The sequence below is a fragment of the Urocitellus parryii genome, chromosome 3, assembly GCF_045843805.1.
Source record: "Urocitellus parryii isolate mUroPar1 chromosome 3, mUroPar1.hap1, whole genome shotgun sequence".
NCBI classification, from domain to species: Eukaryota; Metazoa; Chordata; class Mammalia; order Rodentia; family Sciuridae; genus Urocitellus; species Urocitellus parryii.
The window spans coordinates 216,620,454-216,760,711 of record NC_135533.1 but is presented as its reverse complement, the minus strand read 5'-3'; the positions used below and the strand labels follow the sequence as shown (position 1 = coordinate 216,760,711).

Sequence of the window (140,258 nt, the reverse complement as noted above, 5' to 3'; positions counted from 1 at the left end):
GTGGCCGTTCAATTGGGAAGAGAAAGAATAGAGGCAGGAGGAACAGTGCTCTAGAACCCTCTCCCATGCCAGCTGGGCTCTCTGGAACAGAAAATGGCCTTTTCATATACCCAAGTGTCCTGGCCATGATGTGTGCCCGGATGCCCAGACTGACCTCGTTCCACAGTCATGGCTGGCTCTACTTCAACAGGGAACAAAAGACCTGCTGCCCCCACTGGCTTCAGACTTGTGGTCTGGGTGGGACTTGGGGGCCTGCAGCATATGGCCAAGAACTTCAGCCTCACACGGCTGTCACTCATTCCGACTGCCCTTATAGGGATGGAGAAGGCACTCTGGCTGTCATTCTGGCCCCATGGCTGCAAGGGAAGACCAACTTAGGACTAAGTCAGCCCCCTGGGCCACCAGAGTCAAGGGCCAGTCCATCTTCAAGCCGAGTCTGAGCCTGATTTTTCTCTTTTATTTACAACTTAAAGTCCTGATTTTGTAGGAGACATGGCAGCCACAGCCACATGCCTATCAATCAGGGGTTGGTGCTAAAGCTTTTGGGGTCCAAGAAGAAGAGTGCCACGAGGGGCTGCTCACCAAAACACGCTCGCTCATGTTCTGGCCGAAGACGAACTTGTTGCTGGAGGCGTCGGCACTGTTGGCTGTGTTCTCTAAACTGGAGAGGAGATGTGCCGCGAGTGTGTGATCAGGTAAATGTGCACGTGTGAACACGCGTACACCAACATGCAGGTGCAGGAATGACCACCCCCCCAACATCGGCAGGGAGCAGTCCGGACCCCTCTCCCTCTACTGACGGGCAGCAGCTAGCGGGACCCAGGGTCCCTGAGCCATGCACACTGCCAGGCAGAAACCCAGCCTTAGCTTGCTTGGTGGAGGATCCCAAGGCCATGCTCATTAGCTCTGCAGGCCTGTCTCCCAGGCAGGGAGACCTCTCCTTCTGAAGCTCTGGGGAGTAGCACCTCAGGCACCAACCAGGGCAACCCACAGCCTTCACCCCACGTAGCCACACCCACGTTAAGGGGCATTGGGGTTGGCCCCTTGTGGCTACAGGAGGTGACCAAGCTGCCACTGGACCTATCAGCTCTGCTCTAGTCGTTTGGTCCACGTGAGAGGGTCACTCTGAGGCTAGGCTGTATCCTCCATATGCCCCTGATGAGCACACTGGACTCTGGTCTTGTGGGAGGTCTGTTGTTGTCTGGGACAACCCTGGCCCATGGCTTCACCCAGAAGGGGGAGTAAAGGAGGGCCTGGGGCACCTCGACTATGATGGCTTTTGCTTCCTCCTGCTCCACACCCCTTGGGAAAGACAGAGCTGGCTCCTGGTCTAGCACCAAGGTCCCCAGGCCCAAGGCAGAAAGATCATGAATGGCCCCCACTGTGGCTGAGGCTCTCTCCCACCACCTCTTGCCAGTTCTGACACCGGCCCTGGGCTGGGACCTACCTGGAACTGATATACTGGAGAAAGTAGTTGGTGGCAGCTGGCGTGTCTGAGCTGGGCTGTCCGGCACTCTCCAAGCCAGCTACATCGGTATTCTCATTCACCAGCTGTGAACAGAAACACCCCATCAGGACAGAAGGGCCTGGGGCTCTACAGCTGTCTGTCTGCAGGACTCTGCACTGTGGGTCACGGCTCTGAGGTCAGCTCATGCTGAGTGCACATGCTATGTGTGGCAGAGCGTGGGGCTTTCACCAATTTCACATGTTGTTTTTAGTGGTTAAGATAGAGAAACAGACCACAGAGCACTCAGGAAGCTCTTCTACCTCGCCACAGACACCTGCCCTGAAGCTGGTGCGGGGCCAGTACTTCTGACCACACCACAGAGCACAGATTTGCACCCTGGGCCTCCCAAGGGGCTGGGTACAGACAGGATAGAAGCACTCTCTGAGGCTCTTTCAAGGCTGCCCTCAGGGGAGATGCTGAGAGATCTGACATAAAGACTCCAAGGCCCTGGACATCTGTGAGACCCTGATCCCACCCACTTCAATGTGAGGGACAGAGAACTGGGCCTGAGGTCCAGTGGCCAAGTTCAGGAAGCCCTGAATGGCCTAAGTGTAGGTGTATTTCAAGTCTCTCACCTGTCCCTAGTGGGAACAGGCAAAAGAGATTCATTATTTTGTCTGAAAGCTGCGGCAGCGTCAACACCTAGTTTCTGTGTTTCAGGACTGGTCCTGCTGTCGGACAGGGAGTTAACAAGCAGGCAGCAGGAAGATTATCCGGCACCTTCTCAGCAGAAATTTTTGATTCCTTATTTCAAGCTTTCCCATTGGGTGCTATGGACACTAGGCTGGGTCATTCTCTGGGTGGGCATCCTGAGTACTGCACTTCAGGGTGCTGAGCAACATCCCTGGCCTCCACCCATTCCATGCTGGGACACCCCCAGCTGTGTTACCACACTAGTTCCAGAGATGGCCACTGATGCCACCTCTCAGGCTACTACAGAAGCTTCTTGCCAGATGAGCTGCTGAAGAGCCGTGGCAGAGCATTCTGGGCCAGCTGCTAGGAAAGGCAGAGCTCGGGCTTCCCAGGGCTCCAGCCCACGGGGCCCAGAGACGCTGTCCTCCGACACTGCCAAAGCTTCCCACTCAACTCGAGTGTCCAGACATGACTGACACACCTGAGGGCAGCCAGTGACAGATGCCTGCTCTCACCTATCCTTTTTTGGTGGTACTGGGGATGGAGCCCAGGTGTGCTGCACCACTGAACTACATCTCCAGCCTTCCTTATTTTTCACTCATCAGCTGGAAACAGAAACACCTCATCAGGACAGCAGGGAGCTCCAAGGTTACCTAGGCTGGCCTTGAACTTTGGATCCTCCTGCCTCAGCCTTCCTTCCAAGTCACTGAGATCACATGTTTGTACCACCATGTCCAGCTCCCAACCTTTTTTTGAGAAAATAAGGTGGCCATGCACAGTGTTGTGTCCTGTTGTTCCAGCCACTTCCAGGCTGAGACGGGAGGATCACTTGAGCCCAGGAGCTCAGGGCCAGCCTGGGGTTGGGGCTCAGTGGCACTTGCCTAGCACATGCAAGGCCCCGGGTTCGATCCTCAGCACCACATAAAAATAAATAAGTAAAATAAAGGTGTTGTGTACAATTACAACTAAAAAATAAATACTTAAAAAAAAAAAGGCGATGATGGTTTGTCATAGCTGGTACACGAGTGACCCCAAAAGTGTGTGCTGAAGGTTGCCCTAATGTAGCAGTGTTCTGAGGATGTGTACTGGGGATGGAGCCCAGGTGTGCTGCACCACTGAACTACCACTGAAGGATGGACGGAGGCCGTGGCACGCGCCCTCGAAGGGTATTCCTCATCTCAGACCCTTTCTGTCTCCGTTCCTGGCTGCTCTGAACTAAGTAGCTTTCCTCTGCCATGTCCTTCCTCCAAGAGGGGCTGCCTTGCTCAGACCTAAAGGGACGGAGCAGGCTGGATGAGCTCGAACACCTCTCAGCCTGGGAGCCGTGATAAACACCCTCTTCTGTATTTTCAGATATTCTGGTTAAATCTAAAAGAAAGTCAACTGATTTTCTTGTTGAACATGAAGTCATTAAAAATAAACAAATAAATAAATAAAAATCAAGTTAGTAGTTCAGTATCTCATTCAATCCCTGATCACATACCTTAACTCTGTCCCTCAAGTTCTGCCCAAATACAAAGGCTTGCTGTGCAACTTGATCTTTCTTCTCACAGTTTTCCTCCTCAGAAGTATTGCTAGATTCATTTTTCTGGGGCTCTTTCTCCTATTAAAAACAAAACACAAAAATTGGGAAAAGGAGACACATTAGCCCAGATACACAGAACCAGAACACTCTTCTGTCTTTTCCATGTGGCTCTTTCGGTTGGGGTCCTTGGGCCAGCGGGGGCCCGAGGACTCCCCAGCGCACCTGCCTTGCCAGCAGCAGGGTCAGCTCTCCCTGGGTAGAGCCTTGGGAGAGGCAGACAAGGACCCATTCCATGTGCTGCAGGTTCCCTAAACAGGCGCAGGGCTCTGCTTTAGATAAAGGGTATGTGAGGGACAGGCCTGAGACCAGCGGCTCCCAACTGGCAAGAGGCCCCCCCTGCCTTGGTAGGGCAGAGGGCTGGCTGCCAGCCTCTTCCCATGCCTTGGCAGAGGTGGTTCCTAAGTGGATAGTGAGATGCGGTAGCCTGGACAGGCAATTCTACTCACCTTGGGATGCTTGGAACCCATAGTCCCCTGGGTTACTTAACAGGAACTGGACCTTTGAAGGCCAGGGTAGCCTAAATGGTACCAGAGCTTCTGGGCATAGAGTCAGACTAGGTTTTGGTTTTGAAAAGCCCACTGATGAGTGGTGGCCTTTCTGTCTAGGTGGATAAGATGCAGAGATCAACATCACACCCAACATGGCTAGAAGCTACTTCTGAGACCCTGTTCTCAAAACACTTGGAGGAGGGCTCTGGCAGAGAGAGTCAGAGCAAGGTACTTGCTGCAGCACCATCGATACTGGCAGAGAGCTGGAAACAACCCAGAGGTTCATTGTTAGCCAAAGGGCTAACATAACTTAGGATTTAAAACACAATGGGGAAAAACTCACAATGCAGCTGCTACTGAGAAAGGCAAGATGCCCTCAGCAATCAGAAAGATAAACAAGTTGTGAGATATGAAAGTGTAAATCCATTTTGATCAAGAGTGAACCGGGTGGAGTGGTTCAGTGGTTAACCCTTTTCTAGCACATGGGAGACCCTGGATTCCATCCCAGCACTGCCAAAAAAGCAAAGCAAATAAAGCCCCATGAGTCACCTGAGCCTTAAGTCTACCATCTCATGGTCTCCCATGGCAGCATGTCAGAAAACCTCTTTTCTTTATATACTGCCATGTTTCTGAGGTGACAAGAAAGACGAAAGTCTGCCTGGTGAACCCTCAGTCCCTGCAGACTAGAGTGTCAGAGGATAGCAAGTGTGGCAGTGCCAGCAGCAGGAGCCTCCACTTCTGTCCTAGTGTCAGCCACATGCAGAACTGCTGGTGGCACGTGTGGCCTGTGTGGCTCCACCCACACCCACAGGGAGCACTGGCTGGGTGGCAGAAGGGGGATGTCAGGAGGAACTGGGAGCCAGATAGAATCATCCACAGCCCAGCACAGGAGATGGAGAGGAGCGATCCCGGTGGCCTGCAGGGCTGGGGAAGGGTAGATGCAGAAGGGCAACTCAGGGGGATACCTTCTGGGTTGGGGTGGATTGAAACTCTCCAGCTCGTGTGAGCTGTGGCAACTGGTGCCACCAGCATAGCCATGCACTCGCTGTCAGGAAGTGAGCGGTGTCAGGGACAGGCTGGGCCTCTTCCAGGAGCCCCTCCAACTCAGAAGAACTGTGCTCCTGACCCACTGCCCTCAACACCTCAGCAGTTCCTATTCCCACATTTCCAACTGAGAGACCTGTGGTTTGAACACGGGGGCAGGGGAAGTTCTAGAACATAACTAGAGACAGCCAAGCTCCCACCTGAGTGGAGGGTTCAAAACCACAGGCAGCAGGTCTGTTGACTTGGCTGCAGAGTGCAGAAGACACGTGGGCCCAGCTAGGCTTTTCAGAGATGCCAAGTGGTGCATTACTACAGATGACCAAAAGGCACCTGCCAAGCTTGGGAGCAGCTGGTCATCTAATATCCCCCACTTTAGCTGCTGTGAAATACATTGCCCTGGGCCTCCACAGTCCGGGAATCCTGGGGGACCTTTTAATTTTTCTTAAATGAACTATTCCCGAGCTGCCCCAGGCATGCTTTCCAACTCAACGGAACCACTCAAATCCTGGAGAACTGACTCTTGTGTGCAGAGGGGGAGGTTCTTCTTCCCATGAAATACTGCAAGACAATCATTCATGAAAGCCACTCCTCTGGACCCAGTGACTCCCAGGACTCAGGATAAGTTACCCCAAAGGACCACACATACTGGGGGCCAGATGCTCGGTGGCACAGGGCCTGCCCAGCAGGCTGCTTGAGGCGCTAATCTCCCGGGCTGAGGAAAGGACCCCCCTGGCAGGCTCATGGTTTGCCAGTGTTCTAGGGTCTGTGGGCACAGGATGATGGTTCTTGTTCTGAAAGCATGGTCCCCCATGTGGAAATGGGGGTACGCTGGAACTTTGAAACGGTGGGGCCTAGCACAGGTGGCTGGAGCACAGGGTGGGGTGGGGGCACTGCCCTTGGAAGGAACTGATTGAGTTGTCATGGGACCCTGTGGAGTTCTCTCTAGGCAAGATGTTATCAAAGAATAAGACTGTCCCCTCCCTGCTCCCAGCTTCCTGTCTTGCCTTGTGATCTCCCTCTCGCTCCTGCCGTGATGCTGATGCCATGAAGAAACACGGCCAGAGGGTCCTAGGCAGAGCTGGTGCCCTCCTGTTTGGACTTTCAGCCTCTAAAATTGTGTGCTAAATGAACCTCTTTTCTTTATGTACTTCCCAGCCTGGGTATTTTTCTAGACCACTGGGCAAATGCAGAAACAGGCCCACGGCTGAAGAGCTGTGAACTCAGCAAGAGGAGTTGACTCTCCGGGTCCTGCTGGGCTGGGCACATGGTGGCCCCCTTCCCCAGAACACACTGACCTCAAGTGCATGTGCCTCGTCAGCAGATTCAGAGGGACTTCTCCGTGCAGGGTTTTCTGGTGATAATGATGTCGCTGCCCCCAAGCAGTCTGCTGGGATGCTGACTCCATTGGTGCCACTGCTAGGGACTGTGGGAAGAAAGGAGAGTGGGGAGTGTTGGGCATCCAGCCAGGACCCCTCCAGCCCACCTCTCCTGTAGCTGGTAGAGGTGCTGCACCCCATGTAGGGACCTCCTTTGGACAGTCAAGTCTCCTTAGTAGGAAAGGGCCTGGCATCTCTACTAAAAGCCACTTGCCCTGAGATAAAAGAACAAACAGGGAAAATCTCACAGAAGTGAGGAGGTCTTGTCTTTATTCAAAAAAAGAACTGTGTGAGTTTTCAGTGAGTTCAGAAGCATTACTGCTACTTAACCAAAACAAACAAAAAACAAGAAAACACATACTGGGGAACAATTCTTTATGAAACTAATTTTTTGCATAAAAACAAAAGCTGGGCATGGTGGCACCTGCCTGTAATCCCATCAGCTCAGGAGGCTGAGGCAGGAGGATTGCAAGTTCCAGGCCAGCCTCAGCAACTTAGCGAGACTCTGTGTCTCAGAATAGAAAAGAAAATAAAAGAGCTGGGGACATGGCTCAGTGATTAAGTACCCGTGTGTTCAATCCCCAGTACCAAACAAAAATAAACAGCACCCCCCCCCAAAAACCTCCAACTCTGGGCTGGGGTTGTGGCTCAGCGGTAGTACACTTGCCTGGCATGTGTGAGGCACTGGGTTCAATTCTCAGCACCATGTAAAAATAAATAAAGATCTATATATATATAAAAACCCAACTCTGGAGAGCATATGACTCAAACATTAAAATCTGTCCTTAGCCGGGCTCAGTGGCACGTGCCTATAATCCCAGCGGTTTGGGAGGATGAGACAGAAGGATTGCGAGTTCAAAGCCAGCCTTAGCAAAAGTAAGGTGCTAAGTAACTCAGTGAGACCCTGTCTCTGAATAAAATAAAACAAAACAAATCAAGACTAGGGATGTGGCTGAGTGGTTGAGTGCCCCTGAGTTAAATCCTCGGTACCAAAAAAAAAAAAATAAATAAATAAAAAAAAATAAAAAAAAATTCTGGCTTTGACTGTTAAACATCAAATTAAGATAATTTCCTCTATAATTAAAAACCCTTCAGAAATATTAACGAGTTCCCTGTGTTGAGAGGCTGAGCTGTTTCTGATGAAGAGTTCTCAATTACAGGGAAAGACCAAAAAGAAGAAAAGCTCATAAATAAGAAAGTTAAGGATTAACTAGAAATAGGAAAAACTGCTCCTGGTATGGATGTGAGGGAGACACAGCTCAGGAGTGGGTGTGAAGTGGGCAGGAAGATGAAAATGTTGGCCCCATGACCATAACTGGCAAGTCTTCTGAAGACCTGTGTGGCTCATGGCTAAGTTTTGTCTGTAGACATGCAGGGACAAATCTACGTTCACAGGCTCAGGTTGGCTTTTATGAAGACAGTGAGTGGGTGACGCATGTCTGACCCAGTCACACTGCCCAGAGCCTCAGGGAGCCTGGGCTGGTTTAAAGGACCTCCTCTGTTCTCTCTGTATTTCTGAGTACACTTAGTGGTTTCCTGGGAGCGCTGGTTCCTGGGCTGCATCTCTTACTGGATTGCGACAGTGCTTTTGGCTGTGGGGCTTGCAATACGGCTGGGCGGAGAACACTGCGCTGCTGTTCCTTGGGCTTCTGGCTTGGCAAACCTGCAATGGAAGTCGGCTTTCCTAGGGCCCTGGATGCCCAGCAGAAATGCAGCACCCCCCCCACTCCCGTCCCCCAGGCACTTCGGAAAAAACTAACCCCCCCGTGTCCCTTGCTGGCTGGATTAGGCAAGGAAGCAGATTTTAGAAAACCTTTTTTTTTTTTTTTTTTTTTTACAACTAGACATACAGATTCTAGCTCTTTATGAAATTCCCACATCACCAATCATGACTGTGAATTAACCCAGCTGGTACACTCATCAAGGACAATACTGGACTCAAGAGTGAAGAGAAATCATGTGCACGCCTGTAATCCCAGCAGCTTGGGAGGCCAAGGCAGGAGGATCGAAAGTTTAAGGTTAGCCTCGGCAACTTAGCAAGACCCTGTCTCATAATAACAAATAAAAAGGGCTGGGGCTCCAGGGTTCAATCCCCAGTACCCTCCCCCCGAAAAAGTGAAGAGCAGATGGTGAGGAGGAGGGGAGGGCATGGAATTCACAGCAATTCCCCAGATTTTGGACTCTGGGATCATATAAAGGCATCTTCTGTACCTACTCTTTAAAAACCACATGGAGAAGATCCCTCTGCCAAATACAGGCTGGGCAAGGACCCTGAGAGGAGGTGTTCTGTCCTTGCAGGCTTCCATCTAAGTCCAGAGCAGGGGAGCCAGGCGCTCTGGTCATCAGGTGAACCCTGGCACACTGGGCCACACTCTGGAACCACTGCTGCTGCGGAGCACAGCCCACGCCGCCTCTCCTGCTCTGAGTGCAGAGAGCCCCAGCAGCTCCCTGCTCAGAGAGGTCCTCGTAAGCAGCTTTCCGTAGCTCACAGGTCAGGTCACACCCAGAGAGCAGGCTGTGAAGGAGCCTGGAGAGATCTGAGGAAGCCCTTCCCATCACCTTTCTGGATGTGGGCCACCTACCTGCACTGGGCGCCTGGCCATGGATCAGTGTCGGTGGCTTCAGCCGGAACCCGCTGCTCTTTTCCTCTATAAGCACAAGACAAAACATGAAAAGCAGACCTGCCTGGGGCAGAGCAGCCAAGCCCAGAGGGCACAGGACAGAAGAAGGGCTTCAGGTCTAGCCTCAGTGACCATGGGCCTAAGGAACTTGGGAAACGTTTTCAAATTAACAGAAAGGCAGAAGCTGGGGCCAGCCAGCAGGCAGCTGTGCAGCCCAGGTTGTAAGAAGCACTGGCTCTAGGGCAAAGTGCTGACAACAGGGGACAGGAGGATGAAGGGATCAGCGGAGGTGATAAAGTCCCCCAAGATCAGAGCCCTGCCTCTAGAGCGGGATTCCAGGCAGACAGCTTAGGGTTTACACTCGAGGACAACAGGATTGGTCTCCTTTTTCCTAGAAGACTTGTCCATCAGAGAATGTGTCCAAGGTCAAGAAAAGACAAAGTGGCAGATGGCGGGTTTGCACCACCCCCAGATATGCCCCTGGAGCTTTGCCTTGGTGCTGGACAAGAGCACCCCTAGCCACCTGCGAGAACAGCAAGTGCCCAGGGATCCTGGGAGGGCTAGAAAGCCTGGTTTTGGCACAGTCTGTTGTCCACAGATCCCTTGACTGACAGACAGGTCTCAGTGACCTTGCCCACGGAAGGTGGGGAGGGCAGTCTAGTCTGATCTATAATAGGAAGGATGATCACAAAGGCCTGGGTCTTCTGGAGAGAGCAAGGGTCTAGAGGCAGCCTTGCTTTTATGCTAAGGGTCAGCCCAGGCCAGGGTGCAGGGCATGAGACCAACATATAAAAATCAATTGTATTTCTATATACTAGGGTGAATAGGTGAATACTCCGAAAATGAAATTAAGAAAAAAATTCCATTTTCAACAGCACCAAGAGAAATAAAATACTTGGGAATAAATGTAACAGAAGCAAATTTTGTTGGAAGAATTAAAGACTAATAATATAAAGGGAAACAGAATCCAAGAGGCCACATAGTATATGACTTCATTGATAAGAAATGTCCAGGAGTTGGGTTGTGGCTCATGTGTGAAGCACTGTGTTCGATTCTCAGTGCTGCATATAAATAAATGAACAAAATAAAGACCCATTAACATATAATATATATATATAATGTGTGTGTTTATGTGTGTGTGTGTGTATGTGTGTATATATAATGTACAGAAGGGGTAAATCCACAGAGACAGGAAGTGAAATGGATTCATGGTTTCTGGGGGCTGGGAGAGGATGGGGTGACTGCTCATGATCCCCAGGAGGGCTTCTTTTTGGGGTAGTGGGAAGGTTCTAAAATTAATGATGATCTTAGCAGCATAACTTGGTGGGTTCATTAAGAGCCATTCAACTGTACAAGAAAACGACAACAAAATCTAAGAATCTCATCAGATCAAACTCTCAGAAATAAGATCAAGTCAGAATTCAGAACAAGCAGGAAGGCTGCGGCCCACTGACGAGGTGCTGCTGAGCCCAGTGCTGTGAGGCTGATGTCTCTGGTGTGACAGAGCGGCCACACAACCCCCGAGGAGGTGCCAAAGCACCAGGGAAGAGGCCCGCCAGGTGGTCCATTCCAGAAGGCAAATGCTGAGTTATTAGCTGATGACTAGCTATTTAGTCACATTTTTCAAGTTGAGGTCAAATGCACAATTTAAATAATTTTTCAGAAGCCCTGAGAGCTAGTTTACAACATTTATGTTTTGGCTATAGAATGCTCCTCAGCACCTGGCTGGGTAGAGCCTATGCCAGGCCAGGCTGGCAGGGGCAGAAGGCCTGGGACATCCATCATGGCCACTGAATGGCCTACTCCAAACCTGGCCCACCCTACAGACACACAGGGAATCCATGCTGGGTGCTGCAGTGAATGGACAGACGTCTTGTCTTTTCCTTTCCAAGCACAAGACAAATATGAAAAGTACGCCTGCGTAGGGGTGGGACGCTTCTAATGGCAACTGGGCACGCAGAGGACAGAGGGGGCACAAGGTAGCAGGGAAGTGCGCTTGTGGGGTGGCCAAGCTCTGGAGGCCCTGTTGTAGGACCTGTTCCATGAAACACTTCTTTTAGAAATGCGCTTTGTCTGCAACACAAAGCTTCTGCCTTGTGGGCTGACCCCAATGTCCGCCACATATCCCAGGTCCTGCTGGGAACAGGCATTGCTTCCCATGGGCCCAGTGGAACAACAGAGTCCCAGGGGCAGCCCCGGTGAGCAAGCAGGCTGCTATCTGAGTGCTTTCTGCCCGCCTCCCAGGGACCCCAAGTGAAGTCTGAAGGAAACAATGCCACCCCGATGGAACTCCTGATTTAGTCAGAAAGATGCCCTGGAACTAAACCTGGCCTGCGCCAGATGGAGGAGAGGATCCCAGAGCAGGTGGCCCGGTGGAAGTGTGCACTGAGCAAGGATGGGATGGGCTGGTCTGGGCTGGTCTGGTCTGCGCGGGATAGGGCAGGGCAGGGCAGGGCAGGGCAGGGCAGGAGTGGGCTAGGCTGCTAAGGGGTGGGACGAGCTGAGAAGAGGCAGAGTCAGGTTTCTTCCTTGCAGAGGAGAGGTTGGAACATGCACTCTGCCATACTGAATGAAGACCCCTTCTGGCCCTGGGTTATGCAAACAGGCAAGAGATGAAGCAATCACGCAGGTGGAGAGCTGTGCACGTTCCCAGGTCTGCCTACAAGAGGCTCAGAACCCAGACCTTGGATCAAAAGGCCATTCTCTACTACAAAAGGACAGGGTCCCTTTGAGAAATGAGGAAGAGTCCAGGACCAGAACAGGGAAAGATGACAAGCATGGAGTCTCTTGTTGGGACAGAAAGCAAAAAAAGTGTTCAAAAGAACAAAGGGAACCTGAGGAAAGGGGAGAAGTGCTGACCAAATTATGTTGTTATGTTGTGAACAGGTACAAATACGTAAGGACAAACCCCATTATGAACTACAGTGCACCAATTAAAAAAATGTGAAAACAGAACGAAGGGCACCTGACCCAGCAACACAGGAATTTGCCCGATTGGGGTGGGGGAAATGACTTCACGTGATTGGTGCAACTGGTGAACTATGTTCAAAGCAAATGGTACAACTGGATGATTTCACCTCTTTGAACCATCAAGGGGAATCCTGCTAGCAAGAGGACAAAGCCAATATGGTGCGCACCAAGAACAGGTGTCCCTCCTGGGGGTTCCCACCCAAGACACTCCCTGGGTCTCTTCACCAAACCCAAGGACTTTCACAAGACCCATGGCCTACAACCTTCACAGATGGAAATGTGACACTCTGGTTTAGCAGATGGAAAGTGAGATACACAGGGTGCGACATGGACATGATCCCTCTACCGTAAAGACGCAGTGGACAAATGAAGGAAGTGAAAGGCAGTCTCCAGGTGACAGTGTTGTGGAAACATTCTACTGAAGGTTTTCAAAATTAAAGTTAAAAAAGACGTGAAGTTCACTGTGTAGCTGCCCTGACACGCCTCCCACATGGCCAGCACTAGGGTATCAGGGACTTTAAATCAAGGCTTTGTCTAAGCTGTGGAATGGACCCCAGCCATCTTGGCTTCCTGGGCCACCTGCTCCTAATACTAGTGGACAAAGAGGAGAGGGGAGACTCAGAGGTGCATCTGAAGAACGACTCGTACCTGTGCTCACAGCGCTCCCATGATGGATAATGGAGACCACAACCAGGGACTGGACTGGCGGACTTTGCCTCCATGGTTCAGAATGCTGCCTGCCCAAGTGACACCCAGGTACAACCTACCGGCTGGCTCTGAGGACCTTGAAGAACCAAGCTCCTCCTTGAGATGAGGTCAGGGGGTCAGTTGAAACAGTTAACTTCTAGAGTCAAAATGAATTCCACTGTTTCAAATTACGCCACCCAAGTTATAAAAACTCACGTCACCTCTTTCCTTGCCAGCATGGGACTTATCTCACAACGCTTCTGAAGTTGGCAATGGGTTTATATAAGGCAGGTTGGGTTACAGAATGTGGGTTGTTAAACTTGCTCACTAAATATTTTATGGGGAATTCCAGCCATGTGGGAGAAATTTTCAAGAAACTCTGGAGTTGGTTCTCTAGCAAAAGACCAAAAAAGGAAGGCTCTTGTACTCTGCAGAAGGGATCACATTGTTTTCCTCAGCTTTAAAGTTGCGATGATACATACTTATCTGAAAAGACCTGGGCAATATTAATGTGAAAATTTAATACACAGAAATGGATCTGGAAAAAAAAAAATCACATGTGCTTCATAGTAGCTATTTTGGGGTAGGAGAGTAGAGAGGGGGCAAGGGAATTTCTCTTCCCTTTGTTTTTTTTTTTTTTTTTACATTATGAATATATTGTGTGAAAATTTGAAAATAAATCTCTCTGTCTCCCCCTCCCTCCCTCTCCCTCTCCCTCTCCCTCTCACACAGTACTGGGGATTGAACCCAGGGTGGTTTTTTGTTTGTTTGTTTGTTTGTTTCCAGGGCGTTTTTTATTTTGAGACAGAGTCTTGCTAAGTTACTGAGAATCTCACTACTGTGTGTATCTCAGGAAAATCCCCAGGGACTGGTGGACGGGCAAAGGGACATGAGGTCTCACCTGGGTCTGAGTCAGAATTGCCTGCAGAGGACTCGCAGAAGGTTGATGGCATAAAAACATTGTGTTTTGACACTGTCGGCATGGAGATGCAGGCGGGGGAGGGAACAAGAGGGAAAAGAGCATGAGTAGGCGGGGCACACAAGGGGGGATTCTCTTGCGTGCAGGAGCATGAAGACAAGCATTTAAACTCTCAATGAGAGTGGAGCCTGTCCTTACAGCCTCAAGTGGTCTGACAGCTGGCTGCCCATCTTAGCTCATACTCCCAGCCCTACCTTGGCACCCTGGGCCCTGGCAGGGGCAGCTGGCACATAGGGCCTCACTGAAGGCTGCCTCAGCCCATTTCTCCTCAGCAGCAAGGCGTGTGCCCTACCCTGATGGTTTAAGATTTTTCTTTACAGCAGCAATTGCTTCTTGGGGTGTGGGCCAGCCCACAGGGTCCACAAATGAAGTGGAACTCCCTGAGCAACAGCTTGAGTGCACCGAGATGGGCTGCAGCAAAGTGGAACTGGAGGGCAGCATAAAACTAATGCTCACCAATCTCCAGCTCCACTTCTGCCCCGACATTGTGGTGACTGAGTAGGAAGGGAAGCTGCCTCCTCCTACAGGAGCACCTGTCCAGGTGTGCAGAAAACTTTAAACAAGGATGCAAACCAACCAGGCAGCTCCTTAATATCTGGGGACAAGTGACAGCATGTCCACTCGGGGGCCTCATGCAGCTGATAAGGGATGTGGCAATATCCAAAATAGACATTAAGGGCAGGAGGCGTGACAGCATTGCTGGACGCTGCCTCTGCCCTGTGCTCCTGCAACGTGTGCATCTCTGTGTGAACAAAGCCACGTTCTGAGTGATCTTTCCCTTGCAGTGATAGCCACGGCCACGCCACGAAGTTCACAACTGCAAAACGTTTTCTGTGAACTTCCCAAGAATGCATTTTACTTTGTGCAACCAGAACTCATCTCTACACACATGTGCCTCCAAACTGGTGATGCACACAGACCACAAAACAATACCAGTGTGGACCAAGTCACTACGGGGAATAGCCCAGGGCCAGCGGTTACCCTTGACCCTGCAGGGCAGCTGCATTCTGGAGGCGAGGACCAGGTTGTCTAAGCTTCCTGAGTAGTCCCAACTACTCTGTCCTAGAAACCTGCCTCTGCCAGACTGCCTGTGTGCCTAAGGGGCTGTTGCCTCCACACTGCACGGATGCCCTGGGTATAGTTTAAGACTTTTCTTTACAGCAGCAATTGCTTCTTGGGGTGTGGGCCAGTCCACGGGGTCCACAAATGAAGTGGACCTCCCTGAGCAAGAGCTTGAGTGCACCGAGACGGGCTGCAGCAAAGTGGAACTGGAGGGCAGCATAAAACTAATGCTCTGGCCCTTCCTCCAAACCTCATCAAGTCCCCTCCCCTGGGCTGCTCCACTGTCAGTGCACAGTGTCACAGCAGTCTCAGGAAGGATTATGAATGGTCAGAGCCCCTCCCAAAAGGGCTCTCGATGCTCGGCCCTTGTCTCCTACTTCAGAGGCACAATTTCTTTACTGTCATCCTCTGTCTGCTAAGTCTCACCATGCTGCTAAGTGTCACTGACTGCACATAGGGCAACTTCTGAGTTCATTCCTGAGAGGCCACATCTCAGGCTGATCCTAACTGATCTGGGCAGGGGTCAGATGGTGGATGTGAGGTGTCAGAAGGGAACAATAAACGACAAAAAGATAAATGCTCTTATCATTACCTGACTGTGAAGGTGGGAACTGGGTTAAAGAGGACGTTCTTTCTCGCTTGACAGGAGGGCAGTAGTTTCCATCTTCTCGGTCAGAATCTACAGAAAATAATGAGGAAGAGGATGAACATCAGGCTATCTCTGCCTTCACCACCAAAGATGGCCATTCGCTTTGGAGACTTCCTTACCTTCTCCTGCTTCAGGACTGGAGCCTCCAGCTGACCTCTGAAACAAGAGCACATGGCAGGCTGGTGAGAGGGTGGTGGGCGTCCCAGGACCCAAGCCCCAGCTCTGGAGCCAGTGGTGCTCAATGCACAACTGGGGCCAACTCCTGGTGCTGTCTCTGCTGCCTTCACAGAACTTCAGCCCACTCAGAGGCAACTTCTGACTGCTTTTTGTGGTGGCTTCCCAAACCCAGAATCCTCTTCATAGCTCAAAGACTCCCAGCATGGGACCAGGTTCTCTGCTTCTCCACAGGTCACAGCTGACTGGCATGCCACCCCCAGACTCAAGCACAGCACAACTTCACCTGGCCATGATTCATCCTGCCAAGAGCTGACAAGCGACCCTCTCCACCGCAAGGGCAGCAGGGTTGTTTGAAATGGCCACTTAACACTGGATCCACTTGGTGTCCACTCCTTGCCCAGGAACAGCCTCCTGTTTCAAGCTGGGTATTACTGCCACAGAGGGTGAAGGCTTGATGCTTGGGGTCAAAGTCCACTGCGAAGCGTTTGGGACAGAACCATCTAACCCTGTACAACAACTTTTGGACCACAGAACCACCACAAGCCAAGAGAAGGGGGCGCAAAAATTGCCTCCTTTTACAATTTTTAATTCCAGAATATAAACAAGTAGCAGTTAAGATTTAGAATGAGCGCCCCCAACCCCATACACAATCCCTCACATAAGCCCCTTCTTAGGGGTATATTGTTCTCCAGACCTCAGCAGACACCAGCAAACTCTGAGGAGGGAAGGAATACCATTTCATTTAAGAGTGAGAAGAACCAATTTCCTATTTTTGAAAAAATCTCCTCAGGAGTCAAGTTTGGCCACAGGAGGACTATCTGCCTCAATGAGCTGTTAGGGAGTAAATGAGATGATGCATGTGAAAGTTCTCTGCAAATTGCAGAGCAGTGTGTGAAAGAAGTAACTGGAATAAATAAAACTGAAGGTGACAGGGACCAGGAGAGATCCTCCCGCAGGGAGAAGTGCTGGCACTTTTTTTCCATAAAGGGCCCGTCAGTGCTTTGGCTTGGCAGGCCACATTTGGCCTCTGCTACATTCTTTGCTTTTCCCTTATAAATCTTTAAAAATGTAAACAATGTCTCAGCTCCCCAGCTGTACAAAAACAGGCCGTGGGCCGGAGTCTGCAGCAGCCAGAACCCAGAGAGGGTAGGGGTTTCTTCAAAGTCACACAGCTAATTTACAACAGTCAGAAAAGGACCGCAATCTGGAATTCCTCCTTTGCAGCTCAGGTTTGTGTCAGGAGAGCAAGCTGCTTGAGGTCTGTCACGAGAGCTCTGTGGAACTGGTCCTAGGAGACTGTGTAAGGTGAGGGAAAGTTGTCACTAACCCCGTGTGTGTACCTGGGCAACTGAGAGGATTAGAGGTTACTGTCATCCAAATGCTGGGGAAATAAAATCCTCTTAATACCACGTATGGAGTCTCTTGTTTTTTACTATTATTTTAAAAATATTTTGATTAGTTGTTAAAATTATTTATTTGTATATGATGCTGAGAATAGAGCCCAGTGCCTCACATATGCTAGGCAAGCACTCTACCACTGAGCCACAATCCCAAGCCCCTCTTTTATTTATTTGTTGTCTCTGGGGATTGAACCCAGGGTTGCTCTACCATTGAACCACGTCCCCAGGCCTTTTTATTTTGAGGCAGGGTCTCACTAACTTGCAGAGGTTGGCCTTAAACTTGTGATCCTCCTGCCTCAGCCTCCTGAGTAGCTGGTATTACAGGTCTGTGCCACCGGGCCTGGTTGTGGTGGTTTTCCTCAGTGATGGGGAAACTGTGAAAGTATCAGTGCCCCAAATGAAATGAGGTCCTTGTGTCCAGTATGCCTGCTCTGAGGCTGCACTGAGCAGTGCTGGGATGTGAGAATAGGGCCCCAGGTCGTACCCATGCCGTCCCCCTCCCGAAGGCATGCAGAAGGGATCCTGGCTTTGCTGATTTTATTTTCTATGGGGCTGAATGCCGGGGTGGGGGGGGGTGTCTTGGTTCCCTGACACTGGGGATGCCAATGTCTTCCTGGCAGGGAGGGCTCTGGGCCTTCAGAGATGAGGCAGGTGGAGCCCAAAAGACAGACAGGAAGCTTAGCTCTTGGTGTGATTACAACTGCTCACTGTGTGGCTAAACTCAAAGCTGGCCCCTGCTGGTTAATGCTAGACCCCTGGGTTGCATAGGCACAGGGCTTCCAAGTTCAGGGGACAGGCTGACTGGCAGAACCAGGTCTTGTGAACTAAATCCTGGGTCCAGCCACAAGGTGAGGTAACTTGGAGGACCCGTGAAAGGGTTTAAGATGCATTCCTATAGTGCTGTGAGGCCAGAGGCTGAGTAGTGTTTGATTGTACAGACTGTGCCACTGGCTTGCCACCAGGTCTACTCTCTTGGGATCATCCCTCTCTAGAGGGACATCAGGGGGACACAGGCCCCAGGCACCACTCACCCTACCTACTAGCAAAGGCGAGAGGAACAGAGACAGCAACTACTTGCCCTGGCGCTGCAACCAGCAGGCATCCTAGCCAGGCCTCACACCAGCTTCCTGACCCTGGCAGTGGAGAAAGGGCAAGGACACATCTTACCCACCCTCTGAGCCCTGCGGCCTCCCAGCACTTTGATGAAGGTCCCTGTGCGAGGCCAGCCATCTTTCCACAGCCCGATATTCTTGGGTGTGGCACTGCCCGCCTTCCCTTGTCCTCCCACGTATTTCTAATGGCCGGCCCAGCACATCCCCACCCCTACATCTCAACCCATGGTTCTAAAAAGCTCTTCTTTCGTCCTATAATTTAACGAGCATCTTGACTTTACCGAAACCTTCTGTGGTCACCTCCTTGGTCCTGGGAAACCTTCCCTTTCCTGAATAACTTCTGGCCTGGAGATGGTCGGCTCTCAGAGCTTCACACCACTGCAGACAACCTGCTCCCTCATCCAGGTATGCCCTGCTTTCCTCAGACAGGAATAAAAGCCTTGGTGACTCAGTCTTGTTGCTCCTTACACTTTCCCTCTGTGGCTTCAATTTCGACTCAGTGATCTGTGTTAGAGCCCATGCAGTAGACTCCCAAGTTCTAGGAGAGAACTGGTCCTCGGAACTTGCTGGGATTTGTTCCAACAAAGAGATGCTGTCCTAGACACTCTGCAGGCCATGGACAGACAGCAAAGGCTTGTGCCCTGGCCTTATCTGTACTGGTGTCTGGGCCAGGATACCTGGGCGTCTGTCTTCCTGCTCTTTCAGCTCCCATAAGGATATCTGCATCATCATTGCCACCAAGGCCTCTGCATCTGGCCACCTGTGACCACACATGAGCTCAGTGAGTCTGTGTGAATTTCCTGGTTTTCCTTCTGTTAAGAAGAATTTCTAATTTCATTCCACTGCGGCTGGTGAATGTACTTTGCATGACTTTAATCCTTTTAAATTGGAGAGGTGTCTGTCCATCCTGCAGAAGGTCCCTGTGCATGGTGAGGATGAGTGCCCTGTTGCCAGGGCTGGTTGGCTTCCAGGGCTGCTTGGTCCTCCTCTTCCCATCATCTTTACAGTAGTTCTACTGAAAGCAGGGTGCTTTCTCCTTTCCGTTCTGTTGGTTTCTGCTTTGAGTATTTGGGGCTCTTTCCATGACACAAACACATCTTAGTGATCTGTCCCTAAGAATGTGATGGGTGCTACGGATCTCCCTCCAGAGTGGAGTAGCCAGGTCATGAACTGACGCCTCTGGGGCTCCCACCTGGCCTCAGAGGTCTTGTGAACAGCTCTGGCAGCCTGCTGCTTGGCACGCCATCCTCCCCTCCAGCACACATCCAAATCTAGTCAGTTGGAGCACGAGAGCACATTCACATGGTCACACCTCCATGGCTCCTACTTGCAGCCAGCAGCTGGCCTCCCACCTGCCCCTGCAGATGGCCCACTCTGCACACTGTGGCCACGTCCGCCTGCTTCTGACCTGACTCCTGAGAGCCCTTGGTGGCCTCCTGCAGCACAGGGTCCTCTCATCCTGCACTACTTCTCCCTCTTGCCACCCTGGCTCCTTCCTGTTTTCTAAGCTCCTCCCCCCAGCATGGGGCACCTTCTCCCTCAGGGTCCACTACTGTGACAATCACCACTGGGGCACACCTGTGCTCATTCTCCAGCCCAGCTGTGGTCCCTCTGGCACCTCCCTGCCCTGTTTTGCCCAGCAGAGTCTGTCTGGTGTCTGTCTCCCATGACTACACAGCTCAGAGCAGCAGCCAGGGCCCTGGGCACAAAGAGCATTTGGTGAGGATTTGCAGCCCACACGAGGTCCATGTCCTCTGCTGTACCTGCTTTGGTGACCCTGAGAAGAAAGGGTGCCTCGTCAGATAAAACTCAGATGCTCCCTGGCCCGACCTCAGGAGACCCTCAAATCCATGCCCCGAGTCTCTTCTAAGAACCTGCTCACAGGAAAGCGGTGGCCTCTTGGTCCTGGGAGGGACGATGCAGGAGTCTTCCTCCTGGGGAACCTTCCAGGTGCTGCTGGAACCTCCAGTGAGGAAATGCCGCCATGACTCCTCTTTAGGACTAGAGGAAGGATGCGGGAGAGGGTGCCTAAGACAGCATCCTGTCTGCTGCTTTTAGACATGCCAGCTCTTCTGGAGCCCTCCATGGCTGCCCACGGGGGGCATCACCTGTCCCCCGCCCTTACAGGGCCCCCTTGCTCCACACCCTGCAGATGGGAGGGTTTCTCTCTCAGGACAAGGTTGGGCTTGCTGTCTGCTGGCTTGTGCCATCTTCCCCAAGGCAGGAAAAGGTTTGGGATGCGGGACCCTCTTCAATCACCTGGCCCCACACAAGGCCTACACCAGCTTCACACTTTCCACCTCCCTTAGACTCTAGGGTACCCAAGCAACCTGGGGGGCACTGTTCAGCCCACAGCCCAAGAGCCACTGGGGAGACTTGAGAAATTTCAGAGCACTTTTTGAGGAGTACTGAGGACAGAAGCAGGGTGAAAGAATCTCACTTCTTTCTCCACTTCTTCCCTAATTTGACTCCACCTTTGGCGATTAGGACTCCAGGATGATACCCCAGAAACACTGGGTTGAACACTCTGTGGGGAGCCACTCCAGATGCACGCACCTTTAAGTCTTGATGCACCACAGGGATCTGAAAGATCACTGCAGTCTGGCGCGGTAGTGCCATGACTCGTGACTTGGTCTCTTCTCTCATTTGGATAATAAGGTGTGGCCCTGGGAGTAGGTGGCACCCAGAGGGGTTGAGCTACACTCACCTGTTCCCTTATAATCCTATCCCTTGCCTCATTTGAATGGCTTTTCCCCAATAAAAGGGTTCAGCACGTGCTCTCTCTTTCCCTCTACACCTAAGGTTGGAGGAGTTGTCACAGGACCCAAAGAAAAAGGTATTTCTCTGTCTCTGTGTGGTTATTTCGTGCAGCCCAGTTCACCTGGAGTGACCTTGAGTGTTTAGTCATGGAACTCGACAACACTCATTTGGGACACTACAATAAAAACATTCCTCACTGACAACCACACCAGAAAGCAGAGGAGAAAGATGGCCAAAGACGACCCTTGGACTTATTTCCCAGGCGTCAGGAGAAGGCACGAAGCAGGCTCTTAAAGAAGACTCCTTATTTGTCTGGACTGAGGACAGGCCAGCAGCCCTGCTAGCCTGCTGCTATCTAAGGTGCATGGGTCCCTGTCACCAAGTATAGATGGGGCAGTCATACCTAACCCAAAATGGGACTGTGGATTCAGGGGCATCTGGTTTTGCATAGAGGATAACATGGTGAACACCGTAATGAGTACATTTGTTCAGAATCTGTCCCTCCAAAATACACGGCTCCTGTAAGGCTGCCTAGAGTGGCCCCAAGAATGAAAAAAGGGGCCAGGCTGACCCAGGGAAGGGGACAGAGCTGGAGCTGCCTTCAGAAGCTGATCCACAGATGAGGACAAGTGGGCAGTGAGTAGGAATGAAAGGCACTATCTCCCCAACCCCCTGGAAAAGGCCAGAGAGCAAGGCCCAGCCAGGTAATCCTCTTGATAACAGCGCCTACAACGGGGCCTGATGGAGCCTAGGATGATCCCCATCTGCACTGACCAGTTAGAAAGCCTGGCTTCTTGTAGCTGCAGGAAGATGAGTGCCCGGGAGGAGAAACAGAATGTTGGCTACTTCACGGCTGTTTATTCACAGCTGTGACAGGCCACCAGCTCAAAGATGCTTACTAAAGAGACAGACACTGAAAAAACCCTGAAGAAAGCAGAGAGACTGCCTTGAAGGTCTGGGTGGTGGGGGAATGAGGTGGACAGCCAGTCTGAACGATCCACATACTCCTTCCCACCATCAGAGAGGCTCTGTCGGTCATTTTCATAGTGACCTGGACATTGCCCCGATCCTCGAAGTAGTGGAAATGTGTTCAGACGTAGGTGTGCTGCCCATGGACAGAGCTTCGCCCACCTGTTCCTCGGTGTCGTTACCCCTTGCCCTGTTTGGGATAGAATGTTCCATGGAAACACTTTGGGTGTCCCCTTCTCTTGCTCTGCCCTTGGGGGTGGCCTTCCTAGATGTCAGTCAACCTGCTGACAGCAGACATCACGAAGCCAGACTCGGCCCCCCGAATCCTGACCCTGGCCTCATTTGAATGGCTTCTCCTCAGCACTGGCTCGCTCTTTCTGTGGACCCTTAAGGTCAGAGGAGCCGTCACAGGACCCAAAGAAAAATCTCTGTCTCTTGTGTGGTTATTTCATGCTGCCCAGTTCCCCTGGAGGGACCCTGAGTGTTTTAGTCACGAAGAACGTGACAATTGGAGGCCCCACAGGGATGAGGTCATGCCTTTGTGGGAGCTGGGAGGAGAGAGGAGGCTGCCAGCCAGAGGGCTCGCTCCTGACTGCCTGCCACTTCTCGTGGGCCTAAAACACATTTGGAGCTTGGCAGTGACTGGCCCAGAGCGTTAGTCCAGCTTGATTCCAGCAAGCTCAGAGTAAGCACGGAAAGCTGCCTGCTTCTCCAGAGACACTGAATTTAGTCTGCTTGAGGTTTGGTCTTCTCAGTCTTGTCTTCTGAGAGCCAAAAGTCTTAATATAGAGAGACTTTTTCCTGGTACTGAGTCCTCAATGGCCAGAGCTCTGAGGAGACTGAAAGATGATAAGGGCCTTTTATAAGCAAGCCACTCTTTATTATAAAGAATGCCCAGGGGTCATGGAACAGAGAACAGACCAAACGTGATGAACAAGACCTGCTGGGTAACAGTGGGTGGTTTCCTGGTTTCCTGAGCACCAATGTGGGGCAGAGCAAGATCCAAATTTGCTCTGATACAAAAGAAACAGTCTGTATCACTAGAGAAAAACCTCAGCCCAAGAAGAAGCAGGGTCAGGGTCTACCTGACTTGATTTAGGGACTGACTGACCTACAACAAAGTTTCATTTTCCTTGAACAAGCCCAACTAGTAGAGAAAGCCAATTAAGAGGAGCTGCTGGAAACCAGCCTGATTTCTCTGTGGAGAGCCCAAAGCAGCAAGCCTGATTGGCTTAGAGCTGTCACCAAGTGCTAGGACAGTGCTGTGTCCAAGATCCCTGAGGTTACCAACTACAGCACACACGTGTGCTGCGTGGCTGGCTGTCAGTTCATTTATGACCTGCTGCCCTCAGCCCTGTAGCCCTGGCTCTGTCCACGATGGCTTAACTCATCCTGAGGCTCCAGGCCATGATGCTTCACGTTTTCTTGGCCAGTCTGGGAACTGCTTGTGTTCCTCAGGATCAGAGTCTCTAACCTGAAGACCACAAGAATCAAGAAGCCAGGTTTCACAAAGGACCCTGCCCAAGGCAGCCAGATCTCAGAGACACATCATGGTAAGAAGTGAGGCCCCACCAAAAGCCAGGGGCCCCTGTGCTCTTGAAAAGCAGCTGCCATCACAAAAGGTTTGTGACTGCCCTATTAGCTACTCTCACTCTGAAACCTGCCACTTCAGCAGCTGCAGGGTCCGCTGCAAGCTGCGCTTCTCAAGTTCTGGTCCTGTCTGTTCTCAGAAGCTGTGCTCTCGAGGACCAAAGAAGACCACATGCCCAGGAACTCCCACTGTCCGACTCACTCTATCCCAAGTTTTCAGGAGCTGCTCTGCCAAAAAAAAGAAAAAGGAAAGATTGCTCCGCCAGCCCTCGGGCACTCTGGTGTGAGGGCCACACTCCTGGGGCACTGTGGTACGCTCTTGCAGCTTCTGAGTAAGTCTCAATACCTGAGCCCACTTCTGCACCCTGAGGGGCGCCCCTTCCCCCACAGACCCTGGTATGTGGCACCTGACAGACTCTATTACACACCAATTCCTCCAAAATGTTAAAAGAGGGCTCCAACTTCCTTCTGCATGTCCTAGGGCTTGGTGGCTGTAACTGAATCTTCATGGTTTCCTTAAAAACAGGAACTGGTGGTGGAAGGAATCACTCAGGGGTGGGGGAAGTATCTGGGACTCTGGTACCCTGGGGTTTAGAGCAAGCAGTCGGGCCAGGGCCTCTGTTCCCTTGTTATGTCATGAAAGCAGGGGAGGGGTCTTCTATCATTAGACAACCGAAGGACAGAATTTTCAATCCCAAATATAGGACGATGTTTACCTTTCCCAATGTATTAAACTTCAAAAACCCACGATACTTCCTGCTCACAAGAGTTTGATTGTTTCCACCTTTATCTTCAAAATCCTTCATAACACAAAGAGGAAGGGCACAAAGGAGGGGCTTTTCTTCTTCCTGCTTTGAATGTGGACAAGCAGTTCACTGCCTAGCCACAGTCCAAACAGAACCAGTCTTGCAGCATGACTGGGGCTAGATGACTCTTCTTCCAAGGGAAGCCAGAGCTCCTCAGAGTTCTAAGACATTGAACTTAAATGCCCAAGTTCAGAGACAGGAGAAAGAGAAGGGGTAGAATTTGATTTGGAAGGCTCTCCCCTACTATTTAATTCCTCTTTTGACCACTGTGTCTCTTTCAGGAAGCAGGATTAGTCTCACTACGGGTACAGACATCCCCACCTAAAAAAGACTAACCATAAAAGAGGAGTTAATCTTCCCAACTTTTATTAGATGACTGAAGGGAGCTGTGATCATTGACTGCTTATGCTGATCTAGGGTCTGGATGAGAGGGACCCCAGGGAAAGGGCTCGTTTGGGTGGCTCCCCTGGGGCAGCGGGGGTGCCGGGTGATTGGACTTACCCCTGCCAGTTCTCGTGGAAAAGGAAGCTGGGCTTCAGGAGCGGGAAGCGGAGGAGTGCTGGCTGAAGTGCTAGCAGGGGCGGGAGGTTCTAGGGCATGCTCACCAGCTGACTCGGGGTGACCCGTGCCATGGTGGGGGGCCTCAGCCTCCCCCTGAGGCTCCTCTCCCGAATCCGACAAGTCTTTTTGCTCTGCAGAGGACTGGGAGCAAAAAAGACAATTTTCCTTCAATGTAAAATAAAGGCTGCACCAAGGGGCAGGGGAGGGCAGGGGTGGTAGGGCTGGAGATGGCTCCACCCTCAGGGAGGAGGGGCCAAAAAAACAAGCTCCTAGACTGCTTTGCTCAGTGGAACTGGTCCTCTCAACAGGGGCAGAGCAAAGTGAACTGTTTGACTTGGCAAGGAGGTAGGAGGTGTCCAGGAAATCCAGATCCTCATTTTCAAAACTTGGGTGGCTAGTATAGCTAACTGTGCTTATGGGCCTTGAGGAAGAAACAATTCTCTTGGTGACAAAGAAAGGAGATGATTATGCTAAAGACTCTTTAACCCCCAGGGGCTGGTCCACTTCTGCTTAGCCATGCTGACCACACCACTGGGGCCAGACCACTTCTGTGCACAAGGAGGTGGGGAGGTGGGCCTGGAAACATGGTTAGATGTGAAACTGGGAGCCTAAGGCATAGGCTTCTGGACTTCACCACCATTCTTCTGGGAGCTTTCTGATCCTCCTGCTCACACCTGAGGTGGAGGAAGTGCCTCTTGCCTCGGGGAACATAGGTGCGCAACAGAGGCACTGCGGCAGGGCAGCTTTTGGATCAGCGAATAGGTGGGTGGTGCTCAGCTGGAGGAGGGGGCAGGGCGCATCCACAGAACTCCTTGTTCTAGGACTCTGCAGAGTTATCTGGAGAAACTTGGAAAATAGCCAAGTTTGGAGAAAGCTGCTTCCAGAGGTCTCTGTTCCCAAGGTACCACCCCAGCATCCTCTGGGGTGCACCCTGGTATTCCAGACAGGCTTCCATGGGCTAAGAGCTGTGGCCACATTCCACAACTCTTCCTGAGAAGTGGGCTATAAACCTGATGTCCTGACATATGGGGCTGTAGTCCCCAAACCTCCTGTGAGGACTCTCTAACACTGTGGAGCTGCTTTGCCCTGTCTCCCTGCAGACGTGGCTGTGTTTTCTTGGCAGCAGTGACTGACCTCCTCAGAAAGGGTGCTTCTTTCTTTCTTTAACTTAATTCTATTTTTTGAGATGAAGTCTCACTCTGTGGCCCAGGCTGGCCTCAAACTCCTGGGCTCAGGTGATCCTCCTACCTCAGCCTCCCAAGTAACTGGGACTACTAGTGGGTCACTATGTTGCACCTGGTGCTACGTTTAAACATGTGATCCTACAGGAGGAAATGAACTACATAAAGGAGTAAGAACTTCCCAAAGTTCTTTGGAATGCCAGACAACACATTAATGTATTCTTCTGTCTCAAGAGTCACCAAAGGGACAGTCTCTATTCAGGGAAATCCAATGACAGAGGCCTTCCCAGGGGCAAGGTGGTCAGTCCCAGCCACCAACATCTGTTGCTACTTTATGGAGAGAGATTTAACAACTTGCCAGGGAAAATTAAACCCAGAGCTCTGTGAGAAACGGCTGTCTCTAATCAGAATCACTTGAATGTCTTGAACCCCTGCTTCTGGAATCTAAGTCTTCTAATGCCCTTGGGGAGGATGTGAGGGGCAAGCAGAAAGACCCAAATGATACCAAACTTCACTGTCTACCAAAGAGTCTTAAAAGGGCTGAGAAATGTCACATCACTCCCTCTCTCGATTCAGAAATTTTTTGGAAGAAATAAGGAACATCATTCCAGCATCTTCTACTTGGGTCCTAGTGTTTTTCCTGGGCAAGGGCAGTATGCACTCAAGAGCCCAGGTAGGACTATAGTTCCCAGCACGTGTGGAAACATCAGACATCAAGACTTCACCAGCCTGAAATATGCCAAATGTGTGACAAAAAACAAAACAAAACACGAGCATGGGGTGAGCATCAAACCAGGTCCAAACACACCGCGATAGCACTTCCAGGGCCACTGCACTTTCCAAGCAGCACTCACAACCGCCTGTGTTCTCACAACACGGGCACCCTCCTGCTAGAGGGACCGCAGAGCCCTGCAGGTTAACCAATGCTCTGGAGGGAGGGTGACTGAGAGAAGCGCTTGGACATTTCTTTGTGCCAAAAAGAAGGACCCATCTCCATTCAAGACAATTCAGAAAAAAGGCTTTGGTTTTATCCTAAAACACCAGCGCCTGCGAACCCCATGTTTCCTGAAGGGAGCTGTCCTGGTGGCAGAGGCACAGGGAAAAAGCCAATAAAACTCCGGGGCCACCCACTGGCCACAGTCGTTGAAGTCTGGCCCTGCAATCCAAGCACCCACCATTTTTCTTAACACAAAGTAAGAGGGCCAGGCCACTTGTCCCAAGGCTAAGTCATACCCCAAGCATCTCACAGCAAAGGCAATACAGCACGTGGACTGGACCCACAGGGCACATAAGGGCTCTGCCACTGAACAAAAATGGAAGCAATGGGCTGGTAGCAGAGCTTCTCTCTTTCCCTTTGAAATCCTTCTCTTTCCTGATTCAGCAACACCACAGGGCACAGGGACACCCTCCTCTGGAGGAATGAGCTCTTTCCCGTGAAACCTCCTGGGTAGTTTGAGATCATTTACTAAAAGATAAGTTAGTTGCTTCCACAGTTGACAATGGAACTTCTTGATCTTTGGGATCAAGCAGTAGTTAGGAAGGAAAAAAAAATCATTACAAGAGACATCTGAAGGGCAATTTAAAATACGAACCATATTTTGAAGTCTATGACTGTACCCATGATCTCGGGAGTGACATTGTCCCAGGTCCACAGAGGAGAACGGCCCCACTCCTAGATACTTGTGGAAGACTTTAGGGGGAAATGGCATATGGGCACCATTTACAGCTGAGAGCTTTAGCAATGAGAAATGCCAGCAGCAAATTGAGGTGACAGATGCCCAAGCATTCAGCGCCAGTCTGCTTTACTCAGACTTCAAATGAAATTCAAAAATTTAAAAATAAAAAATGTTGAAGCAAAAAGGGGGAAAAATAGTCTGCTTAGAAAATTCCAGCAGTTCTGATGGCTGACTTCTGACTGGGCTTCAGCCGGAAGAAGGGGAGCAGCTGCTGGTCATGCCAGAGGAAGGAACCCAGAAGCCAGCTCAGATTCTCATTCTTGGCAGATATGAAAGAGAAGTGTGGCTGCTCCTTGCAGAGCTGCCTTGTAGTGTCCCTTGCACTAGGAAGCCAAGGAGAAGCTAAGTCAGGTATCTGGCCCACGTGTTCTGCCTAACTCTCGACAGTCCTTAAGCTGCAGAGAAAAGCAGAGTGGAAGACTGCATCCACCTGGACCCGGCCGCTGGGCTAGGGACCCTACCAACAGAACCTGGCTTCTCCTTTCAACACAGATGTTTCTTGCATGCCCTTCAGTGATCTTGCCACAGAAGTGTCACAGAAGTGGGGCAATGAACTCCCAAGAGCTGGAGGGCAGTTATTTTTAGAAGCCCATTTGGAATTGGCTCTGAGTCAATATTTTGATAAGAGCACTTACACATCTCTTAAGTGACTCAAAGCCTTCCTAGCTAACCTACCAGCTCAGGTTCAAGGCCCACCTTTTAAGGTGATTTGCACAGATCTCTGGAAGGTCATCCTTTTAAATCAGCTCAACTTCCTAGCTGTGAAAGAGTATCAAGACAGGAACTAATGATTTTAAATTCATCTGAATGAATATTACATTTCAGTGTTTCAGCTGAGCTGGTTGTCTTAAAGTCTTCATTATTAAGTCCTATTATTTGTTGGCAAACTTCTACAGAGGTCAAAAAGACACTAAATATCTAAAGATACTAGATAAAGATACTAAATATCTCTTATTTCTTTTGGTGCTAGGGATGGAACCCAGGGCATGGCACACGCCAAGCACCTACACCACCACTGGGCCACAAGCCTATGCTGAAGGACTCTGCAGCCCAGTCTGTCCACACCCTGCTGCTATGTAGCCATGGAGGTCTGCAAAGGGTATGGCATGGCCATGCTCCAGTAAAATTGTTCACAAACAGGTGCTGGTAGAGGGCCTTAGTGTGCCGACTCGTTTTAAACGGAATGCAGTCCAAGATCATTATAAAACCCCAAATCTAGAAAAGTCCTGATTTTATTGAACACTGGAAAGAAATGACCTGAACATCTAAAATAGAGATCTAACACAACACATCCGGTTCCTAAGGGCTTTATTGAACATCCTGTGTCTGAAAAATTCAGCCCCTTCATATCCATTGGCCCAGCAAAGCACATGTCAGAGTCTGGGGAGAGGGAAGCATAGCTTCTGCAAACACTGCCTGATCCCGAAAGCCAACCTGTACTCAGATTCTTTGGCAACGTGAGTCAGGAGCCACGGGAAAGTTTAATTCAAGAAGAGACTAACGTTACAAGCTTAACAGACATTAGCCAGGCAAACACAGGTATGTGTGTGGGTGGCGGAACAGGACAAGTCACTTCCCTCCTCCCTACTACACACACACACACACACACACACTCTCTCTCTCTCTCTCTCTTCATCCCCTCTCCCCCGGCCCTTTCTGGCAGAGCACTTGAACATCACCCAGGAAAACTGGGCCACATACTGACCAAGGGAAGTGGCTGGGTTGCCAAGAGCTCCAAATCACCAGACCAGAGCAGCTCCCAACTTGGGAGCCAGTTACCCTGCAAAAGGCCTGGAAATCTACTGGAGCACTAAGTGAATGATATTCTTAAACACTGTCATTCCCACAAGATGCAAACATACTTCAAATCTTGCCAAATTCAGTGCAGCACTGTGGGTATAAAATGCTGTAAAGACATTATATCACAACTGCAGTCAGGTTACGGGGCCTCAGTGGTGAGGGACCACAAGAAATTGAGGTGACTAAGGGGAATCCTCACTCCAGCCAGGGAATCACTGCCACACAGCACCAGCTTTTTTTGTGTTTTTAGGTAGCAGGGATTGAACTCAGGGGCACTTGACCACTGAACCACATCCCCAGTCTTATTTTGTATTTTATTTAGAGACAGGGTCTCACTGAGTTGCTTAGCGCCTCACTTATGCTGAGGCTGGCTTTGAACTCGTGATCCTCCTGCTTCAGCATCCCAAGCAGCTGGGAATACAGGCGTGCATCACCATGCCTGCCTTTTGACACAGCTCCAATCTTCCATATTATTTGTCAAGGAAGGGCATGAACTGATGGCTTCAAGGTACACAGCAACATCCGTGACTGTGGTTTTACGACGGATCTACCAAGCACCCATCTGACCTAACATCAGGAGAGGTACTTCTAGCATTCCAGAGACACAATCCAAATTGGAAACAAGCCCACAAAAACTGGGACCAACAGACGATGCCAGCAAACTCACAATCATTCTAAATGTATCCATGTCAAGTTGATTGGGGTTTACATAACCCCTCTAAATTCTTTGTTTCCATGATGCTGGGGATTGAACCCAGGTCCTCACACATGCTCTATCTATGAGCAACACCCCTGGTCACCTGCTACCATCTCTACACCTCCCTCCTTCTTCCCATTCCCCCCCCTCCTTACTTCCACAGAACCCCTACCCCCCCCACTTCAGCCCAGGCTCTGTTTTTTCTGCCCCCCACTATGTTTCTCTGCTGCTGCTTTCCAAATGTACAGTGATGTTTCTAAAACAAACCAGTAGGCATTATGCAGACATTGCTAACACTGCTTTACAAAGGCCACTGGTAACTTAAAGCCACCCTTTCAGCTCAAGGCGAAGGCTTAAAGGCTGTGCTTAGGTCTTCCTATCAGTGGGTAGCAGCAGCTGTGGCCATGTGTCCTGGATAATAGGCACTTTGGCAGAGATCAAATTAGAGAAATGGTGTGAAGAGAGAACATACAGGGCCCCTTACCTTTTGTCCTTTATCCTTCTGAAACACAAAGACGGGCGGAGCAATGGCAGGCTTTTCTGCAAAGAGAAAGATTGGTTTTTTTCCCCCCAACACTATATTCACACAGTTAACAAAGGTACACCTTTTTGTAATAAGTTTAAAAATATATATGTATGTATATACATATATACACGAAACTCCACTAACACCAAACTGCTCTAGAATAGCTTCTTCACCAGGACACTTGGGTGTGAGGGTGTGTTCTGCTGGTGAAATCCAAACCTTATGAGATGATTTGTGCCCCTTTCTATGTGCATATTATGTGATAAACAAAATGCTTTCATGACTCCCTGAGGACAGGCATGAGCATGACAGTGGGAGGGCACCGGACTGCCACTCTCTAGCCCCATCAAGGGCACCTTGCACGAAGGCCACTTAGGGTGCAAGCTCTTTATAGGGGACCTTCTGAATTCCAAAGGCTGGAGGCCAATTTAGCCCCCCCCCACCTTTTAAATCTGCAACCCCAAAAGGAGACCCACCTGCAGCCTCTGGAGCAAGGCTGCTGCTCTTTGGAGAGCTTGTATGGCCCAACACAACACTGGGTGGGATTTCCATGTGAGCGCTCATTAAAAAGGAAGGCTCTGTGGGGTTGCCAAACAGCTTTTGTTGCAAGAGAAAATGCTGTGGGATGCTCTACCTGAGGGGACAAGAGCAATGCAGCCTATGGTTCCCACCACTTGTCACCTATCAAGGCCTGCAGTCCTTTGCCACTTGGCCCTGACACAGGTGGCAGTTTGGGAAGCCCCTGCTGTCCACTCTGGGACATGCTCATGAGGACTGCCTTGAACCCCAGGCTTCGGGCTTGGGTGCACTCCCAATACTCCTGCAGGGTGCAGCAAGAGAAGCTGTTAATCTGGTGCCCATGTGCTGCATGCTGTGCCCTGTTGCCTCTATAGCAAGCAGAATTTGGGCATAGCCCTGTTCCTTGGCACCCCACTGTGGGGAGCCAGATGCCAACCCTGGAAGTGTGCACAGGCACTGTGTTACCATGTTGAGGGCGCTCTGCGTGGCGAACTAGTGATGGGAAAAGGCCCCTAAGAGGGAGCTGTGCAGGAGTCTCAAAAAGTGCTGACAGAGACAGTGGCAACTCAGAGGTGCAGCTTTTAGGGTGACGAGAGTGGGGAGGGGGTAGTGTGGCTCTGCTCTGGACATAAGGCGGTGTTGTAAAGGGTCTGGGGAAACATGTTGGGATTGAGAGAAAAGTCTGGAAAGAGTGACGTGGGCAGTGAATGCAATTGCTGAGGGGAAACACAGGTCTGGGAGCAGGTTTTAGGAGAAAAAGGGGTAAGCTGGTGGATGGCAGGGGTGCAAAGGGCTATCCAACCAGGTTTTTACATTTCCCTAAGCTAAATCTCCCTGTACAACCCGAATGAATGAACAATCAAATGAATGTGTCTCTGCCAGACAATAAAAGATGCCAAATGAATGCTGGAAGGACTCGGGCAACGCAGCAGTTGATCCATACTGTGTCTGCTGCCAGGGAGTCTGGAGACCTTCTGGCACTTCCCCTGGACCCCACAAGATCAGAACCAGGGCAGGAGGTCCGGACTACACCTCCACTTCTGCATTTGACTCTTCGGCTCCTAGATGTACAGGGAAGAACCAGGATTTCAGCCAGCTTAGCATCCCCTCAACCTCATTTTCTTTAGGGAAGAACCCCTGCCCCACCTCAACTTCAGCCCAGGCTCTAGGCCTGACAAAGACAGCACAGCATGCCCTGGCCCCGCGGACACTGGCATGTGGAATACAGCCAAGTCTATCTGCTGGAGCTACTGAGGAAGAGGTACTTTTTCTCATGGGGCTGCTAAACTGGTAGTACGTGAGCCTGGGGTCGCCACAGGTACACAAGGCCAACCTTCAGGGAAACAGAGACAGAGTAGGGGGAAGGCTAAATCCCAGCCACACTGGTGGAAGCCCTGTGTTTGGAACTTCCCGATGCTAACCCTCTCCCCAGACATTTCAGTCAAGCCAATCAATGTTGGCTTTTGCTGCAGCGGCTTTGAGCTAGACCTCTACCCCTGGTCACTAAGACTGCAGTCTAAGAGGGCCATTGCAGACTTAATTAAACACCTGGTGCATTTGGGCACCCTGTGGAAGAAACCCTGGACAAGTCTCAAAGCCAAGCTGAAATGCTTTTTTTTTTCCTTTTGTAGCAAATTTCGCCACCTGACCCATTATATACTTAAAAGGTTGATGGTCTGTCTCCCCTCTGCAATATAAACTATGAGGTCAAAGACTATGCACGAGTAAGGAGGGCACAGAAATTGAACATGAGGCAAAAACACCAGTGCCAGGCTAGGAAGGAAGAGGTGGAATGCACAGATAATTCTTTGGGCACTGGTGATGAGGACTGTGTCAGCACAAAGGAAGCTGCAGGCACAAAGGAAACTGCAGCCATGTGGGCAACTACAGGAGGCCTGAGCTGCTGCAGTGCAAGGGCCCTGCTCAGAGCTACCTGGACCATGCAGCAGGGTCAGTGGGGGTGAGATGGGCAAGGGATACTCTGCACTCCATCTCACAGGATGCTCAGCTGGGGAGAGTGGGAGAGGGTGTGAGGGTAGAGTTCTGAAAGCAGCCAGCCAGGTGATTCAATCAGGTCCTCCCTAATTGACACCTGGTCCTGCTCCTGTGACCCATTTCAAGCACCACTCAGACCTCCTTTTTTTCTCTGCCTCTATTCTCACCCATCTCCGGCCTCCACAGAGCAGCCAGAATCACTGGTGTAAAATACACACTTAAAACCGCAATGCCCTGCCACTAACAAGGGTCTGAGCTCCTTCAGACAGGCAGGCCCTGCCACCGCCCCCACCTTCCACATGACTATGGTTGTGGCACTGAAGAGTCTACATGTCCCATTCTATGGTGTGCTTCTGCACTTCTGTATAGTTTCATCTCTCTGCTGGGAACACACAATTCACCTTCTTTTCTGCAGCCAACACTGTCTCCTGGACAGACTTTGGCCTCTGTCAGAAAACTCCTGGATGCCCTCCTGAGCACATCCCTAGCTTGTATCAGGCCACAAGTCACTCCAAGTTACCTACCAGGGAAGATGAGAGACCACAGCCTCTGAAGAACTCTTTCTCCCAACATATGAACCAACGCACACCACCTAGAAATCATCCCCTTCAGTTCCACACACAAAACCAGCGGCTATGTAATCACATAAATATTTATCAAGCCCTTATTCTGTGCACAGCACCAAGGGAAAATGGAGAACAGGAAGCTGAGGGTGAAATGTGATTAGAAAGGAAGGGGTGTGTCTGCACCTGAGCTCCTGGCTGGACTGATCTGCTTGCTGGCATCTACCCCTGGGCTGGAAGCACTAGGGCAGGGGCCTCTCTGCTTTCTTCCCCTCTGTGCTTCAGTGCCACACACAGAGCCTCACACAACAGCACTTGACAGGCAGCTGCAGACTGAATGGAATACTACCCTCCCCAAAGACTGGACCCTGGTGAGGCGAGAGGAGGGTCCTCCAGAAGGAGAAACAATGGGCTACATCAACGGTAGGTGACAGCTGCCCACCTGGCCCACAGGACCCCTTGTTGACAGTAGGTCTGGCATTCAAGACTAACCCAACCACTATACTAACTAAACCGCAGACATGAACCTCAGTCACACTGCAACCCAAACACCAAGCATCAGAGTCACACGCACTACCTTTCCACTCAGCTTGGGTGGGGGGTGGGGATTCTGAGGAGGAAAGGCCCATACTTAGCACGGGAGCAGACTGCTCTATCCAGGCTTCAAAGTGGCACTTGTTGTGCTACCTGAGCCCACATCTGGGGACAATCAGAAAGGGATAGAAGGCAGTGAGGCTTCTATAACCTGCTCTGATCTCCACCCAGCTTTTCCTTCACAGTGAAGGGAAAACCACCACTGTAGATGGCTAGAGACCCAGGCCACCACAGATCCCTCATGTATTAAAAAGTATTAATCACATGTGGAATGTTCCACTCAGGTTCTGTTAATCAAGTGTTCTGAGCTTTTTTTGGGGGTGGGGGGGGCATGGAGGCAGGGGTCCTATGAAATGCTTTCTGATCAAATTCATTTATGAAAAAGCAGCAGCAAGCCTGGAGATTGGCTCAAGACATCAGCATTTTAAAAGTCAGGAAGACCAACAGAACTGAACCCCTTTGTTTCCGTTTTTGGGGAGACAGGATACTGGAGATTGAACCCAGGGACATTTTACCACTGAGCTGCATCTCAGGTCTTTTTGTTTTTTTTTGAGATGGGGCTCCTTAAGTTGCTGAGACTGGCCCCTGACTTGGCATCCTCCTGTCTCAGCCTCCTGAGTTGTTGGGATTACATAGGTGTGAGTCACTGTGCCTGGCAGGAATCACAGAGGATGAAATCCTCCCCAAGAATTTGATCATGGACCACCCAAGATGAGGCCTGAGCACAACACACACCAAATCAACTCTGTTGTATGCAAGGTGATGGGGTTCTGAGCCTTTCACATCGAACAATACCCGACTCTGGATGGGTGGGCTCTACCATTTGGTATGTGAGGCGCTCCCTCCCACCACAGGCTTCCTCTCTGACCTCACCAATGCTTTCCAGGGTGCTGCATGCCAAGTCCCAGAAGGTGCCACCTCAACTCAATCCCCATCCCACACCTTCATTCCATGAAAGGAGAGAGTAAGAAGCTGACCTGTACCCAAAATAGTAGTGGGGTGGAAGACTGCTTCCCAGCTTTCTAGGGTGCAGTGCAGGCATCTCAGAATTCTGTCTTTAGATTTCTTCCCACCTCTGCCACATTATGCACAGCAAAGATATCCTCCAACAGATGTTTCATGCATATGGCTAGCATTCGCTGAGCACTACACCATGTGCCAGGTTTACCTGTAGCACCTCACTGCATCGTCACAAACCCTTCTTCTTTGTCAGGAAAGGGGAGGATGTGTACCCATTTATGGGTCAGACCATAAATCAGGTGGGCCCCACTTTGAACCCCAGGCACCACACCATACCACCATCCAGGCACCACAGGTGCAGAAGGGAGGGGATGAGACCCACCCCACTTGCTTCCTCCCACCTTTCCTGTACAGGAGGCTGCAGAGCTGTGAAGCAGACACTCTTTTCTTTTGAGGAGTGACATCGGGAATAAAGCAGCTGTCAGCTAACATTCTCGATAAACACCTATGGAAGAGCACAAACTAAACTAGGGGGTGGGTGATGAGTTCTGGGGTCATAGCGAGGCTGGTTCTACCTGTCACGTGACTGCCCACCTCCGAGAACACTGCAATTACGCCAACGGAAGATCCTGTGGAGACTGAAATTCTATAAGACTGTCAAGAAAAAAATTAGACACATTCTAAGGTGCACACTCAAGGGTGCAATAAGTTACACTCTGTCTTGTCTGTCAAGGGTTTAGTCATGGAATGCTTTGCACAACACATTCAGGATCTACTCTGACAAAACACACTCTACCTCCTCCCACATAAACTAACTTTCTTGTTTAAAATATATATATATATATATATTTTTTTCTTAGTTGTAGTTGGACACAATACCCTTATTTTTATTTTTATGTGGTGCTGAGGATCGAACCTAGCGCCTCACACGTGCTAGGCGAGTGCTCTACCGCTGAGCCACAACCTCTGCCCCTAGACTAACTTTCTTCTTTGCTTTGGAGGGAATAATGCACATATGTGGTGCCCACAACAGACCTGCCCCCCAAAATGCACCCCCTACTTATGGCTGTCTCCAGTCTGCCATGGAGGATCTCCTATGAAAATGACACACAGAAGGAAACTGCAGACCCAGGAAAACACAGGCAAAGCGAATCTGCAAAACCTCTGCTTTTTCTGTTTATTCCCCCCTAACTAGTGTTTCCTATACCTGCCAGGAAATGGTCCCTGGCTGGATAGCCACTTAGAATCCTAGACCAAAATGTCAATGAGGTATTTATATAAAATTAGCTTTAATCCTGGGCTGATGTGTCTTAATCTTCTTATCTGTGAAAAAAAAATGTGGAAAACATTTCACCAACAACAGTCTGAGTACACTGCTACTGCTTTAATCTGGTGACACCCACCATTTCAACCTCCTAGTCACTAATTTTCTCAGGAATTATTATAAACAACTCTGTGCTGCAACATGAAGACAAACCTGTCCCTGACATCAGCTCTATTCTCCAGCTAATTCTTCAGTGAAGAATGGAACTGACCTCAAACATACTGTTGCTAGGTGATGTCTCTCCAAGTCTTGGTGTTTAAGTGCTCAGCACTCACTGGCCTCACTTGTGGAGGGCAGGGTGGGGGACAAGCAACTCACTTCTTCTTTTTCTTTTTTTTGGTGCTGGGGATTGAACCCAGGGCCTTGTGCATGCGAGGCAAGCACTCTACCAGCTGAGCTATAGCCCCAGCCCAACTCACTTCTTTTTGTATTTCCCCTCCTGCAACTCTCAACTGGTCTTATGGAGGCACAGCATTTAGAGGTGTTATGCACTTCTTTCTGTTATGCTCTTCATCTTGATGCTACTTTCACCTACTGAAATCCAAGCTGATCTCCAACAGTCTCATCTTACTGTCAGACCCCTAAATCTCCAAAGATGGCAGGAACAAGGAGTTACTCATGTTTGTTCAATGGCCTTTACCAGACAGCAGACAGGTGCTTTACACATCTACTCTCAAGGAACCCCACCAAACTGCCATGATGAAAATTATTAGTTAACTGATTTGTGAATCGTGAAACTAGCCTGATAAGCCTGAAAGGCCTTGGACAAATGGGTGCCTTGCTGGAAGTCATCGAGGTGGCAAACGACAGAGGAAGGACAAGACCCTGATCTGCCTGATTTCCGAGCTGGGTGCCCCCCCCCCCCATCTCATGAGGGCCAAGCCACATTCTGCGGCATTTATCTTTATACTCTCTGGCCCTGCAGCTAAACCCTCCCACCACCTCCATTCCTGCCCCATGTGGCACTTGTAGTCTGGGCACCTATGTGCCTTGGGTCCAACAAAAACTCCATAAACTTATCAAACAGGTAAATCATATAAACATCAGCAGCTTTGCCTAAAACTGTAGGAGAAATTCACTGATGCAGCTCTGATGGCACTTTTCTGTCCTGCCACTAGGTGGTATGTCACGGACAGAGCCAAGGTGAAGTGAAAATAGATGAAGGTTTGGGGGAAAGTTCCAGCAAAGAATGGAAATCCCCACTATAAAGGGCTTGGAAGGAAATATCCAAGGACAGCAGAACTTGTGCTGAAGCAGCCGACCAAAACTGGTGACACTTGGTTGGGCGTGGTAATCCTAGGGACCCGAGAACCTAAGTGCATAACACCTCAGAAGAATTTTAAGTTCAAGGCCAGCCTGGGCAATTTAGGGAGACTCTTAACTCAAAATAAAAAATAAAAAGGGCCGGGATGTAGCTCAGTAGTAGAATATTTGCCTAGCAAACATGAGACCCTGGCTTCAATCCTGAGCACTGCAAAAACAAAAAGCAAACACTGGTGACACTATGTATGTGTGTTTAAACCTGTCTCAACCACTTGTGGTGAGGATTCTGGCCAAGTTACCTGACCTTCCTGTACCATGTTCTTGATTGGAAAACAGAGCGGGTGGCTTTACCCTGAGGAAAGTTGAATAAAATGATGCATTTACAAGGCCAGGAGAAAAGGCTGGCACACTATCTGATCCCATATCTGAACTGGTATTTAGTATTATAAGCATACTCAGAAGATGGAGTAAACAACACGCCAAGGACACCTTGAAGTATGAGTCTTGTACCCAAGGCCAAATGCCAGTCCCTCAAGTCACCAGCAATGATAAATGCCTCATGGTTTGGCCCTTTCCAGGGGACGAAACGTATAGACTGGGTTCAGGAGCTGCCTGGACACTCAGGACACTCAACGCAAGTGTTGAGTCACTCAGAATCCCCAATCTCTTCTGAGTCAGGTGGAAACACTGAGGTGATCTGAGGAAAGGCCAGACAGTCAGGACCCCAGCTCTGGCAAGGTTTCTTGAGCCAGTGTCTGCTCTGTTCCAGGCCCTGAGATTGGCCCTGGAGACAGGGATGAAATGGCAGATAAGGCCTCAGCTCTTTAGCAGGGAGTCAGAAAACAAGTACCCAGTTGCATGCAGAGATTACTGGGTAACTGTGGATAAGTGGTAGAGAAAGCAGCAGGAGGTGAGGAGATCAAAGGCCGGAATGACTCTCTGAGGGGTCACTTGAGCCAAGAAGGGACAGCCAGGTGATAGAAGGCAGAGGATACTGAGCAGAAGGAATCCCAAATATATTCCTGAAGACAGAATGGGCTCACAGAGGTCTGTGTAGGGCGGTTGGCAAAGGCTAGGTAAGGCCCAGAGAGAGAGAGCTCGGCCCCACAGGCCTTGGAGAGGAATCTGGATTGTGTAAAGGGAGCCAGTGGACGGGGGTCCAAGCAGGGAGCAGCATGATCTGCTTTATACATTTTAAAATGCACCCCTGGCAATGGTCCCTTCTCTCCATTTTTATGTTAGAATAACTAACTACAATACAGATTCAGCATCCCTTATGATTGGCACCAGAAGAGTTTTGGATTTTAGAATATTTGCATATACATAAGGTATTTTGGGAACAGGACCCAAATCTAAACACAAAATTCATATCCCATATATACCTTGCAACATATAGCCTGAAGGCAATTTTATACACTATTTTTGATAACTTTTTTTGTGCTGGAGATTGAACCCAGGAGTGACTTAACACTGAGTCACATCCCCAGCTCTTTTTTAAAATTTTATTTTGAGACAGGGTCTCACTTAGGGCTTAGCTTAGTTGCTGAGGCTGGCTTTGAACTTGTGATCATCCTTCCTCAGCCTCCTAACTCACTGGGATTACAGGTATGTGCCAATGCACCTGGCCCAATTTTAAAATAATTTTCTACATAAAACCAAAGTTTCAGAACACCACAAGCAGAAGATTTCATTTTGTATCAGTACTCAAAAATTTTTTAATTTTGGAGCATTCCAGATTTTGGACTTTTTGGATACTGATGCTCACGCTGGGAACACTGAGAGGACCTTGTCTTTGTGAGATGGAAGCAGATGTGAGGAACTAGAGAGAATTTGAGTCACTGAGTCTAGCAGTGGAGGTGATACGGTGACCCACGGTAGTCTGGTGGCCTTAGAAGGAGCAAAGTGGATACAGTTTGGATATCTGAGACAGACCATGCTAGTGCTTTAGCTGGGGTTGGAATGAGATGGCCATAATCAGCCTGTGAGCGCTTCTTGCTCCCTCAGGAGCATATGCCCTCAGCTAAAATAACTGCCATTGCTCTGATGAAAAGATGATGATGACTCAGACCCAGTCCCTGGACTCTTCATGTCCCTAGCGACCACCACCATCAATGCTGCAAGACAGCCCTTCTTCTCTGAGTGGAAGCTGGTCCATTTTCTCACCCTCACCTGCTGAGAGCCAAACTCTCAAAGGACTGTTTTCCCCTCTTGCACTCTGCTCTTACAGAAGTAATGCAAGAATTAATTCTGGGCAAACAAATCCCCAAGATTCTGTGTGGTAGAACTGCAGGCGCTAAACTCAGCAGAATTTTTTTTTTTTTTTTTTTAAAGAGAGAGTGAGAGAGGAGAGAGAGAGAGAGAGAATTTTTTTTAATATTTATTTTTTAGTTCTCGGCGGACACAACATCTTTGTTGGTATGTGGTGCTGAGGATCGAACCCGGGCCGCACGCATGCCAGGCGAGCACGCTACCGCTGAGCCACATCTCCAGCCCCTCAGCAGAAATTTTAAAACTACTGAAAAGGCAAGGCTTGTCTTCTGAACATGTGCACGGAGTAACTACTATTGTATCTAAAAGTTCCTATTTTTCTTTGAGCATTGTACTAGTGCTCAAACACCACAACCTGCATGGGTCAGTTTTTGGGAGGAGAACAAGTGCCCACGGGACTGATCCACTGGAATGGGTGAGTAGGGGATTCCTAGACTCACTGATTAGAGATGGACATGCTAGTCTCAGAGGCCCTTCCTGCTTACATGGCCTCAGCCTTCAGTCCCTGTAAACTCAGAGCATCTCCGGCATTCTATCAGGTCCCCATTTGGGACCTGAGACAGTGCTAAAGGACAAGAAAAATACTGTCCCTCCTTAATAGGAAGAGGCAACTCCTGATGCTTACTTGGCTGCCAAAAGGTCATAAAGGAAAAGAAGCTGGGAGAAGCGGCCCTATACTCTTAATTAGCAGATAATTTATTCCTAGGTAGCTCTGTTTAATCCCACAGCCCAGCAGTTCTCATCCGGGGTAACTCTGGTCCCCTGGGGACATGGCCAATGTTTGAGGACATTTTTAGTTATGGCAATAGCAGATTAGGAGTCTGGTAATGGCACCTATAGACGCAGTAGATGGAGAACAGGGAGACTGATCAATATCCTCTGATGCAGAGAACAGTCCCCTAACACTAAGAATGATCCAACTCAATGTCAAGTGTGTTGAAGTACAGAAATCTTGCATTAATTGTTTTTGGGAAAAAGCGAGTTGGATTTCTACCCATACTAGACACTAGAATCAACTTCCAATAAGACAGACAGTATAAAGCAGGGGGATCTCAGCTTCTGGGATTGGCCTCCTCTCTCTCTTCCTACTCAGTGTATGGATTTAAATGTGTACAGCATCCTAGGACCTCAGTAGGGTAGATGATGATGCAATATGATCTCTTAGGTGCCAATGGACTCCCTAGTCCAGGAGTCCTCAGTTAGATTCTGTCCAGACACCTAGCAATATCTGGAGACTTTTTTTTTTTCCTTGTCATGCCTGGAGGTGGAGGGAGGACACTAGCACCATATGAATAGAGGCCACTGATGATGTAAATGTCCCACAATGCAAAGGATGGCTCCTACCAGCCCCATATCAGAGAACCTGCTTCAACTAAAAAAAAAAAAAAAAAAAAAAAAACCAAAAAACAACCCCTACTTTCGCTCTACCCACACACCCAATTAGAATCAAAGTTAGCAGAGACAGACACATTCCTAATACCAACACAGTCTTTCAACAATCACAGACTTGCTTATTATCATTCCTATTTTACAGATGAAGGAACTGAGTTCAAATAACTTACCCAATGTCCTGGGGCAAGTAAGTGGCTGAAGTAAGACACAAACCAAGGACAGTCAATTCAAGCACTTCCAACTGTGCCACAAGCTGTCAATGAGAACCTGCTGGCTAGGTCTGGTTTAGAATTCTCCTGAGGCTGGAGTTGGGGCAGAAACCAACACTGATCTCAATACAGGTCTTACTCAAGCCCTGTACGCAGAGGCACTGCTATCACAGGCCAGCAGTTCTCAAACTTTTTGATCTCAGGATCCCTTTCTATGCTTGTAAATGACTTCTGATCCCCAAATGTTTTTGCAAATGAAGGATGAGCTACTATTATACTCACCATATTAAGAAATAAGCCTAAGGAAATTTCAAAACACTAATTAATTAAGGATAATGAACTTGGAAACAATTAACCTAAATAACGTATTTTTTTTTTATGAAAAACCATTTTCAAAAAATAAAAAGAATTTGTGAGAAGAGCAGCATTAGTTTACATCATGACAAATCTCAATAATGCATGACTTAAAAAAGAAAGCAGAATTCTCTTACTTGCTTCTGTTTATGTGTTGTAGGCTAGGGAGGTGGCTCAGTGGTAGAATACTGGGTTCTATCCCCAGCTACACACACACACACACACACACAGTGTTGCCGTATGGCATGTCATACACCCTCTGGAAAACTCCCATCATCGTGCAAGAATGAGAGTTAAAAAAAAAGCAAACAATGTCTTTTTATTATTATGAAAATAGTTTTGAACTTGCAGTTCTCCTGAGAACATCCTGCAGACTCCCAGAAGCTCGTGGACCACCTTTGAGAAGCACTGTTATGCTTTACTCTCTGAGTACCAGCATTCCAAGGACACTGAATCCGGAATTAATTACAAACCAATTCCAAACCACCAGGAGTTTTATGCTGAGGTTCTATGTTACAGAACAGAGAATGCCAAGTCTGAAAGGCTGAACCATCGAAATCCAAATGCCAACCAAGGCCAGGCAGTAACCAGAAAGTGAGAAAGTGGGCCAGATCCTGAGCAACATGGAGGAGGCTATGAGGGTCCAGGAGGGCGCAAGGTCTATCTCCAGGGCAGCTGCTGCTCCTCAGCTCCAGGTTATTCCTGTTTTCAGAAAAATCAGATATCTGAATACCCCCCCATTTCAGAATTTGAAAGTGTTGGCTCCTAATTAAAAACAAGGAGAAACCTAAATGGGTCAAAATAAACATATCTGCTAGCCCCCCAGGCAAGTTACAACTTCTGCCTGTGGTTTTCAACTCTGGCTTCCTGTTGTAAAGTATCTGTGAGCTTTTTGAACTACAGATGCCCCAGATCTCTGGCAACCATTTCAGATGGAGCAGCCCAGGCAGTTTTTATTCTCTTCAATAAGATCCTTAAGCAAGGGTGGAGCACAACCAAGGTCCAGATTCACAAGTGCTATGCCATACATAGTACTGAGTGCCAAGACCACCAAAGAGGATGCAAACCGGGGACATGAGGGTGGCAGGAGGTGGGGGGCTTTACAATGACCCCCTAAGCTATACAGTTTTCTACAGTGCACAAAGAGACCACACTCCTGGGCCAAGGATTCAAAGGAAGATCACTGTGTAGAGGTATCAAAAATAATTCCCCTTGCATTGGGCATGGTGGTGGCATACACTTGGGAAGCTGGGGCAGAAGAATCATAGGTTCGAAGCCAGCCTCAGCAACTTAGTGAGGCTCTAAGCAACTCAGCGAGACTCTGTTTCAAGATTAAAAAAATAAATAAATAAAAGGGCTGGGGATGTGGCTCAGTGGCTAAGCATCCCTGGCTTCAATTTTCAGTGCCAAATAAATAAATAAAAATCCCCTTAAAACAAAGAAAGCCTGCTGTTGCCACCACCACCACCAGATTCAGAGTACACAGTGATGCAAACCCATTTGCCTCAAGGCTGCTTTAAAGTACCATGGAGAGCTGCCGAAACTACAGCAACGTCAACACTGGCCACTTCTGCCTTTCTTGCATCGTCCTTATTGTGTTCCCTTCTCAGATGCCCCGACAATGCAACCAATCTCACTTCTCTTATCCCAGGCCTATTTTGTGTCTGAACTCACTAGGCCAGCATTCAACCTGTACCTAAAGTGTTCCCTTCCCAGCCCCAAACAACTGGTTCTCCTCCAAGCTCCATTCCAAGCTCATGTGGAATGACACTTGCTGCCTCCACTCACTCCAAGCCCTGCTGAGCACAGACACACACCCAGAGCTTCTGCACACCGATCCTGCCTAGCCCTAATGCCAGCAAATGCCCAAGGCTAACAACACTGCTGAGGACATTCCACAGTCCAGGAATCCAAGAAGCAGGCTTTGGTTAAAGGTTTTATAGAACCATAAGCTTCTCTTGTCTACACATGAGTCCCCTGGGAAAACTTTCTTCAAAGGCCTCTAGGCTGTTATGACTCTCCTCGGCTACCCCTACCCCCAGGTCGTCTCTGCTACAGAGATGAGACAGAAGGCACAACTGAGTCCACAGGACAAATGCCAGAGTTCACTTCTGTCATAAATCCATGATGATTTTCAAACACTTGTTTTCTCCTTATTCTAAAAATTATGTTTAGAGCAGGAAAGGAGATGACAAAAATTGTGTGAACTAAAAATTTTTACTATTTGAGTTCGAATTTAAAAATTCAGTTGCATCTAATCCCCCAAGTCAACAATAAAGATACAAACTGAGAAAAGATAAACCACCCCTGAAAATCTCCCGACTCTCACTTGGTCAGGATAGATTAGGACAACTTTGACCCCCAAGGGATACTGGGAAATGTCTGCGGACATTGCGGCTGTCAGAACTGGACGTAGGCAGGATGTGCCATGAGCACCCATCTAGTGGGCAGAGGCCCCGGTAGTGATCAAGAGCCTGGAGTGTACAGGGGGTCCCCACCACAGTGAAGGACCCGCTCTCGGGTGTGCACTGTGCGGACGCTGAGAAACCCCAACCTGGATGTCACATAAGGCAGAGGGACTCGGGAAGACCAATGGCCTGCTCCTCCTGGTGTCCCACCACGGCTCCCCTGGGGCCATCTGAGTGGGGTGGACTCGACTGCACCGCTCAGACCCAGGCCTTGCTGGGCACCTGATCCCCATGTGGGCAAGACACAACTTGCTGCAGGGAGACAGTCGCCACTTGAGAGGGTGTGTCCCTGTGATCCGTGCTCAGTCCCTCCTGTGCCTTAGTTCATCAGTCCTCACAGCCACCTTGAGGGAGCACGATGCTCTTCGCGCCCATTTCACAGGTGAGAAAACCAGCCTCCCAGCAGGAGCGTTCACGTGGAGCTCAAAGACAAGCCCAATTCTCTGCAGGGCAGAGCTCACGCCACTGTCGCTTTACCCCAGTGAGTCTCCGCTGGGGCTGTTGTGCACTGTTCCCCTGACTGGATGGGAGGCTGAGTGTGGAGACATTTTTGGTTATTATCACCCCTGCGGTAGGAGGTGTGTTACAAGCATCTAGTGAGTAGGTGTGGGGATACTACTATGCTGCCAAACATACGGCCATGTACAGGACAGCCCTCTTCCCAACAGGTTTATCCAGCCCCAAATGTCAACAGTGCCAAGGTTGAAAACCTTGCCTTATACTGTCTCCTAGGTTTCCACTATACAATACACATCTACAGGCCAGAAAGAAAATGTCACCTTTAATGCTAAAATCTAGACTCCAAAATATTCTATGCTTCAAATGTACTTTGCTCACCCTGGGAAAAAACTCTGCCTTCAACACCTGATTCAGTTCACAATGTAAAAGAACTCAAGGACCAGCATGATTAACAAGTTTGGGAGATACAATGAGGAAAAATCGGGGGGTGGGGGGTAGAATATTCTTGGACTCAAATGTAAAACACACACACACACTCTTAAGAAAGACGTATTCCAAGTAAACTTTTAAAGTTACAGACCACAGGACTACCAAGAAAGGAATGTGAGAATTGCTGTCTCCTCGTGAGAAGATCACCATGCAACAAGAGCCAACAGGATGCAGTCCTGGACACACAGCTGAGTTTCCCTGCACACAGCATAGCTAACCTGATTTGCTGAAACCAGCGCTTCTCAACACCAGCTAGCTGTATATCAGAGTCACCTGTGCTGCTCTCTGTCAGACATTCAGGCCATCTGGAAATCCTTCACAGGATCAGAATCTATAGGATGTGGGAACTGGGTACCTGTACTTTTAAGAAAAGCTCCCCAGGTGATTCTGATACCAGAATCACTGGACTGGACAGCCAGTCCTTCAGACTGACACACAGATGGGAAAAGTTCAGAGTACAGAGACAGAATGGATGAGGAGGAACTTGGATATGAGGATGGACCAACTTAGGTTCCCAGCTTGGAAAGGCAGAAGCCAAGAAGCTGTTAGGAGCTTAAACAGCGAGAGGGAGAGCATGGCTATAAGGCAGTCCCCATAGTTTCAAAATACAATGGCAAGGAAGTCCTACTTTACCTAGTGGATGAGACATCAAACATCCTAGGCGGACATACATGCTAAAAACAGAAATGGATTCTTCAAGAAACATTACAGAGACTGATTGAAGGATGGTAGGGATATCTGAGGTTCAGAGATCTACTAAAACCTGATCTCCTCAGAATGACTGTCACTAGTGTCAAGATGAAATGGTGTGGCATTTATTGAAAAAAAAAATTTAGCACAAAATATTCCATTCATTTATTTTACATAGTCCATTTAATATGCAACTTATAATGGATAGCTTATGTGTACTATGCAATAAGCAGTAACCCCTGGAAAATAGCAAACCATAATTTTGTGCTCAAAGATAATCGTCACAGTAAGGATTCACTAATGAACTCATCAACTCATTAATTCACCAAACATCTTTTGGACACCTACTCTGTGCCAAGGGCTGTTCTAGATGCAGGAGCTCCACCAATGAACATAACAAACATTCCTGTCCTCATGGAGCTCATATTCTAGTGGAGTCAAACAACCAGGTAAAACTAGCATGCTGGGTGGGGATAAGTGCTGCAGAATAAAATAAAGCAAGCTAAAGGGAATAGAAAATGTGGGCACAATTTAAGGTAGGTAGCCAGATAAGTTCTTAATAATAAAGTAACATAAATGAGTAAAAATCTGGAGATAAAGGAGCAAGTCATGGGTGTATTTGGGGGAAACAGATGCAGGCAGATGAACCATTAGGAAAAAAAGGCTAAAAGGAGGGAGTACATGGCTCACTCAAGAATACTGAGAAAACCTGAGCAGCCAGAGAACAGCAAATCAGGGAGAGAGTGGTAGAGAGAAGGGTAGGGAGGTATTAGGGGTGGAAGTAAAGGAAGCCCAAGTAGAAGGCCCAGTTGATAGTGAGATGTCATCACTCTCTGGAAATACTTTTAAGGTATAACTAATAGGATTTACTGTTGATTTATGGGAGGAACCAGGGGTGACTTCAAAGTTTTTGATCTGAGGAATTCAAAAAATGGACCTACCACTTAGTATAAAGGGACAATGACTGTGGTATGGGCAGGTCTGAGCAGGAAGCTAGGATAAAGATTTTGTTTTGGACATGATGTCAGATGTGCCTATTAGATATCCAAATGGAGATGTCAAATATAGACATGGCTCTCCAGTTCAAGAAACTATATGAGCTCAAGAGGTAACTCTACAGAGTAGTCATATTGATTCCCGTTAATTTATCCAGGCCCATTTCTGCCTTTCAAATGGATCGCCATGAGTTGGAGTACCTCCCCTCCATGGGCTCCTTTGTCAGATAAGAGATTCAATGTAAAATGGTCAAGTCAGAGGGCTCTAAAGTCACATCACTTTGGTTCACATTCCTGCTCCTTCCTGTGTGACCTGACTTGGGTAGGTAACTTAATCACTCTAACTCAATATCCTCACTGAAAGAATGGGACTACCAGTATCTACTTCATGGAGCTTTCCTGGGGAGTACTGGAGGGATAACTGTCCCTGTACCACTCCAAATGTGCCCCAAGGCTGACCACTTACTATGAGCACTCACGCACAGTGCGGGTCAGGATGGGAACCCCAGGTCACCCAAGAACAGCAGGGAGCATCGCACGGGGAACCAGAGCCAGACAGGTACAGCTTGCCTGCAGTTGTGCACCGAGAAAAGGAGACAGCTAAAAATAGAACCTCGGAAGTCCTCAAGCCAGAGCAACTCGATCGTGGACGCAGGCAGACATCAGCCTGATCGAGTGCTTCCTCTTGGGGATTTGGAGGTGCAAACCTTGTCGAAAATGCTCAGGAGGCATGTCAGCGCTCCACAGAGGAGAGAATCACAAGGTCTCTCTGGAAGTGCAGCCAAAAAATAAAAAATAAAGGAGGGGCAAAAAGCAGCCCGGCTTCGGCAGCCCAGCTCCCGTGGCCGGGCCTAACTGGGGACACGCGGCGCCCCGAGGGACCTGCGGGAACTGGCGGGAACGAGGGTGCGGAGCTCGGGCGGGGGCGGGGAGCAGGGCCCCGGCTCCCTGCGGGCTCGGCGTGGCGGCCACCGGCCGGGCAGGGGACGCCGGTGCCGGGCGAGGGGGCGGGGAGGGAGCGTGGCGCGCGCGGGCCACCACCAGGCCCGAGGTCTATTTACATCCGCGGCCGAGGCCCGGGCCGCGCCTCCCGCCCCTTCCGGCCCCGGGCCGGGCTGCGGGGCGGAAGCGCCTCTGGCCCGCGGCCCCGGCGGCCTCCCGGCGACTCTGGCCGGACGGCGGCAGGGACCGCGGCTGCCGCGAGTGATGGGCCGGCGGGTGAGGCCGGCCTGAGGAGACGGAATGGGGGGCGGCTGCGGAGCCCCCGAACCTCCAGGGCGGAGCGGACGGGACGCCCGCACTCAGGGACGCCCAGCCCTCGGGCCTGTGGCCCCGCAGCCTTCCTCCGCCCGCTCCCCAGCCGCCAGCTGGCCCCCAACGGCGCCTCCCCTACCTTCGTTCGCCAGGTCCGCCATTTTACTTCCTTAAGCCCTCCCACAAGGCCCCGCGCCGGCCCAGGCTCGCCAGTTTTCTGCCGGAGACCGCTGCGCGTGCGCATTTAATAAGCCGACTCCAAGCGAGGCGGGCAGCCCGCGCCTGCGCACTGAGCTGCGCGCCGAGTCGAGCTCCTACTCGCGCTCCAAGCACGCGCCTGCGCACTAACGGCCCCTAGCCTTCTTCCCGCCGGCGAGGGGGGCGTGGTCACGTGAGCGCGCACGCGGTCCCAGCGGGGGTCCCGTGGTGGCACTACCCGGTGGTGATCCTGGGGTCCGAAGCGGCAGGAGAGCTGGCGGGTCTGGTGCGCAGCGGCCGCGGCCTTCCTCTAGGTGAATCCTCGGCCCGAGGGACTTTCCACCGGCGCAGGAGCACCGACCTGGGGGCGGGCCCGTCGCGCGTGAGAGGGGCGCGCAGCCCTAGCCCGCAGGTGCCGCCTGGGTCGGGGACAAGACCTTTGATTCCCGCGACCCACGGGAAGGGACGCTCCGGGACGCTGGCGCCAAGCCGGGCACCAAGGCTCTGCAGCTGTGAAGCGGCCGAACTGCCCGGTCGGCGGACGGTCTGCGCCTTCACGTGGAATTGCAGTTGGCGCCACGTCTGGACGCCGGATGCCAGGCCAGGCTCTACCGGGAGCCACGTCAAGATGTGACCACCCCCAGGAGCTTGGGGAAAGGGGACACCCAGGGTCTGCCCCTGCTTGCCTGCTACCTGTCTCAGCATGTCTTTGGGGCTAAAGTACAGCCCAGGTCCACCCGCTCTCCCCGCGTGGCTGTCCCGCCTGGGGCTCTTCTGGGGCACTGAACACCTTCTCCGCCTCCTTCCTTTCGTAGTAATGAAGCCCGGGGTCTGTTCGCACGCGGCACAGGACGAGGGAGATTTTAAAACATAGAGGGGCTGGGCTGCGGCTCAGCGGCGGAGCGCTGGCCTGGCACATGTGAGGCCCCAGTTCCATCCTCAGCACCACATACAAATGAATAAGTAGAATAAAGGTATTAAAAAACTCCTTCCTTAAAAAAATAAAATAAATATGAAGGGGCATCCCTTCTCGGTGGTTTCAGAGGGCTTTTGCTTGAGCCTGGAAATTCAGGATTATGAAGCCCCTGCCTTTGGTCCCGCACCGGGCCTCTCTCCTGCCTTCCGCCGCACGGGTCTCCCCATCCCTGTGTACCCCAAACTCACCGCAGCCCGCGCATCTCTGCATTTGCTGACCTCTCTGCCTGGGTCTCATCCACGTTGAGCCCCAGCTGGCCCTTTTTCGGCCGATCCTACCACCTGTGGACCCAATATGGCCTGCCAGCCAAGAATGTAATATTGAACAGGTTAGGAAAAAGGTCAAAGGAAGAATGAGGCTTCAGGATAATCAAAGCTTGTATGAACTTTAAATTTCAGTGTTCATAAGTAAAGTTTTATTTGAAAATAGCCACACTTATTTATCTGGTATCTGTGGTTGCCTTTGAGCTTCATAGCAGAGCTAAGGCCTGGTACCTTTTTCTTGGCACCTGGGGTTGAGCCCAGGGGTGCTTTACCACTGAGCCACATCCTCAACCCCTCTTTTTTTTTTTTTTTTAATTTAAGGCAGTCTCACCAGGTTGCTTAGGGCCTGGCTAGGTTGCTCAGACTATCCTCAAATTGTGGTCTTCCTGCCTCAGTTTCCTGAGTCCCTGGCATTAAAGGTGTGCCACTGCCACCAGCCTTTTACCATATTTTTAATTTAGGTCTTGACAGAAAAACTGCCAATCTCTCTCTCTCGTCCAGGGCACCAGCTGTATCTGGGAGGCCTGACACCACCTCTGCGGTGGTCTCCCTCCACGGCTTACGCACCAGCCACGCCTTTTCTGCGTTGGCTCGGGGAGGATGTGTGCGGTGCGTGCCTGTGGACAGGTTTGTTGAAAGTTTTTACTGATATTTTTCATCAGTTTCTTAAGTCTTGACAGCCATCAATAAAATAAATTGAGCCCTGGTGTGTCGTGTTTGCTGGTTTTCTTGGTGTACTTCAGCCATGTCCTGTTTTAAGCTACTGATGTGATGTCACCATAGGTATGTGAGAACCTGCTGCTTCTACTGTGGTCCCCAGGCCACCAGCATTAGTGTCACTCCTCACTGAAGCTTATGGAAATCCAGAATCTCAAGCCCCACCCCAAACCCAAGTCAATCTGCATTTTAACAAGGTGCCCAGGAGCGCTGCGCAGAGTGCTCATAAAGTGCCACAGGATTCTTTTATTCTTGCCTGGCATCAGGGTTGGGGTACTTAGTATCCCCAACAGTTCCCTCCAACACATTTTCTAAGACTCGATTAGACTCTGCTCCCTAGAGTTTGCCAACAAGCTACCAGTCCTTAAATTGCAGGTTGCCCAGGAAGAGCTTGGACATCAGTGCTGGAAAGGACCTGGAGTCAGGTCTGGTCCTCGTGTCCCCCAGCGGGTCCCCCCCCACCCGTGGGTCTTCTCGGTCTGCAGTATCTGGGAAGCCTTCAGTATTTTTTCTTTTGTCCTAATTTACATCACATAGACACTCTGTGTCACATTTTAAAAATAGAAAACCACGAAGCCCTGAATAGAGATCATCATAAAAAATAAACATGAAGAGGAAGGGTGTCCTTCAGCTCCGGGCAGGTACTCTGGCCGGCCAGGTGCTCAGCCCAAACCCTGCTTCTGTCTACTGTGAAGGGAGATTAGCAGGGTGTCCTAGGGGCATTAGGAGCATGTCATCACTGAGAGAAACTCTGCTTGCTGTGATGGGGACTGAAAGAAATTGACGGTGTGATGACTGTGATCCATGTAATCAGTGTCATTTAATGTCATGTCTGCATGTCACCTAAAGTCTTGTCGGGCACCACATCCACCCCACACTTTGGAAAAGTCCCAGCAACATGTCATCACTTGCTAAATATGTTCTAATGGTGGCTTCCAAAGGACGCCGAGATACAAACCCTATCAGCCCAACAGGCCAACCGAGTGTCCCCTGAGCTCACGCCCTCACAGGCGCTGTCCCTGCCTGCCTCGAGCCCCGCAGGCCTTCTGTTTTTATCTGGTCTCCTCTCAGATGAGCCAACATTCATTTAAGCAAATATTTGTTGGTTGCCAACTGGTGGTTTAAAATGTGACCCAAATTATTTGTCCCTGCTCCCATCCAGGAGCGGAATCTCCCCTTCTCTTGAACGTGGGTGGGCTTGTCAGTCACCAGCATGGGGAAATGACACTGGAACTTGTGGGGCTGGGCCATTAAGAAGGGGCTGGGTGCAACTTTTCCTGGCTCCCTGGGAACAGTTCTTAAAGTTTCCAGGATCACAGGAGCCCTCCAGCTGCCCTGAGCCTGCCATGTTGGAAGGGAGCGAGGCTAGCTTCCAGCCAGATCCCAGCCAGCCTCTGGCTGTTCCTGCCACAGCCCCAAGAGGATTGCCCAGCCTCGCCCTTCCCGCCTTCAGGAACCCAAGAAAGATACATGACAGTTGCTATAAGCACCTCGGTTTGGGTGGGGGGATTCCGTTACACAGCAGTGTGTGTCTGTGGCATCTGCCATGCATCAGGCATTATTGTACATGTTGACTTCCCAGGATGAATAAGAGACCAGGAACTTTGCATCATTTTGTGGAGAGACCGACAATAGGTAAGCAAAGATTTTCAAATGCTACAAAGAAAACAAAACATTGTATTGTGACAGAGGGGTATTTTGGAACCACTGGTCAGGGAGGTCCCCTGTGAGGAGGTGACATTTTGGTAGAAAGTCTGCTGGAGAAGCATTCTAGCAGTGTGTGCAAAGGTCCTGAGGCAGCAACCAACTTGGCATGGTGGAGGGACAGTGAGAAGCTCTGTGTCTGAGCAGAGGGAGCAGCTGAGGTGGAGGAGGTGAGGTCATGGAAGGAGAGTACAGGGCCTCTCAGGCCACAGGGGCCAGTTGGGACTTGGTGCTGATTATGAATAAGAAGCAGGAAGTGAGAGGGATTCAAATGGCTGGCTCTAAACTGGTATTGGCCTCCCTGCTACCTGCTTCCATTTTGGCCCACTGGAGGACAAGCCCCGGGGGCCCTCCCCCCTCCACCTACCTGCACAGGATGGTGTTTTCTGCATTTGGCTCCAGGAGTCATCTTCACATTGTGGGCAGCCCACACTGAGGTTGAGAAGCCAGAGAGCAGTCGGGACAGTCCAGCCAGGAAAAGGAGTGGATTGCTGCCCGCGGGCGGGCCAGGCGTGGGCCTCAGCCTCGGTACTGAACCAGGAGGACGCGCCACCTGCCGTCCCAGTGAGGTTCTAGGCCCACGGCACTGGGGACCAGCCTGGAGGCGAGCCCTGGATGCCCAGAACAGAGGCGGCTAAGGGGGCAGGAGGGAATGAGCATTCTGGGGGTAGAAATGCTCTACAGCTTGATTCGGGGGACAAGGTGGGGGCCGGTGCCCAGACATGAGTCTGTCAGATTTTATGGAACTGTGAATGGGCATACGTTCAGGTGTCGTCACACCTTTGAGAATGGCCATTACCAAGAAGACAAGGGAGAACAAGTGTGAGGATGTAGAGACGGGAACCCGCGCACCACTGTTGGTGGGAATGTCGACTAGCACAGCCAACATGGAAAATGGTCTGGAGCTTCCTCAAAGAATTAAGAATAGAACTGGCTGGTGCAGAGGCCACTTGGGAGGCTGAGGCAGGAGGATGGTAAGTTTGAGGCCAGCTTAGGTAACTTGGTAAGATGCTGTCTCAAAGCAAAATTTTAAAAAGACTGGGATGTAGCTCAGTGTTTGCCTATCATGTCTAAGGCCCTGGGTCCAATATCTAGTATTGAAAAAAAAAATTAAAGGTAGAACTAACATATGATCAGATATCCCAGTACTGGGTACATATGCAAAGGACATCCATACGCCAGAGAGACCTCTGTACTCCTTGCAGCACTATCTTGGTCAAGGTATGGATAGGAAAATGTGGGCTATGCACAGTGGAAAGCTACGCAGCATTCAAAAAGAAAGAAAGTGGGCTGGGCTCAGTGGTGGAGCTCACACCTAGCATGTTTGAAGCTCTGGGTTCCATCCCTAGCACCACAATAAATTTTTTTTTCTTCTTTTTTTTAATTTTTATTTTATTTTTTTAAATTTATTTTTTTATTTTTATTTTTTAGTTCTCGGCGGACACAACATCCCTGTTGGTATGTGGTGCTGAGGCTCGAACCCGGGCCGCACGCATGCCAGGCGAGCGCGCTACCGCTTGAGCCATATCCCCAGCCCCACAATAAATTTTTAAAATTAAATAAATCATTCCTGCAATTTGTGATGTGTAGATGAACCTGGTGACACTATGCTAAGTGAAAGACGCCACACACAGAAAAACTGTGTGGCCTGGCCGTGTGTGGGACTGGAGCAGCTGAGCTCCCTGGAGCAGAGGGGACCAGGCAGTTGGTGAGGGGCAAGTTCTTGCAGGCTGCGAGCCCTGGAGCTCGGGCCCAGCGTGGTGACTGCCTGCCGTCAGAGTGCACCACACACTGGAAAGCCACAAGAGAGCAGAGCATAAATGTTCTTACCAAAGGTGCATAAAGACAGAATGGTATTCGTGCTCATGGATTTGTTCATCTGCCTGATTTAACCAGGTCACAACGTTCCGTAGATCCGAGCGCACTGTGTACAATTCTGTCAGTTAGACAAAGCCAATTGAAAGCAAAGGCTTGTCCCCAGTGCCGTGGGCCTAGAACCTCACTGGGACGGCAGGTGGCGCGTCCTCCTGGTTCAGTACCGAGGCTGAGGCCCACGCCTGGCCCGCCCGCGGGCAGCAATCCATTCCTTTTCCTGGCACGCTGGGCCGACCTTGACCTTGAGGAAGGGTGGCATGCAGTTCAGTGCGACCTAGTCACACTGCTTTAAATTGCTGAAGGCTTCCCTGGAGCCGCAGGGGAAGGCTGGGTCCCGCTCGGCCTCTAGGTCTCCGAGCACCTGCTCAGCGGGCTGTGGGGCCGCAGCAGGGACAGATGCCCCTGCTCCCAGGGGCTGTGGGGTGTGAACCTAAGCCAGATAATCCCGCTGGAGTGTGTGGCTCCCATTAGGAGGCTCCAGCTGGCTCCCTGCTGCCCGGGGGCGGAGCTCCTCAGCAGCCTGCCCAGAGCCGGGTGGGGAGCAACTAGGGAGAGGAAAGCAGGAGCAAGGCACTACCTGGCCGCCTGCTGTCCTCTCCATCCAGGCACTAAGGCCCGGATGTCGGCCCTGCCCAGTCGTGTTGGAATCCTCATCCCCAAGGTGATGGGGTTGGGGGCAGGGGTCTCTGGGAGGGGATCCGGTCGAGAGGAATAGGATTCGTGCCTTGCGAGAGGCCGAGAGACCTGGTGTCTTTCTTTCCACCGCGAGAGGATGCAGCAGCTGCTCAGGAGGCTGAGGCAGGAGGGTGGTTGAGTCTGGGAGCTGGAGACCAGCCTGGGCCACTCAGTACGGCTGCGTCTCAAAAAACAAACCCTAGCCACAGCCACAGGCCTCAGCCAGCTTCCCCAGACCCGAGGTCAGAACAAGGGCAGGCCTTGGGTGCTGTGGCCCGGGAGAGCGCAGCCGTCGCCCCTCCTGTCTGATCCGCTGTTGTGTCTTTGCTCAGGATTGAGCCCGAGACCTCACCTGGCATTTAGACATCATTTCTCCATATTCAGCCTGAATCAGACCCACATTTCCTTGACCATGACACTTCCAACACACTCTCCTGGTTATTTTGTAGAGGACCCCTTAACTTTGGGTTCGTTTTCTCCTAATTAAGTTCAGGTCACAAGTTTGGCAAGGACCTCACAGAGGTAATCCGTGCCCTGCCGAGGGCCTCCTGGCAGGCGGCGAGAATGTCAGTCTGTGACTTAGAAGGCTGCCCCAGATGTCAACTGGCTGCTTTGGTTTTGTTTATCTCCAGGGAAGATGCTTTGAGTTTATGAAAACAAATGGGAGAGATTTGAGGAGGAAAGGGAGGAAGCGAGCTCACTCTGGGTGTTCCTTGTGGTCTAACCTGTCACACTTTTGCAATCAAGTCAACCATGGTGCGTGCTTCTAGACAAAATCCAGGTTGGGGTGTCCTAGGGTGGGCGGTGGGTGGGGGTGAGGAAGACCGTGTGTGGCACAGTGACCACTAGGCGGCAGCAGAGGATAGGTATGAGTTAAAACAGGGCACCAGGGACTCAGGCTCTGCCTGCGTTGGGCGGCAACATCTAGGAGCCAGGTGGAGCATGCCAATGTGGGAAGTCTTGGTTACACCTTGCTCTCTGGCTCTGTGGATGATGCTCCAGTCTGACTGTGCTTGCCAGGGGCTAGGGATGGGCCACCTCCAAACCCAGCTCTCCATCCCTGGATGGCCTCCAGGGGCTGAGACTTCCTTCTGAATTTGCTGCAAAATTCATGGGTCCTAGGGGCCATCAGCTTGAAGACAGGTGGAAACCCTTGCAACCACCTCTGGCCAGTATCAGCAAAGGGGAAGGGAGGTGAGGTGAAGTGAAACAACCAGGCAGGTCCCCAGGATCTCAGAGCCAGAGGATTCCATGTCGCACGCGGCCCAATGCAGCATCTACCCTGGGGCTGGGCAGCCTCCCGCCTCCGTAACAAGCACCCGAGGGCCTCCGCAGGAGCCTGTGGTGGGGCGAGTGCTCTCCTCATGGCCAAGGAGGGAGGGGCCAGGGGCCAGCAGAGTCCTGGTTCCCTCCCAGGGCATGCCCCTTTGACATGAGGCCTCCTGCCAGGCCCCAGCTGGAGGCTGCACCACCTCCCTCCCCCCAAGCTGGACACCAAGTCTTTAAGACACGGGGGCCTCTGGGGACGGTGGGGACACTCCAGATCCCAGTGAGGGAGAAGTGCTGTCTCTCAGAGCCACGCTCGGCGTTCTTGGGTTTTGTCCTGGTCCATTAAGAAGACCCAAAGCACTAAGCTGGTCATAACGCGCCAATCATCCCCGGGCTGACTGATGGGCACGTGGCCCCTGAGGACCTCTGGCTTGGCTCCCTCTCTGTCCCCACGGCCACGACTCCTGCTGGACCCCCTCCCTCTGCACGGCTTCTGCATGCACCTAATCGGCCTCCCTGCCTCCAGCGCCTCCCTCTGCCCTCCTCCTGCCAGGACCCTCTGAAGCCCAGCTGGGTGCCATGGATGCCCTCGAGGAGCGGGACTTGGGGAGGCTGCACTGCTGTCTGGTCCATCAGGGGCAGGCACCCATGAGGCTCTGCTCGATGCAGCAGTTGCCAGCACAGGGAGGGGCATTTCCATGGTCACCAAGGGGTGGGGAAAGGGCGCAGAGCAGCAGTCAGTGAGGTGGGCGCGGCCGTCCCTGTCCCGCCAGGGCACCCCTCCCTCCTCAGCACACCTGCAGCCAGAGGGCACGGGCTCCTCCCGTCCCGCTCTGGGGTCCTCGCCACCACTTTGAGGGGCCCCCCCCCACCCAGCAGCGACTCACGGAGGTCCAGCTGAAGGCCACGGGGGCTGTCATGGCCACTCGGGCACCCCCGGGACTTAGGTTCCTTCTCTCTCGCCGTCCTCATCATCAGACTCAATGGGGGAAGCCCAGAGCAGTGAGCTCTGAGACTGTGAGCCAGGAGGAGCGGGGACACGCCGGGGGCAGGCGCAGGGCCAGGCACAGGGGAGTCCTTCCCAGGATCGGCCTCACCATTTGGAGGGCCTTGGTGCAAAATGAAAACTGGGGCTGGGCTCCTTGTTCAGAAACGAAGAGTTTCAAGATGGTGAGGGCTGAGCACAGGCCCGGAGTTCCCTGATGGCATTTCAGTGTCACCCAGGGACCCTGGGCCCCCTTCCTGGGACTGAGGGGCTTGGGCTGGGCCAGCATCCCCCTGCCTCTCTGGGGCATCCTCTCACCCACGGGCCCTCCCGAGAGGTTGGTCCCCAGGATGCTCCGGTCCCACCCCGTCAGGATCTGTGGGCTGGGGGCCACTTTTGGAAATGTGCACACACGGTCTCTCCAGGGCCCTAAAGTTAGCCCATGGCCCACCCAGAAGGCCCTGAGGACCCTGGTGGCGTCTCCACGGCCGTGCGCCTGTTCATCCTGCCACAGCTGGAGGGCACGGGGAGGGCACGGGGAGGGCACGCGCTCACGGGTGTGCAGGACCCTGGCCGTGGCAGCCGGCGGAGCCCTCCTCTGCTGCCCTCACTGGCCCCAGCTGCCCTGCCCGGAGGCCAGGGGCTCCGGCTCCACCAGGACGAGGGCCTGAGGGAGGAGGGAGCAGGGGCAGTGGCCGGGCAAGCCCGCGACCTGGGGTGGCGCATGGGGCGGCGCTGGAACATGGACCGTGACCCCTGAAGGGGCGGCTCCAAGGAGGAGCAGGGTGGAGGGCTCAGGGCCTCCGTGTCCTCCCGGCTCCTCCAGCGGACCCTGCCAAGGACAAGGCGGAGCCCGAGGCCGAACCCAGTCTGTCCTGGTCTCCACCAGGGGAGGGACGGTGGGGTCAGGGAGTCCTTTCACCAGCTCCAGTCTCCCAGAAGAGGAGACGACCGACACTAGACATTCTTCCGTCTGGTGTCACCAAGTCTGGAGGATGAGGCCAGACAACACTGCTCTCACCGTGGTCTTGTCCCTTTCCACCCCTCGGCGCCCTGCACCCCTCCTGCTAGCCACGGGGTGAGTCTGCGTGAATGAGAACAAGATGTTGGGGTCTGAATATACTGCAATATACGTGTTCATAAGAAACCTTCTAAGAACAATTAATTAGAGCACAAAACTATTGATATAAACATTTTTTCCAAAAAGAGAAACTATTGCATTTCATTGGACGGTGCTTCCTAGACAGAGGCTCGGTCTGAGGTTGGTTTCGGGAGGGAGCTCGCGCTCAGCTGAGGCAGCGAGACGGAGGGCCAGGGCTTTCCAGGCACACAGGTCCCCGTGTCTCAGGTTCAGGGCTGTGCAAGTCCTTGGTTTTCCTTTGTCCCCAGAGAAGAGCTCTGGCTTCAAAGAGGTCAGGATGGGACCTGGCAGGGGTCAGATGCCCCAGAACTGCTGAGAGGGGAGGGTTCAGAAGGACCTGGCGGCAGCAACTGCCACGGCCCCCCGCGAGCTTGCTCCAGAGCCAGCGGTTTGGCTCAGTGTGGGCTTGAACTTGGACAGAACCCCAGTCCTGGCTGGGGTGGATCAGACACCAGTGGGCTGCCTTCCACAGCTTGCTCTTTTCTAGCTCCAGGTCTGATCCGCCCAGGGACGCGGCGACTCGCAGCTGAGACTGGAGAGGCCTCTGGCATCAGGACCGGGACCCTTGCGGGCTGGCTGCCTCCTGCCTCAGCACAGCATGGCCCGGACAGGAGGCCCAGGATGGCCTGTCCACACAACGCCACAGGCATGGCTGAGATTGTCCCTTGCACCGAGAGGCACGTGGTGAGGGCCCTGCTCCCTTCCGAGGGACCCACAGAGGCTGAGCTCTGCGCCGGCCGACAGCACAGGACGCCTCCGGGCTCTGCTGGGCTTCTTCCTTTTCTCTTTAAAATCGTGGTGGAAACTGGCACTAGCTGGATTGAGGGAGGACACACGTGGGGACCAGCGGCCGGCCCTCCTGGGCTGGAGGGCTGTGACGCGTGGCTGCGGCGGCTGGGAGTGCGGAGGGAGCGTCAGCAGTCTCTGGCCCGGGGCGGGGGCGCCACCGTGGGCCCAAGTCAGAGTCAAGTCGCTTCGTCTAAGAGGCACTAATGTGGGCGGCCAAGGACACCGTCCCTGGAGTGGCTGGCGGCGTCCTCCAGGACCTCGGGGAAGGTGCCTGTGGAAGGTGCTAGATGCCCTGCAGGGAGTGGTTCGGGTCGCTGCGCTCACGCTTCACCAGGGGCTCGCCCAGGCTGCGGGCACCCGCTTCGGCCTCGCTGCCTCGCTTGTCACCGATGTCATCTGCCGGCCGACATGAGGGAGAGACAGGCTGTGCTCACAGAGGAGGGGACAAGCCCTCCCGCCGGTGACTTCCCTTAACCAGGGCCGACTGGCCTGGGTCCCACGGTTGGCAGGCTGGGCCTCGGGGGTGCCCTGGGGACAGGTCCTCACCCCTGGGCCAGGACTGGGTCCAGGGGTCTCTGTCCCGGTGGCCAAGGAGCAGGAGGCCTTGGGCCGCCCCGGCTGGCCGAGCCTTTCTCTGTGGGCCCAGTGCGGGAGACCCCGGGGAACAGGCTCAGGATGGCCCAAGGGCACCACAGGGACTTGTGCCCACTTCCCAGGTGCCACCAGCCGTCTGCAGGCCCGCTCCCGGAGGCCCTCCGCCCTGGGGACTGCCCCAGGGAAGCCCAGGCACACCCACCTTTGTCCAGCAGGGTCAGTGACAGGGAGGCGAGGTCGTTGAACTGTAAGAGAAGCGGGAGTCGGGGGCTGCACAAGGCCGGCACGCCCCACGAGGGCTCCCACGGCTCAGAGCCGCTCCTGCCCCCGGCCACCCCCACGCCTCCAGGCAGCACCTGGGGGTGGCTGGTGGGTGGCGGCCCTGACTGCAAAGGCCACCAGGGGCAGCGGCCGGCGAGAGAGGCCCTGCCCGGAAGGGCTGCTTGGGGCCGGGGCAGCCGGCCGCCCTCCCTCCAGGGCCCAGCGCCTGGCCACCGACCCGCGCAGCACCGGCGCAGCTTCCACGTGTCTGGGTGAGGTGGGGGCCCTGGCCACTGTCTTCGGGGTGTGACAGCCTCTTAACTGTGAGGAACCGCTGCCCTCTGCCCTCCACTTGTTCTAGAACCTCTACAAGTGAGGCTCCGTTTCTTCTTTGAAACAGCCCCACAGTTGTGCCCCCAGCTGTAGACCCAGAGGGACTGAAGAGGGGGGCCGACAGCCCAGGTCCACGTCGCAGGTGGACCACGACGCCTGGCGTGTCCTCAGCCACAGCAGGAGCCAGGCTCCGGCGCCGCAGTGCAGGGGGACCCGGGCACCCCAGGCTCGGTGAGAGCCAGACCCACAGGCCACAGCATGTGACTCAGCGACAGGACACGGCCAGGACAGGTGAGTCCAGAGATGGGACGTGGACTTGCGACCTGAGGTGACTGCTCACGGTGACAGGGCCGTTTGGGGGCAGAGTGCTCTAAGGTGGACACTGGTGAGGGGCGCACCTGCGAATGCACTAAGTGCCACTGAATCCTGTACTTCACGTGGCACATCTGTGGCCATGCCTGTCATCCCAGCTGCTCGGGAATCACAGTTCCAGGCCAGCCCAGGTGACAGAGCAAGAGAGACCCTGTCTCACAACAAGGAGGGCTGGGGAGTGACGCAGTGGGAGAGCACTCCGGGTTCAGTCCCCAGCACCAAAGCAGAACAAAACACCAGGTCGACTTCTGGGTGGGTTCTACTCCGATTTCCTAGAGGCCTGGGCGTGTCGGGGCCCTGGGAGGCCAGGTCCCAGCGAGTCACACTGCAGCCGGGACCAGAGCCAGGCCCTGGGCTCTCCCTGCTCCAGGCCTCCCGGGTGCCCCGGCCACCTGCCCGGCCACACCCCAGGGCCTCACCTCTCCCATGACGGCGATGGGCGTCTCTCCGGTGGCCTGGGCCACGCGGTGCTCCACCAGGTAGAACATGTACTCGTCGTAGAGCAGGCGGATGAGGTGGAAGGAGCCGAAGCTGGCCGCGCTGCGCAGGGTCAGGTCGCGGATCACCATGGAGCTGGGCACAGGGGGACAGAGGCCAGAGACTCTAAGTGGGGCCTGGGCACCGGCCGGCTCCTCCAGGACCCCAGAAATCCTGGTGGTCCCGAGACTGCTGGCCTGCGGGGTCTGCCAGGGAGACCACCTCGTCTGTGTGACGGGCAGTTGGGGGCGCTGCCTGCTGGCTCCCCAGACACGCGGCACCGGCAGTGGTCACAGCTGCGGCCCGTCACGCACCTGGGGCTGAGGGGTCGAGGCGTCCGCGCCTGCTGCTCTCGCCCAGCTGCCCTCTCACCACTCAGGAGCTAGGGTCCAGCAGGGACAGAGGTCCTGTCCTGCTCCAGGGACGGGCTTGCTCAGGGAGGGGACGGGACCAGCCAACAGGCAGCAAGGGGCAGGCGAGCCAGCACCATGGGAGACAGCGGGGCACATGGGTGGAGGGTGACAAGGACAGGTCTATCCAGTGAGGCGGCCGCAGCCAGCTCGGGGCCAGCAAGGCTCGTGGGGTGTGGTCTGTGTGCCGTGCCCCCGAGCCACGCCCCAGCCCTTTTCCGGCAAGCCACCCAGGCCGGCTTTGAGCTTGCCTCCCCCGGCCTCAGCTCCCTGAGCGGCCAGGGTGACAGAGGGTGCCCCTGCGCTCTGCGGAACACCACCCGGCCATTCGCTTCTCTGTGGGCAGCTAGCCAGCCTGGCTGGGGGACAGTGAGGAGTGGGTGTGGCTGGCATCATGGGGGGCAGGATTGCCCCCAGGCTCCTCAGGACAGCGGCCTCCTTCCCAGGTGTCCATCACTCAGAGAGGCCAGAGTGGCCCAGGGACTCCAGGAGCCAGGCAGAGTGCGGCCCTTCCTCCGGCGGGTGCTGCTGCTGGTCTGCACAGGTGGGGACTCTGTTCCTGGGAGGTGGCGGCCTCAGGAGCTCGGCAGGGGCCACCGCCATCCAGCCTGCAGGCTGCCCCCAGGGCCTGCCCGTTCTTGTCTCTTTGGAAGGCTTTCTGGTGGTCCGCTGGCCCCGGCTCTGAAAGTCCAGGAGGGTCCGTGGGGAGCGGGGCCGCCCACAGTGCGGGAGCCAGGCCTCTTCTCACCTGGGAGACTCTTCAGTCCCCAGCCACAGGCGTCCCTCCGTCCAGGCCCAGAGGACACCTGCCGGTGCCCACGCCCCTCAAGGCGCGTCCTCCTGTGGCCTGCGGACCTTCTCTGGGCGGCCTGCCTGCGAGACCCGCTGCCTCGTCAGGGTCGTGAACTCACCGTCGGGGCGGGCCGCGAGCAAGCAGGTTCGGGGGACACGGTTCTTTCTGGTCTTCCTGTCTGCAGTGGGTGGAAGCCACAGACGCAGAGCCTGGGACCCGAAACCGCAGCCGGGAGGGCTGGCCGGATTGTCGGCATTTTCTTTTCCTCATTTTCTCTCTTATTAGAGCCCCGCGGCTGGGTGCCGAACCTCTGCATCCTGAGCCTGTGCTTTCTTGGTCTCTCTCACCCTTGTGCCTCCCATTTGCTTGCCGTGAGGGCGTTTCATGTGGCCCAGGCGTAGCCAGTCAGTCCGCGGGTCTCGGGTGCACGCAGGCGTCCTGCTGACGGTGATGGACACCTGGGACTGGGAGGCGCTTATTCTTGGTAGTGTGGGTGGGCCTTGCCCAATCAGCTGAAGGGACTTGAGAGAAAAGGTGAGGCCTCCCGAGTCCTCGGAGTTCCCGCCTGTGGCTGCAGATTCCAGACTCACCCAGTCACAGGAGCCATTGCTGGAAACAGCCCTCTCTGCTCCCCTAAGGTGCTCGCCGGGACCCCAGGGGGCTGCTCTGTGGAGACGGGGTCTGTCTCTGGCTGCTCTTGGCCCCCAGAGAGCACGGGGCTGCTGCTCTTTCTGGTTTGGTCCTGCGTCCTAATTGACTGCGTGGATTCCATGTCCCACACTTAGTGTGCCCGTCCTCTTTGTCCTCGAGGGCCATACCCAGAAGCTGGGCTTCTCCAAGCTCAGCAGCCAAGTGGCAGTGGGGTACCCCCCGCCCCGCCCCCCGGAGGTGCCTCCTGGGCGGAGCCGGGCCTTACCTGTAGAAGGACCACTTGAGCAGGAACTGCCGGGCGGCCTTGGGGAAGCTGGGGCTGCCCACGTGCTGCTTGAGCACCTGGGTCACCACGTTGTCCAGCCAGCTGGCCCACTGGTCCAGCGAGCTCTGCTGCTGCAGGGTCAACTTGAAATCCTGCTCCAGCCTCTGCACCAAGCTCTCCTCACACTGGCACACCCACGAGGCCTGCTCCTGCAGACAGCACAGGGACAGTGGCGCCCTGTGCTGACCCCAAGAGGGCCCAGCCACTGCAGTCCCCCAGACCTGAGCCTGGCTCAGCGGGGGCCTCAGGCTGTGCCCGAGTCTGGGCTGGATCCAGGGCCTCGCATACTGCACCCCTGCGCCGGGCGCCCGCTGGGCCTCCTTGGCATTGGCACCGACCACTGAGCCGGGCACCTTCAGCACCCGCCTTGCACTGGGTGCAGAGGGTGCACAGGCTCCTGGAGGGAGGCTCACGTCACACAGCGTCTTTGTCTTGGTTGTGTGTGTGTGTGTGTGTGTGTGTGTGTGTTCACTTATTCCACAGAGAAACTCAGGGTGGGAGTGAGGTGAACACAGAGCTGCGGCTGTCACCTGTGGTTCCTTCAGCCCAGGGGGCAGAGCCATGAGGACGGCATTAGGGAGGTGACGTGAGTGTGGCACCAGCTCTGGGAAGCTGGGGGCGTTTGTGAGGGGGGTGAGTGAGGTGTCAGCCACAGCGCCTGGGCGGGAAAGGGGCCTCAGCCGTCAAGGAACGGAGCCACCAGGGACCACGGTGGCTGGGCAGGGCTCTGACTGGCACCGTTTCATGCAGCAGAAGCTGGGCCAGGCCCCGGGCAGGTGGGTCTGCTGTGGGCCGAAGCCATGGGCCTCCTGCTTTCCTAGAGGAGGGAGGCCTAGGCCGTGCGGGGAGGACCCTGAAGTCACGGCCTCTCTGCAGCTCAGCGCCGTTCTGAGGCAGACTTCGGGGACGTGTCTGAGAGAGTCACCTGCACGTTGGCGAAGTCCACGCGGTTGAGGTCGCTGAGCATCTGGTTGATCTGGGAGGTGTTCTGCAGCACAGCCCGGGCCGCCTGGGCCAGGTGGTTCAGGGACGTGTATCTCCGCAGGGTTTGGGCAAAGGCACTGACGACACCCACCTGCGAGGGGACAGTGTGGATCACCAGGAGCCGCAGGCCCCCCAACCAGGGCAGGAGGGGCTCTGCTCAGTTCCCTGCCGGGAGGAGGCTGCGGGAGAGGGCCCTGCTCTGCCACGGCAGGACGAGGAGTCACGCCGTCCTCGTCCTGGCGCTCTGGGCTCAGATGGCCACAGTGCAGCTGCCAGTGGGAAGCGCAGACTCCTGGGCATCCCGGGCCAGAGCCCTGGGGCGTGGCCTGGGAGCGGGAATTCACGGCAGGCAGCGGCCACAGGCCACGACTCTCAGCACACCCAGGGCCCAGAGCAGCACAGACCCAGGGCGGGGCGCCAGAGGCCCCTGCGCCCGAGAGCTGTTTGAGAAATGCCCCCAAATGCCACGTCCTCATTCTCTTTCGCACACAGGCAAAGTCTCCACCTTCTGTCGGGAGCCGTCTGGAAATACACGCCCTGAAGTCCTGAGCAAGAGATGCTGAAGGATTCCCGCCCCCCAATAACTGGGGCTTGACCCCAGCAGGGATAATGAGGTGTGGCTCCAGGGCTGGGCGTCACCCGGTGGGGTGAAGCCACACCCTCCTGTTCCTTTGCAATCCTACCCCTTTGCCCTTTGGGGGATAGAATGTTCCATGGGACCTCCCCTCGGGTGTCCCTATATAAGAACATAGACCCAGTGCCTCTCTCTCTTTCCACGGACCCCTAAGGCCAGAGAGTCGTCCCCGAATTTTGAAAAGGTACTTCTGTGGGTTTCGAGCTTTCTTCGCCATTTTCTTAAGTTATTGGGATTTTAATTATCAGTTCAGATTTGTGAACCTACCGAGGTCGCCGCTAGGAGAGATGGCGATGACCTTTAAAATTCAGGCTGTGGCCAGGACGGTAAGGACAGGGCTATAGCGAGGAGATGGGACCTCCTCCCGTGACCACCGTGGAAACAACGCGGATAGGACACTGAGTGACGCCCGCCATGGCCCTCCCTGCCGGCACCTACTCCACACGCACAGCGTCCCCAGGGCTCCCTGGAAGGGCCAGGTGCCCGCCTGACACAGAGAAGCAGCCACTCCCGGGCACAGTGGTCCTCGGGTTTCGGGGGAGCAGGGCAGGGAGCCCCCTCCTGCCAACTCCCGCTCCCCCACCCAGAGCACGCGGGGACCCAGGGGTCCCTGGGGCCTGTGGCAGCAGCTGCCCTCCCATCGAGGGTGGGTGCCCAGGCCCAGCCTGGCGTTACCTTGGTCTGGATGACCTGCTGCGGGAAGTCACTCATGGCGTTGGCCAGCCAGCCTTCTAAGCTCTTGGCAAAATTACGGATGGCCTGTGTCAGGGCACCTGGAGACATAAGCCACAAGGCTGGGGTGAGGAACGTGCGGGACAACGTGGGTGCAGGAGATGCCCGCCCCCGGAGGACCGCTGCGGGGGAAGGAACTTGGAGAAGGGGCCTGGGAGAGCCAGGGACGTGCCCTTTGCCACTGCCCCGTCTAGGACAGTGACTCTACCCCAGAGGACACTGGGCAGTATCTGGGGACATCTGTGGCTGTCTCAGTTGGGAGCTCCTGGTGTGCAGCCGGTGGAGGCCAGGGCCACAGCCCAGCACCCTGCAGCACCCAGGACCCCACCCCAGAGGACACCCAGCCCCGTCAGCGATGGCAAGGGAGACCCCGATGCATACGCCACATGCACGTAAGAATGTTCTGCCAACTTCCACACTGAGGTTGGAAAAAGGGGACCATGCCCCGGACTCGAATCTTCACTGGAGGCTCGTGCTGGTCTGCAGTGACCAGCTCCAGGCAGCGAGGCCCCCGGAGAGAGGTGGCCTGTCTGTCCTTCCTCATCTCCTGGCAGAAAGCAGCCTGGCAGCCATCAAGACCCAGACTGCTGCCAGGCTTGGCCCTAGTGCCCAGCAGCGGGCGGCCTGAGCTCTCCATGCTCCCGTCTACCCCAGGGCCGTGGGCACTCGGCCTGGGCGGGCACCACAGCCCTTGTGTGACCTGTCATCGCCGTGGAGGGCGGAGGCCCTGGAGCAGCCCACCGCAGGGGGTCCCGTGTTCCTCATGTCGCCCCCCACTCTGACCCCTCATGTCCTCTGGGGCCATCACAGGCAGAGCCGGGGGTCCCCCAGTGCTGGGCAGCCCGGGGCTCCGGGCGCGCTGGTCGGGTGGGATCTGGTGGGGTGAGGTGGCCCCCAGCCCAGCAGGCTGCAGGAGCTGTGCTGCCATCCTGGCCATCCCTTGTCCACTCAGGAAATGCCCCCAACCTTACAGGGAACCTGGGACAGCAGGTGCTGGCACATCCTCAGGACTAGGGTGGTGACAACTTTACATGGCCCTGAGGCGCTGCTTCCCTCACAGTGACAGCTTGGAGCTGTGACCAAGCCACTCTCAGAGGCCATCGGGCCACTCACATGCCCTCCAGCAAATCTTCCAGAAAGCACTGAGCCTGGCCTGGCCTGCCCTGGACAGTGTCCTGACAGCTGGCAGAGCCCCCGACGTCAAGCCACTAACTCTGACACTGTGGGCCAGGAACAAGGACAGATCCATAGGCCCCCGCGGACCTGGGAGTGTTACCTGAGGTGGGTGGGAGGGGCGGGAGGGGCGATGCGTGCGCAGGTGACAATGGGGAGAAGAGGGAGGCAAGGAGGTGGGCCGCGAGTGGCCACTCTGGCCTCTTACTGGGGACCGGCCTCAGCACGTCGGGGATGAGGATCTCCACCAGGGCCTGGTAGAGGATGTGGTCACAGCTCCTCATCCACTTGAGGACAGGGTCATGTTTGCACAGGGAGATGAGCTTGTCCTTGGGGAGGACGGCACCCTCTGGCTCCTCGTCACTGCGGAGGGTGGGCAGGTGGGTGAGCCTTGCTGGGCAGGGGGAGCTGCCCCGCCCCGGGAAGACCAGAGAGCACGCCCCCGGTGAGCGGGCACAGGCCTCTGTGGGCTTGCTCCTGGGCCCTGCAGCTCGGCCCCACCCTCAGAAGCCATGCTGGAGGCCACCATGGAGCACCTCTGGGTCTTCCCCAGGATCCACACTGTCCCCTCCTCTGTCTGTGGCCCATGTGACTTTTCTCACTGCAGCAGTGGGTCAAGGTCACCTCTATGTGGAATTGAGTCATGGCCACCTCTATTAAACAGTCTGATTTGAAAAGGGTCAAAATTCAACAACAGGAAGGTCTAAAAGAGGAGGTGCCTGAGACCCCCTTCTTAGGGAGCTGGACATTTGTGGGTCACCTGTGGCCACCAGCAAACAACAGTCTGCAGGTTAACCCTGGGGGGCCTGTGGACTGGACAGGGGTGGCCGCTGTGGTTGGTGGGGGGTGTCACCTGGCAGGCAGGGAGGTGGGGCCCTCGCTGGAGCAGGCTTTCGCGTTCCAGAAGGAGAGCCACAGCTTCTCAATGTAGTGGAACTGCAGGTTCATGACGACGCCCAAGGTGGCCTGGGAGGGACAGCGGCTGGTCAGGTGGATGCACGCGTGAAAGCACAAATCCCCTGTGTCCTGGGAACACGCAGTGAGCAGCCATCACCACGGGAGAGGGGAGGCAGGGGGACTCGGGCCTCCTGTCCCCTCGTGCCATGCCTGGAGGGGACCTGAGGCTGCAGCCACTCCAGGGAAGGGCTGGGGTGCGGGCCCACGGGGCCGGGGCCAGGGCCGTCACCGTCACCTCGCAGTGCCGTCTGTACACCAGCTGCAGGGCCTTGACGTCGTGCGGTGTGACGCTCTCCTGCAGCAGCATGCCGCCCAGGTCGGGGGCCGGGAACTCCGGGAAGACGTGGGAGACGTCTGGGAGGAACAGGAGGTCAGAACCGGCCCTTAGGAAGTGGGCAACGCGCGGTCGAGAAGCCCACATGCCGGGGATGCTCCTGGGCAGGCATCTGGGCTCCTGCATGCAGTTGGTGACTTTTATAATTTCTAGTTTTCTTGAGTACAAAATGGGGACAACACTGTCACACCCAGGGATGTTAAGTAAGCTGACCCAGACGGAGCCGAGCTCTGGCTGGGCACACAGCAAGCCCTCGAAGCCTCGATTCTCAGAGCTGTGGCGCAGGAGTGGGGAGCCCAGGGCACCCACAGAGCCAGCCAGGGCAGCGCCTGTGGGGAGACCAGTCTCGGTGGCCCCACGGTGACCTCCTGGGCACAGGCCAGGCACCAGCAGGTCCTTCTAGGAACCAGCCTAGAAGGGTCTGTCCAGACTTGAAAAAGTACAAGCCTCGAGGGTCTCCAGGGTCTGACAGGGATGCCCGCAGGCCTCGGGGGTGGGGGTCCAGGCGGCAGGCCCAGGAGGGAGGGCACGCCCGCCCTGCCCGAGGCCAGAGGCTCCAGGGGAGCCAGGGAGAAAAGCCAGAGGCGGCACCCCCCCGCCAAGTGCAGGCTGTTATTTATTCATTTATTTTTGTGGCCCTGGAATCGAATCCAGGGCCTTGTGGGGGCAAGCACTTGGCCCACCCAGCTCTGTCCCCAGCCCAGCTCAGGTTCTGGACAACACTTATTTTTTATGGACTCATTTTTCTGAGGGTCACTTAATGCATTAATTAATTCTTTTGGCAAAGCGGATCCCTTTTAAACCCCGGGAAGCCGGCCTGGGAGTTCTCCTGGGTTTCCCATTGACTGAGCAGGATCCCGAGGAAAGCGCGCCGTGGGCAGCACGCCCTCGAGTGCGCGTGCCCGGCAGCAGGACCCCGCGCTGCGCCTACCTATGTACTGCTGGTGGTGCTGGCTCTGCGCGGCCATGGCCTGCTCCGGCGTGCTGTGCAGGCTGCTGTGGGAGCTGCCGTCCCCCAGGCTGTCCGCCTTCTGCGCTGGCCGGTACCTGGCAGGGGACACACGTGCCTCCATGAGGCCCCAGCAGCAGTGCCTGGGAAGGCCCAAGGAGCAGGGGCTGAGCAGGATTCAGTTTGGGTTATGTGCACAATTTTTAACCACGTTGTCAAGTCACCGACAACAACTCCTCCTGAGCCATTTCTCAGTGCTCACAGGCTGGGCAGCCATTACCCACCAGTCTCCCATCCCCTCCAGCCCCGGCTCCCACCCTGCCGCTTCCTCTCTCTGTGGATCCGAGACTCCAGGGACCTCCGGATGGACCCTGCGGCATGCACTTTGTGTCTGGCTCATGTCCTCGGGTCCCTCCGAGCTGGAGTGGGGTCAGTGCCCTTCCTTCCTAAGGCAGACTCGTGCTCCACTGAGTGGACAGCCAGTGTGCCCACTGACTGCTGGTGACACTCGGGCTGGGTGTGCACACTCCCTCCCGCCTCTCGGTGGGTACCTGCACTCTCCCAGCTGCTATCCTATGGCCTCAAGGAAGGGTGGAGCCAGAGGGCAGGGGTGGCCTGTCCAGGCAGCTCACCCAGGGACAGGACCTGAGGAGGGAGGTCTCCCCAGACACCGTGCAGAGCAGGCAGTGCCAGAGCTGGCTGTACCTGTTCCCACTGGGCAGTGGGCAGTGGGGCGGGCCTCACGGGGAAGGACAAAGTGCCAGTTGGGTGTGGTGGACCACCTGGTGCAGGCTGTGGCTGCCCCCATGCAAGTCCGCAACCCTGTCCCCCGCGAGCTGCTCCTGAAACGACCCTTCCCAGAGTGGCAGGTGCCTGCCAGGGGCCAAAGCTGAACCAAGGAAGGGACAGGGTCCCTTGTGTGGGCAGAAAGGACGGGATGGGCCAGGGCTGCATTCTGGAGCCCCTCCTGTGCGAGCCGGTGCTCCTGGCCTGTGTGGGGGGCGCTGGAGAGCAGCCCTAGACCAGGGCCCAGAAACAAGGCCCCAGGTCAAGTCTGCCTCCTGTCTGCGGCCGTGCCACCACTCGCTGCCCCGCAGCGTCACCAGCGTCACCATCATTGGCAGGCCTGCGCGGTGAAGGGTTTGCCTTAAAGGCTGGCGAAGTGTGCGACACACAGAGAAGAGACCATTCCAGAAACGACCGGCCGTCCCAGCCCCAGGGAGCAGTGGCCCCCTTCTCCGGGCGCCGGGCGCCGTGGCGGGTTTGCTGTGCCGTTCCCCCTTAAGCTTGAGAAAGTGAAGAGTGTGACTCTGACTCCGACTCTGGGAAAGGCTGAATGATGGAGACCGCGACAGGATCGGTGGTTGCCAGGGCGGGGAGAGGGGGGGACACCAGGGCCGGGAGGCCGTGACTCCCCTCTGAGGCTGCCCTGGTGGAGACGTGTGGCTGGTCACAGCACAGCAGAGGAGCCTGATGCGGACCGCGGGCCCAGTGACCATGACGCGTCAGAGCAGGCCATCAGTGGGGGCTGTGGGGGACAGCGGTGGGGACTCTCTCTACTCCAGTCAGGGGCTGGAGACGCCTGGCTGCTGGAGGCTGCTGGCCTCACGGAGGCACTGGGCAGAGCTTCGAGTCCTGGTGCCCTGGATACTAGAGCAGGGTGGTCAACAGAAGCCCCTGGCCCACAAATGTCACCTTCAGGAAACTGCCCTCCTAGCTCTCCAGGGGGACCCAGCCTGACCCCCTCAGCTTGGGGACATCACCCACCTGGGCTTCTGGTGCAGGGGCTGCTGCCGCATGGCCATGTACTGCGTGTCCTCCTGCAGCCGGTTCAGCGGGGAGTCTGGCTTCAGGCGGATGCCATAGTAGTGGTACTTGGAGTTGCCCCTGGAGCAGATGGCCCAGGCTCAGTCCCTGCACACCTCAGTCTAAAGGTGGCTCCTCACGGCCCTCTGCGTTTTCTAACCCGTGTGAGCAACGTTCAAGGGGCATTCTCACCCCGGCCCCTGGTGGCAAGTCCCCTCTTTTTTAGTATCATAAAGGCTCTGAGAAGTCCTGCAGCAAGCAATCCAGGCCAGCTTGCCTAACCCCCATGCCCCCTGGGGACCGTCATTATTAACAACTCCGGGTTCGTTATGGGGAAAATGATGACCAGAGGGCTTTAAATAATTTTGTTAAGGGGACCAGAGAGCTGCATGGGACCTAGAATTGGCCAACAGGTGGAGCTGTGCAGACTTTCTGGCTCCTGAAACCACGCTCCGGAAGCTGGGGACAGGCACCCTGGCTCTTTCTAGAAGAGGTGTGTGCTCAGCTGGGTGGAGACAGGCAGAGCTGGCCGTGACCCCGAGGCCTGGGGCCTGTCCTTCCCCTGGACTCTGCTCTGCTCTCTCGGGCCCCTGCCGCTGCCAAGCCTGGCTGGCCACAGGGTCACCTTATGGATGCTCCAGGCCACTGGCTTGGACCTGGCCGGGCGGCCTTTTCTGCTGGTAAGGGGAGCTGCCCGGCTGGGGGACGAGCCCACCGCCTGTGGTATTCCACGGCCGCTGCTGGCCCGGGAGAGGATGTGGGAGAGGCCATGGGAGGTGGGCAGGCATCCAGAAAGGGCAGATAACCTGGGGCTGCCTCCCACAGCAAAAATAAAAGCTTGCGATTATGAGGAATTTCAAACAGAGAGAAAACCTCAACCATCACCGGCTTCTAAAGGAAAAAATGGGGCCATGGCTCCCAGTTCACCCGGCGGGTTCCCCCCGGGTGCCAAGAAGCCCATTTCCAGAAAAAAGGAAGAGGGGGGCATGTGGGTGGTCAGACACGGGTGGACCCACCTGGTCCCCAGCCGCCGGGTCCGCAGCCCCATGAACACGGAGCGGATCAGCTTCCCGAAGGACGCGGCGTTCACGGGGTCCAGCTTGTGCTCCTGGCAGTGCCGCAGGTAGTGGCTGTACAGGGAGCTCCTGGGCAGGCTCACGCCCTCGGCGGTCTCGTAATTGTCCAGCAGCCACTGGAGCTGGGGAGAGACGCGTGGCTCCTCAGAACCCAGGACCCAGTGCCACGTGGACATGGGACCCAAGGGCCTGCTCTCCCTTTCTTAGAAACCGCCAGGGCCCACGCCACCCTGGCTGCCAGGGCTGAGACCTCTGGGCCACCAGCAAATGGCTTCTTCTCCTTGGTCCATTCGTCCCCTGCTCGGCCAGCCCCGCTCTTGGGCTCCTGACTTACGCGTTGCGATGGCATGTGACCCAGAGAGAGATGAGGCCTCACGGTGGCTTGCTCCACCACGCAGCCCCACCATGCGCCCTCAGCGCACAGGACGCCAGGCACTTCTGAGGCCACAGGGCCCAGGCAGGTGGGGCGGAGCCTGCACCCCGGGGCACACGGTGACAAGACCGCGACGGAGAGGCCCCATGAGGCCCCACGCCCGGCCTGCATGGAGCACGGTCACTCCAGCTCGGTCTGTGCAAGACGCCACAGGGCAGAAGCTGAGGGCGCTGCTAGGGCCCAGGGGAAGGGCCAGCCCCAGAGCTTTGCTGCCTCTGGGCAGGCGCAGGGGCTCAGCGCGTCCCTCCCACTCAGCTCTGCAGGTCAGAAGCCTCCTTCCTGAAGGGACCCCACACAGCAGCCGCCTCACCAAGTGTCCTGACGCTGCCCAGAGGCCAGGAGCCAAAGCCAAGGCGCAAGGATGGAGCTGTGAGGGGGAAGAGGCCTTGACCAGGCCCATCCCGGCCGCCCCGCCTGGGGTGGGCAGTGCTGCCTCCAGCCCCCCTCGCCACGCACTGCTGACCTGCAGGACCCGTGGTGGCGTCTCCCCTGCGCTCTGCGCTGCCTGCCTTGCCCCTGCCCACCTGCCCCCTCGAGGTCCTTCCTTCTCCATCCCTGGGGCTGCCCCCTGCCCCCTGCAGGTGGGAGAGACGTGGGAGATCCAGCCGACGGAGCAGAGGCCTCAACAGAAAGGCAGCCGCCAAGAAGTGGGTGGCGGGGGGCTGCTGGCCAGACTGGGCCAAGCGCAGGCGCTCTCTCATCCTGGGGGCGGGGAGCCTGGGCCTCTGCGCTGGAAGCAGGGCAGGGGGGTGGCCAGTCCTGCCCCGGGGCCCAGGCCCTATGCAAACGCAGGGGCTTGGGGGCCTCTCTGCTGCCACTCGCTCTGCAGGTCAGCAGAACCGGGGGCCATCTCTCCCTGCTGTCCCCACAGGCCTGCCTCCCACAGCCTGGATGTGGATCCCCGTGTGGCCTTCTGTGGTCTGCAAGGTCCCCTTCCCTGGCTGTGACCACTGGTGACTAATTAGCAGCTGTCCATCTCATGTGTCCAGTGTGGGTGCTGTGGCCCTGGGGAGCAGGGACTCAGGCCCTCATCCAAGGAAGGGAGGTGGAGGACAGGTGGCGGTCAAGGGCTGAGGCCTGTGAGCTGGGGCAGTGGGAAGGGCCCAGGAGGAGAGCGTCTTCCTCACCTCCTTGGGCTTCACTTCCGCAGCCCCGTGCTGACTGCTGGCCTCCCCACACCCCTGCCCGCCCTCTGCTGACACCATCGGTGGCAGGTGCCTGTCTCTGTCCCAGAGTCTCTCTGGCCAGGGCCTCCTGAGCCCTGTCACTCCATGTGATCTTAGGACAGGGCCACACTGTCCAAGCGAGTCCAACTGAACCTCTGAGGCTCTGCCCTCTTACCTCTCAGGGCACAGCCCTGCTCTGCACACCAAGGCGGCCACAGTGACCAACCTGCACTCCCCCCCCCCCCCGTGTCCCCTCCCCTGCACTTGTTGACTGCTCGTCTCCCCTGGTCACGCAATCCCCAGGGCAGGGATGAGATGGCTGTCCCTGTTTGTCCCCCAGGACTCTGAAGACATCTGAGAATGACAGCCAACACAGATCACCTGGAGGAATGAGGATGGGTTGCCTGGCTGGGCAGTGGCCACACCTGTGACCCCAGCGGCTTCGGAGGCCAACAAGGAAGGAGGATCAGGAGTTCAAAGCCAGCCTCAGCCAAATCAAGGCGCTCAGCAACTCAGTGAGACCCTGACTCCAAATAAAATACAAAATAGGGCTGGGGATGCGGCTCAGTGGCTGAGCCCTGAGTTCCATCCCTGGTACCACCCCCCAAAAAAAACCCAAAAATAAAAACAGGGGTGCCTGAACAGAAAGGGGACAGAGCCAGCAGACAGCGTCTGGGTACTGAGGCCAGGGGAAGTTCTTCCGTGTCACCCCACGGTGGGGAGCAAAGGTGCACTCTCAGGTCATTCTCTGAGGTGGCGGGAGCCAGGCCCAGCAGTCCAATGTCCTGAGGCTGAACGCGTCAGCCAGTCGGGCAGGAGCTCCTGGGGAGCAGGTGTCATGGGGGCCGTCTGGGGGGCACTGCACGCTGGCCTAGGGGACACCAGGCTGGTGCCAGCTGGACACAACTGCTTCACACATCAGAGGAGAGGCTTGGCAAGAGGAGGCTCCGCCCCTCACCCCCGACACGTAGATGAAGGGCAGAGCCTGCTGGGGTCACTGTGGTGCTGACATCAAAGGGGGCGCGGCGCAGGCAGAGGCAGCTCCGCTTGGGCAGGGTGGGCCATTCTCCAGAACGAGTGACGGCCCTCTCTCTCCCGTCTGGTGGCCTCCTGGCGGGCAGGCCAGGCTGCGCTCTGACCACTTACAGACTCCGCCTGGCTACACCTGGGGGACTGTGAGCGGCTCCGGGGCCCAGGCTGCAGGTCAGGAGCTGGGGACCAGCATCCAGCACCCCAGCAAGAGCCCTGTGAGCTCATCCTCCCGACTGTGCCTGCCTCGCCCGCCGCAGAGGTCCCCCTCCTGGCCTGGCACGCTCAGGAGCGGACAGGGCTGGACAGATGGCCTTGCAGGTTCTGGGTATCTGTGGTCGGTCTGGGCTGTGCTAGGTCCACATCAACGGGACGTGGAGAACGCTTTCCCAGGGCACGTACTCATGGAGCCCTGCTGGCCCGTGGTGCTCGCCGCTTGGCCAAAGGCTAAATGCTGCCTTTTATGGAGAACCTCGAGCACGAAGCTCGCCCTGTGGCTTTGGGCTCTGCAGCCACAGCCCCTGTGGAAGGGTGTCCCTCCTTCAAAATGGGAAGGCAGGGCTCACGTCCACACTGCACTCAGCCCACCCCTTGTGCTCCAGGGCTCTTGTTCCCACTATGGCCACCTGTTCCTCACCAACTGGACACGCTTGGAGAGACGTGCCCTTTGACTTCCTCGTTGTGCCAACACCACTGCGTGCAGGTGCATGTGGGAGAGGGCACACCTGGTAGGTGCCTAGGCTGCACGGCACACACAGCCCTGTAGTCCTATTGCCCCAAGTGCCACTCTGCCATTCGTGACGACATTGGGGCGAACGCAGCCGAGGCTGGTCCTGACTGGCCGAGTGAGGTCTCGCTGGGCCACACGCCACAGCTGGGCAGCCTTTCTGAGCCCCAGTGATTGCCGTGTGGATGATCAAACTTTGGACACCTCCTTCCTTTTCACCCACTCATTGACTATCCACTGCCGGTGGACTCAGGCCAGGCCCTGTTCTGGTGCTGCAAGCTGACCACACACAAAGACGCAGCACCCTGCCTTCCACAAGCAGCCACTTTAGGGCCGAGACCCACAGTAAGCAAGAAAGATGCACAGAGCGAGGGACGGTGTGACGTGCTGCGAGGGCAGGGGAAGGCAGGGGAGGGCAGGAAGGTTCCCTGAGAAAGCACCCAGTAAGAAAGGGCGTGAGGGTGAGTGGGCCGCCGTGGGGAGCAGCGTTCTAGGAGAAGGGCACAGCCTGTGCCAAGGCCCTGAGGCAGGGCGAGCCCGGCACGTTGGAGGAGGAGCCAGGAGCCCCAGTGACTAAAGTAGGGGGAGGGAGGGGGAGCGAGGGAGGCCAGGAGGCCAGGAGGCCAGGAGGGGACGGCGGATCATGCAGGCACTTGTGGACCGTGGGGAGGGCTTGGGCTTTGGCCCCAGCGAAGGTGGGAGCCATGGAGGCTTCTGAGCAGAGCAGTGCCGTATCCACCGTAGGACCCTGGTGGCTGCCGTGAGAGGGACTGGAGCTGGCGGGGCTGGCTGGGAGTGGCCGGGGCCGACGGTGGGGGGGTGGCGCAGGGGAGGCTCTGACTCTGGACCTTCCTGAAGGGGGCTGGAGAGCACTGGAGGCAGGCGTGGAGGAGGGGGCAGCGGGGCCAGGGGCTGAGCACCTGAAGGCACTGTTCCTGCGTGGCGGTGGGGGGTCCGGGCCCAGCTCTGGACGGGCCAGGAGCTGGTTCAAGCAGTGGGTAGTCGGGTGAGGGTGGAGTCGGGGAGCCGGCGGGCGGCAGGAGCACTAGTCACTGCCAGGAGCCTGTCGCGCTGGCGGGAAGCAGGCTTTGGACAAGGGCGCTGCCCGAGCTGGGACCCGGGGACGGGGTCAGGCCTGGTCTCCGGCTGGGCAGTGGGGGAGCCAGGCTTGGCGGGAGGTCTCAGGTCTCAGTGTGCTCTCCTGGGGGTCGTGGGGCCCCTCTCTTATCCACACCTGGCCACAAGGGGAGTGGTCCTCCTGCACCGGGCTCCCACCAGGCCGAGCTTCGAGGCCACAGGCCCGACAGTGCCACCCGCGGGTCACAGACTGCGTGCAGACACACCCCATGTTACAGCAAGGCAGTGGCTCCCACAGGCGCCCCGTGGTGCGGCAGAGCCTGGCCCTCGGGGAACAGCTGCCATCATGGCAGCCCACACCTGGACGCCAGGTGGCAGCTAAAGGACCTTTGATTATTTGTTTCTTGATTTAAAACACAAAAGCCCAATGATCAGAACCACCCATCTAAAGCCCTCCCCCTTCCCCCGGGTGTGGAAACGCTAAGAGCACATCTTATTGGACAGGGACGGCTTTGCTGTGGGCTCCCAGTGTCAGCTGGCCGCGGGGACACAGCCCCTAGAGGGGCCGGGCGCTTCCTGTGCTGTGGCGGCCCACGGCAGCTGCTCAGTGGCGCCTCCTCCTCTGCCTCTTCCCTGCACAAAGGCTGCTCCCTGTTTCGGGCCCTGCCCAGTGGGGCCCACCTGGGCCGCCTCCTTTGGAGGTGCTATGCCACTTGGTTCTGCCTGGATGGACTCTTCCTGTGGGGGGGCAGCTCCCTGGGCCTGCAGGCCTCCCGGGTCCCAGCCCCCCGTGGGGGGAGTGGGCAGCTCCCAGGCACCCAGCTGGGTCTGGGAGAAGCTGCTTGTCTGACTCGGGCACCGAGGAAGCATGGCTGCAGGCGCACCAACCAACCAGCTCCTCTGGCAGCCCCGGGGGGGCCTGGGCACACGGAGGGCACTGGGTGTGGCCTCTGCACTTCCCACTCCTGCCCTCCAGTGCCGGGCTCCTCAGGGTGCTTCCCCTCTGCTTTGCTCGGTGCTGACCTGGCTAGCACCCTGCCCACAGCAGACGGTGACTGGTGTCACTGTGTGGCCGCAGAACACAGGCAAGGTCTTGCCACTGGTGAGGCTCCCTGACCTGGCCAGGATCCTTGAGGGGGTGATTGCTGCGAGGCCACCAGAACATGGGCCCACCTCCCCAGGCCGGGCTGCCCAGGAGCTGGGCTGACACCCCCGAGCACTTCTAGAAGGCCGCTGCCCACCACAGGAGCCATCCCAGCCCAGGCAGCCCGGGGAGGCTGTGGTGAGCGCGTGTGGCCTGGCGGAGGACCTGGCGGAGGACCTGGCGCACGACGGGCCGGCTTAGCTGCCCCTGCCCTCCGGCGCTCTGGCTGGCCAGGTCAAGATCCAGGCTGGTTCACTCCTGCCCAAGCCAGCGTCTGCGGACCACCTCGAAGAAGGGACCCAGGGCAGATGCCTGTGGCTGGCTGGCCACCTGTCAACCTCCCACGACACACGCCCACCCGCCTCCGCAGTGCTCTCTCCTCCAGGCCCGCAGGTCGCTGCTGCCCACCGGCTCCTCGCCTGTGCCCTTCCGCTCAGCATTCCTCCCTCTAGGCCCTGTCCAAGGCAGGACATCGTCCAGGGCCACCTTCCACTCCCCCTGCAGGGGGTGGGTGCTGAGCTGGGGCCTTTTCTGTTTCTATTCGCGCCTGAGTCCCTGGTGGAAGGAGGCTCTTGCCTACAGTGACAGGCCTCTGAGTTGCTCCGGGGGCTGCCTGGAGCCGCTGGCCACACCTGCACCACCCACAGACCCAGCTTCGGACGTTTCTCTAGATGCAAGGAAGTCCTGAGTCATGGTCAGTGGATTTGACCAAAGGTCAAACCTTTTTCCCTTTGAAGTTGTGTTCTCAGGAAAAAATCCTGTCCAGTGGCCGACGGCCAGAGGCATGCTCTGAGCTCAGGGGCAGGGGTCAGCTCTAAAATGCCACACCCCCTTCCCACTGCGGGCAAACCTCCGGGAGCATTTGAAGAAAAGGCTTCCCTCCTAACTGTCCTGCCATGGAGCCCTAAGCCAGCCCCTCCTTCAGGCCTGGCCAGCCACACGGCTGCCCAGGCAGGGATAGTCTGGGCCTCCTGGACTGGCCTGAAGTCCGTTTCCTCCCCAGGGGCAGCGGAAGAGGAAAGCCCAGGGAGCTAGAGTCAGCAGGAATAACTTGCTTTATACTTTTCTCCAATCACCATTTCTGCAAAGAGCTGACCCCAGGAACAAGAGCTAAGAGTCTCTGCGGCACTCCTGTCCCTGCTCTACGGCTTGTTTCAGGGTCGTTTCCTTTTTGATTTGGCACACTGCGGCTGACCTGCCAGGCCCTGCTGGAGTCTCCAAGCTCAGTAGTGGCTGGCCCCAGGGAAGCCCAGGCCGCGTGCCACCACCAGGTCCCTCTATTTCGCAGTGCTGGGATGAGCCTGGCCTCCCACGTGCCAGGCAGGCGCTCCCCCGGGGTGCACATCCCTGGCTGTGGGAGGTGGCTTGGCTGGGATTGTGTTCTGACCCCCCCCTGGCACTCTTCAGATGTCACCTCACTATGTCCTTTTAAAGGGTCTGGAGAGCTGCGGGCAGAGCGGGCGGAGCGGGCGAGCGGGCGGAGCGCAGGCGGACACACACTTACATGGCTGTTGAGTAAGCCGCTTTTGTGTGGTGTGATTCCTTCGCTTTTTTGGAGGTTTTCAATCGCCATTTCAAGCTAAAGAAAATGTGCAGAAACAAAACAAAACAAAACAAAGTGGAAGGAAAAAGAGGAGATGAGATGGTTAGCATCAGCCCCGACCTGCCTTCCGCCAACACCCAAACTCTAGCTCCTCCGACTTCGGGAGAGGCTCGACCCAGGAGGGGAGGTCCGTCCACAGTGGCGAGCAGAGCCGAGGCCACCTCCTGCAGCACATGCACCAGAGCCTGAGGGACAGGAGCAGCGGAGCCGCGCCCCGCAGCCTGGTGCGGCATCCGGACACAGCCCTGCACGTGCGCATGCAGACCAGATTAATACACAGCCACAGAGGAAGTGTCAGCAAAGCCAGCGTCGCCGTCCCCACACGCCTCCCCCACCACATCTGCTGCTCGGGAGGGTCAGGCCATCGCACCAGGGTGGGTGGCCACGTTGACATCTGGGCCAGCCCAACTGGTTGCAAAGCCCAGAGCTGGATGCTTTGTGAAAATACCAACGAGGCCAGAGACACAGGCCCTGCCAGGCCCTGGGCCCCTGCGGGCCCAGAAGTTGACCCCTGACCACCTACGGATCCATGCTGTGCGGAGAGGGAGGCATGGAGGACAGACCTGCGGGAGGGCCTGGCTACTGTGAGGGCTTCCTGGGGCTCTGAGGCCAGGCGGTGGGCACGGGGGACAGGAATGTGCTCAGAAGGACAGGAGAGAACACCAGCCGTGCACAGTTGCCACCACATTTACACGTTTTGAATGTGACCCCGATTCCTATCTGGAAATTGGGTGTTTAGAATCTGCTGTGGCCACCATGACGGGCAGGGGGACACGAGGAAGGGCAGAAGCCCAGAGCTCCTCTCCACCCCCGGAACAGCTGGGGAGGCAGAGGCCTCAGCGTCCCTGGGAACAGCAAGAGGGTGGACTTCAGGGAGGGGTCCTGGGCTGGGGGAGGCAGCAGGCAACGGCATGTCCCCTGCCCAATCTGGACCACTGTGCTTCTGCTTTCTGTCATCAGTGACATGTGCTACCAGCCGGAGAGGATACCACGGTCACCCTGAAGGTGCCGTGGAGCAGCAAGGAAGGCGGAAGGCAGACTTCCCCACCCCTCAGCCCCAGCACAGCCACCGGGAGGCACACCGCCTCGATGGCAGTGGGAAGGCACAGAGCTCCTGGGCCTGGAGCCAGCCTGCCCTGCGCTGGGCCCGAGTGGCTCTACCCGCCCTGGCCACCCTCGGGAAGTGGCCCTGTGGGGCGGGGTGGCCTGTGCGTGCCCAGCACCAGGAAAGAGGTCACACCCTATTGTAGTCTCCTCTGCACTATTAAAGTCGAGTGACACCCTGCCCCCCTAAAGGAGCTCTTTCAAAAAATCTATCAATATTTCCCATTTTAAGAATTGTGAAAGTAAATTTAAAAAGTATCTATTAATTCATTTTAAAATAATAAGCCCATCACTGGTTAACATAGATAACCCTTTAAAATGAAGAATAGCTGTGTTTCCCAAAGCACATGAGAAGACAGGCTCGTTTCTGTCTCCCCACGTCTCTCTGCCGCTGAGTGGAAGACGAGCGCCATGCCCGCATCTGCACTGTCACATCTGCTGTCAATTTTTTCAAAAAAATATTTTAAATATATTTTTAGTTGTTGATGGACCTTCATTTTATTTATTTGTTTATATGTGGTGCTGAGACTCAAACCCAGTGCCTCACACATGCTAGGCAAGTGCCCTTCCACTGAGCCCCAGCCCCAGCCCACAGTCTGCTGTTTGAGATGCGCAGCCCTAAGAGAAACATGACTTGCTTGACGTTCCAGGCAATCCTGGACACCTTTACTTGATACTACACCAAACTGCGACAACCGGCAGTTTCTTACAGAGCTCTGGTATCCTCTCTGGCTGGTGCCAGATATCACTGATGACAGTGTGGAGAGCAGTGACAGTGATTGGGAGACCAGTGTCTGAGATTGGGGTCCCTGATGACTTCATGGCTGTGGCATGCTTGGTGACTGGGAAAGTTTCTGTGCCAAGGTGTAGGATGCCTGGTTGCTATGGCAATGCTCTCCATGGGGACACTCTGTTGCTAGAGTCTTATCAGCTTCGACCTTGCTCTCAGGCACACAGCTCCTGGGAATGAAGGAACTTCCCTGCTAAGATAACCACAATGGTTTGTCAGTTCTGCTGCTCCTGAATCTGCCTGAGAATTAGTAACTTTAAACAGTGGACTTTCTTGAGAGCTGCACAATGCTCCTAACATTGCACACTGAAACTGTAGAATGTAACTGTTGCTAACTCTGTAACTTTCATGAGTACAAAAAATAATGCTTGCATAGTCTTCAATCTGCTTAATGAGACATATAATAAAGATTGCTGGTGTAATTCTTTAGACCTGCCTCCCCATCAGAGAGCAGTGCTCCACCAGATCCCAGCTTTATCTTCAAGATCTGCGTGTGTGACTCTTTATTTTTTCTAATCTCCCATCACCCCTTGCCAGAATCTGCTAGTTTGGCTGCACTGGTCAGTTGCAGCACTCCAGTATGGAACCTGGCACCATATCAAGAAGCTCTTCACACTCAGGCACGTTACAAAATGTAAATGACATCAGTGAGAAAGGTGGAGTAGAGCAAGGACCAGGTCTCCACCAAAGTCCTGAATAAATGGGCAAACCCCACTGTACCCAACTTTATCCAAAGTCTGGAAATTTAAAAAAGTTTATAGCAACCAGGTGGATCCTTCACCAAGAAATAGCTGAAACTTGGCCTGAAAGGGAACCTCTGTGACATCACTGGCTGACCAAATGGAAATCCCAGTGGCCCCCACGACAGCATGCACAGATTTCACAAAAGCGGTCCAGGAAGCCCGATAAACAGTCCACAACAACTACACAGCAATGATAGACCCTGGAGAGGACAGCGGATCCAAAATCCAGAGTTGCCCCCTTATTTATTTATTTTTATACCTTTATTTTACTTATTTATGTGGTGCCTCATACACACAAGGCAAGTGCTCAACCCCTGAGCCACAACCGTGGCCCGAGTTGCCCCTTTTAACATTAAAGATATCCAGTCCTCCACAAGCAACACCGACAAAAAGGGAACCAACAGAGCCACCTGGGGAAGCCCAGACGTTGTCTTTATGACGCGAGGAGTTTAAGGCTACTGTATGTGCTCCAAGGACTCACAGAGACCAGGGGAACGCGGTCTTGCCACATAGAGAATAGCCACAAGGAGGCATTACAAAGAGGAACCAAACTCAAATCACAGACTTGAAAATCCATTGGAAGATACGATGGTTGGAAAGCCTCATATTTGATGAAAGACATGAATACACACATCAAAAATCTCCATAAAGCTTGGGATACAGCATCTCAAGACCTGGCAGGGATGGCAGAGAGAATGAGCTTCCAGAGCCCCCCAGACAACCGACCAACATTCCACCAGCTGTCTCACAGTAAGCCTGGGGGCTTCTCTGGGCCCCTTGCCCTTGGGCCTGGAGTGGTAATGAAGGAACAGGCTGCCACTCTGGAAGCATGGAAGTCACTCTTTCTCCTAGCTCATCAGTGTGTGAAAACGAACATTCTACTTCTAATGACCCCACCGAGCAAGCCTCCTAGGGAGGGTCCCTCTGCCACAGTCCAGTGTGTCTCTAGCTGACAAGGGCATCACCAGGCTGGGCTGGCCAGGATTTGTACTGGGTGACGGGGCCCTGCCTCCCGGGAGAGTCATCAGCAGTGGGAGTGGACAATGGTCCCGAAGACCCAGACAGGAGACCAGAGAGACAGGGGCCTGCTGTTAGACTCACTGCAGCTGACCATCTCTTCAAAACTACAGCTTAGCCACGCTACCCTAGAAGGAGCTAATAAAAGTTTAAATATGTTATGAGCAGAACCCTCAAGATTCTTTATTAAAAAATTCAGAATGTTTTCACAGGAGGAGGGACAATTGGAAGATAAGGGCAGAGGGACAAATCTTAGAATTAGGTTAGAAAAGGGAAAAGCCGGACGTCCTGGTCCAGGTGGGAGGGACCCGTGGGGCTCGGGGCTGAGAGGGCGACAGGCATCCTTGCTCTGCCCGTCTGCACCTGCCTGGCCCAGGAGGCGCTGGTGGGGGACCGGTGTGCAGCCTTTCAGGTTCACCTGGGAACTTCCACATGCGCCTCCATGACTGGTCACTTTGGCGACTTGGGTTCAGAGTTCAGTGCTCCACGGCCTCCTTCCAAACCAGCCCAAACCAGCTGTGGCGGCCCGGATCCCACACGGCTGACTTCTCAGTACCCCCTGAGACGCCAGATTCAGCCTTCAATCCAGGGTTGAGGTGAGGTGTCGAGAGGCAGGACAAGGTGGGACCCTTGAGGGACCAGGGCTCTCCCCTGGTGACTGGACTAGCCACTTGGGGGTTAGCGGTCACCTTCAGAGTGGGTCTGCCACCAGAGCCTGTTTGGCTGGATCTCCTGCTCTCTCTGCCCTCACCAGGTGACATCCTGTGTCATGCCAGTTCTCTGCCAGCATGAAGGCCATCCCCAGATGTGGGGCCCGTCCTCAGACCAGAACTGTGAGCCCAAACGAACCCCATCCGTGGTCCTGAGTTAAAAGCAGCAGAACGTGGAGTGAGAGCCAAACAGGAGACTTTGGTGCACGTGTGGTGGGTGTGACGGGTGGTGGCCAGGGCCAGCTGGGTGTTGGAAGCAGGTGGCTGCCCTGACGACACGGGAAGGTCACTCCAGGTGACATCACGGCACATCTCAGGCTGGTCCTGGAGAGCTGGCACCCAGCAGTTCTTTGGCTGTGCCAGGGATGGAACCCAGGGCCTCGCACGTGCCAGGGAAGTGCCCACCGTGAGCCCCACCACCGCCCACTGTGAGTCCTGGGGTCGGGGACCAGGTTCTGAAGGAGACCCTGAGAGTCCTGCAGGCTGGCCGCCGCAGTGCCAGCTCTTCTGTACATAACGACTTCCTCACGCAGGTAGAAGAGGATGCTGCACATCGGAGCCAGGGCCTCAGAGCTGCAGAGAGGTTCTGCTTACAGCTGAGGCAGCGGAAGGACCCGTGTCCCAGCATGCTCTCCCTGGAGGAGCCTGTCCTGCCCTCTGCCATCAGGGCCACCCAGGAGTCTCGGAAGTCAGGACGAGTCCCCGAGGGAGGCTGCTGGGCCTCTCTCCAGTTTCTGGTTAATCCCAACATCCCGATATACTCTGCCAGGACTGTGACGACGACTGGGACTCCTGGGCAGGACTCGGCCCAGCTGTGCACCTGGCACACCAGGACACCCTGAAGAGAGACTGCAGCCCCTCCTGCTCGTGGCCAGACGGTTCAACTCTAAGCCCCTTTGTCCTCGCCAGCCCCCAGGAGCCCTGTGGGGGGCTGTGGTCTGGCGTGGTCTCGTGTGTGGTCTCTGGGTCCCTCCGAGGGCAGCTGCCGGCTGCAGGGGTCCTCCTCAGGCTGCAGTGTCCTGCATCCTTCCCTGGACAGAGCCCCGGGCTGAGGCCTCCGTGAGAGCACCCCCTCAGGTGGCTATTGGGCTCAAGTGGCTAAAAAAGGACATCAGCAAGTTCCCACCCAACACTAACCATCTAGGCCATCAGCGTGCCACCAGGCGGCCAGTCACAGGGGCTGCAGGTGGCCCTGCTTCCGTCTCCAGACTATTTTCAGGGTTCATTTAAAGTCTCATGACACAAACCCCGAGGTGCACCATCGGCAGGCGGCAGGGTCAGCCTGGGCGTCTGCTGCTTCTCGGGGCTGCCCCTCCTCCTGCTCTTAGCCCCTGGACGGTCCCTTGGGCCTCGGTGCTGTCCTCGTGAGGTGTCTCCATGCCAAACAAGTCAAGGGACGACGCAGCGTGGGCGGTAGTGGGGCTGCGATTCTCAGCTGGGAGATGGAACCCACGGTGACTGGAGGGACATGCGGGAGAGGGAGGGAGAGACCACGCCTGCTCCTAGGTTTCTCATTGGTTTAAAACTTCAATTATTCCAAAGCAACTGGGACAGCTGTGGACCTGGGAGGCAGGTCCCAGCAGCACTCTGACTTCCACAGGGCTGCTGGAGGGGGCACCCCGAGGCTGCTCATGGGGGGACCGTGGCCCCAGCCCGTCCTACTATACAAGCTGGTGCCTGTTCCAAGGCCAAGCCTGCCCCATGCATGGACGTCAACGCAGGCTGCGAGGAGAGGTTCTAGTCAATGAATCCCAATAAGTCCCTCCCGGCCAGTCCTTGAGGCGTGCCTGGCCCCCGTGGCCACCCAGGCTCTGGCTGCTGATGGGGCTGGGCACGCGCTGGTACACCTTGGATGAGCAGCAGCAAGCACATCCCACAGTGTCACAGCCCCTAGGAAGCAAGTGACTTCTCTCCAGGGCAGGGGCCAGGGCCGCGCCTGCCCTCAGCACTGGGTTCTAGGAGTCACTCGGAGGCAGGAAGAGGACAGCAGACTCAGAGGCCTCGCTGAAGTCAGGGTGACCCACAAACACCCAGACCAAGGGAACAGGGACAAGACCAGACTGTCACTTTCTAGTTGAGGAGATTAGCCTCACACCAAAATAAGAAGGCATTGCCTAGGTGGCAGTCCGTCAGGGCGATCACTCCTTCACGCCGAGCAGGAGGGAGACGGCCACCCTGTCAGCTGAGAACGAGCGTCTCACAGAATTCTACGTCTGTTCAAAGAGACACCCAGAAACTAGCAGTAGAGGCCCCGGAGGGCCTAGGAGTCGGCCAGGCTCAGCAGCAGGCCCGAGGCTCCCAGGCTCCTGAGTTGCCGGGCAGGACACGGGGCTTCCAGCCCCGCCCGCGCCGACTGGAGCCCTGGCAGTGCCAGGTCGAGAGGAAGGAAGGGACACCCGGTGGAAGGAAGGGGAGCGCTTATATTTTCAGACAATAACAACGGAACAAAACAGTGTGTTCAGCAAGGCTGCAGAATACGACGCCAACGGCCAGACACCAGCTGCATTTTCATATTTAGCAATGAGCAGTTGGAAACTGAAATTCCAAAATTGCTATGGCTCACAGTAGGTTCAAAACTATGAAGCTCTGGGAATGAATCTAAGAAGCACATGTAGGATCCATACGTTGAAAATCGCAAAATGCTGATGAACGAATTCAAAGAATTTAAATAATGGATCGGAAGACTCAGCATAGTGGAGATGTTGATTTCCCCAAACTGATGGACAGACTGGACGCAACTCATCAAAGTCCAGTGGCATTTCTGCATTTGTAGATAAGTTGACATAAGACCCAGAGAGGCTGGGCTGCAGCTCAGTGGCAGAGCTCTTACCTGGCATGTGTGAGGTGCTGGGTTCGACCCCCGGCACCACATAAAAATAAACAAAATAAAGGCATTGTGCCCATCTACCATTATAAAAAAAGATTTTTTTAAAAAAAGAAAGTCTCATAGAAACTTTCAGTTCACACAGCACCAGCACGCGCCGAGGGAGCAGCGCCATGCCATCACACGCCTCCTGCCCAGCTGTGGTGGTCAGGCCGGGGGCTGGTGGCGATGGACAGGCACATGGATCAGGGCAGACACCCTGAAGCAGGTGGCCCACTGATGTTGGACAAAGGTATAAAAGCAATCCAAAGGAGAAAGGATGGCTTTTTGTTTGTTTTTATTTTTCGGCTTTTGACAGCGAGGCTGGGACAACTGGTTGCCGTGTGTAAGACAGGCAATCAGCCTGTAGCTCCTGTCTTGACTTAAAGTGTGACACTACACGTCTTCACAGGACATCAGGGGACAAGGAGGCTGCAGGTGGGCAGAGTCTCAGGACACCAAAAGCACAACCCAAAGAGAAAGACTGAGCAACTAAATTTGAGTAAAATTGAAAAACTTTTTTTCTGTACAATCAACATTCTTTAGAGATGACAGTGACACACCACAGGCTGGGGAGACTTCTGCAGAGCATCTCTGACAGGGGACGCGGGTCCAGGGCACAAGAGAGTCCTCTGAGTTCAACAGTAAGAACAACCAACCCGGCGAAAATGACAAAAACGACTTGAACTGGTTCGTCCCCGAGAGCCCACAGGAGAGGCACGTCACACGTGAGTGGCAACTGGCCAGTGTCACCTGCAGGAAGCCTCAAGCTGCAGACACAGCAAGGCCAGGCACGCCTCCTAGGAGGGACGACCCGGGTGCTGGTGAGGCAGAGCCCAGGGACTGGCAAAGCCACGCCTGCGCCTGCCTGTGTGTGAGCAGGACTCCCCTCGCAGGTTCCCACCCGAGAGGACAGGCGCCCCCCCACCTAGCCTGTGCCTGGGTCGGAGCTGTGGGCTTCCCCAGGGTCCCCCGTGGAGCCTGGTGTGGCCCTCGGTGGAAGGCCACACACTGCAGTGACTGCCACCTACAAAACTCCTCGGCCACAGAGAACCAGCTCGCCTCCTCGCAGGGCCCCGAGGAACCAAGGCCCGGCCGAGCAGGAGACGCTGTCTCCGCAGGTCACCCACTGCACAATCCCCTGTGCACGGCAGCCCCCCAAAATCACTCCATCGTGACAGGGAGCGGACTGGCGGTTGCCAGGGTGGTGGGCTTCTTGGGGCAGCTTTCAGTGGGTCTGGACGGAGGATGACCGCACAGACCGACACGTGTCGGACCCCGTGGGACCGTGCGCCAGTTCTACACTGTGAGTTTTGAAGATTGAGTTTTGAAGGCAGCCCTGCAGGGTGACGGGCGCTGAGAGCCTGCAGCTGCTCTCAGGGGCCTCCTCTGGGTCAGGGCACTTTGGCTGAGGACGGAGGCTGACCAGGACAACGACACGAAGGTGGCAGCAAGAAAACCACAGTGGCACACCCACCCGCAGGGAGAGGCTTTCTCCTGTTCCAGTTTCACAAGAGCCAGTGACCTGCGACGTCCCCCGTTTTTTACCAACAAGGAGCTGTGGTTCAGGCAGCCCGCGCTACTGCCTGGGGTCCCCGGGCTGGTCCGCGTGGTGGCGTCTCCCAGGCCCGTGGGCCGCCTCCTACTCACCATCCCCGCTGCTGCCGTCTAGCGCGGTCTACCCTGCGGGCCGGGCCTCGTACATACCGTGGCTGGTGAGGACCGGGCAGTGTGGGCCAGGGAGTGTCGCGTGCTGTCCATTCCCCCGTGGATGAGGTAGGCTCCTGCGCTGGACACCAGGGGGCTCCCCCCAACATCCATGGTGATGCCCACCATGCTGTGGGAGGGGACTGCTGGTGGGGACGAGGCTGCCACCGTCACCTGGGCGCCCCCCGGGGCCTCGAAGTAGGAAGCCGCGCTGCTGGGGGCGAACATCTGAGGCTCCGGGTTGTAGGCGTAGGCCGTCCGTCTGCAGAGAGAGAGGAGTCACCCTGGACCTGGGCCACCACACCCCGACCTGAGTGGGTGTCAAAGGAACCCAGCTGCAGCCCACGCGGCGAGCGGACAGAGCCATCCAGACGTGGCCTGTGAAGTTCAAAAGCGACTCAAAGCTCGAGGCCACCGACTCTGAAACGTTGGGGACCACGGCCATCCCGTGGAAACTGCTCAAGGCAGAGCTGTAAGTGGGGGACGGGCACGCGTGGAAGGGCCCTGGGGGGACGCAGCGGCCATGTCTGTGATTGGGGTTCCACGAACTGACACCACGGGGTGAGAATGCACAGAGCCACGCGCACACTCACATGTGGGTTTGCACACACGTGCTGCATACACGGACCGCAGATGAAGGTGTGTAAAGACCGGAGAGGGTGAGCAGGCTGACGCGGCTGCCCAGTGTCAAGTCCCCAGCCTGGGTGTCCTGCCGTCACTCAAGATGCCCCTCCCCCCCATGGCAAGCTGGGGCTCTGTGACTAATTTTGTAACTTCCTATGAGTCCATGATTATCTCAAACCCAGACCATTACACAATGAAATTGTATCATAAAAAGAATTTCCAGGGAGCCGAGCGCGCGCCCGACAGGCCTTCGCCATCTGGATCAGGGTTGACCCCGTGTGTCCAGACTCAGATGTCTTAAGTTACTCTTGGGGGATGCTGTCATTAAGAAGGTGGCCCGTGGTCGTGTTTGCTTATTGGTGGGTACAGGTCAGTGGCAAGGGCCCTCTGGCCTCCTGGAGGCGTACTGTCCCAAGGTGACATCCTGCATAACTCCAGTACAATGCTGAAACCAGGGACATGAACCGGGCACGGCCCATGGACTTGTTTCAACTCTGCCAACTTTACACAGTCACCTCGTCTCTGTGTGGTTTGGGCCTTTGCTGTGGTGCTTTGGAAACCACGTCTCCATCAATCACAGCCCTGAAGCCACAGCTGAGCCCTCAGCACCATCCCCGAAGGATGAAGGGACATCCAGACACACAAGCAAGCCGAAGGCCTTCTCTTTCCAGCCCATGAGCTCACAGGGGATGTGTGATTCTTCTGTCCCCAGCATCACACAGAGCAGAAAACTCTAGAAGTCCCAATCTTAAACTTAGAAGTTAGAGTTGTTTTGGGTTTTGTTTTTGGAGACAGATGTTTCTAGAAGTTAAAAGCATAAAGGTCTGTGGTTGGCTCAGTGTGGTGGCCACACCTACAATCCCAGCGGCTCGGGAGGCTGGAGCAGGAGGATCATGAGTTCAAAGCCGCCTCAGTAACAGTGAGGTACTAAGCAACTCAGGGAGACCCTGTCTCTAAATAAAATAAAAAAATAGGGCTGGGGATGGGGCTCAGTGGTGAGTGTCCCTGAGTTCAATCCCCGGTACCTCCCCCCTAATAAAAGGTCTGTGGTTGCTGAAACCTCCACAGGACTGGGACACTGCGATGTCTGGACGCTGGGCTTGATGTGGACAAGAGTCTGTTCACACACATGCAGGCGGGAGGGGGCGGGCAGCAGGCCGCCGGGGTCCAGGAGAAGGTACGCACATGGCTCCGTTGGCATAGACGGCGTCTCCCCCTTCCACGTACTGCACCTGCGCGGGGTACACGTGCTGCACGGGCTGGACCTGAAACAACACGTGCTTGGGTTACGGGGGCTTCCTTGCCGTCTATTCCAGGGCACAGCCTTCCGGAGAACGCGAGCGCCTCCGCAGCCCCCGCCAGCCGTGGCACTGTGCTTGGAGAGACAGAGAGACGGAGAGACGGACATCCAGGACCCTGGGGCCGGCAGCCGACAGCTGCTATGGCTCCACAGAGCTGTGCCTGGTTTCTGGGAGCAGCTACGGGGGCGCTGACGCCCCAGCTGGGGTTTACTTAGGGAACAAGCTCCAGGGCCAACACATGCTGCGTGGTACCCCTGGGGAGGGGGCAGAAGCCTGGGGACCAGGTGAGACGCACAGTGTCATCAGGAAGCCCTCCTTGCCCACAGACAGCCGGGGCGGGGGAAGCTTCTAGAGTCACACCCTGGTCTTTGTGTCTCCTCCCTCAAGGCCCGGGGAGGGCCTGACAGAGGGAAACCGAGGGCAGAGACTTTGCTGAGGCCCTGGGTCCCACCGAGCCTGCCAGGAGCCTCTGCCTGGGACCTGCAGCGTCTCCGGCTCCGGAGACACAGGACTGACGGGCACCTTCCTCGGCTGCTGGCCGGTGCAGGAACTCCGGTCTGGCCTATTGGTGTTTTTTTAAATGAAGATTTTTAGGGGTTGGGGCAGGTACTGGGGATCAAAACCAGAGGGGCTTACCCACTGAGCACCTCCTCATCCCTTTTTATTTTTTGTTTGAGACTGGGTCTTGCTAAGTGGCTTAGGGCCTTGCTAAATTGCTGAGGCTGATCTTGAGCTTGCCATCCTCCCGCCTCAGCCTCCCAGTGATGGGTTACAGGTGTGCCACTCGGCCCACTGTCAACGAAGTTTTATTCCCACTCGGCCACGCCCGTTTCTTACACGTGGTTTGTGGCGGTTTCTGCCATGGTTACAATGACAGGGTTGAGTGGTCATGCCGGAAACCTCAGGCCCACAGGACCCAAAGAGGTGGTCTTTGGCTTTCCCGTCATCCGCTGACGGCCCCGAGCTCAGCCAGGGTGGGCGAGCTCCCTTCTGAGGCGTGCAGCCGGGCAGAGCGTCGCCTCCTCCCCTGCCTGGGCTGCAGCACGTGCCGGGGGTGGGCTCCCCGGACGGGTGTGTCCCTGGGCTCCACTCACAGGCGCTGGGTGTCCCCAGCTCCCAAACACGTGCTGAATTTACCAATGAACCCAAACCCACCGCCTTTCTCAGCTTGATGCAGCGCCATCTGCAGCAAAAGCATTTTATAATTTTCTTTCTTTTTCTTTTTTTTTTTTAAAGAGAGGGGAGAGAGACAGAGAGAGAGAATTTTTAATATTTATTTTTTAGTTCTCGGCGGACACAACATCTTTGTTGGTATGTGGTGCTGAGGATCGAACCCGGGCCGCACGCATGCCAGGCGAGCGCGCTACCGCCTGAGCCACATCCCCAGCCCATCATTTTATAATTTTCTTACAGAGCTTCCAGAAGAGGACAGATAGAAAGGAGCAGCCCCCAGAACCGCCTGCCCTCAGAGCGCTGGGCCTCTAGGTCCTTACCTGCTGTGGCACTTGCTGCACTCTGGGGAGGGAGATGGGCTGCATCGGGGTCCCTTTGGGAGCAGAGCCCGACGCCTGGACCAGCACCCTCTGGAAGGAAGGGAGAGAGCACAGTGAGTCGCGCCAGCTCCGCACGACTCCGCGAGAGGACTCCACGGGAGCCCCCGGCCCCGCTTCACCCCACTCGAAGGAAGGCCTGACTGGGAGGGCGGCAGGACCCAGGGCCGGAACGTGTGCAGCCGCAACGTCAACCGCGGCCACGCACAGGCACACACAGAAGCACTGGCACCTCCACCCGCCCCGCGGCTTGGCTCCGCAGCAAAGTGCCAAGGCCCTCCTTACACCGAGGGGACCGCTGGGGGAGGAAGGAGCCCTGACAGCGTCTACTCCCCAGCCCTGGGCGAGTGCTTCGCTGCCCCTGTGGCTGTGCAGGCCACACTGGGCCCGTCCCCACTGCACACGTGAGTGGTCTGTCCCACCCGCGCCTCTGCACACTGAATTCTAGAGCCAGGACTTGTGTTTCCCACTGCGTGGGTCCCCCGCTGCCCAACTCCACTACACCCGCAGCCTCCCCGTGAGAAACAAAGGGCCGAGAGGACAGAACTCGGGGTTCTGGTGTCTTCCCACGTGGGCACTGAATGTCCCTGCGAGGAAGGCCTCATAGCACTACGGGGTGGTGATGAGCAGGGGTGCATGTCCTCTAGTGTTCGAGGACGAAACTGCAGGATGAGCCGGGCCCTACTGAGGACACGGGTGCGCTGGCCCTGTGGACTGCAGCTCTCAGGACCTGGCTGGCCTCTGTGGTCACAACTAGAGACCAAACCACACCCATGGCTCAGCTGCCCACAGGTGGGGGGTCAACTGAAGGTGGCCCCCACACGCTGCACGGTCTCTGATGGAGGTGACACAGCTGCTGTGCGGTTGGACCTGAGGACCTCATGCTCAGTGAGCATCGGACACCAACAGGCACAAAGCTTGTGACTCCATTGACAGAAAATGTCCAGAACAGGAGTCCAGAGACAGGATGCGGACTCGGGGGGGCCGGGGGCTGAGGAAAGAGGAAAGGAAGTTACTACTCATGGGGGCTCATGGAATGTTCTAGAACTAGACAGAGGTGATGGTTGTACAATGCTGTGAATACACTAAAAACTACGGAATTTTTCACTTTAAAATGGTTGATTTTGTATTCTGTAAATTTCACCTTCGATGAGAAATGGACTGATGTTCGGTGTTAAGCTAAGCGTGGTAGCGCACAGCGTGATCCCAGTGTCTCGGGAGGCTGAGACAGGAGACTTGAGCCCAGGAATTTGGAGCCAGCCTGGGCAACACAGTGAGACCCCATCTCAAACAAAAGAGAGAGAGCATCACGGTGTTCGTTTGCCACCAACGCTGAGCTGTCGGACGTGGCAGTGGCGAGCTGGGCTGCGGTGTGGCCATTTACACAGAAATTAAACAAGATTGAAATAAGGGGTGAAGCCCAGGCCTCGGCTGCCCGGGTATCTGCCAGGCCTGGGGTGGACAGCGATGGTCAGGAAGCCCGAGGAGTGCACTGTCGCACTCACCTGAGGCACGGTGACCTGAGGGCAGGCTGTGCGCTGTGAGGACAGGAGGGCCCTCAGCAGACACAAGTAGCCTCTGTCCCCCAGGGCAGGGCCGCTGGGCGGGAGGCAGGAGGGCAGGGGAGGGTGTTGCCAGATGCATGTGGGGCAAGAGGAGGAGCCCCAGGCAGCCCCTTGGCCCGCGAGGATGCCATGTTCAGGGCGGAGTCCACCCAGGAGCGGGGTGCCTGGGAGAGGGGCTTGGCCAAGGGCCGAGGCAGCAAGGGGCGGGGGGCTGCTGACCCTTCTGGGGGCTGGCTCAAGGGTGCAGGAAAACGAGTCAATTAGGTTCAACTTGCAGGATGGCGGCATCTGCTCAGGCCCCTCTGTACCCCCAGAGGGGCTCCGAAGGCCTTCCCTGCTTGGCTGAGCGCATCTGACGGTCCATTCTAACTGGACGAGCTGTTCCCGTGTGCGCCTGGCCCTTTCTGCTGGACTGTGCTTCTCTCCCCTTAATCACTCTTCTTGCCGTGCTCCTGCGAAGTCGTCCATTGTGGGTGGTCCTGAGGCCACCGAGGGCCTCTGTGCGCATCCACAAGCTTCCAGTCTGTTCCCTGTGGTCTAGGCCCCTTGGCCCACGGGGGCTTCCTGACGTATTTCAAGCTGCGGGAGACACCCTGAGGGCGCTCCAGACCCTGAGAGCCTCCCTCTGCCAATTTTAAACCACATATTCACCTCCTAGTGCTCCAACCAAATGCTAAGAATCCTAACTTACTTTTTGCCTTAGGCACAAAGTCTTTCTGTGTAAGAGTCATTTCCAAGGTACGAGAAAGCGTCCATTGAAAGGCACGAGTCAGACTGGGGGTGCTTCTTACTCAGCGTATATTACGCTGTTCTTGTCAGGACCTGCGTGGCAAGGGCAAAGGCCAGGGCATGTCACATGGGGTGCCTGTTCTGCAGGAGTGGTCTTGGGGCTAGGAAGTCTGTTTACAAAACTACAGTTCTCTCTCTCTGTTGGGCACAGTAGTGCACCTCTGCAATCTCAGCTACGCGGAAGACGGAGACAGGAGGATAGCAAGTTGGAGGCCAGCCTCAGCGACTGCATGAGACTCTGTCTCAAAATAAAAAGGGCTGGGCGTGTAGCTCAGTGGCAGAGCCCCCCAAGTTCAGTCCCTAGCACCACACACACACTTTTCTTTTTCCTTTTTGTTAATTCAAGTGTTTTTCAAAACCACGGGGCATGCGTCCACGCAGGGGCCCCTGGTTTGTACCAGAATGGCCCCAATGGCAGGGCACTGTTACCTGAGGGGATGCTGGCACAGGCTGGGCTGCCGCTGCCGCTGGACGCAGAGCCACGGATGCAGGTGAATCGGATCCACCCTCGGAATTCTGCATGCTCAGTTCTGGAAGGCGGAGAGACAGTGAGTGGGCAGGACGCCCGCACAGCGCGAGGGCAGCGCCCACATTCCAGAGCAGCAAGCAGAAGTCACAGCCGGCAAAGCTGGAGCAGGCAGCCTGGTGGCACCCGCCGGCAAGCGGGAGGGGACGGGGTGTAAATTATGCCAATCAGGAGAGAGGGAGGAGAGGGCACCCCTCCAGATACTAACCACAGCGGGCCCCCAGTCCCCTCCCGCAGGACCACGATTCTCTCCACATCTGGCCAGGCTGAACTGCCCCCAGGCCAGGGCGGCTGCTCCTTAATGCCCAGCAGAGCAAACGCTCTCGATGGGCGCTTGCTGTGTGCAGCTGCCGCGCGCCAAGCCCCTGCCGGCAGCTCTCCCACTGGGACTCCACTGGCATCTGGGGCTGCACCCTTACACCGGGCCTCGGGCGGTGGCCTCCACCCACCGGCCAGGGGTGCCCCAGCAGCCACGGCACCCCCAGGCTCCAGACCTTGCCCAGGGCTGTCAGCGAGGCAGAATCATCCCCTCGAGCACCACTGGCCCAGGGCTGAGCAGCGGGTCCACGAGGGACCAGAGAAATGGCACACTCCGTCCTGGGTGGGTGTGAATCCTCAGGAACTCCAGCTGAAAGTACAGACTGAGTTCTGCTCTCAGCCCAGAGGCGAGCACACAGGCCTGTCTCTGAGCTGGCAGATGCATACATCTTTCAAATGGGAAGTTCAAAGATTCTATACAAGGCTGGATATACAGTGGCCACGCCTGTCATATCAGCCATTTGGGAGGCTGAGGCAGGAGGATGACAAGTTCAAGGACAGCCTGTGAAGTCTAGCAACAGTTGTCTCTAAATTAAAAAAAAAAAGGCTGGGGAGCAGCTCAGGGGTAAAGCACCCCTAGGTTCTATTCCCAGTACCCGCGCCTCACCCCCCACTACCCACAAAGAAACTAAATTAAAAGAAGTATTAAAATCAGAACAAAGGAGAAGACCAGACAGATGACAGCCTAGGCCAAACTGTCTTCTCTTTCTTTTTGGCAGTGCTGGGTGGAACCAGGGCTGCACAAATGCTGGGCAAGCGCTCTCCCCGTCCGTCTCCCTTTAAACAGACAATCGGCTGCTTTACACCTGTGAGAAGCACCTAGGTCCTCAGACTTAAAGGAGAGGTGGCTTTGTGACCAGGCACACACTTGTCCTGGTCCTAAAGTGGACGCAACTGGACCAGAAAGTTTCCTAGACCCAAAAGGGTCCCACCTCTAAGAATAAGTGAAGATTTAAAAACTTTAAAATCTTTACTTTTTTTTAATGTGAAGCAAAACTCTTAACCGCTTAAAGAGCTTCCTAAGGAGAGCAGGGCTGCTGCTTAGTCCTGTGAGGGCTGTCCCCGACCTCCCGCACCTGCCCTAGCGCCTGGGGTGCAGTGGGGAGCCGCGGGGACCCCAGGCGGGGCGTGGGGCGTCCTTCTGTTCAGGGGGCTTGACTCCGTCCTGGCCACTAGATGGCCCCAGAGCCGCGCGCTGTTGGGTGGGGCGGGCAGAGGCTGGCCTCCCGCGGTCTCCTCTCCCCTCCGCAGACCTGACCTGGGGTTGCACTTCGCCAAACGTTCACACTGGCTTCTGCCCTCTGCCAGCTCTCTCCCATCGGAAGCAGCGAGGTGACGCCAGCGGTGGCGGGAGGAAAGGGCAGGACCAGAACCTGCCAGGCAGGGAACCTTGAGGACCCAGAGGGAGGGCCGGCTCAGGCCCAGGCCCTGCCCTGCCGGAGAAAACGATCGCTCTGTGGTCCAGATCTCAGCGGAACCGGGCAGAGGAGGTGAGCCAGGCCCTCTGGACCGCCAGTCACAACGTCACAGGAGCTTCCACGCTCCATCGTCCCGTCCCCTCAGCTAACCCAGGTGCCCGCTCACTGTCCACGGTCAGGGGTGAGACAGTGGCTTTCACCAGGGGCACACCCCAGTGCACACCTGTGGGGGTGGCAGAAGGCAGCAGCCTGGTGACCACAGGAGGCAGGACAGTGAGCTGGGGTTGGGGAATCCTGAGAGGGAGCCACAGCCTGCCACCAAGTCCACCCAATCACTGACCCACTAACGAATCAGAGACCTGGGGGGACGCCCACAGCTCAGGGGCCCCTATGAGAGTGCTGAGCACCGGGAAGGCAGTGAGTGGCCCTGGGGAACTTGGCAGAATCCCGAGTTCCCAGCACACCAGCCAGGATGCCTGGGACCCTGGAAAATCAAGAACACACCTGTGACCCCAGTGACACGGGAGGCTGAGGCAGGAGGATCACAAGTTTGAGGCCCGCCTGGGCAACTTTGTGAGGCCCATCTAATTTAATCTAAAAATAAAATGGCTGGAGTGTAGCTCAGTGGCAGAGCACTCCTAGGTTCGACCCACAGCACCAAAAACAAATAAATAAATAAATGACAATAATCATGGCCTATGAGAAGAAATAGGAAAATGTAACCTATTCTCAAGGGAAACAATAAAAGGGGTCAATTACAATTGAACCCAAGATATTCAGGACGATATGGAGAGAAGACAAGGAGTGAGATTCGTGCTAAAGTAAGTCCAAGAACTTGAGGGAGCTGCACCCCTAGTGAATGGGCTTCCACAAGCAGAAACCACTGGACAGAGGACAGCGACCCTGGGTGGCAGGTCTCGGCGCACTTCACAAGAGCGGAATCCCACAGAGGACAGTGTGCTCGACTGCAGTGGAGGACGACATCAGCAAGGTGGCAGGAGAGTGACAAGCATTTGAAACAGTTAAATGTTCTATTAGCCCAGGTGACCTATTAGCCATGGGTGACCCATAAGCCACAAGGGAAATTAGAAAATTTGAACTGAATGATAACAAAACACCATTTATCAAAATTTGTGCTTGGGCTTGCAGGTGCACACCTGCGATCCCAGAGACTCAGGAGCCTGAGGCAGGAGGATCTCAAGTTCAAGACCCGCCTGGACACTTAGTGAGACCCTGTCTCAAAATACAAAGTAAAAAAGGGCTGGGGATGTAGCTCAGGGGTAAAGTGCCCCCGGGTCAACCCCCAAATCCCCAGGACAAGAGGAGAATTTGTGGGATGCATCTAAAGCAGCACTCGGAGGGAAATGTTCAGCTCCAAACTCTTACATTATAAAAAGGGCATCGGAACCATTCAAGAAGCCGTAAAAAGACAATCAAATTAAACTTGAATCACATAGGAAAAAAGAGAAAAAATAGTACAGAACAGAATTAATGACTTAAAACTTTGTAAATGATGGAGGAAATGAATAAACAAAATTTTTTCAAGAGAGAAGTGACCCTCGAGCCACGGAGAGCGACATGGAGGAAAGCAAACACAGATTCCTAAGAAAGAAGCCAACCTGCAAAGGCCCCACTGTGTGACTCCACCGCCTCTGGAAGGGGCGGAAGCAGGGCCAGGGAGTGGGGGCAGTGGTCAGGGCCCAGGGAGGGAGGGCAGGTGGGCACCGAGGGCCCCGGGCAGCCACCACAGGGAGCCTCACCCGGGCCAGGGCGACGGCGCCTCTCCTAACCCACCACCGAGAGTGGGAGAGAAACCTCTGCATCCTACTGTCAGATCTGCTGGGGACCTAAATCTGCTCTACAAATGTGAGTCTGGTGGGTGGAGGGGTGTTGGTAAACCCCAAAAGACTGACGAGAGGGAAGAAGAAATAGGCCACACACACATGTGCAGTCTCAGCACTAGAAGGAGACACACTGCTCCTCAGCCTCGAGAAGCCCAAGGGGAACAAGGAACTTTTTGAAGAGCGAAGCCGACAGGTTCAACAATTCAGACCCAACAAATGGTTTTCTAAAAGAAAGACACGACATCCCCAAACTGACCCAAGACGAAACAGAAGGCGTGAACGTCACTCCCTGATGAAGAGGTCCAGTCGGTCCTGGAAACCTGCCCCAAGGCCACTCAGGCGCCGGCGGCCCCACCGACGAGGGCTGCTGAATGCCGCGAGGGGTTCACACCGACTCCACCAGAACACGGCAGAGGAGGGGGTGCCGCTCGGCTCAGCGAGGTCAGCACACCCTCAGGTCCCACTCACACGGGGAAGCTTTTAGACACCCTCTCTCAAGAACAGACCTGCAAAGGCATCAGCAAGAGATCGGTAAATCAGAACCCTCAGAATACAGCCCAGAGAACCCATATTTAGTTTGTGAATTGAATTCTTCATTCTAACAGAGCCTTGGCTCTTTTCTTCATCAGCTGATTTTTGAAAAAGATCAAACAGGGAGAGAAAAGTCTAGTGCCAGGGCAGCAGGGTCTCCCTTTCTGGGGTGAGGAATTGACCTCAACCCCTACCTCCCACTAGACATAAAAATGTTCAATCAGCGACTTCCACATAAACTGCTAAGAGGAAACAATAGGGTCGCGGGCAGAGTTTTCTTAGCTAGGGTACAGAAAGCAATAAGCAGATAAAAAACTAAAAAGGTTTTATCAAAATTTAAAAACTTTTCTCATTAAAATACTCCATTAAGATCATGAATAGGTAAGCCACAGTCTGGGAGAAAATATCTGCAAAATGTTCAACAATAAAGACAAATAACTGACGAGGGAGAATGGGCAAGAGACTTGGTGGGCACTTCACAAAGATGCACAGGTGCCCCAAGACCACTGGACCTCGTTGGTCACTAGGGAAAGGCAAATTAAAACCACCAAGATGTGCCACCAAAGGCTCACCAGATGGCTACAGCAAACAAAACCAGCCATGTCCCCTTGTCGGGAGTGCCTGCCACAACTGAAGCACTCGCAAGTCGCTTGTGGGGTGTGACGACACCACCCGGCTGGGCAAGGTCTGCACGTTTCCTAACAGGTCAGGCCTATGCTTCACCCCCGAAATTCCTTGCCCTGGTATGTATCCAAGAAACAGGAAAACGTCACGTCCTCAAACACACACCAAGGCTGCACACACACATGCATAAGAGCTCCATTCAAAACAGCCAGAATGCAGGAAAAACCCGGAAGTTCCTCATCAGGAGAGTGGAAGAGAATAGTAGGCTGTGATAATTCAGAGACATATGTTAGTCCCCAAATCAACTACTAAAGAAAAAGAATTGCTAGAACAATAACAGGAAAAGATGGGCACAGTACTCATTAATACAAAGGAATGAACCACCCCGTCCACAGCACGGGGTCCACAAGAGGGTACAGAGCGGAGCAGGCAAAATGAATCTAAGGGAAGAAGTACATGGCGGTGGGCTTTCTAGGGAGGTGGATGAATCCTCTGTATTTATGGTGCGCAGAATCCACTGCCAAGACCAGCCAGCCAAGATCTGCCACTCACTCTACGCAAATTCTAAGAAAATATGATGGCCGAGGAGGATGGGGGAGGTGAGGGTACACGGGTGGCACAAGAATGCCCAGCGTGGCCAGCCATAGAGGGTGATGGCTATGTGGGGCTCATTGTTTGCTCTGTAGATGTGTAAAATTACCATATAGAGGTGTAAAAAGTTAAACACACAGCTGCCAGCTCAAAAGGATGAGCAAAAAGCATTTCAGTACTGCTTTTCCCAGCACAAGTGGTTCCCCGCTCTGCATCCCCCACATGTGTCATTCCTTTGCCTAGTGTATCCATGCTGTATACACTACCTGCCCGTTAGTCGTTAGTCATTTTGTTTCTGTCTTGGTTATGAGACCAACTGTCGAGTGTCACAGTGCTTGTGTTCAAAAGACTCTTAATTTATTTAATAATAGCCTCAAAGGACTGGAGCAGTGATGCTGATAATTCACCTATGAGAAAGAGAAGCCACAAAGCCCTTCCTTTAGGTAAAAAGGTGAAAGTTCTTGACTTAACAGAGAAGAGAAAATGGGGTTGCTAAGATCTACAGTAAGTTGTCCTGCTTAGATCTACAGTTAACAAATTAATTAAACTTTAGGGTATGGCATGTACAGGAAAAAAACAGCATATATAAATATATATATATATATATATATATATATATATATATATATATATATATATATATAATCTCTATTTGGCACCACTGTGGTTTCAGGCCTCCTGAGGGGTGAGTGGGAGGCTGCAGCAGGTGGGATGGAGCAGAAACTGGTGCATTGGCTCTGACCTGAACTTGCACAGGGCATGGGTGGGGACATCGGCTCTGGCCTCTGGTGCTTGCTCCGTCACACTCCTTCCTTTGTCCTCTCTCCTGCTTTTCTTCCCACAGCAGGGCCTGGACAATCTGCCTGTTGTCTGCGCCTGCATCCCCTCGGTCTGGGTCCCAGGCGCCCCAGAACAGCCAATAAAAAGGAGAGGGGCTGCGGGCACGACCTGCCACCTCGCCTTTTGGGTCTGGCTAACAGGCTGGTTGGCCCAAAGCCCCCTCGTGGCTCGGGAAGATGCCCAGAGTGCTGTTTATAAGCTGAGCACGTTCAATATGCCATCTGGTCAGAGATAAGGGCAGGCGAGAAATTAAGTGGGAAAGCGCAGAGTCAGCCTGTGATTTCCCCTCCTGGGTGGGGGCACCAGCCTTTGGAATCTGTGAAACACGCATTTGACCTTGGATAAACATCCAAGTGCACAAAATGCGGGTGTTGGACCTTTTGGAGACACGGGTGAGTAAGACGCACGGGGGGGACATCTGCTGTGGCTTCCTGAGGGCATGTGAGGGGCAAAGGAGAGACGCACTTGAAGCAGCCCTAGATGGTGGCTGCGATGAATGAATCTGCCCGGGCACAAAGGGAAGAGCTTTCTGTTTACAGGAAAATACTCCCGTCACTTAGTAACCAGCGATGTCAGGAAAGGAAATGCAGAAACGCTGCCAGCGATTTCTGGGCCCTGTTCCTGCCTGGCCGCTGACTCACTGCGACCTTAAGCAATCTCTTTTCTATTCCTGCTCCTCCCTACACCAAACGGAGCCATCACCTGCCCCACGCAGCCAGCCGGGATGGTGTTTTGACAACCCTGGGTCATCATTGGGGTGATCAGGGAAGAGCAAGTGGAGCGCCCGCTCCTTCATCCTGCTGGGCCAGCTCCCTTGCTGTGGGGACTTGGCCATCAGCTCATCCTGGTACCTACTTGGGAGCACCGGATGGCACCAGAGGCCCTTGGCCCCAAGGGAGCAATTAACTTCTTCCCTGTGAGCAAGAGGGAGCAAGCCCTCTCAGGTCCTGCCCCAGAGCGTCGTCACCTTCCTAGTTTTACCACAGTGACCACAAAGGTCACATCCATTCCTTCTCTTGGCACCCTCCAATCTGAGGGCCAGATCTCAGGAGCAAGGGACACGTGTCTGAGCTTCTGCCTCCACTGCCCTGGCCTGCGTGTGGCCCGCTCACGTGTGGAGAGGTGAGTGAGTCCGGCACATTCCTGAGTGAAGAGCCACCTTGTCCCCGCGCACCCCGTCAGTCTGGTGCCAGGGGACAGATCAGGGTTCCTGGTCTCAGCATGCGGATTCGGTGTCCTGGGCACTGCCGTGTGCTGGGCAGAGCTCCTGGCCTCCACCCACTCAAGGGCTCCCTGCGGGGCAGAACAGTCCCTCATTGATTCAAAGGCCACTCTGAATGGACACAGGCTGTCCAAGGAGCCTGGACAGTGGTAAATCAGGTGGCAGAGAGGCCAAGGAGAGCCAGACTGACAGGTTCATATGGCAGACACAAAACCGCTGCGGTCTGTCCAGAGAGCAGTGTGGCGTTTAGAGGGGCAGACCCAGGGACCCGCCCCACTCCAGGGCGCACCGCACCCCCGGGGGCAAGCTGTGGCTCTCCTGCCTGCACCAGCCGGGTGCCCGGCACCTGCAGCCACCCTCTGCAGCGATGACCTGTCAAGGGCTGTCGCTGGCTCCAAGTTCACCTGGAATAAAGCATCTTCAGAATTCAAATTCCTTTCTCTTTTGCTAAGAACTGGGCTCTACTCCTGTTTTCTTCTCAGTGGCCAAAGCTTCCCTCCTTTCTCCAGCCCAGCAGCAGAACCACCGCGTGGGGACTGGCTGCAGAGGGCCGGGCAGGGGAGGGGGCTGGAGGCAGAGCACTCGGCCTGAGCCGCCCAGTCTCATCTTCAGGGCTCAGGAGGGGCTGTGCTGACTGGCTCTCCCCACCACAGTGGGGGACACCTGATGCGTTTCCTCTTAGAGAAACCGACTTAACTATTAGTACAGAAATCGAATAAACTAAGGTCTCCGTCCCCAGGAAGCAGGAGCTCCCGGGCGAGGGGCTGCCTACACTGCGCCCCCCACCCCTGGGGCTGAGGGAAACCAGAGATGGGCTAGAGGCTGGCCCTGGGCACTGTCCTTGAGAGTGGAGGGAGAAGTGTACCACCCCCAGACGGGCCGCCAACACACAGGCTGACTGGAGAGGAAGGGCCAGACCATGCCTAGGACACTGGCCATTTTCTCACTCCAGAAGTTTCCCTCCCGAGCTGCAGGTGACCCGCCTGGTGGCCAATCAGTGACTCCCACAGAACAGGGACAGAGGGTGCTACGTGCCAGCAGTTCCCTCCAGGCAGGTGACCTTCCCACCCAGGGCCCTTCCCCTGCCCTCCATGCTCCCTGACCCCCGCCTGCCCCAGGCCTGCAGCCCCCGGGCGCCGGCTGTGCCTCCTCCTCTGCTCAGAGGGCAATTCTGAGCTGCTCTTGGCAGCTTCAACCCTCAGTGGTGTGTCATCCGTGGTGACGTTCGTGCTGCAAGGGGGAGAGTAGGAGTGGCGATGGAGGACTGCAAAAGCCTAAAATGTTTACATGAAAGGGTGCTGGCCCCCTTCCAGAAGGTTCTAGAGCCCTCAGAGGGCTCATCAACTCGGGAGTCCTCTGCCGCCTGCAGGGCTCTGCTCTTGCAGCTGAGTTTGCGCCACATGTCTCAGGACGGCATCCGCTGCCACCCTGTCAGGACCTGAGTCTTCTGAAAGGTCTGGGGACCCTGCCTGGGTCACCTCCGTCTCCCGTTCTTCTCTCCGTGGTTCTGACGTCGGCCGGCGCTCACCTGAGGTCTCCACGGGCGGCTTTGGGTGGGCTCTCTGTCGTGTTTGGAAACCGTCTGGGCTCTGCTGCCCTCTGCCTCATCCCCTCTCTGCTGGCCTCTCCGAGGGTCCCTCCCCCCACATGGCTCCCAACACTGCCCACATGGCTGAGCCACGTCCCCTGTCCCTCTGCTCCCAGACTCTCCACCTGGACACAAATCCCGACAGGAGCTCCCCCTCCCGGCTCTGGAGCCCCGGGCGCCTCCGCCCGCCCGCTGGAGCCGTGACTCAGTCCTGCTGCCCTCCTGCGGCTCTCGCTGCTATTCCAGTGGGTCTCTTCCTCCTCCTCTCGCTGCCTCTAGGTGGCCTGGTGGCTTCCAGCCTCAGCCCCGTGGAGCCAATTCCCTTCCCCTCAGGGTGACTCAGAGATCACCCGTCTCTTCACCGACGGCTCAAGACACCAGGGTGGACCTGGGTTCCCACTGCTCCCGGGGGACGTCCAACGGCAGGACGCTCAGTCTGACGCCCCAGGTGGGCTCCCAGATGTGTGGGGTCAAAGGGTCTCTGGTCCTGCAGAGATGGAGGACCTGCACTGGACACTGTGGCTCCGGGTACCCAGGGCCTGGCCACCTGACGGTCCTCCCAGAGCCAGTCCTTCAGAGCGCGCAGGCTTCCCTCGGAGATCCAGCCTCCACGGGTTCTGCTCAGCGGCGAGGGGGTCCTCAGGGCAGTCTCCCCTTCACCATGGGAACACTGCGGGTGCCAGGGCAGCGCCAGGCTCGGGGGCAGGAGGGTGAAGGGTGAGGGTGCACTTCAAGTTCAAGTCCAGCGCCAGCACTCAGCTGTGGCTGTGCCCGGGCCTGGTGTCTGCACCCAAGGAGGACAGAGGAGGAAGTGGATGACACTTCTGCTGGGACTGTCCTCAGCCTGGACCCAGCGGGGGCTGGAGAAACAGACAGAAGCAGGCGGGAAGGACGGCAGCAGCCGCGGTGGCCACGGCCTGCAGCGCCCCCGCCTGAGCACTGAGGGAACTGAGGGGCCAGGCAGGCCGTCCCCACTCTGGGACAACAGCAGCACACGGTTGGTTGGAGGCTCAGAAAGGCTGGCCATCAACCCAAGGCCATAGCCAGGAAGTGGCAGAGCCCACCTTGAACGGGGCCTTCGGCTCCTGGCCTGTCCTCGTCACTCCTCGAGCACAAGATCGCACACACGTGTTCCCAGCCCCCAGCCTCGGCTTTCCGCACCACCCGAGTGTCCGTTCAAGTCTGCAGACCTGGTCCCCCACCCTGGCAGAGAGCTCGGAATAACAGCATGAGTCGGAGTTGGCGTCAGGAGTGTCTAGAATTCAGCTTGTCGTAGGAATCGTGAATCGACTGATTCCTGTGAATGAACGACCCACAGATCCCAGTCAGACCCGCACATTCGGCCCACTCCGTTCAGCTCAGAAGACCGGGAGGACCGCAGCGGTGTCAAAATGGACCAAAGTAGCAGGTGATCACGGTGATCCGGGACTCCACCCCCTGCCCTCACCTGGCCCAGGACACAGGGCTTCCGGGCCTCGGGCTTGGCTTTGGGGGTTGGGCCATTCTTGCTTGTGGGGGTCAATCCTGGGCACTCGGGGTGCTGAGTAGCACCCTGGAGCAATTCCCCAGTTCAGACACACTGCCCAGTGTCCCCCGGGGGACAGAAGCGCCCCCTGAGCACCACAGTCTAGAGCATCTTCCACGCTCCTTTCCGCAGCTGGCCCCTGCACATGGCTGTTTCCACCCGTGGCTTCTCGACACTGTCTTCCTTGAGAAAGCAGAGTGGTGCCAGTCCCTCCGTAGCTCTCAGCTCGCCTGCCCACTCCCCAGCAGTGCCCACAGGTACCGGAGCTGGGTTCTGCAGAGAAAGGCTGCTCGAGCTGCCCGGCTGCCCGCCTCCCGGGGACCCTGCCCTGGGGTTCTGCAGAGAGGTCTGCTCGGGTCGCGGGTCTGTGCTCTGCCTCGGCCCCTGCTGGATCCTCTCTCCCTCTTGCTTGCACCCTGGTCACCATCTTTTCTCTCCTTTTCTGCACACTGCCCAGGAGCAGGGGTCTGAATGGCAGCTCTGGCAGTCCAGAAGGTGGGCACACAGGAGGCCAGTGGACCCCTGGATGGCTGCCCTCACTAGCCCCTCCTGCCTTCAAAGTTGTTCAGAGCTGAGGGTGGAGAAGGAGCAGTCAGAGGTGACAGGTGACCCGCAGCAGGACCTCTGGGTGGCACGCCTGCCACGTGACAGGAGCCTGTGTGGCCTGGGAGGCACTTCCTGTCCACCACAGCCATCTCCAGGGCAGGGTTGGCCATGGGGTGGCAGGAGGCCGTGTTCTCCCTCACTGCACGGCTGGTCCAGACCCCACTGCCCTCGCCCCGGCTCTCCATTCTGGCCCCTGCCTCCCTGGCGGCTGTCACCGCTCTTGGCATTAAACAGTGAGAAGCCGCTGAGCCCCACTCCAGAATGTCCACCTGGAACCACAGAGTGAAGGGCCTCAGAAACCACCGACCACACTCTCTCCTCCGACCAATGAAGAAACTCACCCAAAGCTGGTGTTTGCCCAGCTGCAAAGCCTGACTGATGCGGGAGGAAGTGCTTCCATGGGAAATTGGAAAAAAAAATCGATTTAAAAGAAAATGTTTAAATGAGGCTCCATTTTCTTAAAATGACTTGCTCGCACTGGGAACTGGGTACAGAGCAATTCTGTGGAAGACAAAGAATAACTCTCTCAGGGAGTTTTCAGGTGAGATGGAACTCATTCACCTGGATGCCAGCAGCTCTGGCTGTCACTGGGTCTTAATCATCGCACCTAACGGGGCTTACGGCTATCAACTCGTTCCCCGCAAGCTGGCCTTCATTGTTACGTAACACAACTCACATCACTACAAATCAGCTGCAAGAGAAAGCTGGAGAACTTGTTTGGATCCTTTATATACTTCCAGGACGTGAGCTGAACCGCTGTCCCCACGGGTAGCAAGCGCCTTCTGGCTGTCAGCAAAGACAAGACCCACCCTGCACGGGGAGCCTGACGGGACTGCTGTGTCTGTCCCAGGAGGCACTCCTGCAGTTGTGGCTGCATTATCAGACTGCACTTGAGATGGTCACGGAAGGACAGAGCCCACGAAAAACCCGCCTGGCCAACAGCTCTCGATTTATAGCCCAGCTGTGGGGGTGGGGGCGGCACTGGGAAGAGGGAAAGAAATGTGTCACCAGCCCTGAATGAAGTTCAGGGCCTGTTTACCTAAGCAACTGGCCCTTGTAAATAGTCACTATCTCTGACCGCTGCCAGCAAGGGGGTGGGGAAGGGAGGCTGTGTGATCATGACCCGACCTGTGCCCAGGGCAGGGCCCCTGCCCCTGGTAAGTGAACCGCCAAGGGCCACCCGAGGATCCACCTCTAAACAGGACTGTCCAGCACTCAGAACCAGGAGGTTCTGGGGTCTCCATCACCTGCCAGCCCCCTATTGAACTTCAGGCTCAAGTCTGCTTTTCTGATGAGCAGACTGGGGAACTGCAGAGTCATGGGTGAGGTGTGGCGGTGGCTGCCCAAGTAACGATTTTATAAGCATGGGAATTAGATCAAAAGAGAAAGGGCACTTAACACTACAGCAAGTGTCCAGTCGAGAGCAGTCCAGGGCAGTCAAACGGCCAGGAGTCTGTCCCAACTCCCCTCATCTACACAGGGGGAGATGCTGACCACAGGCCATTTCTCAGCAGACCCCAGTGTACCCCTGGCTACCTGTCGAGGCCACCGGGCACAAGCATGATTTAATCAGAGAAAAATATATGCAGATGTTCAATTAAAACCCGGAGTCCTCAGTCCCGGCGCTGTTTGCCTGGCCCTCATTGTTTGCTAAGAAACAACGGTTGCCAGGGACAACGCAGTCCACTCCCGTTTCCAAGCGCCCGTTGCTGGGCAACAGGGAGAATACTTCCCAAACCAAACAATGTCATCCCCAGAGCAACCCCCTCTATCTCACATTAACCAGATCTAAAAAAAACCCTCCCAAATATGTAATCTATTATTTTCAGAAGCCTGAAGAGAAAGGCAAATAATCTCTTCTCTATAGTAACCGAGGGGAAAACAGTTTACCATATTTGTTCTGAAATAACAAAACCCAAGAGGAGCAGCTCTCACTGCGCTGCGGTCCGAGGCCGCCAGCAGGATTCAAGCCTTCCTCGGCCTGGGAGGAGAAAGTGCCTTTTTCTCTGAGAGGAAGAATGTATTTATCACCAAACAAAGTGTTTTCTGGGCAAACTGAAAGGAACTGGGGATTAAGCCACTGGAAAAAAAATCTAACTCCAGCGCAGCGTGGCCCAGTGACTCGGCCGGGAGCACACGCGGGGCCAGGCCTGGGTGGCTGTGCTGCCCGGGACCTGCCCCGCAGGGACAGGGGACTGCTAAGGGGAAGCCGGGCCACAGCAATGCCCTCTGATGTTGGGGCACACGGGGGCACAACCCTGGAAACAGGCGTCAGGGACGTCCCTAGCAGGAGCACTCTTAACCCTGGAGGGGAGGGGAACACAGGGACACCCTGCAGCCAGGGCAGAGGGCGCAGGGCCGCCCCGTGAGTGACACCCGGCTGACACACCTGTGCTCAGCACACCCTCACGCTCTCAGCTCAGGCTGGGCCTTGGAGACAGACGGACAGGGCTGTGCCCAGGAACTTTGTTCTCTCTCTTTCTTTCTTTCTGTCCACCACTGAGCCCCAGCCCAGCACAGAACTTTGTTTCCTTAAGATACCACCCCAGAAGGGAACCGCCACGTCTCCTGGAGGGGGAGGGTGGGCTCCCGCTGCTAGAATCTGAAGCTGCGCTCAGGCAGCCCACGGATTTGCGGCCAGACTGGTGGGCTGTCAACCCGAGGCTGAGTGGTGACACTGGTGGTGACGGCATAGAGCGCCAGGCCTGGAGGGACCAGCAGCTCTCAAGCAGCCAGAGCCTCGGCAGCCTGCTGGGCCCAGATCAGGAGATGCAGCTAGATTCTCAGCCCAACCCTGGACTCAGGAAAGCAGAGGCAGCGGGGGGGTGACATGATGAAGGGAGGCTCTTGATGCCTCACAGCTGTGAGGATCCCAAACCTCCAACCCAACGGAATGACTCCTACGGGAACCTAGCTGTGTCACTCACTGATCTGCATCAAAGAGCTGAATTCTCCCAGGCATCGCCCGGCAATCAAAACAGACAACACCCCTTCCTCCTTGAGCATAGACTCTAGCGTGTGCGCCTCACAGGGACAGAAAGCAAAAGGAAAAGTGTAGAGTGTGCCTGTCACAGTGACAGAGGCCCAGGGGAGAATAAAGCGGACAGGGGCACTGTGGGGCCTAGGTGCCCAGTGCCTCCCTGAGTAAAGAGATGAGGAAAACGAGGGCTGCACCCATTCAGACATCGGGAAGAGTGCTCCCCGTGGAGAGAACAGCCAAGGCAAAGGCCCTGTGGCCAGACCAGCGTGGTTTATGAAGAGCCGAGTGAACCAGAAGGCCAGGGGGAGGGGACAGCAGCCGTCACACAGGCTCTGGCTTTTGCTTGGGGTGAAATGGTCGCGACACGGGGACACGGGGTTTGAACCAGAGGGGGCCTGGTTGGACTTGTATTTTACCCAGGAGCCGCTGGCTGCTGGACTGAGGTCTCGTGAAGAAGAAAAAGGAAAGCAGAGGCAGGTGGGAGGCGACTGATGGCCCAGGCCCGAGACGGTGGCCCGGCCAGGTGACGGCACTGAGGGTCGAGGCGGGTGGCCCTGGGGTCGGTAGATGGCTAGCATGTGGGACGCGAGAGGAAGGCGTCAGGGCCTCCGGGGTTTCTGGCAACTGAAGGGACGGGGAGAGGACAGGGCAGGAGGCCGGGGACTTGGAGGCCCGACACCCCCAGGCGGGGGGGGGTGGGCGGGAGCCCCAGGCACAGAGGACACCACTGGAGACACCAGTGGACAGTGACCTATTGATAATCTTTGAGACTGTGTTCACCAAAGGGGGCCAGAGGAGAGGCCAGGGCTGCTCTGGGCTCCACTATTAGAGATCCCCAAGAAGAGGGGACCCTGCAAAGGCACCTGGGAAGAGGGACCGAAGAAGTATGAGTGGGCAGTGGCTCGGGGCGAAGGGGCCACCGGATTCAGGGCAGTTGAGGTCACCAATGACCAGGACAGAGCACTTCCAAGAGAGCAGTCCGGGCACAGCCACAGAGACTGCAGGGGTCAGGAGAGCCGAGCCGAGCAGAGCTGGAGTCCAGGAGGACAGAGCCTGAAGGACAGGGAGGACCGGGCAGCAGCCGGAAGGGCAAGGTCCACAGAGGGTTCTGAAGACAGACAGGAGCCGGCGGGGGACGGGGGACGGGGGACGGCACAGGGGGAAGAGGGAGACTGGCCGGGGGGCTGGAGGTCCAGCAGAAGCGGGCAGGTGAGCCGGAGCCAGGCGCAGGAGCATCTGTCCACAGGAACAGGAGAGAAGGCAGGTTTCACCTGGCTGCAGGGAGGTGGGTGCCACCAAGTCCCAGTCCTGGGGAAGAGACCCTGGTCTCCCGTTTCATTCCTCAGCTGTGGAGTCCGGCATCCACCCATGATCAGACCCTGACAGCCACAGCCCTGTCCCCACAAGCTGCTGGGACCCTCGGCCTCGGCGAGTGGGGCGGGTCTGGGGAGGGACTGGCACCAAGCGTGACGCCTTGGGCCTGCAGACTCATGTCAGTCCTCGAGCACGGTGGCTTGCAGATGGCCCTACCTCCGGCGGGAGTGCCAGCCCCTGTGCCCAGGCCGCATGCTTCAGCCTCCATCCTGACTTTCTTTATGGTCATGCGCAGCTCCTCCAGTCCACCAGAGTGGTCATCTGTCCATGATCAAGTATTTCTAGAAATGGGTTTTGATACATGTAACTATGTTTCTTACCAGGTTGACTTGCAAGCATGCGACCTGGAATAAGAGAAGGTCCGAGAGCCACACAGAAGCATAAATGTGCATTTCTTGCAAAGTCATGCCTGAACTACGCAGGATCACCCCCCAAGAAACGCAAAGTGGGCCCCAGGAGTAAGTCCGGAAAATCCTGCTGTGAGCATCTCAAAAGCAGTTCTGCTCTGGGTGACCATGAACTTGGCTGGCTAAGGAGCTCCTCCTGTCTCCTGGTGTCACCGCTTTTACTTATTTGTGTGGGTGCTGGGATGGAACCTGTGTCCTCCCACCTGCTGGGCATGCACTCTACACCCAGCACACTCCAGCCCCGGCCTGGCTTGCAAGTGGCCATCGGTCTGTGAGACGCATCCCAGGACCAGCCCAAGGTGGGAAATGGAGTCCAGAAGGCCCCTGGGTGCAGAGCGCCAGGCTCTCTGGAGAACGAAGCCCAGCAGCCAAAGACGGAATCAGAAATGTGGGTTCCTCTGCGTCTAGAGCCCACTGTCCAACCCAACAGGGACAACAAAAGGACATTCTATTCCTGTCCCCAAGAAAGTTTCAACCCCGAAGCCAAACTTAGAAGGCTCTGACAAAATGCAGCAAAACCGTCTTTTTGTTAAACTTGTTAACTAAACCCAAAGAGAGAAATGCTGGAGATATTTTACGTTTTTAAACTGATTAGTCCTAATTAATTCTAAGAAGAAACACTAAAATCAACTCTGACTTAGAAATCTAAATCAAAAGCTTGGAGGGAAATGTTATTTTTAAGTTTAAGTTTAAAGGCGCCTCAAGACCGCGAAGGTGTCCCAGCTTCCCGCCACCCCAAGGCTGCGGACGGCTTCCTTTTCCAGCCAAGCCCCAGCACCGGGTGGGGCCAGAGGGACCGAGGGAGCCCCGGTGACCGGCATCTAGGACAGGAACAGCTCTTTCCAGCTCGGTTTTTGGTGACTCCATTCCCAGCTCTATATTAAGTCAGCTCCCAAAGCAGAGCAAAAGATAATTTTGGAAAAAATGGAATAAAGTGTTCCAACTCTGCTGGACAGGTGGAGAGAAAAAGACACAAGTCGCCTGGAGCATGACTCAAAAGCTCAGGAGCAGCCCCTCGCCTCTCCCGAGCCCCTCCTTTCTGTCACAGCGTGGGCTGCCCCAGCAGCGCGCCCTTGAAAACCTGCCCGCTTCGCCTTCTCCCCTCCTGGACTTCACCTGCCGTTGCTCTCGAAAGGCATTCGATGATGCTTTATGTATCTTAAAAAGAGAAATAAAAACTGTCATCCAGGGCTGGGGCGGGCGCTCAGGGGCAGAGCACTTGCCATGCACGTGTGAGGCCTGGGTTCAACCCTCAGCACCACATAAAAATAAACAAATAAAGGCATGCTGTCCATCTATAGCTACAAAGAAACAAAAAATTGTCACCCAAACAGAATTTGAAGCTCTTCATATCAGGAATGAAAAGGTTGGCAGGTGGCCCGTACTACTGATTTCAGCGACTCAGGAGGCTGAGGCAGGAGGACTGCAAGTTGGAGGCCAGCCTGGGCAACTTAGTGACACTGGCTCAAAATAAAATAAAAAGGGTTGGTGACGCCGCTGAGTGGTGAAGGTCTCCTAGGCTCAATCTGTGCACCTCAAAAAGAGAAGGAGAAAACAGGAAGGTGAGTGCGGGGCCCTCCGATGTCTCACCTCCTGGAAAGCCAAAGTCCGATTCTTGTTTATGATGAAGCGTCTGCTTCAGCCTCGGTTGAGTACCCGAGGCCCCGCGTTCCCCTCAGGCCCTCCTCAGTCCTCGTCAGTATGGATCAGGGACAAATCGGTGAGGGTGAAGCTGCCCACACCCCATCTCAGCAAACGGCCAGGGAGGGTGGGTCCCTACACTCGAGGGCCACAGGCCACCACAGGACACCCTCTTGGCCACCCTCGCTGACCTGCCGTGGGGCAGCTCGACTCTGCGTGGCTGAGCTCTGGGCTGCTCCTGCCCCCACCTGCAGCGTCAAGGCCAGTTCTCAGGAAGGTGGGAAGGAAGGAAGGGCAGCTTTGCTTGAGCGACCGACCGCCGTGGCCACTGTGGACAGCGGGGATTCTCACTGTGGGACGGCAGGAGCTCAGGTGCTCCCAGGACAGGTGTGGCGGGTGGCAGTGTCCTCTCTGCCTTCCGTCTTCTCACTCTCATGCCAAACCGCGCCTCCCTCACTTCCAGTGGCAAGAGGGAACCCAGCACCGAGCCCCTGCCCCTGCCACCCGCGAGCTGGTGTCTCCCCCCATGGCTGCTCCTGGGGGCAGCATGCCCTCAAGGGCACCCCCAGGCCCTCTTGGGGCCTCACACATTCATTCAACAAACCAGGCTGGCACCTCCAAGGGCTGGGGCACAGCAGGGGATCAAGCAGACCGAGGCCCTGACAATGGAAGCCACCAAGGACACACAATGTCAGGAAGTGGCAGATGCTCAGGAGAGGTGACCCTGACCGAGCAAGCAGAGGGCAGCTGGAGTGGGAAGAAGTGACAAGGTGACATCCACCGGGGCGCGGTGGGACGGAGGTCAACAGCGTGTTGGGGAAAGTGCCTCTGTCTGGGAGGCGCACGGGTCACACGAGTCACAAGAAGGCCCAGCAGGCGAGGGACAGGGAGGGCTGGGGGCTCTGGCTCCGTGCCAAGGGCCCAGGATTCATAGTGAGGAGTGCCACGCAGATTGGTGGCCTTGGGAGGTGGGAGAGGACCGAGTCACCTCCTTATCAAAGGACACAGAGCCCAAGAGCTTCCAGCCCTCTTTCTACCATGAGAGGACACAGAGGGAGGTGGCCGTCTGCAACCTGCTGATGTCCGGCTGTGGGCTCCTGGCCTCCAGAATTCTGCGTTCCTCAGGATGAGCGCACCGTGGCACCGCGTCAGATGCCCAAGCAGGGGACGCCCTTAAAGAGGGAGGGCCAGGGGCTTCTGGCCTCCTCTGTGAGGGCAGGGGATCTGCATCATGGCTACTGAGCAGAGGATCTTCAGTGGAGGCAAGAGTCCAGGCCGGATGGCCAGCCAGGTGACAGTGAGCTGGAGGGGACAGCTCGGGTGCAGGAGACCTCAGCCAGCCACATCTGAGTGGAGAGTGAGCGGAGAGGGGTGACGGCCACCACGGCTGGGGCCTGAGCAGCCAGAGACCGGGCTCCCGGTGCGAGTGGTCAGGTGTGATGTGGAGACAGGCACTGGTGCTGGGCATGTGCAGCTGCGTTGGCCATTGGACGACACCCGAGTGCAGCTGCCCCCTGGGATTCCGGGAGTGAGCCAGGCTGGAGAGAAGCTACGAGTGACAAGATGCGCTTGGACTCCCGTGACTCCATGAGCTCAGCAGGAGAGTGGGTGTAGGCAGAGCGCCAAGGGAACCCTCCTGAGTTCAAGGTCACCAGCAGAGGGAGGATCTGGCAGAGGGGACGAGAAGGTGACGCCCGCCTGCCCGGGAGAAAGGAAGGAAATCAAGAGCAGAAAGCTCCGGAAGCCAGGCAAAGAGTGACACCCCCATGTCGACACCACACGGCGGCCAAGGGGAGGCACCAGGATCCCAATCGGGAGCCCTCCATTCCTCAGCTCGGTGACCTTCAGTCAGTGACTCAAATCTTTCCTCCACTTCTTTATCCGTCAAAGGAGAAAATGATCCTAACACCAAGGTGGCCCCCGAGCCACCAGGCCACAGGGCTCAGCGCAGCCCCTCACACAGTAAGTGCCCAGCAACCTTGGCTGGTGTCACCTGCACCCCAGGCCCTGGCGACCTAGCGGGGAACTCGAAGAGCAGACTCCGGGCCTGGGGACCCCACGGCGCCTCTTCTTCAGGCTCGCTGCCTGCGCCTGGGGCTGTGCTTTCTCCTCGGGGCCTCGCCTCCCGCCCAAGGTGGCAGCTCTGTGTCCAGCTGACGGTGCTGAGGCAGAAACGGGGCCATGTCCTCGCCCCCTCCCTTAGAAGTGCAGCCGGGCAGGAGGCTGCAGGGCGCGCCCACCCAGCTCACCCTGGGCCAGGGGCCCTGCCGCGCGGGGCCCTGCCGCCCTTGGCCGAGGAGAGCGCCTCAAGTCCACCTCGGCCCCCACTGAAGGGGGCTGCGCTCCCTCCTGTGCCGCAGGCTTCTGGGGTCACATCGCTGTCGGGGGAGGGGGGGCTCTGCCCATTCCCCTTCCAGCAGGAATTCAAGGACAGCTGGGCACCTGCAGGACCACCAGGGTCGCGCTGCAGGGAGTGGAGTGAGCTGCTGGGGAGGGCGGCTCGCGAGGACACCCCACCTGAGACCAGAAGCCCAAGCCTGGAGCCAGAGGTGGAGGGCCAGCTGCAAGTGGTCTTTCCCTTTCTCAGAATTTATCCTTGGAAAATACACCTGAGCAACAGAGCCCGGGGCCACGCAGTCACCTCCACTCACGGCAGCCCCCACGGGACACACCGTGCCCAGGGACAGGAGCACACACAAAAGGCCACCCGGTGTGCGACTCCACTGACGGGAAGCGCCCAGCACAGGTTGGGCTGGTGGGCGCCAGGGGCTGGGGAGGGAAGTGGGGTGACTGTCCATGGGGACTGGGTTCCTTTTGGGGGGATTAGATAGGGGTGATGGTCGCAGAACTCTGCGTATATCTAAAAGCCAGTGAACCAAACGGTTTAAATGGGTGAACTTTAAAACATTATCTAGGTGAAGCTATCAAAAAAAAAAAAGGGAAATGGACAAGTCCCTGGTGGTATCCACTGAGGTCACCAAAAGATAGAAGCAAAGCAAATGTTCATCGGTGGGGAAATCGCCATCCACCATGGTCCTCCCTGCAGCGATGCTGGGTGGACACTGGATAGTACAGGGCCTTCTCCAGGGAAAAATCCCAGGGCGCAGAGCCTGCCACGCAGAAAGGTCTCCAACACGGGTGGGGTGGCTTCGCAGGCAGAAGAGGCCTCAGGAGGACACAAGCCGTCCTATCAGCAGTGCGCACCTCATGGGAGGTGAGAGGGCAGAAAGAGGAGAGAGAAACGCATTTCTACTTCTGCCGACCTGGGAACGGGCTATCGCCTACCTTGGGCGTCATCTTAAAGACGGCCGTTTGTCTGTGGGCCCTTTAAGACACACCAGCTCTTAGGGGTTGGCAAACTGCCCACAGGAGGCGTTGGTGAGACAGCCCGGCAGGGGCTAGGGCATGGCTTGAGTGTGTCCCCAAAGACGTATGTGAGGGAAGCCTGGCCTCCAGGTGGCTGTGCTGTGGAACACTAGCTGTGGGGCTCAGTGGGAGCTCCCTGGGTCACGGGGCACCTCACAGTGGATCAGTTCCTAAGACAGTAAGTTCTCACAGAAAGGGAGCCAGCCCTCCAGGCCTCTGGCTCCTGTCTCAGCACGTGATCTTCCTTCCCGCATGCACCCCAGCAGGTGCCATCTGCCATGTTGTCATGTGGCCTGAAGGCCCTCACCAGTGCCCAGCAGGTGCCAGGGCCATGCTCTTGGATCCCCAGAACTGAGAGCTAAATAAACCTCTCCTCTACAAACCACGTAGCCTCAGGCATTCTATCACAGCAACAGAAAAATGGACTAAGACACACTTAGACCCAGGGTTCTCCATCCATCCCCGTCCATCATTAAGGGAAACTTACAAACTGGAACGTTCATAGGACAGACAACTCGGCCGTAAAACAGAACCAGCAACAGTTCAGGCGCCCACAGGGCAGTCCCACGTGCCCAGAGCATGACTGTGCGCGGGTCTAAAACATGGAACATGACTGTGCGCGGGTCTAAAACGTGGACGGCAAAGGGATCCTTCCTGCGTGTGCCACGCTGCGGGTGGAGCCAGGACCTGGTGCTCCAGGTCCCGAAAAGCCAGAAAGAGGGAAGAAAGAGACAGAAAAGCAAGCCAGCAGGCGTGGATTCTGAGTGCCGAGGCCATTCTGAGCGATGGGTGACAGCACTGCTGGTGAGCTGGCAACCTCCCCACGCAGGGTCAAACCGGTAACCAGACGCAGTGACCATTGCTTATTCCAGAGAGATCCAGGCCGCAGCGTCAGGGGAGTGAAGAGGGCCAGGCCAGGGGTGGTGGTAGAGAGGGGCTCCTGACCTTCTGATAGGCCAGTCAGGGGTGGCACTAAGATGGCATTGGGCTGAGACAAGGCAGAGACTGAGAAGGGGACAGCTATGGGAAGATGTGGGAAAGAACACTCCATGCCCAGTGAATAACAGGTGCAAAGGCCCTGGGGCAGCAGAGGGCACGGAGCTGGAGAGATCAGTGAGGCCTTGGGGCACAGGGTAAAGTGTGGGTTTTATTCTGGTTACCAAGGGAATTCTGGGAACACTGAACCCATGGGTCCCACATAAGCTGACTTATATTATAAAAGAGCACTCTTTTTAGATTAGAGGGAGAAAAAGCAGCAGTGAAACAAACAACAAAAACCGCAGGAACCACCGGAGCCTAACAAACACGCAGCCCGCGAAATGCACGGTCAACTCATGACGTGTGACTCCACGTGAAGGACAGTGGGCTCCACAAGTCAGCGCAGGTCACACTGTACCGCTCCCACACACTCGCGTGCTTATCAACTCTGTGTCAACTGCCTCTACTGACTTTCAGATGCCATCACACAGAAATGAACGGACGCCTCTCCTTTCCCTTCAGCCATTCTCCCAAGACGTGCGGTGGGTGCGGCCCGCAAGTCCACTCTGTATTGCTGGGGGGGGGGGCGGGGGCGGGCGGCCTAAGAGAGCCAGCGAGGGAGGGGCTTACCAGGCCCAACCAGGGGGATGGTTCCCACGTCGGCCTGGGAAAACCACCAGCAAACTATTTTAATATGATTAAATTGTGGTAAACGACACATAAGGACATTTTCCATTTTAAGCATTTTGGAGGGCACAGACCGGTGGCATCAGGTACACTCACATTGTGAGCAGCCATCCCACGGCCCATCTCCAGAACGTTCCATCTTCCCGAACTCTGTCCGCATGGAACACTGACTCCCACCCAATCCCAGCCCTGCTTCCTGTCTCTGGGGCCCCAAGGACTCCAGGGACCTCCTGTGAGGTCCTGCAGCCTGTGTCCTTTTGTGATTAGCTTATTTCACTCAGCATGACTTCCTCAGGTTCCTCCACATGAATGCAGGTGTCAGATCTCCTTCTTTTTACAGGCTGAGTAATATTCCCTGGTGTGGATGGCGACACTCACCCGCCTGGCCCCTGGCCGCCCACACCTGGCCGTGAGTCAAGCCCCGGGGAACAGCGGACCGCGGAGGGTTCCAGCCCCTGGATGCATACCCAGAGCCGGCCTCCTGAGTCAGAGGCCACTCTACCTCACAGAGCCAGGAACCTTCCTGCTGGGTTCCCGGGTGGCGGCCAGTCACATCCCCACCAGCAGCTCCCGCCCCAGCCGCTCGCAGGGCCCCCTCCTCCAGCAAAGCCTACACTCTTGCCCAGACCCACTGACCAGGGGCCGCCCGGGGTGTGAACCGGCACCTCCCTGCGCTGCAGCGCGCGGCTGAGGACTTGTGTGCTGCGGCTCTTGCTGGCCACGTGGACGCCTTCTCTGCAGAAATGCCCACTCAGGACCTTTACCCATTTTTTTTAATGGGGTCATCTCCATTTTAATATTTATTTTATTTTATTTTCTAGTTCTCGGCAGACACAACATCTTTGTATGTGGTGCTGAGGATGGAACCCGGGCCACACGCATGCCAGGCGAGTGTGCCACCGCTTGAGCCACATGCCCAGCCCCATTCACTGTTTTGGTTTTTGTGGCACTGGGGACTGCAGCCGGGTGCCACTGAGCTGCACCACAGCCCTCTTTCATTTTGAGGCCGGGTCTCTCCCAGTCGCCCAGGCTGGCCGAGAACTCCCCCTCCTGCTTCAGCCTCCTGAGAGCTGGGATGACAGCGAGAGGCGCCCGGCACCCAGCTTCCCCCTGTGCGGTTTTAAAAGTGGATCCGGGAGAGAAGCCCCGTGAGCCCAGTTCTTCCCTCCTGTGGGGCTGCGTCTGTTCTCAACTGTGTGCTTCCCTCCCTCCTGGCATGGCCAGTCTGCACGGAGCCGGGGCACCACGGGAGCACCAGCCCTTCCCTGTATTACAGGGCTCAGCTTCTCCCAGCTCTGGCCCTCCTGCCGGTGACACCTGGAGAGCTGGCTTTACCCCTCACCCACAGGAGCGCAGAGTGGGCAAAGTGGTTTAGAGTCTGGGACTCGCCCATTCAAGTGGTGACAGCAGGAGCCTAATGCTGAGCCAGGATTCATAAGGATCGAACCTGGGGGAGCCTGTGAACCTGAACATGATGAGGTGCGGGCACAGGCACTGGGCCGTTCCGGGGAGAAATTCCCAACTTCCAGCAGAGTCTGAAGGCGGTCCAGACTGAAGGAGGTGGACATTAGCAGGCTGTTTGGGGTTTTTGCTGTCGACTTAAGTTCACGGATTCGAGGACTCCAGTCTAGGTGAGCCTGGTGTGTCTGCATGTCTGCAGTCTTTAAAAGAATGTGAGAAAGCAAATTCACTTCCTGGGAGGAGACGGTGGGCCCAGGTCACACGCTGCAGAGGCAGCTTCACGGTGGACAGGGGCCCAGCATGACGTCACAGGAGTAGAGGGAGACGACACCCTCGTTTGGGGGAGGCCAATCTGAAGGTGGCAGTTGTCACCCCATATTCTAGGAAGGCAACAGCTCAAGCTGGTAACTGTCTCCATCTCCAAAGACCACCTTGGCCATGACCCAGAGCACACCAAGCCCGGGAGTGCCGAGGGTCCAGGAAAGCTCAGGGGAACACCTGCAGAGGGGAGGCAGGGGCTCGGGGAACTGCGCATCTGCTCTAAGGTCCACCCCAGGAAAAGGGCACAGTCCCTCACCTGCCATGTCTGGCAGCTCTGGGCAGAGGGACCAAGCTGCCCCTCTGCCCCCCTCATTCCAGGGAAGCCTAACTCCAGCTCCCCGGGAGCCTCCCAATGACCCGAAGCCCCAAAACGCAGCTACCATACCTGACTCGGGGGCCGCGGATCCCTCTCAGGGAGGTTTGGCTCTGCAGGCAGGGGCTGGGGCTGAAGGCTGATTTCTGCCCTCACTGACCCATCAGTCCCGACACACTTTCACTCATCGGCACTGCTGCAGGTCCACTCTGGCTTGGCCCCTGGCGGCTCCCCTGGACCTCTCCCCAGTGGCACCAGCAATGAACTTAGCTAAGTTCAAAAACTGCTCCTGGCTGCCAGGATGGCACCTCCACGTCCATGGCTGCTGGACCCACCACCAGGAAGCAGCCGTGCTCAAGGGACGGCCACCCGAGAAGAGTAAGGGCGCTTCCGGGGCCAGAGCACCTCCTGCCACAGGGGCTTGGTCTGTGCCTAACCCAGATGCTGAGGGCATGAAACCCCAAGAACAGTGCCACAGAGAGGAAGGCAGGCACTGGGGCAGGCGGCCTGACCCCGGGGACAGTGGCCTTCACATCCTGGGGTCCTGCTTCCCAGGACTGAACCGACCACAGATTGAAAATACGCACATTTTTTAAATGTGCCTATTCTGAGCGTGCGCAGAATCTGTTCTGGTCATCATTCCCTAGGGGTACAGTGTAGCGACTATTTCCACAGCGTCTACACTGTAGACGCCTCCAGAGGATCTGAGGTCTGAGTTGACACAAGGCTGCGTGTAGGTTCCGCACAAATACTGCGCCCAGCGTAAAGGGGCTGGAGCATCCTGGGGCCGCGGAGCCCACGCCGCGCTTGCCCAGGGGCTGCATGCCAGGGCGCAGCCTGCGAGCCGGTGTGGCCGGCGAAGGCTTGTTAACTAGGACAGCCAGGAAAGGACAGTAAGTACTCCCCTCTCCCTTAAACCGACGGCAACCTCCACTGAAGAGGCTCAAATCAAAGCCACAGCTGTGAACCTCAACTCAGCCCGGCTCATACACACATGAGCTGTGCACACCCAGGGCTAAGCCAAGCGCAGTGTGTCTGTGTGTGTGTGTGTGTGTGAGAGTGAGTGACTCACCCACCGAGAGCCCAGGAGCAAACACGTGAAGCTCCGCAGGGCCCACAGTCCCTGCTGTGACCACGCGTCCCCGTCCCCACCGGAGAGCCGAGGCCAGACCTGGCGTGGAGTGATCCTGGCCGTGGGCCAATGAAACTCGGTCGACACGGAACTGTGAGGTCCACGTAATTGCATGTGGCCCCACATAGTCTTCTTTCTTCTTCGTCTTTGCTTTTCTTTTTTATATTTCCTTAGTTTCAGGTGCTGAGGATCGAACCCAGGGCCTCACACTTGCGACGAGGGCTCTATCGCTGAGCCCCAGCCTCAGCCCCAATAGTTTTCTTTTGATTATTTCTCAACAACTTGAATGATAAAAAAGATTTTTTGTTGTTGTTGTTTTTCCTTAGCTCCCGGCTGTGTGAACAGGTACCGGTCGCCTGAGCCCGCGGTGGTCTGCTGGCTGTGCCTTCGATTGGACCAGCTCCCGTCTCCCGGAGAATTCCGACAGCTCTAAATGAGCCAGTGATGTGATAAGTAACCCAGGTAGTTACAGACTCCCTCTAGAAATCCCGGTGACTAGCAGGCCTCTGACAGTCTGAAGGTGAGGACAGCAGCCCCCTCCCTATCCCTGTCCTAGGACTGGGGACAGTGTCTGTAAAGGGGTATGCACAGGTGACAGCTGGGGCGATGTCACAAGGAGAGAGAGGACAGCCCTCACATCCTGTAGATCCCGGCCCTCTGACGAAAAGGAAAGGTTTGTGTCCCCCTCAAGTTCATACGCTGAACTTGACCCCAGTGCCATGGTGGGCACTCCCTGCCCACACCTTCCTGGCCCAGGGACACCGGGCACCTCAGAGAGGAAAGGGAGCCTGTGGGAGGGAGAAGGTGACTACAGAACGGGGTCCCGGGGACAGACAGCCTTGCTCATGACAAGACACGCAACACACTCAGTCCCCAGGAAGACAGACCAAAGCCCCAGTGAGAAACCTCGTCACATCTACAAGATCGGCTATGACAAAAACAAGGAGGAGGCGCAAGTACTGGTGAGGATGCGCCACACTGGAGCCGCCTGCCCTGCTGCTGGGGTCAGCGAGTGGCACAGCAGCGAGAAGGACACACTGCAGTTAAACAGGGAGCTACACATGACCAGCCACGTGACCCTACCTACATGAAGAAAGAAGGATGAAAATATGTCCACACAAAAATCCGCACACAAATGTTCACAGCAGCATTGATCATAACAGTCAGAAAGCAAAAACCAACCCGAATGTCCATCAACAGGTAAATGGAGAAATAAACTGTGATATCTACATACAATTAAACACCACTCAGCCGGGAAGATCCATGTCGCAGTATGAATGAACTTCCAAACATCGCCCTAAGAGAAGGAGCCAGTCACAGAAGGCCACGTGGTACAGACAGACAAGGGATGGGTGACTGGTGATGGGCTGGGGGCTTGGGATTAGCTTCTGGTAGGCACAGGGCTTCTGGGGCTGACTTGGAATGTCTTCAGGCCACTGAGTGGAAGCCATCTTCAAATGGTGAGTTTTATGTCACATGGATTTTACCTTGTGCTTTTTTTTTTTTTTTTTTTAATGATATGGTAAGAGTTAACAAATGACAGGAGAAAAAGAGCTGATACAGAAACTACCAGGCTCTTTGCCTTGGAAGAAGTGCCATGTGATGCTGAGAACTTACAAAGTCAAAATTCTTTTTAACATTTTCAGAAATGAACTTTGGTAACCAACGATTCCTAAGAGACTTTCTTTGGGAAAAAATCCAGCAACAGGGAGGAGAAAAGGTAGAAGGAAGTGACTTGCTTCTGGTGCCCCATAAATAGAATCGACCAGGGGATGACTGAGGAGCGGAGTGGACAGCGCCTAGCACAGAGGCTGGGCGGTGGGGTCTGAGGTGGGAAGAGGCCCTGCTGGGAGTGGGAAGAACCACAGACTGCAGGCCCAGCTGGACCTCAGCGAGCAGGCCACTGCGGGGTGGGGGGAGCAGGGAGCCACTAGAAGGCTCTGCATTCCTGAGAGAAAAAAAGGAAAATCAACTGAGGTTGGTGTCTCAGAGACCTTAAAGATGCTTAAAAATTATGATCTAGTAGATTTAAAATAGGAGAAAAGTTCAGATAAAGGATAAATAACTGTGTCCAGTTCTAGGTCTTAGGAATTCTGATTTTAAATTGTTTTTTTTATACTAAATCAGAGGTCAAGAAGAGCAAGAACGAAGTTCATCACAGACTCCCTCCTCGAGGAGAGAACAGACCGATGCCCAATTGGCGTGATGAGGCACAGGGATCCACAGGGACCCACGAAGACACTTCCAGACGAGGGTGGCACAGCAGGCTGCAGGCAGGACCCGGGGAAAGGTCTTCCTCTGGGGAAGGGGCAGAGACAGGGAAGTCCAGAACACACGTCAGCAGGGAATCCCGGGGCCAGGAAGGCGAGGCTGCCCAAGGGCAACAGGCCTGGACTTGTGGTGGAACAGCCGCCCAGCGCAGGCTCCCTGGGGCATAGGCAGCCTGGCCTGAGCATGCAGCTCACTGTGACAGGAGGAGGCTGAGTCAGGCACGTGGGGCCCGAGTGGCAGGGCAGGCCTGACAGTGAGCAGGCCCAGGAGAGGGCTGGCAGGGGCCTGCAGAAGGAAGGTGGGTGCAGCGTGTTTTCCTCGGCAGGGGGACACAGCTGTCATCAGGTTCCAAGGGCCTGTGACCAGGTATCCCAAAATGCTTAGAAGGTCCGGAGCCTGTGTTGTTCTGGGGCCAAGAATGGAACAAGGACGTTGGGCAGATGACACACATGTGCGGGGGAGGTGGTGGCGTGCTGTCCTGCTCGAGGTGGGGCCGTCTGAGGCAAGGGCAGAAGCAGGAAGTCGTCTTTGCTGCAGGAGTGGAGCCTGGATGACATGTGGCAAGACGCAGAGGCCAAGGGGACATCTCTGGTGCTCAGTGAGGTGCTGGGACGGTGCTGGCTTCCTGCAGCCCAGGGTGAGGTGCCATGAAAGAGCGCGACTGACGCACCTCCGCACAGGAGCCTGCAGGACACACCTGTGCAGGGAGCCCGGGCCGCAGGCCGAGGGCCGCAGGCACACGCCGAGGGAGGTGGCCGTCGGGGAGAGGCGTGGGTGCAGACAGGGGCACACCCGGAGCTCTCTCTTTGAAAACACCAGAGAGTGAGTTCATCCATAAAAAGGAGTGGAACTGACATGCAGCACAGCACGAGGCCTTGGAGAACACCAGGCTCTCAGGCCACACAGCGTGTGACCCACGGACACGGAATGTCTAGACAGGAGAGTCCACAGAGTGGGGGCGGCGAGGGTGCAGGAGGCTGGGGAGCGGAGGGGTGACTGCTCACGGGACAGGGCTTTGAGAGTGATGGGAATATCTGGAATCAGTGCTGGTGAGCGCACCACAGCCCTGTGATAGGTCAACGCCCACTAAACTACACATCAGAAGGGTGAATCTGTGGCACATGAGTGTGCATGGACAGGGTGGCACGCTTGTGGCCCCAGCTACTTGTGAAGCAGAAGCAGGAGGATCACTGGAGCCCAGGAGCTCAATGCCATCCTGGGCAACAGAGTAAGACCCTGTCTCTTAAAAATAAAACAAAATAAAGTATTAGCAGGTGTGTTTTCCATGCAGTGAGACAGCTGGAGAGTTCACATTAACTTTCCTCAGTGGTGGCAGGAGGTGGGGAGAGAGGAAGAGGGAGCGGGCTCTTTTCTTTCTCTTTGTATTATTTGGATTTTTTTTTTCTCACAATGGGAAGCTATGACTTTAAGGTCAAAGAGGAAGTAAAAAGGTGGTAGGCACTTCTGAAAGGCTTCCAGAGTCCTGAGACGGCCACCAGGGCTCCCGGGTGGATGGGTCAGCTGAGGAGGAGGCCCCTGTTACCAAGGCCAACCAGGGTCACCTTAGGAAAGGGAAAGGGCTCAAGTCAAGTGGGCTTTGTGCGTGACCTTGAACTTCAGTGGCTATGAAGTGCAGCCTCTGGGTTCCATCCCATCACTGGAGAGAGAGAGAGAGAGAGAGAGAGAGAGAGAGAGAGAGAGAGAGAGAGAGACTTAAAAATCGTGCCTGTCCTCACTTGAATGCCTTTATCTATCAGGCCAGTGTAAGCGCCGATGGCCATAGGGGCAGAGCACTTGAAATGCAGCTGGTCCACACTGAGATTTCAAAGACGTAGCACACAAAACAAACATAAAATACTCAGTAATAGTCTTCCCCACTATATTACATTTTGAAATATTTTTAATACTGTGCATTGGGTGACATCTCTTTTTACCTTTTAAAATTTGAAATTGCACGTGGCTTGCATTATGTTTCCATGTTGGTCAGAAATGATCTAGAAGAGTCTTAATAAAACATCACTATCTAAGAGACCCTATTTTACTAGAAATAAGGCAAAATTTTTAGATGTCAGTATGATTTTGATCAACTAAGGTGGAAGTCAGTTCAATAAGTCCTTTTGGGTGACCTGCAAATGTAGCGGAGGGGAGTCCTTCTCAAGGTGACAGAGAAGAGGACAAGTGTATAAGTAACCCTCACCTGGCAAAAGGCGGTGGAGAGTCCAGGGAGCGCCCGGCCTAGGCCCTGTGGGGTGCATGGTGCAGGACGAGGGCAGAGAGACGGGCGGCCAGAGCCGGACAGGCGGCAACAGGCCGTGCCATCTGGATGGAGGAAGGTGTGGACGGTGGTCCTGGGTCTGACTCCGAGGGGGCAGGAGTCAGAGCAAGCTACAGCCCCAGGCCCGGTCCTGCCCAGCCCGATGGCATGGCTGTCTTTGCACCGCCCGCCAGCTAAGAATGGTTCTTACACCTTTAAGAGGTTGGAAGAAATTAAAATATTTTGTGACACACAAATGACATGAGATTCACATCCCAGCGTCCATGAAGAAAGCTTCCGTGGCGCACCACCATGCCCCCGTTCACATGTCGTCTGGGTGCCCCCGACGACACCCACGGAGGGGCAGGGGCAGCAGCAACAGCCGCCCACAGCGCCTCAGCACGGACTGGTGGCCCTGAAGGCTGAGCGCTGCTGGCTCCTCTTGCTTGAATACTAACACGTCCTGTGGGCGCTCCCGGCCCAAAGGAAACAAGGGCACTTTGCTCAAAAAAAATAATGGCGCTTTTGCCAATTTGCAGAAACTTATTGGATGGGTTCCTCCTTCCATTTAAAACAATTTGCCTCACATATTTCTTAAAGCCTGGCTGCAGTTTTCCTCTTATCTGTTCGGGAAGAACACTCAGCAAAACAAATCCCCTGCAAGTCTCCGGTTGGGAGACACTGGACCAGCCTGTCCGGCCCGGCCCACAGCAGTCAAACGGCACGCGCCACGCGCCAGGACGGCACCTTAGAACAGAGTCACGGTTCATTAATAAGCCCTGCAGGCTTCCCGACGTCAGGGTGCCCCACCAGGTTCCAAAAAGACACCTTAACACCCTGCCCCCTCTGTCACTGAGGGAGCCTCAAACATTGGATTTGGAAGGAGAGAGGGAGGGGAGAGGTCAGAAGTTACTGGACCGCCCAGGCGAGGGTGCACGAAACCCAACACTCAGTAATGCAGGAGCAGACGCTCCAGAGCAGAGGGACCGGAGGGTCCAGTGCCTGGCAAAGGTGGCAGCCGGGGGAGGGGGAGGCCGAGGTGAGCTGGCCCCCAGCCTGGGCAGTGCAGGAGCCTGCCTGCCCTCTGGGAGGAAGACAAGGCGCTGAATCTGGGGACCTGGGGCTTCCAGTTCCCGTGGGGGACACCTGGCCTCCGAGGGTTCATACAGATCATGCTGACCTGCGCTGGGTTTCTACTTCCAAATGGCCCAACCCCCTCTGCAGGAACTGGGACCGCCACCCCCACCCAGAAGATCTTAGTGGATCAGAGACGAGCGGGCGGAGGCACAGCGGTGTTATTTTATCTAAGAACTCTGTGCCACACACCTGAAGTACAAGTGTACCCGAGTTTCTACTGGGAATCCTCCAGGGAGTTCCACTGCCCAGGAAGTTAGGCCTCTGTGGTGGGCTGGAATATCAAGAAGTGGCTGTATTTGTTCTAAAGGTCTGTCCCTCAAGATACTCTTTCTGGCTAATAATTTTCTGTATTAACCTTTTCTGTGTTAATAATTTTCTGTATTAGCTTTGAGTTTGACTTGCATTAAAAATGACTCTCAGGCCTGTAGTCGCAGCTGCTTGGGAGGCTGAGGCAAGGGGGATCATGAGTTCAAGGACAGCCTCAGCACTTTAACAAGGCCGTAAGCAATTCAGCCAGACCTTGTTTCTAAATAAAATATGAAAAGGGGCTGGGGATGTGGCTCAGGGGTCAAGCACCCCTGGATTCAATTCCTGGTACAAAAAAAAAAAACCCGACACTCAGATGACTGTGACCACTGCAGAAACCGTGCGGCAGTTCACTCCTCTGCATTCACCCTCAAGAGAGCCAGCCAGGGCGACCGTGACTCCCGATTCCCGCCTGTCCAGTTCACAGCAGCGCAATTCTCTACAGCCAGACACGGAGCCAGCCTCGGTGTCCGCGAGGGAAGACGGATAAAGAAAACACGGTGTGTGTATGCAGGGGAGCTTGCTTCAGCCACGAAGAATGAAATCATGTCATTTGCAGGAAAATGGATGGAACTTGAGGACACTATGTTAAGCGAAATCAGCCAAACTCAGAAGGTCAAGGGTCATATGTTTCTCTCATATGTGGAAGCTGGAGAGGAAAAAGGAAAAGAAAGGGGGCGGGGGGCTCCTGAAAATCTAAGGGAGACAGTGGAGTAGAGGAAAAGAGCCAGGGGAGGAGGAGAGGGAAAGGGGAAAATCATATTGTCACGCCATGAGTGGATTTCACCATGGTGCATAATCATAATGTACCAATAAAAAATGGGAAAAGTGAGCTGGGGAGGGGCTGTAGGTCAGCAGTAGGGCAGGCCACGAGCTGAGGACCTGATCCACAGCACTGCAGAACAACAACAAAAGACCTCACCCAGTAAGAAGCCTATTCTTAGTCGAATGAGAAATCAGCGGTACCTGGTAGAAACTTCAGGAATCAGGCCCTCCCTGCTGGGGCAGTGTGGTGAGCCCTTGGCCGATCCAACCCTCTAAGACCAGGATGGGGGAACCTCAGTGGGCTGCATCTCCCACACCATCAGAGACACTGGCAGTGACCTTGACCTAGCGCCTCCGGGTTGATTGGGCTGCCTCCAGCACCCCATGAGGACATTCTTGCTCTTTGTCTTTGACATTGAGCTTGTGAATCCTGAGTGACCTCAGTGAGCATCAGAGAGGGCTGGAGATCCTAGCACGTGGGAGGGATCTACCCAGGCCCTGGGGAAGTGTCTGGTCCTGTCCTGGGGGGCAGATCCCACTCTGCACCTCTGCTTCCTCCTGGGGCACCGCTGGGGGCGCAGGGCTGACTTCCTGAGGTGGCCCAGCAGTCAAGAGAGCTGTCAAATCTCTCACAAACCACTCAAGCCACAGGAAGAACTAAGGTTTACAACACAACTTACCCTTGCTTTTCCTCAGAGCAAAACAGAGAATTCTGTCGGTTGGTTAATGAAATTGCACTAGATTTGCTCCAAATCAGCTTTTTCAAGAGTGAAATCTCCCAAATCCAAACAAGAGATAATCAAACCACTGGGATTGGCTTAGACATAGAGTTGGGCATTTAATATTCTCCACTGTGTACTCGGCTCCTAGCAATGAGACAGGCAGCGTTTCCATTATAAGACTCCACTCCCCCCACGAGACCCCAAAACTTTCTGGAAAAGAACTTGACTTGCAATTTTGGCTGGGCAAAAAAAGGAAGTCAATTAACAGTAGAGGTCTTTGATTAAAATTTCTTTGGGGATTTTGTCAAAGAATCTACATATTGAAAGGGCTGGAATGTTAATTTAGACAGAATCAAAAACATGGAGATTTGAAGGCGTTGGGATTTTTCTTTTGTTAAAACTGAAAGCCACGCTCAGTTGGTGTGAGCCCAAAGGTCTGGGGAGCACCCAGGCTCATGGGTTTTACTGCCTCGGGTGTTACACGTGACACCTACATACTGTGGCCTGTGGGAAGGATGGCAGGGAGAGCCTGTGACGGTGGAAAAGAGGAAATAAGATGCATATATCACTACTGTGTGTTAGAGCAGCATAGTGACACCAAAGCTGAGTGCCGGGGTGACTCTTCTGTGGTCCCAGTCACTTCTGGCTAATTAGTCCAGTGGTCTCCAGGGGGCGGTGACTCTGTCTCCACCCAGGAGACATAGTTGGGAGCCATGGTTTGGAGAGGAAATGTGCCTTGGGCAGGTGGAGCAGGGGCTGCTCGACACCCCACGGTACCACAAGAGTCTGCTCCTCCAGGAATCATCGGGCGGGCCCCAGGGGCCACCTGCAGTGGTGGGGACCCAGTGCTGGTCCCACATAATCCCACCCAACTCACCAACAAAGGCCCCAGTTTCCAAGGTGACAGCACATTGGAGAAGAGTCGTAAGAGCACGATTTTCAATGTAGAGGTGACACTGCACAGAGAGGGGACAGGAAAGCCTAGACCTGGTGCGGGTCTGGCATCTATTGGGAGAAGAGAAGGGTGAGGTGGGGGAAGGGCCCGGGGCTGGGCGGAGATGAGCCCTGGACGCTGAGCTGTCTGCGTGGTCACAGCAAAGGGGCCAGTACAGAAGTCTGGCTGATGAAGTAGAGAGGGGGAGTGTCCATCTGTCCTCCCAGGCAAGGCCGGGAGACGGAGAGAGAAAGCAGGACTCACAAGAGGCAGGGGCCCCGGCTGCAAAAGGAGCCATAGCCGAGAGACGGAGTGGCCATGGCGGGGGCTTGTGGTGGTACCTGAGGCTTCTAGGCTTCTAGGAGAGGAGGGCTGAGCCAACAGCAGAAGGCAAGGACTCCAGAGGCCTCTCACCTAGACCCTGAGGGAAGCTGGGCTTGGCAGGACACCAGCAGCGGGAAGGCAGGCCGCGGAAGCCTAGGTGGGAGGCCTGGCCGTCCTCAGTCCCGCCTCCTGCAGGCTGTGCACTAAGGAACTGCCAGCTGCGGGGCTTTCCCTCTGCCTGCCCAGTGTCCTCATGAGCGCGGCCACCAGGGAACCTGTTGTGGACTGCGCCACGCGTCCTCAGGGGCTCCCAGAAGCTGTTCTGTGCAGGCCTGCTCACGGCTCTGAACCGTAAGCGCACTGTGATTGCTCAGGCCACGTGCTCCTGAGATGCATCTGCTGGTCCTCACTGAGCAAATGAACATCAGTCACCAGCGGTTGTGAGGTGCTCCCCCCACCCCGGCTTTCCACGGGATGCTGCAGTGACACGCTCACAGCCTCAGCTAAGTATAAGCGCCTCAGAGGGTGAGGACCTGGGGTGAACAAGTATTTGCTGAATACATGGAGACCCCACAGAGGTCTTCACAGAAACAAGGCCCACCATGGAGAATCATTTTAGAAAAGGAAGGTTCTTTTTAAAACTGGAAGCGCATTCTTTCCCCACTGTCTGTGGGTCTGGAATTGCCATGCCTCTGTCTGCAGGTGCGGGGGCCAGGAGAGGGGGAGGCCCTGTGGTGTTCTCCTTGGGCTCCCCCGGCCTGGGTAGGGCGGGCACACGTTTTCGTGGGCTGGTCACTTTTCTGGAAACTCCTACCAAGGCCTTCCCCACAGATCACCTTCCCAACAGAAACTATTCCTGGAAACACAGCAGCGTTTCTCAGTGATGATCAGCTCACATTTTAAAAATAAGCGTAATTAGGTGCTGCTGCAACCTCGGGCCTGGACTTCCATGTCATCGTATGATTGCGACGGTTTCCAGGGAGACAAGTGCTCATGATCCAGCCCTTCTGCCTTTTTTTTGAGGACTGGACCCTTTTTTAACTGGTGCTTGCCCCAGGCCCATCTTTCCAGGCTCCGCCAGACTTCCACGTTGCTGGTGCGCGGTCTTTCGGGTCATCTCCGCCCTGGCCTTCCCAGCCGCCTCCCCGGCTCTCCCTCCATCCACAGTCCCTCAGAGCTCCTCTGTCCAGCCCGACTCAGGGCAGCCGGAGGGGGAAACAGTGCCACGTCCGTGGACAGATACCCCTGTGGTCCAGCCCGGCGCTGAAACGTCATTTAGTCTTAAAAGGTAAGGGAATTCTGATGCCTGCTACCTCGTGGACGGGCCCTGAGGACATGGTGTTCAGTGGAACAAGCCAGACATCAGGGGACACACCCTGCGGGACTCCACCCACAGAGGCCCAGCAGCAGGGTTAGCAGGGTGGGAGCAGGGCTGGGGGCGGGGACTAGTGCTGAGGGGCGGGGCTTCACGGGGGGGGGGGGGGGGGAGAGCCTCTGGAGGGAGGGCTGCACAGTGTGAAGGCGCTCACGGCCCCTGAGCTGCAGCTTCACCAGGGTTAAGACGGTCACGGGGACCGGGGACGTCATTTTGCTATAATTAAAAATAAAACCCGCTGGGGCTGGGGGTGTGGCTCAGCGGTAGAGCACTCGCCTCGCATGTGAGACCCTGAGTTCCATCCTCAGCACCACATAAAAATAAGTAAGTGAAAGAAAGGTATTGTGTCCAACTACAACTAAAAAATAAAAATAAAATAAAGCACGCAACAACTTTCCTCCCGACTCTTCTGCGGCTTCTTGTTCCTTGAGTCTGTCCTTGGCCTTCTGTCCCGACTCTCCACCGTCTTTGTTGGTGACCTCACCCACTTCATGACTGAAATGACCTATTACCTGCTGACCTCTCCTGCAGCTTGACCCCCAGCCTGGCCGCCCCCCAGCTACAAGCACCAACATCCAGCTCCCTCCTGGAGGACGGTCCCCTGCCTGTCTCACTAGCATCTCAGACTCGCCAAGTACAGGACCGCACTCATCGCCTCCCCCTGCCCCAAACCAGTGTCTCCATGTTCCCCACTCACTGAACAGTCCAGCTCGGCCAACCCCTAATGCAGGCACGTGGGCATGGCCTGGGCTCCTCCGTGGCCACTCAGAGAGTCCCAGGTCCCACGTGGCCTCAGGGTCCTCAGCTCTGCACCCCCCCCCCCCACTGTGCTTCTCGGAAGGCCTCACCACCATCCCCTGCATTCGCCTGCAGCCTCCCAGGGCCTCTGCGGCAGGCATGGCCAGGGCCTCTCAGCCAGCAACACAGACAAACCCGGGCTAGCCAGGGGGTGGGCCAGACTGTAAATATCTCAGGCTCTGCAGGCCACATTCTGTTTCTGTCGCAAATACTCAACCCTGTCATTGCTGCGTAAACACAGACAGACAGGATATGTAAGTGGATGGGCGTGGCAGGGTGCCAACAAAACTTGACTCCTGCAGACAGGCCGGGCTGGATCCAGCGGAGAGAGTTTTACCAAGCCCTGCTTAGACGACGGCCCTGTCCTGTCCCTGGGTCCCCTCTCTAGCCTAACCTCCCGTGGGCTCTGTACTTGCACTAGGACCTGCCTGACTGCATCCCACTGTCCCCAGATTCAGCGAAGGAGCCATGCCCTCCTTCACAGCTTTCCCGACCCCTGCAGACAGAGCTGGCCTCCCTCCTGAGAGCACCTGCCGTGCTGTGGACGGGGCCTGACTGGCAGAGGGCGGGAGCTGTGAGCGATGGACCAAGGCGGAGGTGTGCACCAGAGCTGCAGCGGTGGCTGTGCCCCTCCACGGACACCTACACCAGGGCCAAACCTACAGATGTCTACATCAGACCCACAAGAGCAGCCAAACCCTTCCTCGTGCCGCGGAGGCCTTGGAGAGCTGCCGGCTCCCTTCCTCTCCCCTGCTGCTCACCGGCACCAGCACCCTTTCTAGGCCTTGCCCGGGCCCAGCTGGTTCCCTGCCACCACAGGAACTTGGTCCCTGCTGCCCCTGCCCGAGCCTCTCCCCGCCAACTCCACAGGGCCAGCACCTCGAGGGCTTCGCTGACAGCAGGGGGCCGGTCAGCACCACTGGCACTGTCGTGTGGCCTCAAGTTTTGGTTCAGTTCACCATCCACAAAGTTCCTTATGAGTCACCGAAGTCCCCAGACACACAGGGCCAAAACGACCGCACAGGAACAGGGTCACCGTGTGCAGCACGTCTGCGCTTTGTTTAAATGACAACTAATCACTCTATTGGGCCACTGCATGTCAGTTCTCCCTGTTTTAATGGCTTTATGACGTCTTCCGTTTAGAACGGGAACCGTGGCAGGTGGGAAGTGATCCGTGGCTCCGAAACCCACTCACGTGGAACCAGCTGCAGACAGTCAACTGCGTCTGTCGGGAAGTCGGAGAATTCACAGCCACTGAGAAGAGAATCAGGCCCTGCCAGGCCACGGAGCAGTGTCAAGACCTGCAGGACCGTGCATCACGGAACAGGAATGCAGCCTCACAGCGAAGAGCCAGGTGCAGCCCGCGGCCGCCCGCTCCTGCGGGCCTGGCTCAAGGCCTTGCACGGAGACCGGCCCAGTCCTCGTCTCCAGATGGCACACCTCCAGATGCCAACCGGGCTGGCGTTGAAGAGCAGTGATAACAGAAGGAAACAGTTTTGAAATGTTCTCATCTATAAGTTCTGCTGTAGAGCTGCCCTGGACCTCGGGGCTGACTTCAGGCGGGCTCACACGGTGGCCGAGATGTGGAGTCCACGCTGCTGTGTGGTTGTTGGAGCCCCTGCCAGCACTCACCCTCGCAGAGGGATGTGTTTGTCCACTAGATTCCTAGATTAACTTCAGGCATTTCCTACCTTAAAACAGACCGCACGAGGTCCACATGCAGTCCAGCAGGACGTCCTTCCTGAATGCATCCTCAGCATCCGGTGGTAGTCAGGAAATCCAGTCACAAATGGACAATCCGGGCCACTTATTACTTAGTAATTATAACCACAGGCTTCCTGAGCACCTTGTAGGTGCCAAGCCCTGGGCTGGGGGTTGATAGAAATTACTTCTACCATAGCAGCCATATGAGCTATCGCTACTGATCCACAGTCCCTGCCTCTCCCTGCTTAACCCTCCTGCCGCACTCCATGCTGTCACTCCCTGTGAGGCGGGAGCTGAGGAACTAGCTTTTCCTTCCTTCTCTCGGCCCTCATTCATCCAGTCTGAGCTCTGCCAAGTCCCAGCGGTGGCTTTCGTGGTCCCCGAGGAGCCACTGTCCACCCCACAGGGGCTGTCCTTGCAGGAAACCACTTGTTATGGGCCAGGGTTGTTCCCAGCCCTGGGGATGCAGAAGGTACACAAACTGCTGCCCTCACCAGGCTAACAGTCTCATGAGGGTGGTGATGACAAAATAAGCAGGCCGACTGCACAGTGTCAAACACCACGGAGACGGGGAAGGGGGAGGGAGGCCGAGTGCACCGTCATTTCTGAGTGGCCCATGACATCTGGGATGGGGCTTGGAGGCAGCGAGCCCTCCCAATTCCTGGGCAAGGACTTTGCAGGTGCTGGGTTTCTGAGAGGCCAGCAATGCAAGGGAGGTCAAAGGTGAGGCCACGGAGGCACTGACTGGGGAATGAGGGTGACTTTGGTTTTTGCTCCATGTTGAGGTGAGAGCCACTGACTGGACAGGTTTGAGCTGAAGAATAGAAAACAGGAATGAATATGACCCCCTCAGATGAACAGCTTCTGGGCTGAGGATGGACTGCCATAGGCCACCGAAGGCATCACCTGCACAGGCCCCTCCTGGTGGCTTGAACCAGGACTGCCAGGAGAAGCGGTGGGACATGGTTAAGGGACAGTGGACAGGATACGACAGCCCAGGAGAAAGGAGCCAAGATTGACTTCAGGGTTTTGATGTGAGCAACTGAGAGAAGCAAGTTGCTAATATTTACTAAGGTGGGGGCAGGTTTGGGGGGGTTGAGGTGAGCTCAGCTTAGCTGCAGGCAGCCGCAGGACACTTGGGGCAAGGAGAGCATCCTGAGCCGGCTGGCGCTTTCTGGCAGGAACTCCCTCCAGAGCCTCTGGGGGTTCTCCCGGGCCCTTCTCCCCCTTTCCTTGTCCTTCCCTCGCCCACAAACCCCCGCCATTCTCGTCTTCCTTTCCTAAAGTTCTCCATTTTATTTTCTATAAGAATTCTTTGCTGATCTTGGGGTTTCCAAGAAGCATGTGGTGTCTTCAGATTTCTCTAACCCTGACATCCACTGTCACTCTGCAGTCCCTTTAATGAATCAAGTGCGTCTGCTACGCTAGGCACATGCTGTGAGAGTGTGGCCTGGAGGGTTAATCCCCACTGAAATTCTGGAGGAGGCAGAATATGAAACTAAAATCAAAGCAACTTTCTAAACAAGTCCACAGCCCCTTACAGAACTCTGACCTGAACACTGGGAAATCTTAAAACAAATTGATAGACTCATCTGATGACAAAGCCTGACCTGAACTGATATGACTCCACTTATGATCCTTCTCCACTCCGTTTCATGCAAATAGTCCTACAATTTAGGGCAGAAATCTGGATGTGTCCTCATGGGAGTGCAGAGGACCCTGCAACTTGGACGCTGATGGGGAATGGTGCTGACGACTCTTCCAATTGCTGAGGGTCCCAAGAAGTGAGATGGTCTCTCTGGGAACTTCCCTTTGCTTTTTAAAAAGTTTCATAATTTACAAATAAGTAGGTGGGCATGGGGTGCATTATATAAAGAAACTGTCACCCTTCAGTTAATTAAAAACTAACATATAAGATGTGGTTCCGACCAGTCCTAGAATTTTATGAGCAAAAGAAACACTACTCATATAAAAAACTCACAAGTATACTCAGATTTTTTTACTCAATTACAATATTAATTAAGTTTAAATTAATTAAATATTACTATTAATTTTAACTCTGATATGAAACTCAAAATCAGATCTAAGGAATGAGACCCAGAGAAACCATTCCCCAGTGTGGTATTTCTGGTGCACAGATCCATCCTATTAGCACTTGGGTAATAAACACCATCAAGAGATGAAAAACAGCACTACCAATACTTTTAAAGGTAACACGTGCCCTTTGCCCAGAAAGCCACCTTCACTGAATATCCTGTTACTTGAGGTAATTGATGACTCTGTCCCTCTCCTCTCAGGCTCAGTGGTTTGTAGAGGCACATCTCAAGGGTGAAATGATTCGGTAAGGCTCATGCTGCAGGGGCAGACTATTTCTGAATCTGTTCCCGGCCCCAAACAGTGGAGCTATACAGGATCAAGTAACAGTGGTAGCTTTTCCATCATTAACCCCCACCAAAGTGTGGCCCAGCCTGTGGATGAAGGAGCCCTAGTGACAGAGGAAATTAAATTCCTCTCCTAGGGGCTCTCACCCGACAACTCTTGCTTCTCAGTGAGCAGAATAGGTGAGCGGCCATTTCCAGGGTTATTTTCAGGTCAATGCAAGTCTTTGACTGGGACAAACAGGAGGTAGTCACATCCAGAAGGACAGGGTAAGAATCTTCATATAATAATATACATACACACACACATATCTGTCTAAACTTTCACACCGCTTCAGAGCATGAAACAAAAAGAGAAGAACATCTGGACAGTACAGACAGGCAAAACTAAAAAGAAGTTCCTATTGAGGTTTCGCGTCATGATTATTGGCCTGAAAGTGTGTTTAATTCACCTTCACTTCTAACATTTTATTTGACACACAATCCCTGTACATATGTAGGAGGAACGCGCAGAAGGGGCAGCAGCAGCAGCACTTTGTGGGCAAGTTCCCTGAAACTGATCATGAACCTCCAGCAAAACCTTGATTAACTTTGGATCTTCAGAGCGAATCCGATTGGGAGGGGGAACCTCACTAAATCCTGCGCTGACAGTTCACCCCAACGCAAAGCAAGAAAATAGTGGGGGAGGGTACCAAAAACATCCCAAATAGGAATGAGGTCCCGGGGACCGGCAGAAGCCCCGGGCTCGTGCTCGGGACGGACCAAACTCTGCCCGGTCCCTTCTCCGTTCCTGCAGAGCGAGGTTAAAATAAGAAAGCGAACCTCCGCCTCCCGCCCAAGTGGCAGGACAGCTGGGGCCCGGGGCCCCTGAACGAGCCGGGCGACAGGCAGCAGGCGCCGCGGCTCCTCCCGGGCAGCGCCGGAGAGGAACGAGCGCGGCGCGGGGTGCGGGCGAGGGTGGGTCTCACCACCGACGCTCGCACCGCGCCGCGCGGCCGGGAAGGCGCGCCAGCACTCGGCTCCTGCGCTAACTATGAAGACTCAAAAAAAAAAAAAAAACCCACTTCGGGGATCGGCGAACTTTTTCCGCTTCCTTGTAGGTCCTCATAGGGGAGCCGCGGGTGTGCGCGGAGACTCGGTGGGAGGCGTGGGAAGCACCGGCGGGGACCCGCACACGCAGGGCTGGGGTCTCACCGCGAGCAGGGCAGGAGGGGCCCTCCCAGCGCCAGCACGCCGACTTTTCTGCGCAAAGTGCGAGAAGGGGGTTCCAGGGCTGCCCCGAAATCAGTATGTCTCGGGGGTCCAAGGGAAAGGGGTCCCGGGACACTTCAAATCCAGGAACTGGGGCAAAAACGAAAACGGCGCCTTCCAGGACCCCCAGTTCGGGGAGTGTGAGACTGAAAGAGAGAGGGGCCCCAAGGGGTGCCCCGATTTCAGAACTTTTGGGAGTAAACGGCAGAGGACTCCCCGATCGCCCCCAGTTTGCGAGGCCTGGGAGGGAAGCGTCCCGGGTCAGTTGCCCGCGGACCCGCTCCCGCCTCTGGGTGCGGGCAGAAGAGTGACGGGTCCTCGGCCCCTAATGGGGAGCCCAAAGCTGGCCGAGGGTCCCCGGGCGGCCGCACCCCAGGAAGTTTTGTAAAAAGTGAGGCGACGGGTTCCCACCTCGCCGAGACTGCTACAAAGACGGAGGGGGCGTCGCTAGGGACCCCCAAACTCAGCGGCGCGCGGGGCCCGGGGCGCGGAGGCGGGTCCCGGGTGCGCCGTCCCGGGCGCTCGGGGTGCTCGGCGGGGTGCTCTCCCCGATCCCCGGCCCCCCGGGCGGGGTCCCCGCCGCTCCCCGCACTTCCCGGACGGTCGCATCGGTCACCTGGAGTTCGGGCCGGGAGTTCGGGCAGCGGCTCCCGCGGCGGCGGCGGCGGCTGCTGCGTGTTGGTCCCCGTTGGTAAGTAACAGTCTCCACGGCTACAGTCTCTATGGCGGCGGCGGTGGCGGCGGCGGCCGCTCCTCCTCCGGCTCCCGCCGCCCGCCCGCCGGGCTGCCTCGCGCCGCCCGCCCGCCGGCCGCGACGGGGCGGGGCGTTGTTACCGGCAACGGTTACCAGGCTCCACGCCCCACCCCCTCAACGGACCGCCCACGCCCGCCTCCAACGGGCAAGGGGCGGAGCGCGAGGCCCTGCGGAGTCCTATTGGAGGCATGAAGTGCCTATCGCGGGGGGCGTTCCCCATCGAGAAAGAGGGCGAGGCCGGGCCAATAGCCACGAAGCAGGGCGGGGCCTGGCGGGAGGCGCGCGCGGCTGGGAGGGTGGGCGAAGGGGAGGCTCGCGCGGGCCGGGTTGGTGGCCCGTCCCGGCGGAAAGTCGGTGTTTCCCGGCACACGGGGCTGTGGTTTATGCACAGGCGGAATGTCCCCATGTAGGCACAGCTTGGCCTGGGGTCAGCAAACTTTGGCTCGCTGTTTTTTATGGCTCATAAGTTGTGAATTTAAAGAGATGTTTTAACATGGTTTAAAAACAAATCAATGGAATTTGTGGTGGCGTGTGAAAACTATAGAAGGCTGTATTTTATTTTTATCGAATCCAGAATTTTCAATTAGTTTAAGTGTTAGGTAGCCAGGCGAGCAAGGAGGGACAATGGAGGGCGGCTGGAAGCCACAGGGAGGCTTATCTGACAAGCAAGCCCTGGGAGGCTGGGGACTTGGTCTGATCAAACCTCCCCAGCTCTTTACACCCCCTTAAGACTATTGTTCCAAGATCCTATCACACTCCACCAGGTGGCCTGGACCCTCCCTTGTCACCTCAACTGTCACAACCCCCAATCACCCTGGCAACCAAAATATCAAGAGTGTCACAAACAGAGCTTGCTGAGGGCTGTTCAGAGGGTAATAAACCATTAAGGGGGCAGGAATTTCCTTAAAGACTCCAACTCCTGAGCCTCAGCCAGCTTCCCCTGGAGGCCGTCCTTGCCGTTCCTATGATGTCAGTCAAAGATGGGCCTGGGAGGATTCCCTGGAAACTTCTCTGGCACCCCCACCCCACCCCCTAAAACTGAGAGGACCCATGCTCTCCTTTGAATGTCCCCCATTCCTTCTAAAAAAAACTCATGCTTGTTACTCTGAGCAGGTGTCTGAACTCATCTGGTCCGATTGCAAGAATCGGGGTGTAGAGGGGGGCGTCTGGCTGCCTGAATTTTGTGGCAGGCCTCTGTAACATGAAGATGGGCAAACTGTAGCCTCAGGTCACGCTGGGTCTGCTTCTGTTTATAAATAAAGTTTTATTGGAACACAGCCCTGTGCATTCCTTTGCGCAATGTGGAGAAATCCTTGGATACCGTAGGGGCAGAGCAGTGGATTATTGGGAGGTTGGACAAAGACCACAGGGCATAAGCGCAGCCTAGACTACTTCCTGTCTGGCCCTTCAGTGCCTTCCTCAAGGCAGTAGGTTCAGCTGTGAACACGACAATGGGACCCTCATGGGGTTTTTATTTCGGGGGTGGGGGGCATTGACAATACACAGAATAAATAAAGAAACAGGTACAGGATTTTAGGAGAAGGAGCTGGAACTCTGGGAGAAAAAGGCAGGCTCTGGGAAGAGGCAGTCAGGGAAGTTCAGGGAATCATCAGGCCTCGGACACAGCCATTCAGAGGGTCGGATCAGTATCAGCCAAGCTGTTTCCACGAGCCAGAGGATGATATAAGCCTTCTTCATACGCTACCTCGTTAAATTCTACACTCACATCCCGAGAAAAGCCCTGGGTATTATCCCCACTTCACAGATCGACAATCTGAGGCCCAGGAAAAAGTGAGAAAATTTGCCCAATGTCAAACAATTTGTAAAGGATTCAAACCCCGCATCTTAGCACCAAATTCCACGCTTCTTTTGTTCAGTGGGCTTTGTTTGTTTCTTTGCCAGTGCTGGGGATCTAACCTGGGGTCTTTCACATGCAAGGCAAGGGCTTTACCCGGAGCCACATTCCCAGACCCTGAGCACCACTCTTGACCACTAGAAGGGAGGCTTGGCTGCACTACACAGCAGCAAAGAGGGTCCACTCAGAGACCAGCCACACAGGCGCATCTGCACCTGAAACAAGTGCTCCCTGCAGACAAAAGTGCACGTAAGAAAAGACAAACTTTGTGTTCTGCTCCAGCTGTACCCTGTCGGTCCTCTCTGTGGACCGAGATGTGGTTTGGAGTTGGTTTGAGTGTATTCCCCAAGGATTCACACGCGGGAGGCTAGGCCCTGAGTGTGATGATGCTGGAAAGTGGCAGAACCTTTAAAAAGTGGGCTTCTTAGGTCACTGAGGTGCTGCCCTTGAAAGAGATTGATGCTGGTCTCAGAGTGAAGCAGGTGTTCTTAGAAGAGGAAGACTGACTCCTGCATCTTTCTGTCTGGATTCTTCCATTGCCATGTAATCTCTCTCTCTCTCCCACATGTGCTCCTGTCACAATGCCATCTGCCATTATGCCATCCACCCTCATGATGCAGCCAAGGGGAACCGTCACCAGAGGCTGAACAAATAAATGGAGCACACTGATCTTGGACTTTCAGCTTCCACAACTGTGAGCTAAATAAACCTCTTTTGTTTATAAGTTACCCAGCCTTGGGTATTTTGTAATAGCAACCGAAAGTGAACTAAGACACTAATGTACTCTGATAGTTTCTTTTCTATTTCATTTTAATTAAAAGTTACTAGTGGTTTGCTAACTTGATTTTCCCATCTTATAATGGTGGCTTCTTGCAGATTTTCATGTGAGTGAGTCTTAAACTTAAGCAGACCTCAGTAATTAGTTCCTTTCACTCAATCATTAATTCTGGCAAAAACCACGAATTGTCTACTAATTGTAGGTTCTAAAGACACTGCTGTAAATAAAGTACTATTTTTTTTATTCACGTGC

The 140,258-nt window shown here is 55.3% G+C and overlaps 2 protein-coding genes across 16 annotated transcripts in view; both read right to left on the bottom strand.

Moving 5' to 3' along the window:
• Ranbp3 (RAN binding protein 3) overlaps nt 1-48,971 on the bottom strand; it is a 56,415-nt gene extending 7,444 nt beyond the window's left edge. For 3 of the 9 annotated variants that reach the window (XM_026404310.2, XM_026404303.2, XM_026404304.2), the window contains exons 1-12: nt 48,852-48,948; nt 30,875-30,930; nt 24,917-25,117; nt 15,721-15,757; nt 15,545-15,631; nt 13,813-13,884; nt 9,216-9,281; nt 8,204-8,296; nt 6,553-6,680; nt 3,624-3,743; nt 1,448-1,551; nt 583-661 (exon numbers count right to left, since the gene is read on the bottom strand). In XM_026404310.2, coding sequence (XP_026260095.1) covers nt 583-661; nt 1,448-1,551; nt 3,624-3,743; nt 6,553-6,680; nt 8,204-8,296; nt 9,216-9,281; nt 13,813-13,884; nt 15,545-15,631; nt 15,721-15,757; nt 24,917-25,117; nt 30,875-30,930; nt 48,852-48,873 — 1,065 coding nt within the window. In that variant the 5' untranslated portion in view covers nt 48,874-48,948. Of the gene's footprint in view, nt 1-582; nt 662-1,447; nt 1,552-3,623; nt 3,744-6,552; nt 6,681-8,203; nt 8,297-9,215; nt 9,282-13,812; nt 13,885-15,544; nt 15,632-15,720; nt 15,758-24,916; nt 25,118-30,874; nt 30,931-48,851 lie in introns of all 9 variants that reach the window. The other 6 variants (XM_026404305.2, XM_026404306.2, XM_026404311.2 and 3 more) reach the window with 4 other exon arrangements.
• A 9,582-nt stretch (nt 48,972-58,553) lies between these two features.
• Rfx2 (regulatory factor X2) lies at nt 58,554-137,318 on the bottom strand. 7 transcript variants are annotated; one of them, XM_026404403.2, is made up of 18 exons: nt 137,236-137,318; nt 94,537-94,637; nt 91,697-91,786; nt 90,088-90,167; nt 88,279-88,540; nt 79,246-79,320; nt 72,106-72,287; nt 71,051-71,170; nt 69,266-69,381; nt 68,236-68,354; nt 67,897-68,009; nt 67,252-67,406; nt 65,814-65,911; nt 64,446-64,595; nt 63,461-63,669; nt 61,284-61,437; nt 60,101-60,143; nt 58,554-59,700 (listed from the first exon to the last, which is right to left on the bottom strand). In XM_026404403.2, exons 2-18 carry the CDS (start codon nt 94,627-94,629, stop codon nt 59,588-59,590), a joined length of 2,172 nt encoding a protein of 723 aa, XP_026260188.2. In that variant the 5' UTR covers nt 94,630-94,637; nt 137,236-137,318; the 3' UTR covers nt 58,554-59,587. The 7 variants fall into 7 exon arrangements, with proteins under 7 accessions (XP_026260188.2, XP_077651965.1, XP_026260189.2 ...); XM_077795839.1 differs by having other exon boundaries at nt 63,461-63,663; XM_026404404.2 differs by lacking the exon at nt 137,236-137,318 and adding an exon at nt 120,341-120,352.
• Nucleotides 137,319-140,258: the final 2,940 nt, after the last annotated feature.

Bases quoted from the DNA above. Each gene is read 5' to 3' on its own strand.
- Rfx2 (XM_026404403.2), bottom strand. From the start codon at position 94,629: ATGCAGAATTCCGAGGGTGGATCCGATTCACCTGCATCCGTGGCTCTG. The intron at 91,787-94,536 runs GTAACAGTGCCC...CCTTCCTTCCAG, and splicing joins CTGTGCCAGCATCCCCTCAG to AGGGTGCTGGTCCAGGCGTC. The intron at 69,382-71,050 runs GTGGGTGATGTC...GTCCCCTGCCAG, and splicing joins CCCCTGCACCAGAAGCCCAG to GTACCGGCCAGCGCAGAAGG.